Raw genomic sequence first — 143,506 nt, forward strand, 5'->3', positions numbered from 1 at the left:
CCGGTGTATGGAAGAAGTCATCCAGACGGCAGTATCTCGGTGCTCTGGTGCCGGCGCCCCCATGAAGCGGGAGTGATGCACAATAGACGCGTTCACAACACACGGCACTCGAGATCAGGATCGAGTGTTGTTTCCTTTTCGAGGAAAGCAGGGGCCTTGGAATACAGGCACGGGCATGTGCGTCGTTTACTTAGCCGACCGTGCCTCAGGCAGACGGAGCCGATCAAGATTACGGTCCCGCAGGCAGAAGAACCCAGACGCTTCGGAATGCAATCACGGGCACCACCTGCTGTAAGGTCCCGCAAGCAGACGGAGCCGCTGTCACGATTCATCACCAACACAGTTCCTTCTTGAGGCTTGTTTCACTTTGAAGCCATAAGGCAGATTTCAACACCAGAAATAACAGGTGGCAGTTCACAACACTGTCCGCGTGCTCGGAACTTTCACGTTGCGAGGTCTTGCTTCGGGGACGCCACCTTGCCAGACACTCCGGTGTCGTTACTGACCGTCTCCAGGACCTCACGGACCGACGTCTCCGGGAAACACGTTCTTGAACTCGCGTACACGTTGGCGATCACCTGCTTGCACTTTTGCGAGATCTTCACACAACGAATCTTCGAAAATATCCGAGCAGGAAAAGAAAGCTTCCCGCGTAAGACGCCATCTTCACGAAACCGGCGAGGCAGGGGCAGCCGCGCAACCCGAAAACCCGAAGCGAGTGCGAGTGCCGCACGAACGAAAACGGAAAATAATTTGGAGTAGTTTACATTATCTTTTCCTTTTTATTGAAAAAGAATCGGTGTTCCCTCGAAATCATAACGCCACTATTAGTTAATAGCTACAAAGATGTACACTTTTCGACTTTTTTTTTTTTTTTTTTCAGGGGCCGCACTATTTTGTGGAGCGAGCGTAGTCGCGGTCGGCTGTGCAAACCGGCGCGCTAGCTTTGACTACGTTGCACGCTATGTTTGAAACGGAGTATAGTTCAGAACTTTCTGGTCAAATCGAACAGACCTAATGTATTTATTGCTTTTTCACGTTGAAGAGTAAATCGACCCATGGCAGAAGATTTCTAATATTGTTCAAGTTCAGCATTCAGCACGTCATTAAAAAAAAAAAAAAAAAAAAAAAAAGCCTTTTTTGTTGTGCATTGAGACCATTGAGATCAGTGAGTTTCCTTGAGTGCAAAATAACGACAACATCCTATGGCGACATCACGGTGTCAGATTGGCTGTGAAGGTTTGTTAGCGTTTACTGTGGTCTATAACTGCAAATGAAATACTTGGCGCACAAATAGTTAACAAATAACGGTAAAGATTGTAAGGGAAAAAAAGTAAAGACCTATTCTTCTAAAGTTCTGTAACGTTTAATACATACAAAATAGGTGGCGCAAGTTACCGCTTAATTCGTAGAGCGATTTTTTTTTTAATTTATATGTCTAGCCATTATCCACGCGCGGCGAGTCGCGGATAATGGCGAACTTTGGTTGATTCTGTGTTGTTGACGTTTACTCTTTGAAAGGTTATGCTCTGAAGCTGACTGCCTGATATTCCAAAATAATGGAGACCATAAAGGTGAGAATTTCACAATATGCTCAAAATCTAACTATGAGACTCATAATAACTCCAGATCAAGATTCGTGATGTTCCTAAATCCAAGCATGGTCGAGATAGGTAGTGCATACTGTCGGCACCAAGTCGGCACATATTTACGAGTTCCTAGTACGAAAAGTACTGCATGATTTACTGTTTCTTATAACAGCTAACTTTAATGTACGTTTCGTGCCACTATTGAGCTACAGTAATGCATCCCGGTTTCCGAAGTTTTAGCAACACGTTGTTGCTATTCGAATCTGATGTGACGGGTGACGATAATCATATCGGCTTTCTCGTTTCTGTGTCGCGGTCATGACAGCATTTCGAAGAGAGGGTGAAGATGTCGACCAGCATGTACGCGGTCTACAAGCAAACCCATCCTCCGACTGGCGTCGAGCATTCCATCTACTGCAACTTCTACAACTCCCGGGAGAGGAGTCTGGTCGTCGCCGGCTCTTCTGTACTCAAGGTTTTTCGGCTTGTGCCCGAGAATGATGTGAGTCATGCCATTTTTGTTGTCTCTGGATTGTTAAAATTTCTTGAGATTATATTTGGGTCATGGTGCGGTTTACGTTGTATGAGGTGGCATACGTGAGTAAGGACTATCTGGATGGCTAAGTTGGACATTTACATGTACGTTTTAAAAGGTCACAGGAGTGGCGTATTGGTGTCTGATTGGCGGGGCCAATTGCCTCCACCAGTCAGCCGCCAATACGTCACTTATGTGGCCTTCTAAAACGTACATGTAAATGTCCAACCTAGCCCTCCTGGACTACCACATTGAGACTAGCCACAGCCAGTTTAAACCACACTTCAAAATGAAGGCACTGACATGACAGCAGGAAGAGATTCATTAGGTGTCGCGACTCTTATTCAGGAAGCGCCATCATCACCAAACTTTGTGAATACTAGCTATGTGAGACGTCTGCAAGTTTCGGTCCTTGACTCAAAAGGGTTCGATGAATCAGGTTGGCAGTGATCACTGTACCAATTATACTACTCCAGAAATAATTGGTGTCTCCGTTGTCTTGTTGGGAAGGAGCGACCAGCCACACTGGAGTCCGGAACCCAAGGGTTTTATTATCCCATTCATTAAACTCAAGATAACCCAGAGCATCCGCACTCGCAGGGACAGAACTACGCTTCGCCATGGGGCACGCGAGTGGAAACTGTCGAGTCATCACTACATCCTCCCTTCTCAGTTTTTACAGGTCCAGATGTACCGGTCGCCTAACTTGGCGGCCCAACCGAGTCACTCTTATCGGCGTATTGTCCATCCACGTTGATGTTGACGGGGAGTTCGTCAAGTTCGTCGGCGCTGCTGTTGGTGGAGGCTCGACTGCAGTCGGCTGTTGTTGGCTTCCCGCACTCGGACTTGTTCTTCCCGTTGAAACCGCCGGGCGGGCTGGAGCCATAGTCTTGTTTGTCAAACTGCCAGGATCCGGAGCGTCGGAGACCGCCAGCGACACATTGAATGGTACCAGGTGCCTGCGGTTGAGTTGCAGGACTCCTGTCCCGGTCTCAACTATGTAGGAGCACGGCCGCTTCGCTGGACTGAGGACTGTTGCTCGGCACCGTACGTCTTGTACCCACGCGTCTTCTCCTACGGACAACGGGCGAAGTTGGCAAGCGGCGTGACGGCGATTGACGTCCTCTTGCTGGTGTCTTTGGGCCTCCCCGTCTTTTCTTTTGAAGTTCCAACGTGATGGCCACCCTGGCTGCAATGTCTCTGGCATCTTCGGTACCTTTGTCTGCAACCGTCGGCCCATTAGCAGTTGTGACGGACTGTAGCCGGTCACTCCAGGAATTTCTCGATACACCAGGAGGGCCATGTGTGGGTCCCATGACTTGTAGAACAACTCTTTCATGGTCCGCACCATACGCTCCTCTTCCCCATTCGCCTGTGGTTAGCGTGGGTTGCTCATGACGTGATGGAAACCGTAGCGCTGGGCGAACTCGGCGAACTCTCTCGAAGAAAGCTGCGGCCCATTGCCTGATACCAGCACGTCGGGGATCCCAAACCGGGTGAATGTGCTCTTGACCGCTGCAATGACGGATGCTGATGTCGTCGACTTCAAGCAGATGACCTCTGGGAAGCTGAAGTAATAGTTTACGACGAGCACGTAGTGTCTCCACTCGAGCTCGGACAGATCCGCACCGGCTCTCTGCCACGGACGACTGGGAGTCGGTGTGCTGATTAGTGGCTTAGAGCACTGTACTTTTGTTTAGGAGCACCGCTCGCAGGCTGTCACAAGTTGCTCTATTTCGCTGTTTCGAGTAAGCCACCAAACTGTGTCCCTTGCTCTTGCCTTGCAGCATCCGATGCCCTGATGGCTTTCATGTATCAGCTGCAGTATCTCGTGTCGCATCAAGCGTGGAATAAAGATGCGGCGATCTTTGAGTAATTAGCCATCGCACACGGTGATGTTCCCGCATTTCTTCCAGTACTCTTGTAGATGCACAGGAACTCTGGACACATGTTCTGGCCACCCCTTTTCACAGAAGCGTTGCAAGCCTGAGCAGATGCCGTCTTCGGCATGGTGCTTTCGTAGGGCTTCCAGACAGGGTCCAGTTCCTGCACCGGGGCCCTTGACAGGGTGTCTGCCATAGCTAAAAGTTTTCTGGGGACATAAAGAATGGTGAACTGGTAGTGCATGAGGTGGATGCGTAGTTGCTGAATTCTAGGTGGCATCAGATCCAACTCCACAGATCTCAATAGCGTGACGAGAGGGCGGTGATCCGTGCTGACTTGGAAGTCGATGCCTTTCAAAAACTGATTGAGGCACTCGACTGCCCACGTTACGGCCTGTGCTTCTTTTTCGGGCTGGCTGTAGCAAGTTTCGGTGGTCGCGAAAGTCCTCGATACATAGGCCACTGCCCGTCTCTTGCCAGGGGACTGAACTTGAAGCATGACGGTCCCGGGTTCGTAATAACTTGCATCAGCTGAGTCACCACTACACCCGTCATCTGCACCAAATATAGAAATCCGATTCACGGCATGTGGAAGAATACCCATGTATAGAAGAAGGGCATGTCAGAACTATAAGAGCTTTTACGGGTGGACAAACACATATAAGGACACATAAAAATGCCAACGTGTCGGAATGCATGTAACGTATTCCTCCTAGCTGCGCGTCGTGCTGAGCCCGGCCAGGTGACCTGTGTGGGTGCTGCCCGGACGGGCTCTGCAGCCGGCCGCTCTGCAGAGCCCGGCCACCCTCCCTCTTACCAGCGGCCGGGCCACTGCATCCTGGCAGTGGGGTGGTGTTTTTTGGAACTATGCCGCGCGCCAGCCAATAAGAGTTTATTTATCGATTCGCTGCTGCAGACTACAGGCTTTGCTCTATCAGACAGGAATTTAGGTGCCGTTTGGTGCAGCTTCAAAAGCTGATAACGTCGGTTTGCTTTATGGGACAGTTAATGCTTTTGCATTAATAAAGTTTGTGTTAGCTACGTTTGGTGTTCCTTCTGTCTTCTTCAGGTCCTGAATTTACAACAGTGGGTGAGGAAAGACTACATCACCTTCATAACAGGCAAAGCGTACAAGTTCCAAAGTCTGGCGTGGGATTCTTCACGAGAGTGTCATGGTGCTTCGGGAAGATATTTTTGAATTTAGGGTAACTCTCGAAAGAGACTTGGCATGTTGCAGACAGGACATGTGGTCAAGTTAACAATGAGGCATATGATGGCTGCTCCAGCAATAAGCTCTGTCCACTAACTGCTTCAAAACAATTGGAAATTAACCGCTAGTTGGCTCGTACTGTGCTGGGATTTTGGCGGGCGAGAGTTGTTGAACATCGGACTTCCTTAACTGCTTGCGTCTTTTACAGTATGCAGAACAAAAGCACCGTGTCAAACTGGAGCACACGCACACATTCAATCTGTTTGGCAACGTCATATGCCTGCAAGCAGTGCGCCTCTCGGGTCCCCGAGACACCCTTCTGCTCTGCTTCAGAGATGCCAAGGTAAAAGAAATATGCTCTTGTGGCAATGAGCTGTGCACATACTCACATATGCGCATGCATACGAGTGAGTTGCTGCAGTTGGGACAGATAAAATTGGAACGGGCCGTACTGCACTCCTGACAATGGCGAGTATTTTTTTTTTTTTTGTCTTGCAGTTGTCGATGGTTGAGTATGATCCAAGCACTCATGACTTGAAGACAGTGTGCATCAAGACATTTGAGAAAGAAGAATTCAAGGTAAGACCAGTGCTCATTGTGTCCCGGCGCTCTAATACTGGTTCACACACTTGTGTCTGCTTACGATTGTGTGCCTTGAAACCTCTTGAAATCTTTTTTGGGTAGCCTTGAAACACTTCTTTTTCTTTTTTTGTTCATCATTTTTTCTTCTTAAAAAAGCTTTTGACTATATATTATAAGCAACCATCTTTTATAGATAGTATGTATATTTGGTCTCATAACAACTATTGCAGAACCTTCGCTTTAATGAAATGCAGTTCCAGGGTCACCTCATAGATTGCTCCAGCATGTCAGTGCGTTCTGGCGTCGTGAGAGGTTGCAAGAACTCGCTCCTGAGCAAACGCAAGTGTCTGAACAGGCCTTTAGTCTGTCTGCCTATCGAATGCGTCGTTGGTTCCGTTTCGAAATGACGCAGTCGCATCCGTGTGTCGATTGACGATTTCTACTTTCCGTTCGACAGGGAGGCTATGTGCAAATGACCCAACTGCCAATGATTCGGGTGGACCCTTGCAACCGGTGCGCGGCGATGTTGGTCTTTAGTCGCACCATTGCCGTGGTGCCCTTTCGGAAGGACACGGCCGCCGAGGAGCAGGAGACAGGACCGACCTTTGGAAAGTGAGCTTCTTTCATACTGTCGAGGTTTCATTTTTTGAGTGATTAAAAACCAGGAAAGCTTCATGCTGCTTTCCCAAGTTTGTAGGATGGGATGCGGCGATACTGCCCTGAACATCTACCACATTCTTCAAATGGGCACTTGTAATGGGGTTATGGGGAACATTGGCATGCCAAATTAGTTAAAACTTTACAAGTTGCTCGCCCGCTCGGTGAACTGCGAGAATAATGTGCGGTGGTAAAGCCAGCTAAAGAGAAACCCTGGAAAGCCGGCTTCTTTATGGAGAAGTGCATCATTCCGAATCGGAGACTTCTAACAGAATTTTAACTTTTATTTAGTTAAAAAGGGACACTTTTGATAGTTTTTGGACATCCTAATAGTACAAGGGTTCTCATACTTGGTTCCTAAGAACACAGGTGTTCCTCCAGGCAGGTAGCCAGGATTTTGTTTCAAGGGCGGCCTGCCCATGACAAAATGCTGTATGAGGGGGAGGGGGGAGAGGAGGTCCCTGCAAAATCTGAAGATTTCGGGGGGGGGGGGGGGGGGGGGAACACAGGCACGTAGCCATGGGCCGCCCCCCTGGCTACGTGCCTGTGTTCCTCTAAAGGTTCTTCGAGCTCCCAAATTTTCTTGACCGTCCCTGCTTGTAAGTGAAGAGTTTTCCCTTTTAAAGCAATATCTTTTAGCGGATCTAAGCCATCTAATGGCATGCAACTGTTTGGCAGACATCCCAGTGTATGGACACCACTGTTTACATGGCCTGTAGGCTTCTGTACCATTTTACCACATTAATGTCGAGACTGGGAAGGGTTCCTCGGCTACCAGTCTCTAGGTAGGTGTTCCTGGAGACAGGATGTCTCAGAATCTGTGTCTCAATATACGCAAGAGAAGTAAATAAGTGACCGCACAACGGCACATTGTCTGGTGCAGTAGAAGTCTTTTGTTTCACACCCCTGCACCTTCCGCTGTAAGGAGTGCTGTGAACTGAACTGTTCTCTGTTGCCGGGCTTCAGCAAACCACCTCTACTAGACTGGTATCCAGTCGCACTGACCGAGCTGGATGAGAAGATCAACAACGTCATCGACATGCAGTTTCTGCATGGCTACTACGAGCCCACCCTGCTGATCCTGTACGAGCCCCTTCGCACCTGGCCTGGGTGAGTGTCCTTGGTTGCTTGCTACCCTCGCGCAGAGCAGCACCGCCTTGTTCCTTGTGCGCATTCATTGCTGTTCCTCTTCTCTAGCCGCTCCACGTAAGCCTTACCTGTTTTTGGTATTTTACGTTGCACTTAATGCTGTCGCCCATACTTTGGGCTCTAATTCCTGCCCTCCCGTTCGGAGACTAAGCAGTCGACCTGGCATTTATCCTACATACCTACTGAGGTGCAAAATCTTAGGCTCATTGTGTAACTGCAGCGGCTGGTATAGTTTTAAGCAATGATTATGCAATAGTGATGTGTCTTCAAAAGTCCTGAAATTTTATTGACGTCTTGGTTTACTGTAAGCAACTTTTCACAAAAACCAAAATTTTGCAAACTTTGCGGCTTGTGAAATATTGATCTTGCAAAAATTACAGTACACTATGAAATATTTAAAATTCAAATACAAGATGCTGCACGAAAGGTGGTAAAGGCAACTGTCAGGCTGGTGGTAATTTTGGTTCTTTTAAAAATGTTGGCTATGTTTTATAATGTTCATTATTCCAAATGCACCACCATTATGGTCTCCCATTCGTGAATGAAGACAGAGTTTAATTAAGTATATCTATGTAACATTACCACAAAGCATAACACAATACACTCTGTGTTGCCACTGCTTTTTGCCACGATAGTTTGGCAAGGAATAGAATTGTTTTTCCTCTTTGCACTAATTCTACTCAAACTGCTCCATGTTTAATGCTCTCTTTAGTTGTTGGTATGTGCTACATATAAAGACTGACTTTTTGGAAACCAAATGATAGTGATATATTATTGTTATTATTATTGTCAAGTTCACTCGTTATCCGAGTAAAACAGTTTGCCAGTTTTGGACCCTGTTTGTCCTTGTTACTTTAGTAATTTTTCTCTTACAGTACATATTTTTTATTTCATGCAATTGAAAACACCATTCCACTTCGAATAGTTAATTGTTGAATTGGGTAATTTTATGGTGTTGCATCTAAAATAGGGGGCTCATTTTCTTGGTCTTGGGATACGGTGTTGTCAACACTAGGCATTCATACAAAAGTCAAATTTGAGGGTTTTACGTGCCAAACCAACGAAGGGCATCTGGCACGCTCCAGTGGAGGACTGAGGATTAATTTCGACTACCGGGGGATCTTTTGACACGCCACCGAAATCCCGGTTGCACGGTGCCTTCTCCGCAAGTGAGCCTGCGTCAGATTGTGGGCACCTCGGCAGGATTTGAACCCACCAACCAGGGATCCCTTTGCTTCAGAGCCACCAAGGCGGCCGAAATTAGTACAGATGCTTAGCCATATTTAAATTTCACGTCATTCTTGTGACTTCGTACAACAGACCTCCACTTTGTCCCCTCCCGTCTTAGTGGCGAGCGTTGCTAGTCGTTGTCGGCAGCACGGCGGTGACGCGGAGAGGTAACCCCCCCGTCGCGTCTCCCCGGCAGACGAGTGGCCATCCGCCAGGACACCTGCTGCATCCTGGCCCTGTCCCTGAACCTGCAGCAGCGGGTGCACCCGGTCATCTGGTCCTGCACCGGCCTGCCCTTCGACTGCCTCCAGCTGCTGGCCGTCCCCAAGCCGCTCGGTATGCGACACCCCGCGAGCACCGATCAAACGTCCGGCGAGGTTGTCAAAGATCCCGGGCAGACCCCACTTGGCAAGAACCTGAGATGAGGCGGACACTTGAGACTGGCAGTGCAAGACCCAAGTTTATAACACCCTCGTTAACGTTTGCATCTACCCTCAATCATGGGCTACGATTACGATTCTTGGGCTATCTGGTCTGCACATTTTTAAAGGCAAAATTTTATGTTCTATGTGATTTGCTCCATTGCATGCTAGAATGCAGTTTCGTTCATTGTGTTGCAGTAAGGGGACATGCGCCAGGGGGAATTTTTTTAAAATTAAAGTTTTGCAATATTGAAGTCAGTGGAATTTTTACAGTTTAGGGCGCTTAATCTTTTCTATATAAATCTGGTGTTGGATTTTATGTAGCTTGTTTTTTTTTAGGTTCTTGATGCAATGTACATGCAGGAAAAAATGTGTTCTTGTGCGAATGTGAGGCATGGCAACACGCTTAAAAAAAGCCTAGTAAACTAATTTGCTCCTTTTAAACCATTAGGTGCAAACCAGTGGGTGCAATTTTAGAATAAATAAAAATAGAAATATGTCATTTCAAGGGGCTAACGAAAGTTTCTTAAATTTTTCATGAATATAAAAAAAAAAGTACACTCTAACCAAACCTAGATAGTTGCATTCTAGTTCTACATATTCTAAAGTATGTACATGCCACATTTGATTGTGATAGGACAATACTAAGGACAGAAATCCTTGCACACAAACAGTGAAGATGCCCCAAAATTACATAAAAATAAAAACATGTTCGAATGTTACCATAGATGTGCAGCTATAATCGTTTGCGGTGCAGAAAATATTATTTTGTTATTAAGATTCCCTGAGAGATTGAGGCTAGAGAAGACTGCAGTAGCAGTGTTGGAACTGCTGTGCTGCTCCGAAGCGAGTAACCTGCTACATGCTGCTCCAAAGGATGTATTTGTGCACAATTTGCGCCATGCCTGCGCCAAAAGGGAGCTGTTCTCGGAAAGGAAACATAAAGTGTCTGGCACATGGCATTGTTCGCAATGCCATAAAAGTGAAGAAAGTACAGTTTCTTTTGTTTCTTTTTCGGATGCCTGAGTACTATGTGCGAAGAGTAGGGTTGTGCAAATATTAGTAATCAGTTAATACGCTATTTGATATTCGCTTCAAAATGAACTGCAATGTTCATACTTTCACGCACCAGTGCACTGCGGACAAGCAATACCCGCAGAGCTGTCACCGTGATCTCGCTTTGCCGCAGTGCAGCCGCGCGCTTAGGTGAAAAACGCACCTTCAGAGCAGTATGATGCACACATACGCCTGATGTATATAAAAAAAGAAAAGGAAATGTGATTGTTGATATTTACATTGCAGAAAAATGTTCAAAATGTAACTGTGTCTATTTTGCAGGGGTATATGTTAGGGTGCAATGTTCTAACAACCTGTGTCTATTATTTGTGTTTTTTTTTTCTTAATTCAGAATTGAAGGGAATATTTGAATATAGCAAGAACATTTATAATCCCCTCAATTATGTATGGCTGGGGTCCTTTATAGGTTTAATTGTATGTCAAACCTGTTGTTTACTTGCCATCCCAATGTAGGTATTAGACTTTCTGAGGCCACAGTCTATGAATATAGCTAGATTAAATTTAACAGAGCTCATAAGTGGGCGATTAGAAGCTTGGGAACAACCTTCGTGAGTTCAGTTGAATTTCTGTTTAAGCATGCTGTAACAGTAGTGAAAGGCATGGAGGAAGGTGCAGCAACTATTCAACATTTGATGAAAGAATATTTGGCCAAAACCACTCTACACTTCGAACTTGCTTCGACCCCAAAATCCATTGTTTGCACATGCCTAGCTACTACAAAGCAGAGAGCAGCGTGAGACACAGTCAACACAAAAGTGTTAGTTTGATGTCAAACTCACAATTATGTCACCATGATACAAATCTTACAAAAAAGGCAAAAATGTCTTTTTGTGTCTAACACGACCGAAGGTGCCACGGTACTTCTAATAGGTTAATTGAGACGTCTCCAAAATTACCCGCGTATGATTGTTCAATAAATAAAAATCTGAAGCGGCCAGGTCCCTTGGAGGTATGACACTTTAAATAGTCTCTCAACACTCCACCAACTGCAGTTTTTTACAGGCTAACTCATGAAGAGATTGTTTTAAATTTTCTGACATGAAAGCTCAAAATTTTCTGTTCCAAAAGTGGGAATCTCTGCTCCGAAACCCATTGTTCCCTGCTACAAGAGCTGCGCCAAATCACCACTTGTTAGTTCCACCACTGCGGAGAGGAGACAACTTGGCCTATTTGACAATGTAAATCTGATGGCGGGCGACTTCACAACTCGAAGAACCATGCAGAGAAAGATGACTCAAATTCTTGACGTTCTGGGTTGCCTGGAGGTCTTCAAATGCATATTTGACTAATTTCGAGATCATAACGGCACTAATTATTTTTATACATCAAATATAAATTCAGCAATAATAAAACACCATAAAACCCAAAATCACTTTTTTTTTGCAAAATATTGCCTTTTTTCGACTCTCATCCCCCTTTAAGATGGGATTATTTGTTTCCTCTGATTGTTCTCGTTTAGGTGGAGTGTTAGTCATGGCGGTCGACTCCCTGCTGTACCTGAACCAGAGTGTGCCCCCTTACGGAGTGTCGCTCAATTCTTTCACCGACTTCAGTACTGCTTTTCCACTGAGTAAGCAACACTTTTTGGTATAAATTTATTTGCTGCTTGCATGCTTCTGAAGGCTAGCTTTACATCCGGATTTATGACTGATTGGCCTTTTTCTAGCTTGGCTTTCTGTCCACTTGAAGCTCTAGAAAAGGAAAACCACGAGAGAGCCTTTTTCGAACATGCCATTAGAGGAATTTAGATTTTGCTTGTACACAAAACTGTTTTGTGGCATACTTCATGATATTCAGCAGATAGGATTTCTCGTAAACTAGCCCAGGGCAGGAGTGTTAGTGCTACATATAGTAGTATTTTGTGCGTCACTTTAGATTTGTTTAACTCCAGTTTTTATAACGTCTTTAAATTAATGGTAGGCTGTGTCAAATAGAGATCCTGAAGTCATGCGCATGTTCTGTTGACTGGGCTCTCTAAGGCTTTTCTGTTTTGCAACAGAGCCACAAGAAGGGGTGAAGATTTCTCTGGACTGTGCCCAGGCGTGTTTTCTGAGCTATGACAGGCTCGTGCTGTCCCTCAAAGGAGGTGAATTGTGAGTAGCCTAAATGTGTGATATGGTAATTATTGAATTAACTTTGGTTTCCCTCCTCCTTGGCAACTTCATTGTCTTTTCATTTGCAACATGACAGGTACGTCCTGACCCTTTTCAACGATGGCATGAGGAGCGTCCGCAACTTCAACTTCGACAAGGCAGCGGCTAGTGTGCTCACCACGAGTGTAGGTTTAGTTCAGCTTTGCTCTTGACCTTTGGCGATGCCCAAGGATTGACGTTTCAGCCGAAGTCGTGCCTAAAAATTGCCTTTTCTGTATTGTAAAATGCCGATGATTGATATGCTCCTTTCCGCAACAGATGACACTTTGTGAGGAAGGCTACCTCTTTCTGGGATCGAGGCTTGGGAATTCGCTGCTGCTGCACTACACCGAGAAAGCTGCAGAAATGGAAGAAGCTGGGAAGAAGGAAGACAAGGCTGAGGGAGATGTGAGTTTCTGTCTTGCTGTTGAACACTGAAAAACCATACTGTTAATGTCAGGTTCCTTTTACCTTTCTCCGCGCTCCTGTGATATCTTTGCAGGCGAACGACCCGCCATCGAAGAAGAAAAGAATGGATGCCATTGGCGACTGGATGGGCATGTTTAACATTGGATTCGTTCACTTGGAAGCATAAAGCTGTTTATTGTACAAAATATTTAGCATGATTAATGTGTACACTTGTTTTCTTTCTTTATACAGCTAAAGATGTGGCCCTTATTGATCCGGATGAGTTGGAGGTGTATGGCAGTGAGACCCTGGCCACAAAGCAGTTGACATCGTACACTTTTGAGGTAATTTTGTCTCGTGTTCTTCGAAGATTTCTGCTTGGCATTCGAACAAGCTGGTCGTCTAAAATGAGTTCTAGTTGTCTCTCGGCGGTTTGTTAGAGCGTTAACTTGGAATGAAAGATAAAATTTCTCCAGAATCTGGGGGCATGCTATGCTACTTGCAACTTTTGACCGTAGATGGAAGAAGAAAACCTTATGATTTTTTTAAGTTAAGAAAGCTGCATGATAGTAATTGCAGTAGCCTCTTTTGATTATTCGATTTGTGAAGTCTCTGCTGTACCACTAACCTGGAGCGAGTTTTGCCTCGTTATATCTTTTTTTCAGTTGCTATGGATGTACCCAGAGCCATATATTGGGAGAGTCTGGCCAGTAGGCATGGCGACGAAAGCGCTGGAGCGGAGAAAAGTGAAGGAAATGAGGGAGAGTGCTGAAGGAGCGAGAGGAAGGAGAGAGCAAAGAGGAAACGACCGCCATTTTTACGCAACACTCTTTCGGCCCGAAGCACGGTTGAGGCTACGCGTCGTCTGATACAAGCAGACTTCTTTTTCGCCTGAATAAAAGTGCGCGGTCAAACATTCAGGAAACTTTATTTGTTAGCTTTTTAACACACCGAGGAATAACACTTGCCAGAGCCAGCGAAATAAAAGGAAAGAAGCGAAATTTAGATGTCGATGCCGTGCATTCCACCGGGTGAATGAATGAAAATGGCAGCCCTCCCTGCACAGCTGGGAACAGCCGGGAGTTCACGCGCATGCGCTTGCGCCTCTCACTCTGTACCGTGGGCTGATTGGCTCACTCGGGAGGGTGCGTTATGGCGGCAAGATCATAAACTGGCCAAACTCTCAATATACAGCTCTGGATGTACCTAGTACTAGATCTGGGTATGGTGGGAAAACTGCTGTTGAGTACCCTTTTGTTTAGGATATTTGTGCACTATGATTTTCTTGTGCACTTGTTTCCCAAGGCGGTGAGTGGCTGTCCTTTTGTTTATTGGAGTCAAAATCTCATACCGAGGAACATATGAATGAGCCAATTAAGTTGTTTCTAGGTTTGGTTAGTGTCACCGCAGTGGCTGTTTCATTGTCAAAAGCCACAAAGTGTGCAGAATCCTGATAGTTTTGCCTGCAATCGTAGGTATGCGACAGTCTCATCAACATTGGGCCCTGCGGGAAGATCTGCATGGGTGAGCCAGCATTCCTGTCTGAGGAATTCACGCAAAACAGTGACCCAGACCTCGAGCTAGTCACAACGGCAGGCTACGGAAAAAATGGGGCTCTCTGCGTCCTGCAGGTATGCTCATTGCAACCGAGTCTGTTTCATCATTTAGACAATACGATAGCATTTGGGCCTTTCTATAGGCTCATCTGGGTACAGAAAATGCAAGTAAACTTGAAACGAAGTCGACTTAGTTTGTAAAAGACGCAAGGGAGTAGTGTGGTTTGAACTCCGCACTGTAGAAAGGATAGTGTTTTTGATGCCCTCCTAGTGGGATTGGTTGATCTAACTTCTGTCATGTGCAAGGTGCTAAGTATAGACGCTTTGCAGCAGCTGTGCATGGGCGCCGCCATAACTGACCTTCAGTTTTTGTTCCCTCTTATTCCGTTCGCTTCACTTCATCATTACCACAGCAGGACAGGTTATTGCCGTTTTAGATGCTACTGTGTTCTTGTGCGCAGCATAGGCCCTTGTGAAGACCCGTAAACGCCCGCTTTAGTAGCTCGGCATCTCGGTAAGACAAGAGAAGGGCGGCTATGGCGGCTCAATCTGGCGCGTGTGTAAAGCGTCTATAGGTGGTCAAGGAACATCTTGCAATTAAAACTGAAAGAATTGTACAAGAAAAAGAAAAGTTTGACAAGGAAAGAGGGAATTAAGAGGGAGGGAAGCTGTGTTTGACTTGTATATTTCCAGAACTTTAAAGTTAAGCAAACTTCTTGGGCAGTAGAAGTGGGGAAGAGAGTGCATGAGGATTTTGCCCAACATTTTGTGTAATATTCCACAGATGCTAGAACTGCTAGTTTTGTGAGCTCGTTTCCTGTAAACCCAATCTGTAGCAAAAGTCAGTTCTTTCAGGAAATATCTTGACTGCATCAATATCTTGGCTGTAATATTGATACCTGAAACGTCTGTACCAATATTACAAGTGTACTTTATCTTGGCCTACTACAGGGTGTCACAAAAGAAAATTTACAGGGGTTTTTTCACCTAAAAAAAAAACTAGGCATCGTCGAACGCTCATTCTCCGCCCAAAGGTAGCGCTAGAGGTCACAACCAGATACAGTCTTTTAATTATTCCTTTGGTGCAGCATGGCCTATTTTGCTTTTTGCACCATTAAACACCTAATAATCAATCAATAATAATCACAACCAGATACCAAAGTTTCAGCCCGATCCGATACTTTATTCTAAAGTTGTAAGTGATTTTCTGACAAAATTCAATGGGAAGATGGAGCCCATTTTTGCCCTTTTTCGGTTTCTGATGCCATAGAGCCCCATGTATTCGAAAACTCCGCCGGTCGCCATTTTCCCCTTGAACTTTTCAGAAAATCACTTATAACTTTTGAACAAGGAATTGGATCGGGCTGAAACTTTGGCATCTGGTTGTGACCTCTAGCGCCACCATTGGGCGGAGAATGAGCGTTCGGCGATGCCTAGATTATTTTTGCGGTAAAAAAACCCTGTAAGTTTTTTTTTGTTACATCCTTTATATCTGTACCTTTAGTTGTGCATTTTCATTACCTTGTCACATGTAAGTCCAGTGTCTCTGTTACATTCTTCACTTCACTTCACATGTTTTATATATGTATTACTTTTTATTGTGCCACATTACAGACCTATCGTAATATCCCGAGTCATCGCCCACCTTCCTGCCGCCTGAAATTCATAACAAAAAGTGGTGTGGGCCATGTCTCTGTAAAGGAGCACAAAAAGTTGAAAAAAAAAAAAAAAAAACTAAAAAAAACACCTTTTTTTTGTGCGTATCTAGCGCGGCTGCACAAGTGATACATTAAACTCTAAACTCGAATCAGTTTCATTGTTTTATGCAAAAAATTTTCTTGAAAGAATGTTTTATGATTGGTAAGTCCGCTGCTTGCATACAAGCTATGAACACTGCCGATTGGCATAGTGCACAAACTTTTGTTCTGTGAAGGCATGTTTTTAACACCCTATGTTCTCGTTAGAGAAAAAAGAAGTCCAAAAGAAAGCAGAAAAACCAACGCGGCTCAACGAGCGAGTGGGCAGACGAAAGAAGCGATGAAGAGCGATGCTGGGGGAGCAGGAAAGTTGGCAATCGCATTGGCAGATAGTTTGGCATCGGGCCAAGTTAGGTGCCTTGTCAATTGCAAGCTCTTGCACAACTTACTTGTTTGGTGCATACATGCGTGTGTCCATGCACAGCATGCGATCAACGCGGGATAAAGCGGCATTGCTGCGCGGCATGAACGGCACCACAAAGACGGAGCTCGAAATTGGACGCTTTACAAACGTCCGTGTGCGGCGTTCCAGCAAATCTTACCCAATGGCTTTGTCTTAAACATTGCGCAACCACAGTCGCGACGTGCCGGGAGAAGGAGGGGGTTTGCCGACCTTACGTGGGCAGAGGCAAACTTTGACCCCAGGGTTACATTTTAGGACATAGGGCAATCGCTTACCTCACAATCCCTGGATGGGTTGCTGCTTGTGTTATCTTTCCGACTCTGTTTTTTTGTTTTTTTTTTTGTCCGGACAAATTTTTTGTGAGCAAAACAAAGTTTAATTTTGTTATCTGCGTTGTTTTCTTTTCGCACAAAGGCCCTACGACTTTAACAAAAAGAAGTGTCTTTCCCTCCTTCGTTTTACTTTGTCACGGTAGTCCTCCAACTGTTAGGTCTGCGGCCGCGTCATTCGGGTAGGATGAATTTTCGCAGATCTCGGAGTCCGTCCGTGTTGGGGTATTCCTAGGGGAGGGCGATGACTCGGGGATTATGAATGACTCGAGATGTTGTGGTATGTTGGTTGTTCATGGGCACAGAATAAAAACATTATGGTTATGATTATGCTTTACTGTATCAGTGTTCGCTCTGGAGAGATTCTCTTTCTCTCATATGAAATTTCTAAAAGTTTGGTGCCTGTGCCATGTAGCGGTCGGTGCGGCCTCAAGTGGTCACTACATTCGAGCTTCCCGGCTGCGTTCATATGTGGACAGTCATGGGACCTCCAACAGAGAAAAAGGTAACTTTGTTGCCAGGCATTTTAATCATAGTAGAGGTACTTTTTTTTTTTTTTTTCTTTTTTTGTATGTTTTTTTCTTCTGGCTTTTTATTTTTTTGCAGAGGTTGTCAATGGTTTCTGCCCCAGATGTTTCTAGCATACACCGATCCTTATTTTTACCATATTAAAGTTGCAAACATTGTTCTGTACTGGGGTGATTTGTAAGGAAGGGTGGCGACATAAAGACTAAAGCTTATCGTTACAAAATCATAAGTAATAATAATAATAGTATAATAATAATAATAATAATAGTATAGATTTCAAATCTAATAATCTACAAAAATATTGCAGGCGGACAAAGCAGTGTTCTGCTTTTACTGTCGAGACCGGTTATAACGAAGTCAATGGGGATTGGAAATCGCTTCGCTATATCCGCTTCGTTATATATGAACTCGTACAAATAACATTAAAAAAAAACGATAAACGGGCTGTCATGGGCACATGTTTATCAAGCCTGCAGGAAGCGGTCGAGACTTCCCTCCACGCGTCCTCTTTTAAGTCGGAGCTGCTTCTCGCCAACTGCGAAAAGCTTCAATCGGAAAAAGATCCTGCTACGTACAAACCATGTCGACAGCTGCTACGACCCCGCGGAGGACGCCGGCGGTGGACGGCATTCTTTACATTTATGCGCACTCCGTCGAGTATGGAACGCTTTTGATTCAAGGCGATTGCCTTCATCTTCCCCGTTGAGGTGCCGGTGTTGCCAGGACTCTCCATCGTTGAGTGGCGATGATTCGCCGAATCGGTGCTTGAGCGAAGAGGGCTTTTGCGCAGGAGCGACCTCACCGACCAGACGCTGACACGGATTACGAAGCAGACAAAGAAGCGCGCCCGGCACTGAGTTCACGCTCAAACTTGTTTGTCGTCGGTATAGAGAGCCTAGATTTAAGAGCTGGGGCAACTGCTCGATAGGGCTCACGTGGTTTGTGGGCCGTGTTTGCAAAACGAGCTGCAGCATGCAAGGAGTCAAAACTTAAAAGCGTTCACCTTCTGCAAACGTGTCCGTCCCTCCGCCCAGTTTCCTCGCCACACTGGCGACACGGCCATCAAATGAAGGCGTATTTAGTGCTCCCTCTCTTAAATCTAGCCTCTCTCAGTCATCTCTACCGGTACATTGTCGGTAGTGCTCCGAACGCCCTTATCAGCATGCCACGACGGCTTCTTCACGGGCGATGCGGTAAAGCCGCTTTCCAGGTAAGGAGCGGAGAGCAGACGACATTGCAGGGACTGCCGCCGGCGGCCTTTCCAGCATCTTCTGCAGCCTGTTGTGGGTGGCTTCTTGGCCGCAGCAGCAAAGTGCAGCAGTCAAAGACTTAATAAACTTTCCACATTTTTTTTTTAATCACAATATTTTTTTTTTGCTATATCTGTGGGAGCCGCTCAATTTCCTTTGCTAAAAACAGGTACATGTGCATAGAAAAGTGCAAACAGGAATGGGAAATATTGATCACTTTGCTTTAGCCGCTATTTTGTTATAACCGACTTCGTCATAACCGGTCTGGACAGTACTTTGATATTTTTTCATTGATGCCTGCCCATTTACTATTCCCATTTTTTTAAGTCTTGTTTTATAAGTTACCGGAAAGCAATGTTTCATTTATCAGCCAGGACCTCCTAGATCTAGAAAGAAGGCATTTGATCAGTCTAATCATTGTTATAAATTAATGTGGGGTTCAGAGCACCACCTTTGTTAGATATTTGTGCTTATAAGCATGGCATGCAGGAAGCCTATACTTTGATGTATAACTGCATACTCAGCATGTAACAGACTACAGGGGAGGAGATTGAACACACATGGCACTAGCGATTCTGATGCAATATTCGACTAACATGACCAAACACCACGTCAGCATTCAACGAAGCACGGCCTGAACAAAAGTGCCAGTTACATGCTGTCGCAGCACCCGTGTCCAATCTGCACCCCGCGTTCAATCCTGGTAGATGACATAAAGAATCCAATTCATGAGCTTTGCATTGGGTAAACATTGAGCTATGTGGCAAGACGAGCCCCTTGCAGTTCAATCTCCTCGCCAGTACTGCATTTTACATTGTATTTTATCTGACTGTGTCTTACATTTATTCTTGCATTTTCTCAGTTTGAGGGATTTGGTGTTTTTCGTTTGTGCAGCAGGAGAAGAAGGAAGCATCTGAGGAATCAGATGAGCAAGCAGCAGACGCTACGCTCACCAACACCCATGCATTTCTCATCTTGAGCAGAGCTGACAGCAGCATGGTATGAATATTTCTGCACTGCTATTCAAGCTTTTAAGGGTAGGCACGGCCCAGAAAGGTCTTCTTTTTGCGTATTTGACCGATTGCAATGAAAATCGCTCGGCATGTTCGTCATAAAAACTTTGGAGGGTAGGCCAAATTTGAGCTCAAAAGGTCAGGTTTACTCAAATTTACATCATAATTAGGGGTGTGCAAGTTTTCGAAATTTCGAATACTTTGCGTATAATGCTTGTTATTCGATTCAATTCGATTCACACTTTCGCTGTTTGAACTATTCGAGTTCTTCGAATACTTCGAAAACTACGAATAACGCGGAACTCGCCGATTAGTGTCAGCTTGCAGTCGAGTTCCCTGTTTTGTTTTTGGACTGCGCACTATGGTTTCGAGCTTAGCAAACCCAAAAAACCAACCTAAATGCATTTCTTTTTTTTTCTTTTTCTTTTTTGTAGTAAGCACTGCAAAGTTTTTTGCACGTGGTAGCGCGATCTGTCCTTTGCTTGCCATGACGTCTGGATTGCGGAGTTGGCGAAGTGGTCGTGGCGCAAATGCTGTGATAGATTGGATGAAGGACTACGATTTGCAACGGCACATGAATCGTCGCGACGGACCACACAACGTTTCGGGCGTCCGCCCCAGACGTCATGTATTCCTTCCTGTCTACATTCTTTTTGAATGTAGCACAACCATATATTTGCAAGTTCGTATATTGTCACGGGTGGTGACCAATAAATAAGAGGAAATAAACAGGAAGAAATAAATGTTTAATGTGGCGAACTTGTGCCAAAAAATAAAAGGGTACAAACGATAATAACCGAGCGTCGCGGGCGTCGAAGTCGGCGTAGCAGCAGAGTCGAACGCTGGGACGAGACTGCCTCCGGCTTGCCCGCAGAGCCGCTTTTGTACACACGTTGGCTTCTGGAGCATTCGACGTAGAAGGTTCGACGCCTAGAACATTCTGACCTCGAATCAGCTAGACGGTTCTCGATTTCACCAGAACATCACATTACAGTATCAACAAAAATACATAGCCGCGGCCAGGAATCGAACCCTGGCCTTTCGCGTGGGAGGCAGGCGCGATAACCGTTAGGCTACGGCCGCGCTGCCTACTTGGCGCGCGGCATTACTCCCCCCTTAAGAAGTGCATCGCCCCGATGCATCCCAAAACAAAACAAAGCACATAAAAAGAACGGCAAACTAAAGAGTCACTTGAAACACATAAGATCCACAGTCCTATCGAGCGTAGTATGGCTTCAGGCGCACGACGTGGACGACTTCAGGTCGTGGTGGGCAGCGTGATGATGTTCTTGTTCCGTCGGGCATCACCTCGTAGTTCAGCTCGCCGAGGCGACGAAGTACCTTGTATGGTCCAAAGTACCGTTTCAGCAGTTTCTCAGAGGCCGCGGCGACGGATGGGCGTCCACACCCACACCCTGTCTCCGGGCTGGAAGTGAACGTCCCTGCGACGAGGGTTGTAGCAGCCCGCGTCGACGCGTTGCTGGTCTTGAATCATGAGTCGGGCGAGCTGGCGGACTTCTTCGGCGCGTTGAGCAACCGCCTGGGCGTTGTCGCTTTCATTGTCAGATGGCTCATGGGGCAGCATTGCGTCCAGCATGGTCGTTACCTTCCGACCATGTACCAGCTGGAAAGGGGTGAATCCAGTGGTCTCCTGAACCGCCGTATTGTAGGCGAACGTGACGTAGGGCAACACCTCGTCCCACGTCTTGTGCTCTACATCGACGTACATAGAGATCATATCGGCGATAGTCTTGTTGAGTCGCTCGGTCTGCGAGTGGTATGCAGTGGTTCGACGATGGCCGGTGCCACTGAGACGAAGGATCTCTTGCGTCAGCTTGGCCATGAACGAAGGTCCGCGATCTGTAATCAGAACTTCGGGAGCGCCGTGCCGGAGGACGATGGACTCGATGAAAAACTTGGCGACTTCCACAGCAGTCCCTGAACGAAGAGCTTTCGTTTCGGCGTACCGCGTGAGATAATCTGTGGCGACGACGATCCAGCGGTTCCCCGACGTCGAAGGCGGAAAAGGACCAAGTAGATCCATTCCGATCTGCTGGAAGGGTGTAGTTGGAGGAGAAATGGGCTGCAGAAGTCCGGCCGGCCTCGTCGGCGGTTTCTTGCGTCGCTGGCACTCGTGGCATGATCATGTGTATAGGTGGACGGTCTTGGGGAGCTTCGGCCAGTAATACTTTTCACGAATACGGGCCAGTGTCCGGCTGTAACCAAGGTGTCCGGATGTCGGGTCGTCGTGGCAGGCTTGGAAGATCTCCTCTCGAAGGTCACTCGGGATTACCAGCAACCATGGTGTGTTGTTGTCGCCGAAGTTTTTTTTGTAGAGTACACCTTGTCGGATGGCGAAGGTCGGCGGTACTCGTGAGAAGACACGTGGCACGGTACTCCTGCCCCCTTCTAGGAGCTCGATTAATGCGAGCAGCTCAGGATCGTCCCGTTGACGTTCGTGCCATATCGTCGGTGTTCACTGCTCCTAGGAAGCACTCGTCGTCATTGTCGTCGCTGCAGCCGGAAGGGGTTTCGACGGGGGCTCTGGACAGGCAGTCGGCGTCGCTGTGCTTGCGGTCTGACTTATAGACCACTGTCATGTTGAACTCTTGTAGTCGAAGACTCCATCGAGCGAGGCGTCCTGACGGGTCCTTCAGCTTTGCAAGCCAGCAGAGCGAGTGGTGGTCCGTGACTACACGGAACGGGCTCCCGTACAAGTACGGACGAAACTTCGTTATTGCCCAGACGACCGCAAGGCATTCTTTCTCAGTTGTGGAGTAATTTTTCTCCGCCTTGGACAATGTCGGACTTGCGTAGGCGATGACTCGTTCGATGCCTTCTTGCACTTGGACTAGTACTGCGCCCAGTCCCGCGTTACTTGCGTCCGTGTGAATTTCTGTTTCCGCATCCTGGTCGAAATGTCCAAGCACAGGAGGAGTCTGGAGTCGTCGTTTCAGTTCGTCGAATGCCTGCTGTTGCTCCTCGGCCCATTCAAACTTCTCGGCGTCCTTCGTGAGATTCGTAAGTGGTGCGGAAATCCTTGCGAAATCCCGAACGAAGCGTCGATAATAGGCACAAAGTCCAAGGAATCTTCGCACGGCCTTCTTATCTGTCGGCGCTGGAAATGCCGCGATGGCGCGAGTCTTCTCGGGGTCTGGGCGGACGCCTTTGTTACTAACCACGTGGCCAAGGAACTTCAGTTCGTCATAGGCGAACCGGCACTTTGACGGCTTGAGTGTGAGTCCGGTGGTCTGAATGGCTTGAAGAACAGCTCGGAGTCGTCTCAAGTGCTCGTCAAAGTCAGCTGAAAATACTACGACGTCGTCAAGGTAGACGAGACAACTCTGCCACTTCAGCCCTGCCAGTACGGTGTCCATGACACGCTGGAAAGTTGCTGGCGCCATGCATAGCCCGAAGGGCATCACCTTGAACTCGTACAGTCCATCCGGCGTGACGAAGGCTGTCTTCTCTCGGTCCCGTTCGTCGACCTCGATTTGCCAGTAGCCGCTCTTCAGGTCCATCGATGAAAAGTATCGAGAGTGGCGCAGCCGGTCTAGAGTGTCGTCGATGCGGGGGAGTGGGTAGACGTCTTTCTTCGTAACCGTGTTGAGCTGCTGGTAGTCCACGCAGAACCGAAGAGTTCCAGCACGACTGGAGAGGCCCATGGACTGCTTGAAGGTTGGATTATGTCGTCATTCAGCATCTCTTGAACTTGCTGATGGATCACCTCCCTTTCCTTAGCGGAGACTCTGTACGGCGATCGATGCACAGGGCGCGCGTCGTCCTCGGTAACGATGCGGTGCTTGGCAACCGCGGTCTGGCGCACCTTCGACGACGTCGCAAAGCAGTCGCGGTATTCGGCGAGGAGGTTAACCAGCTGACGCCGTTTAGGGTCCGGAAGCTTAGGGTCAATGTCGAGCTGCGCTGGCGACGTACTGTCTTGCTGGGGCGGCGAGGATTCGTCAGTAGTCGCGGTGATTTCGGCGGGGTTTCAGAGTTTCTTGACGTGGCCCACGGCTGCACCTTTCGTGAGGTGTTACGTTTCGTTTCGGACGTTCGTCACGAGGGCCACAGTCCGCCCATCCTGAAGTTCTGCTACTCCCCTTGCAACGCCTTTGCCTCTTCCCAGGAGCAATTGGAGGCTTCCCTCGAGAAGAACTTCGCCACAGGAAGCTTCATCGATCCCGACAAGTACGAAAACACTCGACCGCGGTGGTAGGTTTACGTGGTTTGCGAGGACTCGGACCGTGGGTGACGTCGCTTGGGGTTCCTCCGCTGGTGGAGCAGGTTTTCGTAGCGTCAGCCGGTTTGTTCCGAGGTCGATGACGGTGCCATACTCGCAGAGAAAGTCCGAGCAGTGCATCTCCCGACTGGTGTGATGAGATGTCCTCCGGCGGTTCGTATTTGGGGTCCTTCCCACGGCGTCGTGACTTTTCGAAGGCGGCGGGAGAGCCTCCCACTCAAGACTGAGTAGTCTGCTCCGGTGTCCATGAGTGCCGATGTGTCGTGGCCGTCGATGACGACGTTTAGGTTGTTGGACACCGTTGCAGGGGCGTCGTAGCGATGCGTGGCGTCGGGAGAGTGGGAGCGCTCCGGCGTTCTTGGAGGCTCTTTACTCGGGTCGTCTTCGGCAACGGCACCTCCAGGCGTTGCCGCTCTTAGTTTTCCCGACGAGATAGGGGGTACAGGCTGTCACGGCGCGACCGACGGAAAGGCGACGCGGAACGTCGGGGGGATGGAGAACGGGAACCTCGTGGTGCGGTGGGCGCTGGTGACGGAGGGCGACGGAGGTATTCCTCGATGTCCTTTGGTCGTTCTCCAACACGAGGTCGACGGTCGTTTGGAGCGAATCCTCGCAGGCCGAGCTGGCGGTAGGGGCACCTCCGGTAAACGTGGTCAGCCTCCCCGCAGTGGAAGCACACCGGGCGTCCGTCATCCGTGCGCCACACGTCGGTCTTTCGAAGTCCACGCTGCTCTTGGCGCGGCGCTTACTGCGGCAAAGAGACTTCTCGTCGGGGTGCAGATGGGTACTGCCGAGCAATAGGAGGCTGCAGACGACGAACAACGGCGGCATAGGTCACAGCTGGTGGTTCCGGTGCGGCGTCGGCGAGAACGTCTGGCTGGAGCGCTTGCTGGACCTCTTCTCGAACAATCTCGGCGATCGAGAGTGAAGCTGGACGTTCGGAGGCAGGTATCAGCTTCTTCAGTTCTTCACGGACGATGTCCCGGACTAATTCTTGGATCCCCGGAATATTGGGGCTGAGGGCGCAGCTTGACGGCGTGGGTGCAGCGACGGCAGGAGCTCGGTGGAAGTGAGCGGCTCGTGCTTGCAGGGCCCGTTCAATGTTGGTCGCCTCTGTTACAAACGTTTCAACGGTGATCGGCGGGTTGCGGACGAGGCCTCCGAAGATGTCATCTCGTACCCCTCGCATCAGGATCCTCAACTTCTTTTCGTTGGTGGCTTGAGGGTCGGCGCGAGTGACCAGGCGCAGGACATCCTCGACGAAACTGGTGATGGTCTCGTTTGCGCCCTGGGTTCTCATTCGAAGAAGGTCCTTGGCCCTCTCCCGTCGATATTGGTTAGTGAAAGTTCGCCTCAACTCATTCTTGCAGGCGGTCCACGAGATCTACGAAGTCTCCCGATTCTCGAACCAGTGCCTGGCCGTTCCTTCGAGCGCGAAGTAAAGGTTCTGCAGGCGCTGGTCGTCCGTCCATCGGTTGTGCTGGGTCACCCGGTCATACTGTTGAAGCCAGTCCTCGACGTCTTCGTGGGCGTCCCCGTGGAATGGCGTCGGAGTACGGGGTGGGACGGGCAGGTAGATGAAGGCAGGAGCGGCCGGGGTCTGCGACTGGTTGGCCATCGTCGTCGTCGTCTTCGGCTTGGGCTTGTCCAGTAACGAACCGTATTCCGGATCCTCTCCCTTCATGCGCCGGCTGGTCCGGGTTTCGGGCTCCGTGGGGACTGGTCTCCTCACTGGGCTTGGAGCTGGACTTGCACTGCGGGTTCTTGGAGGGGAACGCTGCACGGGCATGCGGTACCCCGCACCTCCACCAAAATGTCACGGGTGGTGACCAATAAATAAGAGGAAATAAACAGGAAGAAATAAACGTTTAATGTGGCGAACTTGTGCCAAAAAATAAAAGGGTACAAACAATAATAACAGAGCGTCGCGGGCGTCGAAGTCGGCGTAGCAGCAAAGTCGAACGCTGGGACGAGAGTGCCTCCGGCTTGCCCGCGGAGCCGCTTTTGTACACACGTTGGCTTCTGGAGCATTCGACGTAGAAGGTTCGACGCCTAGAACATTCTGACCTCGAATCAGCTAGACGGTTCTCGATTTCACCAGAACATCACATTACAGTATCAACAAAAATGCATAGCCGCGGCCAGGAATCGAACCCTGGCCTTTTGCGTGGGAGGCAGGCGCGATAACCGTTAGGCTACGGCCGCGCTGCCTACTTGGCGCGCGGCAATATACAGTCACTACAGTAGCCAAGGTGCTATGGATTCGGATATGGGTTTATGGCTGACCTTGGCTATCAGCAATATCTAACTTGTGTTATTTTCCGCTTGATCTTCCGTTTCATCAGTTTGCCAGTATTCCTTTTGTTATTTATTTCTACCCGTTTTCACTGGTAAAAGTGAGACTTGCTCCCTCCGCCAAAAAAACAATGAAGCATATTCTTAATTTATTGCTTCTTTGTGGCCCTCTCTATGGACAGAACTATTGCACACGGAAAGAGATGGTGCATAGTCGGAGCGGCTGCTGGAGCGGCTGCTGTGGCCTGTCGACCCGCCTCTGCTTGTGTACTTCCGTTTACATTCCCATGTTTGCGTTCGTCCGCGACGCGATCTCTTGCACTTTCATTTACGTTCTCTAACTTCACTCATTGAATGGTGTTTTACTGACTGATCTTTTTTTTCATCTGTTTTTTATCAGTCACATGTGTGACATTTTTTTTATTGTAATAAAAGTAACCTTTTCATAAGTGTTCGTTGAAAAAAAAATTCCAGTTGTGTTTTTTGATTGCGCATTCTTGTTTAATTCACATCAAAAAGAAAATTTTTTGTTTTCAAAAATGTTTTTATTCGAAACTACTATCCATATTCGAAAATATTCAATTCAATTCAATTCAGTTCATAACCTTATTATTCAATGCAATTTGCTTCGAAAGATTCTGATGTTCGCACACCTCTAATCATAATTTGTAATAAAAAAATTATAATCAGTAGTACAAAAGAAAAAACTAATTTTTATAGACAAAGGAAAAGACTGATTATTTTTGCATAAATGTAATATCAAGTAAGTGGTGAACAAGGTCATGTACTACTGTAAAACCTCGTTATAACAAAGTTGAAGGAGTGATCTTAATTATTTCGTTATAACCATTAGTTTGTTATAGCCAATGTCCATTTCTTGCCTATTAGCAAGCAAGGGGAATTATGATTGCTTTGTTATATCCATTAGTTTGTTATGTCCCATTTTGTTATAACGAGGTTTTACTGTATATAGCAATATTGTTTGATGCCAACATCAGTGTGAAAACTTGTATTTACAAAATGGCTTTTGTTTTCTCTTATGACTTTCATAGAACTTAACTTTTTTTTCGTGAAAAAATGAAAATAGTTGAAAACGAAGTATTTTAACGGATTTTCCAGTAAATTTTTGTCTAGAAAGACAGAACATCAGATGTATAGGCAAAGAAACAAAAAAAATAGTTTTTCACAAACGAAAAAAGTTAAAAATTCTAAACTGAGAAAAATGCATTTGAAAGTTGGTAACATGTCCCACTTGAAATGGTACTTGGCACATCATCTAAAATGCACCAGGAGCATAGGTGAGTCCTTCCTGTTCACGGTCTTTCTGTGCATTAGCCACGGCTTCCATCTTCCTTCGCTTGTGTGAATCTTTGGATGACTCAAGAGCCTTGACCTGGGCCTTTTCTATCTTCTTTTGGGCGGCCTTCACGGCACGTGCAATGTGGTGGCTCCCTGCTTCGATGCTTATCTCTAAGAGGGCTTCCTCAAAGCCTCAAGGTCCCAGATTAAACTGGAGGACCGCCAAGGCAACAGCAGACTCCACGGTCTTGAGGGAGGTGAACTCCACCTTGGCACACCTTTTCCAAATCAGTGCATTGAATGACTCATTCGCATTTTGAGTCTTCATTCTTGAGCAGCGCTCCAGCAAGTCCCTTCGTGACAGTTGATTGTAGGGGGAAACCAATTCCTTCACAATCCCTGGAAAAGGCTGGCTTGTGGGGCCTGGATCCAGATGGTTCTCCTGCAGCCTCAAGTGCCTTGCTGCGATTGTAGTGGCACAAGGAGTTTGTTCCAGTGGGAGTAAGAGTGGAGAAGACTGGCAAACGCCCCATGTTCCATCGCTACGATATCTGGGGCATTATCCTTTAGGGAGCGGGCATAGTAATTTGTGAGCTGCTTCATTTTTACATTTGTTAGCTTCTTTTTGCCACCAAGCCCCTTTTTAGCCTTCTTCGAGGCATCCAGGCCAGAGTACATTCGCTTCGCAACATAATTGATGGAATCCTCTTTCTTCATTTTCTTGTCATAAAGTCTGAGGCTAGCAACTTTCAGATATGCCTTGCTGTCACCATCGCACAGTACCGTGGTGTATTGCAGGCCGTGCCGCTCCACAGAACGTCCGAAAATCACTGCCGCAGCTTCTACTTCCATAGCATTTGAAGATCCTTGAAAATTCTTCTGGCAGTCAGGGCAGTGGCCTTCAAGCCATTCTTCGTATCCTGCAGACCTTGGCTTTGGACTTTGGGTACACACCTGGCAATAATTGCTCTGCACACTGAAGCCGAGGACCAGGCCACTGCTGAGCTCGATTGCCACTCTAACACCAAAGTGGGAGGTTTGGCCGTGCTTATGCCACGTATTGTCGTACTAAACGCACACATCCAGCAGCTCCTCTCCTTGGGACATCTCCGCTTTCCGGACAGACTGTGCTGCACTCTCCATCACTTTACTGGTAGCCTTCATGGTAGCGTCTTGAACTTTTGCCGCAACTTTCTGGGCAGACTTCAGACATTGGTGGAGGTAGGTTGATGCTGTTAAAAAAGTTTGAGAACTTCGTGAAACTCATTCCATAGTCGCGCGCCGCAAGTCCGATACGCGCAACAAGTTCATTTTGATGAGTATCGCCGATGTTTGACGAGTGCGGTGTACTTGCCACTTCACCACACGACGGGCACACGACGATGAAACTGAGGAGTGCACCCTTGCCTCAAGAGTGAAGGTTTTGCGGGATTTCCGGGGTCAAATGTGCGTAATACCCATGAGAAAGACTCTTTTATAACGTCAACAAGTGTTTTGAGCCAAAAAAGAAAGGATAATATGTGAGAAAAATAGAAAATATGCCGGACCGCCAAGTTTACACTGCTACCCAATAGATGGCGCCGGTGTGCCCTCTTGTTGTAAGAGAGATTAACAGGTTCCAAGGCGCTCGGTTCTAAGAGGTCGCAAGTGTGTGAATGTGCTGCCCAGAAAAAAAAATTTCTGCCAAAAAAAGTTGATTTTGAAAAATGACATATTTACATCCACCAATACTTAGAGTATTCCAAAAAGTTTAATTAATTTTCACTGCATAGTTAATTTTTTATAAATTATTTTCTGTTCGCCAAAGCTAAAGAAAAGGTAGCGTTTGGAGCACTTTGAACGCATTTTTTTCCATTCCACTTTTTGGTATAAATTCCATTTTAGTCAATCTATCGTTTGATGACGGCAAAAAGGGAAGGCTCATTCTTCCCTTTTCCTGACTGAAATTTAATAAGGAATGTGGCTATGGAACTTTTTTGTCACTTTACGCATGTCTTTTATAAAAAATGTTGACATTTCGTCGAAGACACAGAAGACCAAAAAGTTGTCCAATTTTGCAGAAGAGAAAATTTATAGAAATAAATTACTTTTTAGAAAGAATGTTCCATAGCCGCACCCTCTAGGCATTCTGCTACATATCTAGCAAATAAAAATCTTGAACATTGTTATAGTTTTCCGACGATAGATTAACTAAACAATGTAGGCGTGTTGCTGATAGAAGCTACTCTAATTTCCTTTTCATTTAACTGACAGACCTGAAATTGTGTTATACACCCTCTAGCATGACCACCAGCCTACCTTGTAAATTTCATGAATTTTAAGACAAGGGTTCAAAAGTTGACCCCCCTAGGGGGCGTGTCCCCTTAAGGGAGGAAAACAGTGGAGTACATGACTGATATCAATTTAATTGTTTGCACTGAGTTGACCACTCCTTGCCAAGAAATGGTACCACTTCTATGTCTCTGGCCAACCCCATATAGACCAGTGTCTGCTTTGTTTGATGGGCACCCCAATGTCTGTTTATGCTGATGCCATGACACAGTTGGGGGGGCTGCACTTTTTTTAAGACTCCGTTTCTTTTAAAAACCTTCGCACATGTTGTAGTGCAAGAACGTCAGAAATGCATAGTCACGAAGTTCCAAGAACAACACTGATGACAAGAGTGCTGTAAAAAGCAAAAATCTTATTTCATGCGCAGCCCTTCTCTTTACGAAGCCTGCGTTTGAGATTATTATTTCCCATTTTTATTGCTGGGGGCTAAGATTTTGGACACTAGTCTATATTTTTGGTTTAGTTTCCTGTCTGAAATGTATTTGATAGTACTATCAATAATTTTGCAGCACTAATAGACAACCTTCCTGTACCCTACTCACTTCTTCTTCCAGTTGGAATAAAGGTTGTAGTCAAGTTGCAACTACCTTCTATTGCAGCCTCAGCAGCCACATTGTGCACAGGACTGTTAGCACTAGTTTTTCTGAAGGTCATGAGTACATTTTTGCAGTGTTCCAGTTGGTGAGAATAATGCATCATATTATACTGTAATAGGCAAATCAAGCTTTTAGTGCAGTTACGGTAAACTCCCGTTAACTCAAAATCCTAAACACCGGGAAAAATTTCATGATAAGCGAAATTTTGAGATAAGCAAAGTACCTAAAGTTTCGAATACCGACCAACGAGACGGGAGGCGGCTGTGGTCCGGGTTGAACAAAGGCGACGCACGCGACAATGGCGTTGTGATGTGGCGACCACGGGGTCGGGAGAGCCGATAGAACGCCACAAGCCAGCACAAACTTCGAGAAAAAGAGAAAGAAAAGTCGCGGGAGATGAGGAGAAAGCAAAAAAAACAAGCGTCCTTGAATTGTCCTCTTCGCTCAGTGCATTGCGTTATGTGCAACCGGAACATATCCGCGGCGCGGGAGATGGGGGGAATTCAAAAAGTAGGAAAACGAGCGTCCTTGAACCGTCGCTCCGCACGTGGAGTTCTGTGCACCCACCCAGAATGCATCCGCGACGCTTTTTTTTTTTTTTTCTGGCAATCCTCTTTCTCTTTGTTCGCATTATTTTTAGGTCGCAGCAGCTTCCTCCGCGATGGAGATAAGCTTTCTTCTCAATGTCCTTTCGGAAATATTTTTTTAAAACTTTTTGCAGGGAAAGTTTTGAGATATACGATGCCCGTCTGGGAAACTTTTCGAGATAAGCAATGTCAGAATACATGGTGCCTATGGGGTTCATTTCGCAACGCACAAAATTTCCGACTGAGCCGATCTTTTGAAATGTGCGTGTTCGAGTTAACAGGGGTTCACTGTACCTCAACTCTATGTATGTTTTTCTTTTTTGTGACAAGTGCTTCAGGCCTCTCTTGGTTTCAGCATCTTAAAATTTTGGCTGATAGCTAGTGTCTACTTTTGTATGTGCAGTGCTATATTGGCTTGACTTACACATTCATAAAGCTTGATCGTTTGAGTACAAAATATCTTTAGAGCTAACATTATCCTTCCATCTTCTACGACTGTCTCAGATCCTGCAGACGGATCAGGAGATCAACGAGTTGGATCACAGCGGCTTCAGCACACAGAACCCAACTGTATTTGCTGGCAACCTCGGAGACGGCCGCTACGTGCTACAGGTACGTGGACTTTTGACAACTTCTACTGGGAACACTGATATGACAGTGTGACTGCACCACTTTTCTCTGGGAAATTGGATGTTTAACGTTCAAAAGTAACCGAGAGATTTTAAAAATATTTGTAGTGAAGTCAAAGAAAAAATGTATTGCCTCCACATGAAACAAAGCAGGCTTTTACAAAAAAAAAAAAAAAATTATGTCTGAAAAAAAAAACAAAAAAAACTATCAGCCTTTCTACTGTGGTGAAGAAAAAAGAGCAGCAGAGCTGTAATATGTGCCGTCATCTCTGAACGACGGCGGCAACCAGACAACCGGCAGTCCGGTTGTCTGGTTTGGCTGTCGCTTATAGATGGCGGTAGCTGTCTAGAGCATTGTGTCGAGATTTATTTGTCCACAGACACGAAACTGGGGAAACTAATCCTTAACAGCTTCGCTGTAAAAAAAAAAGAAAGAAAAAAAAAAACTATTACTATCATAGTTTCTAGACTATAGTCTGCGTCCTATGTATACCATAATATCCTGAGAGATACCCCACCCCCGAAGGATAACACACCCCATATTTGTGGCTCGATTTCCTATTTTTTCTTAAACACCGAAAAATCGCACGCTTCTAGTAATCATAGTGTTTGGGTCAATGATGGTCTGAGCATAAATGTGGCTAGTTAGCTATGGTGGGATATAAGCAAACATTGCTGACTGGAGGGTACAGTCATCTTTGCTTCACTTCCCCTCGCCGCAATAAGTTTGGCAGGGACACATAACCTAAAAATACAGTCGAGCTCACTTATAACGGCCCCACTTAAATCAAACACTCGGTTATTGCAAACAATTGTTAATCCCCGAACATACTTTGCAAGAATCCTACAGAAGACTATCCACTTTTAATGGCCGCTTCTGCGCGCAATTCTCGGATAGAACAAACAAAACGAAGTACTGGCTGCCATGAAAGTACGGCAGGGGAGAGAAGGACCAAAACACGGAAGCACTGCCGGCAGTGCCGAGGTCTTTTCTTGGGAAGGGGGAGTAGAGGGGAGAAGAAAGGAAAGGGGAAGCAAGGTACCCAAGGCCATCGGTTTGCACGCTCTCTGGACTCTATTCAAGCTTATTGGCCCATTCTCTCAAAGGGAAAAGAAGCATTGGAGCCGTGTGCAAAATCTATGTAATTTTCTTTTGGTTGCTGCAGCTTTGGGGTGCCCGCAGGGGGCACCTGTGAAAGCAGGTGTTTGGAGAGTGGCGTCTCCACGGACCCCAAGCCGTGCGGGTTCGCCCGCCCATGTCTGGCTGTGCGTGGCTGTCCCGTGTCTGGGGAAAAGGGCATCCTGGTGGTTGAGCCGAGCCCGGGGTAGGTTTGGACCCTTCGGGGCCCCCCGGGCGAGGCAATACACCACTTCGGCCCCCGCTTCTCATAGACGGGAGTCCTGGTAAGGCCCGGCCAGGATGATTCAGTCTAGTCGCCACTTCTTCTACTATCCCCTCTTTTCTTTCTCTTTCCTCCTTTCTCCTATTCTTCGTTTTCACCTTCTTTGGCGGCAAGGGCTAACCTTGGGTGGCGACAGAACTCTTTCTTGACCCACACTTGGTTATTCGCGTCTCCAGCTCGACGCTCGCCCTCCCGCGGCGGAAACGGGAAGCGCTCTAGTGAGGGTCCCCCGATTCTCCTGCTCAGCGGGCATGGCGGAACTGCTTGCGATCATGGCTCGCGAAATGTCGTTTCCGAATGCAAACAACACTCTTCACTGTTCCAACGTAGTGCTGCAGCCGGTCTGGGATCGTACCTTACTGGAGAGTTTTAGTATTGCGCATAGAAGCAAACGCAAGCGGTGTGCGTTTGCGTTAGAGTTGCGTGCCCCACGTTGTGCGTGCGCCTCATCGCCATGCGCCATCAAAGACCGCAATTTCGGGCTCCGCGCACGCGCAGTGTGGAACGCGCAAAGCTAACGCAAACACACAGGACTTGAGTTCGCTCGTATACGCAATATTAAAACTCACTACTGCTTCACCGGTTTTCAACGCCAACGAAACGTGCTGCAGTGAGCAGACGTGCAAGCAGGTAGGCGTTCCTTCGAACTGAAAAGGCTGAGATTGGCAAAATGACGGCGAGCAAATACAAAAGTAAATAAATGTTATGAAAAAACTAGGAATTAAAAAATACATGGAATGCGAGTCACCGATGTTTCTTTCATCATATTCTCGGCTTGCTTTTGATTTAGTGTGTTTTCCTGTGAGCTTGCGTTATTTCTTGTTTTTGGTACATATGCACGTGTGTATTTCTACCCTCAGAACTATGTACCTCGCCCCCCCCCCCCCCCCCCCCTGCAATAATGCCTTCGGGCGCTGCGGGGTAACCCGAAATAAAATTAAAAAATAAAAATAAAAAGGCTTTTTTTAACTTTTGGGCATTTGTTCTGGAAGTATATTGGCGGCGACTTTGGACGTTTCACCGATTGTCAAAAGTCGCGACTTTGATAGCACAATATACATTACCTACAATTAATGTAATTTTACATTGATTTCTCACATTAGCTAGATTGTTTTCATTGATTTTAGACTATTTTTATTTTATTTGTAATTAAAATGCAGCAATTGGAACCAGTGATGATAATTAGCACAGTTTTCATTGTCATATTTCTTCGCGCGTTTAAAATTAGACCATAAGCAACAAATTATATTAGAGCTTGAATAATTACTTATTCAAATATGTGAATTTTAATATTATTATTATAATACAAATCGCGGCGATGCATGCCTCTAATTAACGCCAAGATCACGGAATACTCTATTTAACCATAATAGTCTTTCCAGAAAGGTATAATTCTGTTTTCTTTTTAGCATATGAAAAACTGTGACATGGTTATCGAGATAGACATACAATTAAACGCTGGATGTAATATGAAGTCCTACGCGTCACGCGGTGCTATAAAGACACACACACACACTTCAGCTGTCTGACTCGGATTTCGTCTTGGGCTGTTGCAGTGAGAGCAGCGTTTATTAGTTTATGCGTTTCGTGGACATATTGTAAAATTGGAATTATTTTCTTATTCGTGTGCTGGGATAATTGTCATTATTTCCCATGACAATTATCTGAGCGAGAAAAAGGCATCGAGAACGCACAGATATCAGCACTGATTTTTTCAACAACGACAAATATCAGCCTGGATCGAACAGTATGTCACAAAATAAATTTTCCGCGAACAACTTTTCTAAGTAAATAATTACGATGTGAGACACATCTTGAGTCATGAAAGAACCCGAAATTAAGACATCTGTCCAGAAATTAAATCCAAAATAGAGGTAAGTTTCGGTTTCGCTCCAGAATTAAAACGCGCATCCTTCCGTAATTAATACGCTAAACACTGTTCTTGTTTTCAGGTTAAAGAGGTGACCTACGCTCATGAAACATTAGCTTCCTCGTATTACCAGAAATAATTTATGTCGCTCAGTGAAGCCAGCACACTAGACAGGCTCAACAGCGGCACGCATCTCTGACCCTCACTAAACCCGCCATCTTGGAATATGAGTGGCGCCACCTATAGTTAGTTGGAGTCGCGAATAGCATCCTGGTAGCACTGATAGAGTAACATACTCAGACAAGCCAGACCTGTTATGAGATGTTACCTATCCCCTTGTTGGACTCCGTGGTGGGTGGTGCGCTACGGACGCCGAAGTTTTTTGCCCTTCATATGGCGCCCCTCCCTTCTAAACCCGGTTCAAGGCAGGCCTCCAAGAGGCCTCGCCCTGAGCCCCAAGTCATTGGAAAAGCCCCTGAAATGGGAACATTTACAAAGTTTTTTGTGATTCACTCGAACCTTGAAGAAAAGCCAGTGTCCAAATTGTCCCCCTTTGTGGTAGCCAAAGTGCTAGAAAACCTTATTGGATTCTCGTGCAAAGCAAAAAAACTCCACTCCGGCGACCTTCTCGTTGAAGTAAACACGAAAGCCCAAAGTGAAGCACTCTCTAAGATGACCAGCATAGTCGACGTCGAAGTGTTCGCGAGTCCTCACCGGACGCTCAACACGATCCGTGGAGTCCTTTCTGAAGACGACTTCCTCGATGCTAGCGAGGAAGAAATCCTGGAAGGACTGAAAGATGCCGGTGTTGTCGCCGTTAAACGTATTATGTTCCGCAAGGATGGCAAGGAAACCCCGTCAAAGCACGTGATCTTGACCTTTGAGAGACACACCCTCCCTGAAACTGTGAAGGCAGGTTATCTCCAGTGCCGCATCCGTCCCTATGTCCCCAACCCGCAACGTTGCTTCCGCTGCCAACGCTTTGGGCATGGGTCACGCAGTTGCAGAGGGAAAGAAACTTGTGCGAAATGTGGAAGCCAGGAACATGTTGCTGACATCTGCGAGGCAGCGGCCCGCTGTAGTAACTGCAGTGGGCCCCACCCAGCTTACTCCCGCACCTGTCCCCTTTGGCGTCAAGAAAAAGAAATTCTTTCCCTAAAGGCAAAGGAGAACATCACCTACTTGGAGGCTAAGAAGAAGCTGTCCTTCCTCTCAAAAGGAGGTTACGCCAAGGTGGTGCGAAGGGGCCCTGCACCACACTTGGAGACTAGGGCCACCCAGGTCTCTCCTGAGATCTTGGCGGCTGACCTAAGGGCCCCATCCCTTCGACAAAAGCAGCATGCTGCTCCCCTGGGCAAAGGTGGGCCGGCAATAGCCGTGCCCGCCCTACCCTTCAAGACTGCAGCGCAGGGTCAGCAGGCTTCCTGTTCTCGCAGAGAGGGCGCTTTAGCTGCTTCCTCTGCTCAAGACAGGCCAGCACTGTCTGCACCTGTTAACACTGGCCGCTCTCCTAAGGAGGAGAAGAAGCGAGGCCCTCGGCCTCAGTCCCTGGAGAGGCAGCCAGCAACCAAGGAGCTGCGTGGTTTGCACGCAGCTTTCCTGCCGAGAAAGGAGGTGGAACAGATGGACGGGGTAGAACCCCTCCCCAGTACATCGACCACCTTTCCACCTAGTTCTGGTCGTGGTCGCGGATTGGGGCCCCGCGGTACAGACCCTCCCGGGCTAGCAGGCAAGTCTGCCTGCAAGGCTAAGGAGAACACTGGCGCTGCCTTGTCTGCCCCCTCATCGACTCCGGGTTCTGACCAGGATGAGATGGAGTGGCAGACTACAAAGAAACAAAAATCGAAAAAACTCGTAACTCCTCTGAAGTGAGGTAACTGACTCACTTTTCCATGTGCTTCGGTTTTCGTGCCTAAAATGGCTTCTGTACTCATACAGTGGAACTGTCGTGGCCTTCTAAGAAACCTGGATGATGTAGAGCATCTTCTGGAGGAGTACAAGCCACGAGCGCTGTGCTTGCAAGAGACTCATTTGAGTCCCAGCCGTACTAATTTCCTCAGACGTTACCAGGTTTTCCGGAGGGATCGTCCGAGCTCTGTCAGTTCCTCTGGGGGAGTTGCGGTGGTTCTCCCAAGAGAAGTTCCCTGCACAGAGGTTCCACTGTCCACATCACTTGAAGCAGTGGCTGTTCGGTTTTTGCACCATAAGGCTCTTACAGTATGCTCTTTATATCTGCCATTTTCCCTTACTTTAAAATGTTCAGATTTTAACTCGCTGTTAGACCAGCTTCCTGAGCCTTTCCTTTTGATGGGCGATTTTAATTGTCACAACCCTTTATGGGGGAGCACACGTCAGGATGTCAGAGGAAAAATTGTTGAGTCAGTTTTAACCACACGAAGTCTTTGTCTTTTTAATACGGGCCAGCCTACTTATTTTAGTCCATCATCCTTGTCATCAACTTCCATCGACCTTTCAATTGGTTCTGCTAGTTTACTTCCAGATTTTTCCTGGAGTGTGGATTCCAATCCACGTGGAAGCAATCATTTTCCTACTCTTTTAACCTGTAGCATAGCCCCTCTTTTAATTCATACACGCCCGCCTCGTTGGAAGCTTGACAAGGCTGATTGGGGCCTTTTCAAGCAGGCGTCGCTTTTAGCATATGCTCGTCTCGAAAGTCTTACAATTGACGAACTCAATCATCTTTTAACCGAGCGTATTATCACAGCAGCCAAGCTGTCCATCCCGCAGACATCTCAATTTCTTCCTAGGAGGCCAAAGCCCTGGTGGAATTCGGAATGTGAAGAGGCACGCAAGAAACAAAATCGGGCCTGGGGTATTCTGAGACGATACCCCACTAGAGATAACCTCATATCCTTTCGGAAAATGAAGGCCCGTGCACGCTACGTCCGAAGAAAAGCGAAACGGGAAAGTTGGCAAGGGTATGCTTCCACTGTAAATAGCAGTACCTCACCTAAGGAAGTCTGGGATCGAATACACAAGATCAATGGTTCCTACCATGCATTTAAAATCCCCCTGCTTTTTAGGAATGGAACATGCCCAGACACACTCGAGGAACAAGCTGATATTTTTGGAGAACATTTTGAATATATATCCAGTTCACATCATTATTCATCTACTTTCCTTCGACACAAGCTGAAGGCTGAAAGCAATCCCTTGAAAACCTCAGGAGGTGAACAGGAGCTATATAATGCTACATTCAGCTTGCACGAGCTCCTCGCAGTTCTTCACAACACAAAGTCCTCAGCTCCTGGACCAGATGGTTTACATTATTCAATGCTACAGCATCTTCATCCTTCAACACTCGATGTAATTTTATATCTTTATAACCGCATATGGCAGGAGGGCTATTTCCCTTCATCTTGGAAGGTAGCTCATGTCCTTCCACTTTTGAAGGCTGGTAAGGATGCTTCTTGCGTTTCCAGTTATAGGCCCATTGCTCTTACCAGCTGTCTCTGTAAGACATTGGAGCGAATGATTAATCGCAGACTAATGTACTATTTGGGGCATGGTAACGTACTCAACAAATTTCAGTGCGGCTATCGTTCATCAAGGTCCACAGTCGACCACTTGGTCTGTCTCGAAACTGTTGTGCGTGAGGCCTTTGCACACGGGCAGCACTGCCTCTCCGTGTTCTTCGATCTCGAGAAAGCGTATGACACGGCTTGGCGCTTTGGCATTTTGAGGGACCTGTTTGACCTCGGATTACGTGGTCGCATGCTTCGTGCCATTCAGAGCTATTTAGACAGGCGCACCTTTCGAGTCCAGCTGGGGAACACACTTTCCCGTGAATTTCTGCAGGAAAATGGAGTGCCGCAGGGGGGAGTACTAAGTGTTACTTTGTTTATAGTTAAAATGAACTCCATTGCTTCTGTAATCCCTTCGTCGGTTCAGTATTCACTTTACGTCGATGATTTACAAATTTCAGTTTCCTCCTGTAACCTCTCAGTCTGTGAACGCAGGGTTCAGCTAGGCATCAAGCTAACTGAGTGGGCTGACAGTAATGGGTTTAAGTTCTCTCCTGAAAAGACTGCATCTGTTTGCTTCACCCGTAAACGTGGAATCCTTCTTGAACCATCCCTAACAATCTACAATAGTAATGTTAGTGTTCAACCTCAGCACAAATTTTTGGGTCTTACGTTTGATAGTAAACTGAATTTCAATGCTCATGTAAAAAGCCTGAAACTGAAAGCGCACAAGTCTCTCAATATCCTTAAAGTTCTTTCTCACCGGTCTTGGGGCTCGGATCGATTGTGCCTCCTGCGGATCTATCGTTGTTTGGTACGCTCTCGACTAGACTATGGCTGCTTTGTTTATGGGTCTGCCAGGCAGTCTGTTCTCAAGATGTTGGATCCCATTCATCATTTTGGGCTTCGGTTGGCTACAGGTGCATTTCGTACATCCCCTGTGCCCAGTCTATACGCAGAGGCTAGCGAGTGCTGCCTCGAGAAACGTAGATTCGCATTGGGCATGATGTACTCTCTTCGCATCCGATCTGTCCTCCAGCACCCTACTCGAGAAGTTGTTCAAGATACACGCTCGGAACGACTCTTTCTCGCAAAACCTAGCGTGATCCCTCCGTTCAGTATGCGACTGAAGACCTTGGCCCAGTCTGTCGGATTAGATGTGGCATCCCAGGTAGTAGAATTTTCTGGCATCATAGCACCTTGGGAGCACCCTGACATACTCTGCAACCTGTCTCTTGCACAGTATAACAAGAAAAACACTCCGAGTGCTGTGCTTCTGCAAGAATTTTATGAACTGGCTCAATTGTATGAAGATCATACAAAGTTCTATACAGATGGAACAAAATCTGAGACCTTTGTTGGCTGCTCTGTTATTGGATCCTCAGTGGAAGTTGTAAGGCGGATAAATACTGCTGCTTCTATTCTCACAGCAAAGCTGTATGGCCTCCTGTTGGCTACGGAACACATAGCCCGTCACAGGATACCCCTGGCAGTGGTTTTCACTGACTCTCTTAGTGCCCTGCGAGCCATCTCTTCACTGCTGCCTACAAGGAACTCTCTTGTTATTGAAGTTCAGAAGAAAATTATTGTGGCAGCCAGAAAGCATTGCACCATTGTCTTTTGTTGGACTCCCAGCCATGTTGGTATCCCAGGCAATGAGGCGGCCGACCGTGCTGCCCGCACATGCGGCAGCAGACAGGTAGATATTAAAACGATCCCTTACATGGACTATCGCCCTTCTGTAAGGTCTCGCATACGAGCACAATGGCAAGCCGAGTGGAATAAGGAGATCCACAACAAGCTGCATCTTATTAAGCCAAATTTGGGTGAATGGGCGAGCGCCCGGCACCAGGAACGCTTTTATGAAGTAGTACTGTGTCGCTTGCGGATTGGCCACACTCATCTGACTCATGGCTACCTGCTCCATGGGGAGGATGCCCCTTTGTGTGAACAGTGTGACAAACCTCTAAGTGTTCTTCATTTTCTAATTGAGTGCCCTTTCTATGAACGGGAACGCCGATCTCACTTTGCACAGTTATACAGAAAGCACATTCCCTTACACCCAATGTTGTTATTGGGTGATGAACCATTCGTAACTTACAAGCAGGTTTTTAAGTTTTTAGAAGCTATTGGTCTTCTACATCGACTGTGAACTTCAAAGCTTTTCACTCATGTCCATTTGTGTTTGTGACATTATCTGATTCATGTCTCATTCCTCTACTTTTAACCCTGACCACTAGAGTCCTTTCTTCTCGCTTACCCTCAATGCAATAGTTTCCTTCTTTGGCGCTCTTTGGCCTTAGCAGCCCTTGCGCCATAAAAACCCAATCCAACCCAAGCTTTGGGGTTTTTTGCGTTTCTTTCATCAGAAGCATATTGTAACCTCTTGTTTGGTTTTGGCTCGACCTGCGCGCAGTCTTCTTCGTTCACTCCCCGAGTTTTCGGTCGTCGTGTCAGACACGGCTCCGATTTCGAAGAGACGGGAAGTGATTGACTGGGGCACAAAATCTGCAATCCTTCAGGAACTGAGCGCCGGGGCGAAAAAAGACGACCTGTGCAAGAAATATGGCTTATCAAAGTCCATCATTTGGACCATTGCTAAGGACAAGAAGATCATTGCAGCAATGAGCGTGAATGGTGACTGCAGTGCTCGGAAACAGTTGCGGCACGCTGCATACAAGGTCGTCGAAGACGCTCTCTTTAAGTGGTTTCTCGACGCTGCTGCTCGACCTCTGCTGTTCGGGAAAGCCAAGGACTTGATATTTCTCCCGAATTTCCCCGAGTTCAGCCCTGGAAACGGGTGGCTGCATCGTTTTTATGAGTGGCACTGGATTGTTTATAAGTCCATCGTCGGGGAAGTGACATCTGTCAACGTGGAGAGAGCGAAGCAACGGCTTGCCAACAACCTCGACGAGATCTACAGCTACAGTGAGCAAGACATCTACAACGCAGACGAGACTGCCTTGTTTTACCAGATGAGGCCTGTGTGTACGCACAGCAAGGTGCGGATAACTGTGCTGCAATGTAGGCGGCAGTGACAGGCGCTTGCCTTTTGTCATTGGAACGGGGAAGAAGCGGTCCTGTTTCACCAGGCCCCTCCCCGTACGGTACCAAGACAGTGCCAAGGCGTGAATGACTCGGGAACTCTGCCCAATGGCTCACAGAGCTTGACAAGGCCATGGTCCAGCAAAAGAGGAAAATCCTCTTGATCTTGGGTAATTGCTCGGTGCATCATGTGAATTCGCCGCTGAAGGTTGTCACTTTGATGTTCCTCTCCCCAAATGCCACTGTCAAGTCCCAACCACTTAACATGGGGATCATCAGGAATTTCGAAGTCTGCTACCGCTGCCGCGTCATAGAAAGGCTGCTCATTGCAATCACCCGAACGAGTGCGCAAAGTCGTCAGGTGACGATCTTCTTCATGAACGCAGTGGAAATTCTGAAGGCCTCATGGTTGGAGATAAGGGCTGGGAGCATCAAGAACCGCTATCGGAAAGCTGTGATTTTGTTTTCTTCCGCGGAAGCGAGCCAAGACGACGCATAAAGCATAGACTCGTCCCTGTGGACCCAAGCCTGACAGAGGAGGGGCAGACCTGGGTCGACTTCGTTGATGCCAACGAAGATGTGGTCGTCTCAGAGAGCGCCTCCGATGAAGCTGTCATGCATGAGGTGCGGCCAACTGTCCAGGACATTGCGGTGTCCGACAATGAGGGTGACGACAGGGCGATGGGGTTGCTCCCTTACCTCCGGTCTTGACGACAATGGCTTTGGGGCACGTAGCTTCGTTGAAGCAGCTGGTCTATGCACGGGGACTAAACGAAGTGCCCATTGATCAGCTGAGCAACCTGGAGAGCGCTAATATAAGGTCTGCACTATTGAAACAAACCGCGATTACGAACTTCCTTAAATAAATGCCGCGTGCGTCGATCGCGGGTGTCGCGCTTTGAATCTGTGCCGTGCTTACTTATTTATTATGACTTGCAAAGGTAAGTCGTATTATAACAAACTTCTGTTATAGCGAGCGCGTTTCATGACATGGAAGGGTTTGTTGTAAGCGAACTCGACTGAGCATTTTTTCAACTTTTCTTCATTGCACACCGAAAGTTAGCCCACCCCTAATTTTCATCCGATTTGCTCTTGATTTTAGATGGGCAATCTCTCGGTATGTTGCGGTAGTTTGGCAGGAGCAAATTTTGGCTGATGAAAGTTTTTATAGTTCGCACCCAGTGCAGAGTCCACATACTCTGCATGTAAAACATTCTCATATACAGCACACCTTGAAAAAGGCATGCTTTATTAAGGCACAAAGCAGTTTGTATCAAACATAAATCATTGTTTCCATGATATGTCGTTCACAAAATCTGTTGTGTCTTGTCATAATGGCCGATCTTGAAAAAAGAAATCCTTTTATAGTCGACACCTATAGATAGTCCGTGGCCTTTAGTCTGGAAAATATGGTCTGGTATACTGTCTGAAATACGTATATACACTGTCTGAAATGAATGGGAAAAACATTTCTATACACAGTTTTCAATAGACCTAACAGTTGGTCTGCACGCAGCTATACTGCAGGAATTTTCAAACAAAGCTCTGGCATTCCGTTTTGTTGCAGGTGTGTCCCATGGGGGTGCGTCTGCTGGATGGCACCCGGCAGCTGCAGCACATCCCCCTGGACGTGGGGTCCCCCATTGTGGGGGGCTCCCTGGCGGACCCCCACGTGCTCATCCGCTCGGAAGGGGGCCTGGTGGTACACCTCACCCTCAGGGGGGACCCAGCCTCGGGCTGCCGCCTGGCCGTCCTCAGGCCCCAGCTCACTGCCGTGGTGAGCCATAGAGTGAATGCTCTGACTTGTCACTGTATCGGGTCCGGCCCGGTCGGGTCGGGTCGGGTCGGGTCGGGTCGGGTCGGGTCGGGTCGGGTCGTGTCGGGTCGGGTCGCGGCGCGGCGCGGCGAGGCGGGGTGGGACGGGTTGGGTCGGGTCGGGTTGTGTCGAGTTGAGCTGAGCCTGGTCGGGTCTGGTTAGGATAGGATAGGATAGGATGGGTCACCTGTCGAGGACTGGTTAGTGCCGGGAAACGAAACAACGAGCATTCATTCTTAGCATTTTTACCAAGTACGAGAGAAAGTGAAACCTGGTTTTTCGGCCTGTATAAATAAGCTATGTTTGCAAAAAGCTCCAAATTTGTGTGAGTGTAAAGCAAGAGGTAATGATAGAACTGTGGAAGTTTGAGAAAATGACATTGCCTAGGTAGAAAGATAAAACAAAAAACTAAATTTTTCTATATGCCAAAGTTTAATTAGGACTAGTATTCTTCATACTAAGGAGTGGCATGGTGGGATCTTGCCTGTGGCATTTATTTCAGTAGAAAGCTTGTCAGCAATGAAGACATCTTTTTTTTCTTGCTGACAAGTTTTTTTAACTGAAATAAATGTCACAGGTTCCCACAGTGTCATTTCTTGGTTTGATGAATTTAGGCTTAGGTGCTTGTTGGCTCGCATAGAAATTTTGTTTTTCGGTTTTATTTTTTTATCTAGGTGACTTCATATTTCCAAACCTTCGCATTCTATTACCACCACAAGGTTCTCGGCAGTGGCTTTGCTGCCCACCGCTCTGACTGACTGCCCATTGCTCTGACTGACTGCCCACTGCTCGATTATGCCGCAGGATGACAATACAATTTTGCCTGCACACATGGTTGCAGACCGTCGTACTCAGCAGGCCCGTACACCGCCATGTTATCATGTGTTATTGCGCCACTCCTTCAAACAAGGGGAGTGGAGCGCCCTGGGGAGGTTGACCGGGGGGGTGGAGGCCCAACTGAGTTGAAACACAAAATAAACAGACGCGACGAACGTGCACCGCGCAGCAGTCCTCTCCACAAGCAATAAGCAGAGCCGAGATGTTTTTTGTTTTTTTTCACTGCTCAATGCTTGTTTGCGTCGCCGTAGCTTGCCTTTATCTTCACCGCTTCGCTCGCTCCCTGCCTTTTCTTCCCCAGTTTTTTACAGCGGAGCTGTTTAAAGCTAGTTTTCCCAGTATCGTGTCTGCGGGCAAACAAATATCAACACAAAACTCTGGAGAGCTACCACCAGCTTGCCGGTTGTCTGGTTGCCACCATTGCTCATAGATAGCGACAATCTTTTCAGCCTTTCCACTCTGGTTTTCACCAGAGTGGAAAGGCTGAATTTCTCTAGGCATCGTCCTAGAAGTCGTCCGAGAATCGTTCTTGAGGTCATGATGGACTTCGTCCTTGAGGTCATCCTAGACGTCGTCCTTGAGGTCGTCTGAGAGCTTGTCCTTGAGGTCGTCCTAGAAGCCGAGGTCGTCCTGGACGTCGTCCTAGAAGTCGTCCTTGAGGTTGTTTTAGACCTTGTCCTCGAGGTCCTTCTAGAAGCTGTACTTGAGGTTGTCCTAGACGTCGTCCTTGGGGTTGTCCTAGACGTCGTCCTTGAGGTCGTCTGAGACGTCGTCCCTGAGGTTGTCCTGGGCGTCGTCCTTGAGGTGGTCCTAGAAGTCATCCTTGAGGTCGTCCTAGACGTCGTAAAAATAACAGCTTCGCTGGTCCTCCATCTTCACGTGAAGTGGAAGGGCTCTACATTTTTTGTTTTGTTTCTTCAAGGCATCCTGGCTTTTGCTTTAGCACCACAACGTGGCACCACCCACAGGGCCGCAAAGTTAGAGAGCCTGCAAATGCACAAAGTGTGCACTGTCGTCAAGCCAGATGCCAGATTCTGCTGCATTGCAAACTCCCCCCTTTCTACCCCCCCCCCCCCCTCCCTCCTCCTGCCGTTCGCAAGGTGGTCATGTCCACCCCTAAAAGATTCCTGGGGGGAACCCTCAGCATCACTGTACTCCATTCACGCTTAAGCTGAGACTAGAAGCTCCGCCTTCAGTGCGAGCTTTCTGCCCTTGCTAACACAGTGCTTTGGTTGCAGGCGCGTGCAACTAAAGCATTCTGGAAGCCAGCGTGCTCGTGCTGAAGGCAGAGCTTCTAGTCTCAGCTTAAGGGTGAGCAGAGTATAGTGCTGCATTCCCACAAATTTTCTGCTTTCTGTGGCACATGGGCAGATTTAGGGGGGCAAGAGGGGGTGACCACCCCCTCTTAAGCCCCCCAAGGTCAACATTTTTAAATTAAAAAATATATACCATAGCCAGAAGTTTAGTTTTCTTTTAACATAGCTAATATTGGGTCAACAAAATAGATCTGGGCAACGTTTTGGCCGTAATGTCAAATCTCAGCAAACCCTCCCCCCTAAACCTCATCCATAAATCCACCCCTGCTGTGGCTCATAGTATATTTATTTGAGTCACTAGTTAGAACGACCCTATGTGCAGATTGGGACACAGTGCGAACATGCATCGGCCAATGTGGCCTGTGTGCATCGAAAATTGTACTTTTTTTTTTGAAGTTAAGACATTATGCAATGCAGATGTAGCAAACAGATTTTCAATTACCCATGACTTTGTTATGATTGGGTTCAGCTGCATTTTTGTTATTGGTGGCTGCAGTTTTTTTTTTTCTGCTTATATTTTTTTGTATTTCAAGGGTCATTGTTGTGGTAAAGTAAGTATTTTGCTCTCCCTGCTCTTAAGTAATTTCTCAAGCATTGTTGGTAATACAGGTTGCACGAGGTAATCAAAAACATAAGAATGGTTTCAGCAAAAAAAAAGATGTTGCAATGAAAGATTAATATACTGTATTGGCACGGAAGTCAGTACAGATGGTGTTTTTTTTTTTCTATTTTCTAACTTCATTCGATAAAACTACTTTCAGCGGCCATGACTTAACTCGGCATTATAATACTAACTCACTGCGGCTTTGAAAATGGTTTCATGCACTGATCAAGTGGTCCTCATTGATGTTGGCCATAGCGTCTGTAATGGCACCCTTTAACGACTCCGGTGTTGTGGCGTTGCTTGTTGGTCTCTCTCTTGATGCCCTTGGCATATTACTGCAAAGTTCCGAAAGAACGCCCACCCAAAAGGGAGAGATAAATGGGGAAAAACACGGGGTGAGCTATTTATGGGGATGCCACAGCAAAACTATATCAAAATTTAATGTAATCACTGAGACACCCGCTACAAACTACGTGACGTGGGAACTGATACTCTAGATTGTGGACACCGCGAATTCCCATTTCCCAATGCGACAAGCACGCGGTAATTTGCTACAAATTCCTGTGTCACGGGAAAGGATAGCGCAGGTTGCAGACGCAGCAGAATCGCATTTTACCATGCGAAGGATCCGCGGAAACCCACCAAGAACTTGCATCTCATGGGAACGAATACTGCAAATTGCGGACGCAGCAGATACAAGTTTTATGGTGCATTAACACGCAGGAACCCGCTACAAACTTGCCTGTCACGGGAACCGATATTGCGCACGCAAATTGTGGACAAAAACACGGGAATCCGCTTCAAAGTCTCATGTCATGGGAATAAATACCGCAGATCGCAGACACAGCAGATTCACATTTCACGATGCAATATACATGCTGGAACAACTCGCGTGTTACGGGAGCCGATATTGCGTGCAAAGATTGCGGACAAAAAGGCGGGAACCCGCTATGAACTCGCTTATCAGACGTACTGGTACAGCAGATCGTGCGGCAAATGTGATTCCCGTCGGACGTCACATGACGTATGACGGGAATCAAGGGGGGGGGGGGGGGGGGGGGGGGCGGGCGGGCGATGTTTGGGAATTTTTATGTTCCAGATATTTAGCCAGAAAAATGGGATGGGCGATCTCCCAGGGGCAGGCATTGTCTTGAATCTTTACGGTAGTCCAAGGTATTTACATCTGGAGGGTTAGGAGGTCACATGTTAGGGCAACGTGGTTGTTGAGGTTGTCATGTAGCCAATCTTGGGTCGGATGGGCCTTCTGGCATGGAGCAGAGTCCTGTCGAAAAATGCATGGCCTCCCCTGGGCTTTCCTTCTATACAAGGTTTTCCTACAGTGCCCAGGGTCTTGAGGTTGTATTCGAGTTGACCCTAAGGCCCTGCTGAAAGAAGTGCGACAGCATGACATGGACTCTTGTTGCTCACAACGGCTAGGTCTATCACAGATAATGGGAACTTTGTCCGCATGACCGTAGGGACCTCACTGTGGCTCGCACAGAGCCGCATGTCATTCCTCCTCTTGACCTTTTCGTCTTGTTCAAAGTTCTTGTCGCAAGAAAAAAAAGCCAGAGCACATCCGGTTCCTCGGGATACTTGAGCTTGTTCAACAAGCACTTGAAACGAATGACATGGTTTCTTGGGGTTTTTCGGGACATAAATTGCCCTCTCCTCATCACGTATCACTGGTATCTAACGTCCTCATGCACCACAAAGGCAGAGCCTGATAGCAGGCTCTGCCTTTTCGAGCTGCTTGGCAATGGCCTTCATTGACTTGCTGGGGCCGCCGTTGACAATGTCCTGCACCTGTTGGACAAACTCAGCGGTCCTGATGACGTCTGATCGCTGGGAATGCTTTATTCACTTGGTTACAGATGCAACGTCCTTGTCAAAATCCGAAAGCTGTTTTCTGACCTTGAAATTGCAAGACCTTATCACATTCAAGACGGTGGCTATATCCAGATCGCTGTGGTCGGCGGCCAAGGCAACCAGGGTGGCATGCCTTTTAACTTTTAGGGTCGAAGCTCCTTAGGGGCTAGCCATGTCCGTATGTCCGTCCAGCGTCGGGTGCTCGTGCTCACGAGCATGTGAGCATGTGCTCCCATGCTCGTGTGGGGCAAAAAAAACAAAAAACAACCGCATCTCCACGTGGTGTATGATGTTGAAAGGGGCAAAGCTCTGGTGGTGCTTGTCTGCGTAGACGGTGAGCCGCAGCATGCCGAGCCTTTCGTTCGTTTTCATCCATGTCAGAAAGAGAATGTGTGGTATGGAATGTGATTATATACGCATTTGAGCATTTGACCGCAGCGTGACATGGATGAAAACGAACGAAAGGCTCGGCATGCTGCGGCTTAGCGTCTACGCAGACCAGCACCACCAGAGCTTCGCCCCAATCAACATCATTCATCATGTGGAGATGCGTTTTTTTTTGTTTTTTTTTTATGTCAGACTGAAAGCTGCCTCTTTAAAATTGATGCACTAGATAGACAACATAGGTGCAGTTGAAGGTGAAGTCAAGCGTCTTAGACCTATGTAGTAAAAGTATGGAAGTTATGCACCCTGAAGCTGTGTTCTCAAATACCTCGCACGCCTTGTATAAAATTATACTTTCATGGTCATTACCTCCCTGCAAAATGCATATTGGATTCTGTAAAACTTCCATAAAGTTCCAAACAAACGCACACCTCCGGCAGCTTTCTCGGTGACTCTCAGGCAAAGCGCCGGCCTACTGATCCCCAGTTGGCGGGTTCGAACCCTGCTGAGGTGTCTGCAAGCTGACGGAAGCTTATTGCGGTAAAGGCACCGTGTAACTGGGCTTTCGGTTGCATGTCAAAAGATCTTCAGGTGGTCTAAATTTAATCCTCAGTCCTCCGCTGGGGCGTGCCAGATGCCCTTCATTGGTTTGGCACGTATACCCCCAAATTGACTTTACACACCTCCGGCAGAGAGATAATGGTGAAAAAATATTGGGTGGGCGACTTGTTGGGATGAAGGAGCAACCTTTTTTTATAACAATGAAGTGATAAACATGCAGGTACCTGTTACAAATTCCCGTGATGCGGCGACCGATGTTACAGTTCACGGTCGCGGCAGTATTGGTGCCGTTTCTTAACTTTAAGAATGCTGTTATGAGTAATCCGTCGATTCATGTACAAAATAATTTCGATCTGTCTAAACAAGCACAACTTTTTTTACAGGCATCTTGTCAGGCTGTTAGTAATACTTGGGTTTCACCTGCTGATGCAGGTGTAAAGAGAGAACTAGTGATGGCCTCACGGACCACCTGTAAGAAGCTTATGCTTGTTTAGACACACTTAAAGGTAAAGACTTAGAAACCTACCCCTGCTTATGAGAAGCAACTGGCAGATTGAACAATATTAATGGTTTGTTCATTCATGTATCTCACTTATTCCTTTTCCTAACAGAAAGCCAAGATCCTGAGCATCTGTGTGTACAAAGACACAAGCGGACTCTTCACGACCCAGTACCGAGAACCGGACGAACCGGTCAAGCCACAGAAGCCTCCTGCCCCTCCCAAGGAGTCTACCGACGCATCCACAAAGTAGGGGCTTAAAACAGCTGGCATTCACGCTTAGTATCTTGTTCGGGACGTTATCTAAGTCCACCAGCTTACTTTAATGCCGCATTTCCTCATGCTAGTTGGCAATTGCATGGAAGTATCCCCTAAATATATTCAGTCATGAGCTACTCTGCTTGCTTCGCAGCTTTTTCTAAAATAAATCTGCTGGCTTTCTTTGGGAAATAGTCAATTCTGCAAATAATTTTGTACCAATCGGCAAGGAAAGGTGCATACAAATCTTGAAAATTTGTGCCAACTGAAAAAAACTTGGGGTAGTTTATGGGTGGCACCATTAAAGGGACACTGACAGGGTATTTATGCTCGCCGAGGTTTTTAGTTGTACGTGTCATATGAGAGCTCAACTACCCAGAACAGAATTTGCGGCTCGAAATTCGGTTTCTTTCCGCCCGAAAACCGCTGATCAAGAACTGGCCGGTTCGAGTCTCGCTCACTCTCTTTTTCGAGGTCACGGGCCGTTTTCTAAGGTATCGATGCGACCACCAAATTTAATCAAAGTCGTGGGTCACTGAAGGCACACACTCAATATTAAAAATAGAAAAAAATATGAAACCCATTTTTTGTGGCTTCTAAAAAGCTGTAAATACGTTGATTGAAAAAAAAAGTTCCACAGACAACCGGAAGCATTCTGTGCGTTCGTCGTTTCGCGTATCGTGGGACTCGCGGGGACGGCGATGGCAGCGGACGACGGGCGTGGGGCCTCTATTTCAGAACTGTCGTTCGCGGTACCGGCGAATTCTGTCTACCTTTAAAAGAGAAATTTGGGACTGATCAAAAGAATTGGTATTCATCCCGTACGACACGCCCGGCCACCAAGCCGATTTGCACGAAGACGTCGCCGAGCCGTCGCTCCCTTCTCGTGGCTGAAGACATCGCTCGCGTACACGTGAAGCACGACGTGTCTACTTCGAGTTGAATATGCACGCGTACGATTTCTTTACTAGGTGCGAATGTCCCCAAGGCGTGGTGCTTCCCGACTTCGACTCGGGAGTGCTTTTGCTAGAGAAAAATCGACAGCAAACTTTCCAACTTACAGTTTACCGGCTTAATTATTACAAAGGAAAGAGATCCACCAGAAAAGAGATCACCCAGTAGCGCAGTGGGAAAGACCGCCGGTTGACATGCGGTAGGACCGGGTTCGATCCCCCGTGAAACTTTATTTTTTTTTTCCAAACATTTCCCGATGTTTACGTATCTTTTTTCTCTTTTTACAATCATCACTGAAGAAACAAACAAAAAAATAACAAACAAATGTTGCGGACGATACTTCGCTGAATTAAATGGTATGTGATTTCCTTTTTGACACCTGCGAACTCAATGTAATCACTTTCCACAAAATGCAAGGAGCATATAAATCAGGTAGCGTCCGCTTTCCGAGGTGCCCGTATATGTTCTACAGGAATTGCAGCCAGCCAATGGTCCCGATCCCGTTGATCTTTCGGAAACTCTGTCGCACAATGCCACTTTTTTTTCGGACGCAGGACATGTGAGCCAGCTCTTCACGCAACATCTTGGGTGTATTCTTTTCGGAGCCGATCATGGAAATTCACCACGGGCACTCGCTACTCACCTCCGACTCCTCAATGTACAAAACAACTCATCTTGGAGTACAGAACAACGAGCGTAACAAACATAACTGCAAAAGAATCGCCCGGCGAGCAGTTCCCGCACGCCGTATCGCACGCCGCATGTCGTGTCGTCTGCTACGGAAAGGAGAAAAAACAAAAAAAAAAAAAAAAACGCACGGTCGGGTGTAGCCACGTGACTTCCGCCACTCACTCTCTTCTCTCCACTTCTCCGACCTCCGTCGGGTTTCGGTTTCGAGCAGTTGCGTCTTTCGGCTTTATTAAAAAAATACGCTACTCTGTTGCAAAATATTAATTGGGTAGTCCTCCGACACCATAATGAAGCCCCTGGCAAAAAATGAAAAAAACATTTTTGGGGGGTGTCAGTGTCCCTTTAAGTTTGATGCCAAGGAAAACACTAAATTAGGGTTGTGCGAATAGTAGATTTTGATTTCGAAGCGAATTCGAAGCGAATAGTGATTTTGGCCGAATATTTTCGAATCGAATATCGAATACTTGCTGTTCAAAAATCTTGGCCGCAAAGTTTCATGCAAGATAGTTATTGGAGACGTGCAATTATTAATTGGGCTGATTTATGAGAATGAGACTCTAATTAATTCATGTGTGACTTATTTAATGAAATACAAGGTGCCAAGATTGGCAAAGATGGCGCAGGCGTTGCTGGAGCTCATTGATCGTTTCTTTTGCCCATTTTTAAACAAAGTGGATGAAATGACTACGATGAATATATTCGAGAGTCCCCACCATAATGTTTGTACCGTTTTGCCGAACGTGTGAGTATATTGCTGATTTTAGAAATCATTTCTGACGGATTTTTAGACAGTAAACAAACACGCGAATTGAGGCTGCCAACACTTCGAAACGCACGAATATTATAACTGCTCTCGAAGCGAATATCGAATAGCGTAATATTCGAAACTAATATTCGAAAATTCGAATATTCGCACAACACTACACTAAATACAGTAATTGCAGCAAAATTAGTAGATTTCTTTTTGGTTTGCCATGTTTATGCTGGAAAGTGGTGTTTGGTATGTTCTGCTCGTGTTGATCTTTTATGTCTCATCCTCTGTCTGCGGTCCAATAATACCATGTAAACATTTTTCTTGCCTATATTATTCATATTTCACGTTTGTCTTGCCCGTAGCATCGTCACATTTATATTATTCTGAAAAACAGATTAAACCTGTATCTCTAAAAAAAAAAATTTTTTTTTAACAGCGGCGTGTTGGATGATGAGGATGAACTGCTCTATGGTGACTCGGAAGATACACGAGCCACAAAGGAGCCTGTCCGTGTCGCTGCATTGGAAACAGAATCCGAGTAAGCTTTCTTGCTTTTCGTTTGTCTGCAAGATGGGGTTACCAGCTCACTCTGCATTTACTTTAAATAATTGTCTAATAAACTTCCGTCCCCCAGGACAGCCAATGTTTTCGAGCTGAAGGAGGTCAAGCCAACCTTTTGGGTGTTTGTGGCCAGGGAAAATGGAGTCTTGGAGGTGAGCCCTTCAGGATTTGCATGAGCTTAGGACGCAGTGTCTAAGCTCCGATCTGCTTCGCAGATCTACTCTCTTCCCGACTACAAGCTCTGCTTCCTGGTGAAGAACTTCCCGATGGGGCAGAGGGTCCTCGTGGATTCTGTTCAAATGACTGCACCTTCTGGCACCAAGTATGGATGACCTTTTTAACACAAAAAGTGTTGATACTCTTGTTTTAAAAAAGAAAATTGATGCGTTCCAGCGACAAAATTTTTGCGTCCCTTCTTGCAGATGGGAACTGTAGGGACCATTGTGTGACATATACACTCCGTGCGGGAACTATAGGGGGCGCTTTGAAAAACGCGCGCAGCGCCGCTAGCGGAGGAGCTGGCGTTCGACAGTGAGGCGCGCTCAGCAGCCTGCGGCGCCTTTTCGCGTGCGAAGCTGTGGCGGCGGAAGCGCGCACGGACGGAACTTTTGCTTTTTGAGCCGATAAGTTGAGTATGACGTTGCATGAGTGCTGGGGCAAACCTAAGAAGGGCATCTAGCTGTTCTCCACTTCTTATATATTGAGTTTCGGTCGTTCTTAGGGGTAATTTCTCTAGTTGCGGCCGAAAAAGGAGTTGGAGCAATTTTCCGAAAAGCAGGACGGCCGCCACCATAATTGCTCTGAGTAGCAAATTTATTTCGCTCGTCGCTGTAAACGTAGGACTGCTGGAACAATAATATTTGGAGGCGAGTGAGATGTTCACTAGGTTTTTGCACGAAGTGTGCCAAGTTTCATTAAGACAGCTGGTGTGAAAGTTAGGTTTCTAACGAATAAAGAAATAAAGCTGTACAGAATATCCAATATTGGACCCGAATTGTTGTGTTATAGCAGGCTGTGCAAAGTGCAGATTTGGGCACGCAGGTGCTTCGACTTGACAGTAACATGACACAGCACTTATTGTACAAAAAAAGGGGCATAGGGAAACCAGATGAACATTCGGTTTGGTCGGCGTAACTCAATGGGAACTGGTTTTGACCATGAAAAGGCTGTCAAGAGAATACCACTGGTCATGGGAGGTGGAGACTTTAGAGGTAGGAAGGGACTAGTAGACTGTATTTCCAATTGAAACCACTTTACAACAAGTGGTTACAAAGCCGAGAAAACAAAGTTGTCGGCCAACACACGGTTTGGCCGTCAAGGGCTTTTGCGGTCAGTTGTTATGTAATAACCCGCCGTGCGAGGTACTGATTTTTGGCGCACAGGTACTTTGACATGACTGTAACTTGACACAACACTCATTGTACCAAAAAGAGTTGGCATAGCGAAACCAGGTGGAAATTTAGTTTGGGCGGCGTAACTAAATAGGGAACTGGCTTTGATCGTCAAAGGCTGTCAAGATAATACCACTCATCGTGGGAGGTGCACACTTTACAGGTAGAAAGGGACCAGCGGACGGTACTTCCAGTTCGAACCACTTTGCAATAGTGCGAGAAAAAAAATTTTGTCGACAGAACTCGGGGTGTCAACGTTTCCACATTCCAAAGGAGGCTGATCAAGAAAGAAAGCTCACCACATAAACTTCCATACTCAAACATTGATTCTTTAGTGAGTTCGAGTTTCATTGTTGTTTTCTTTAGATTTATATTTGTCACTTTTTTTACCGTTCGAATCTTTCTTCATGACGTAGAGATTGCGTGCCATACTTGTCCGAAAATATCGACACGTACGATGGGGACGAAACTTCTTTGGAGGGCATTCCTCCAACGAAATTGGCACTGCATAACCGCGAGTGTGGGATGGCATTTCAGTTCGTCCCATCGGCGCTGGCACATGTAGGCGTTACTGGTACGAAAACAAACGCAGAGCGCAAAGCGACAGTGTAGAATATGTCAGCCGTGCCGACACAGTGGCAGACATGATCGGGAGACCAAATTTCTCGCGTCGTACGGCACGGCTCCATCGTTGTCGCTGTCCCACAAAACATCGGCGAGGTGAAAAACTGTGAAACGTCGTCCGCGCGAGATACGACGCATAACTATTGAAGCACTTAATGGCACAGCACAGGCAGCACTTCATGCTGTGAACCCAGTGCAAACGCACCGCTCCGACTTCAATGCATACGCGGCGTGGTTTCGGTTTCGTTGTCTCTGGGGTTCTCACTGCCTACTTTCATTACCGGCCGCGCGGGGGCGCCCCAGTCGCGTCGCACGGAGTGTATAGGACTATGTTGTTGCGGTGTGATGTCATGTGGCATTCTGACATCACATGACAACCTGGCTTCGCAGGTCATTAGCAGTCTATATGCCTTTTCCATCACATTGTATGAGGAATTAGGGGTTTTGAAATATATTTAAATTTTGTAACATGAATCGATAATGATAGTGTCGAGACCGGTTATAACGAAGTCAACGAGAATCGGAAATCGCTTCGGTATATCCGCTTCTTCGTTATATCTGAACTCATACAAATAACATAAAAAAAACAAAAACAAAAAACACGGGCTGTCACGGGCACGTGTTTATCGAGCCTGCAGAAAGCGGTCAAGGTTTCCCTGCACGCGTCCTCTACTAGATCCGCTTCTTGCCAACTGCTTCTTGCCAACTCCTATCAAAAAAAAACTTTCAGTCTTTCCACTCTGGTGAAGAAGGAAGAGCAGCGGAGTTGAGCTTTTGTTCTTGGCGGTGGCTTTCCAGGCGAGCGATTTGCTCTTCTTTCGCAAGGGAATCTGAAACGCTTGGTGCAGTGGATTTTTAGGCGATAGCGGCCTCGCAGCAATTGAAGAACCACTTGCGTTGCTGACGCATCGTCGCTCGTCTCGTTCCCGCTCTTTTTCCTCAGAAGAAATGTTGCCGCCATCTATGAGTGATGGCAGCAACCAGTTGTCTGGTTGCCGAGGCTGGAAAGGTTGGCGCGATCTATGAGTGACGGCAGCAAGCAGACAATCAGCAAACACACTTTGGACAGCTACCACCATCTATGAGTGACAACGGCAACCAGAGTGTTGTGTTGAACACGGGTGTCAACATTTGTTTGGTACTGGACACGATCCTGAGGAAACTAGCCCTTAACAGCTCTGCTGTAAAAAAGATCCTGGTACACACAGACCATGTCGACAGCGTTGACGGTTGCCATGGAGGACATTGGCGGTGGACAACATTCTTTATGTTTATGTGCACTCCGTCGAGGATGGTATGCTTTTGATTCAAGGAGATTGCCTTTGTCTTCCCTGTCAAGGTGCCAGCGGTGCGGGGCTCTCTATCGTTGGGTGGCGATGATTCGCTGCAGGGATGGGCAAAATACATGCAAATATGTATCGAAATACAAATACAAAATGCTTCATCAAAAATTTCTTTAATTACAAATCTAATTACATTTACAAAAAAGTATTTAAGTGCAATATACAAGTACAACCAAATGTATTTGGTCTCCTCCAAATACTTTTCCAAATACATTCCTCAAAATTTGCGTCAGCGACTTCAGGGCACCTGCTACGCGTTTCTGGGTGTCTCATTTTAATTTTGCATCGCACACTCGGGAGTTAGTGTGCGAGGTGCTAGTAACATAATAGAAATCTAATCACAAAAAATGTAATCAGTTCGGATGTAATAGGTGAAAAAAGTACAGAGCTTCAGGCAGCTTTTTTTGTCGATTACATTTTGGTATAGACCAACAAAGAACTGAGACGACCAAGATGCGCAGCACTAGCTGGAGAATTTTTTATTGTTGCAACTCGCACCAGTTACGAAAATCTGGACGACCCGCGCATTTAGAATGTTCCAGGAAAAAATATGGATGGAAATCAGGTTGGAAAGCATCACAAGTTGTCACAGGCACTTATTTAGCCAGTCTGCCTGTGAACGTCGATTTCGTCACTATTCTTGCCCTGGACTAGCACCGTAATCGCAAAGTCACTAAACGCTTGTGCTTGATTGAGAGACACTGCATTCGGTGCAGAACATAGTTTTCTTCCTGCTCTGGACAGTGACAGTGAATTTGAGGGATGTATTTTTGCCCACAAAATTGTATTTAATTACAATTGTATTTGAAATACCCACTTTTTAGTATATAAATACACACGTCAAATACATTACCCAATTTGTAATTAAACACAAATGCAAAATACACAGTGTATTTGAAATACATATTTCGAATACTTGTATTTGAAATACTGCCCATCCCTGATTCGCTGAATTAATGCTTGAGCGAAGTAGACTTTTGCGCAAGAGTGACCTGATTGACCAGGCGCCGATACGGATTACGAATCAAACAAAGAAGTGCACACGGCACAGAGTTTGCGCTCAAGCTTGTCTGTCGTCGTTATAGAGAGCCTAGATTTAAGAGATGGGGCAACTGCTCGACCAGGGTCACGTGGTTTGTGGGCCGCGTTTGCAAAACATGCTGCAGCATGCAAGGAGTCAAAACTCAAAAGCGTTCACCTTCTGCAAACGTGTCCGCCTCTCTGCCCAGTTTTCATGCCACACTGGCCACACGACAATCAAATGAAGGCATACTGACTGCTCCCTTTCTGAAATCTGGTCCCTTTCTGTCATCTTCGCCGGAACGTTGTTGCTAGTGCTCCGAATTCCCCCATCGGCATGCCAAGACGACTTCTCGCATGCGATGTGGTAAAGCCGCTTCCCAGATAAGGAGTGGGGAGCAGACGGCGTTGCAGAGACTGCCACCGGCGGCCTTTCCAGCATCTTCTGCAACCTGTTCTGGGCAACTTCTTGGCCGCAACAGCAAAGTGCGGCGGTCCGAGACTTGCCGTAAAATCGTGGGCAAGCGCCCACTCAAACTTTGGAGATTATCGCAAAAAGATGGGGGATGGGCGCCTGTCCGGTCATCAATTTTGCATATAAATGTACTGTGTGTAATTCCTTATATTTTACAAATTTGCTAATGGGCGCTTGATGTAGATAGGGCGGATGCACGGTATCCTACGGTAGTTAGCTTTCAGAATTTTTATTCTTTTTGAAATTATCACGAAATTTCTCTTCACTTATCTGCGCGAACCGCTCAATTTCTTTCGCTAAAAAAAAGACACAAACGGATCGAAAACGTGCAAACGGGAATAGAAAATCGTAGTCGGTTTTCTGTAGCCGCTATTTCGTTATGACTAGGGCTTTGTGTTTTTGGATAAATCCGAAAAGCTCCAAAAAACATTGGCCGGTAAAATTTTTGTCAATTCAAATTTATCCGATAAACTCCAAATTGTTATGTGCCCATGCCGCCACCCCCCCCCCCCCCCCCCCCCCCAGCAAAAAAACAAAACAAAAAACAATTTGAGCAGTGCAGGATCAATGATCCCAGGGAAATGGTACCATGATTATCTTTCAAGCCTAAGACCGTTGTCAAAAGGGCGTCTTACTGCTTGTCTCGTCAAGGTTGGCTCACGAAAACAGGTCATCGTACCATTCGTGTCACGACAAAAGCCACTTTTTTGGTTTCCAGTTTGGGCCATGGGATTTGGGATTTAGAGAAAGGAGAGGGTATGTTTCTAGGGGTAACAGTGGAAGCTATGGACCATAGAGATTGTATAAAACAGGGAAAAGGGGCAGTTGAAACTTCTCTATTACATCCTTAACCACTACAGCTCGCACTGCCGCGGGATAGATTGATGGGATGACTCCGAGCTTCCTTGTGGCTACCTCCGGCAGTTTATTGATTTTAAGGTATCGACGTTTATCGAAGCCACACTTGTGTGCGACTTTTGTCGTGGGACAAATTAGTATTGCCAATGACACCAATGCCAAATTCAAGTGAAGAAATATTAATTGATACAAGCGCGTTTTATTTTTTATCTGGCATATGTTTGCATCCGGTTCTTATTTATTATTTTTTAATAGGAAACGCTGCGAAATTAATCTCAGAATTTCGGAGAATTGGGGATTTACGAAAAATAAACTCCGATAAACAGCAAATTTTTGCTAAAAAATGAACTCTGAAAAACACCCTCCGAATTTCACAAAAAATAAACTCCGAAAACACGGAGCCCTAGTTTTATAATTGGTCTCGACATAGTGCAAAAAACTGACTGATACTAAATTGAATAGAATATTGAATCTGTACATAATAAAAAAAAGTGGTAAAATGTTCTTACTGAACAATATTTTGAACTCTTGCTGAGTTTGGCTCTGTTATTATGATGATATCTACATTTGAAGCCTGCAAGAAATGACATAACCTCAAAAACTGCGTTAGAACTAACAGTTAGTAAAAGAAAGTCTCGTATTACAAGTAACTGGACTCTAATTTATAAAAAACGATTGTCTGTAAAAGATTTTGGTGAGAAGGGAATTGGATTGTTTTGTTAATACCGAAGATGGCACAATTTTACATGTTACGTAGCGTTAAATCATCCAACTCCACATGCTATCGCATGGCTACGCCTGATATGCATGTTAAAGTCCATCATTTTCTTTAACCTTGCTTACTGGCTGCTGTCTTTCAGGTCTGAAAAGCTGTCTGACATGTCCCATGAATGTATGCCAGTTGTCCACGAGATTTTGATGGTTGGACTGGGTGTCAGGCAGTCACGTCCACTGCTGCTGGTGAGAATATGACGCTGTTGCCGGATCCACTGAAAAATAGGCCTACCTTTTTGTGAACAAAGCTGGCATGTCTACTTTCCTACAGCACATGTGGAAGCCAATCACTGGAACTAATGATTGTGTCCATTGAATGGCAACAAAGGAGATGATGTTGAGACTAAAAGAAGCGACCTTAATTAACTGGGATTATGGGCATGGCATTCCCATGGTTAAGATGTCGGCTGAAATCGCTATCTAGAGTCTAGACATTATTATTGCCTCTTCATTCGCTGGTCTGCTTTACAAAATCGCGATGATTGGCTCTTCACGCGCTCGGTTAGAAATCGTATACCCAGGCTTCGTTCATAAAGCGTCGACATATTTATAAGTAACTACGGTAGCTCCCCTTTCAAGTTCTGAATGACCCTTTGTTTTTCTTCAGGCCAGGGTGGACGAAGACTTGCTCATCTACGAGGCATTCCCTTTCTACGAGACGCAGAGGGAAGGACACCTTAAACTTCGCTTCAAAAAAGTGAGCCTAGTTGAATGCCCTAGTTTGTGTCGGGCTGCTTAATTGTGGGACTCTTACCTTGCTTGTAGCTCAACCACGACATCATCCTGCGCTCCCGCAAGTACAAGACCCAGAAGCCAGAGAACGAAGAGGAAGAGAAGGCATTCCAGAGTCGCCTCTGGCTGCAGCCGTTTTCTGACATCTCCGGCTACTCGGGGGTGAGGTCTTCTGTTTTAATTGCATATTAAAGCGGTAACTTTGTAGAGTTCACCAACCTCAGGAATCACGTAAGCACGAAACGTGTAAGTTGGTCAGTCCGTAACCGCTAAACAATCTTGAAAGTAAAGGTGACTGGTTCCATGGATTGAACCTCAGTCACCGGCGTGGAAGCGGAGTGTGCTGCTCACCGAGCTACGGACCCAGCATGCAGGAACGGGAGGAGCAGAAGTAGGTTATGTGAGAAAGCATGCAGAGGATTGAGGGGTGGAAAGGGCAAGAAAGAGAGGAGCCGAAACAGGTGGTGTAGGAAGAGTGCATGGAACAAGGAGGGCTGCAAAGGGCAGGAAAGCGCGCTTACCCTCTCTTGGTGACCTAGAAAATTCAACGCAAAGGCTTTGGTGTCCGGGTGGAGCTGAAGGGAAGCGCATGCAGCGTCGCAAAGAATGATGTGACGTAATCTGTTTTCAAACAAAACCCTGTCTAGGCACCACCTGAACGAACAGTACCACCCACCCCGAGCATTAAAAGACTAGGGGTCATCCTGCCCTAGGCACCATCCGAATTAAAAGCACCACTCACCCTATAAAGCTACCTTAAATGCATTTGGCAGAATGACCAAACATGCAACCGATTTTTATAAGGCTAGTTCTTAGCACTTTCGTGCCTGAGCCAGGTGTATAGCTAACCCCGACGGAGTGTCCAGTGCGGAGTGTGCATTATGTACAATCGGCGACTGCTTTTTAAGTAGGGACCTTCTTCAGTGTGCATCTGGCGGCAACAGAGCGGACTTCAGTTAAAGTTGTTGCTTGCGGCCTTTCTGTCAGGCTTTGTTTGCACCCAACAATAACTGGTGCAACAAGGTGAAAATGGAGGAGCAAAGGACATAGCTGAAAAACGAGGGCATCGGGCCCCACAGTGACAGGAGGCCAGTTGCCATGACACAGTAGCAAACCGGCAATTCAAGTGCCAGTTCGTGGACAATTACAGCGGAGCTGTTAAGGGCTAGTTTCCCGAGTATCGTGTCTATGGAAAAGCAAATGTCGACACAAAACTTCAGACAGCGACTGCCATCTATGAGCGACGGCGGCAACCAGACAACCAGCTTGCCAGTTGTCTGGGTGCCGCATGTCGCTCATAGATGGCGGCAACCTTTCCAGCCTTTCCACTCTGGTGAAAACCAGAGTGGAAAGGCTGAATTTCTCTAGGCGTCATCCTAAAGGTGGTCCTTGAGGTCGTCCGAGATGTGTCCTTGAGGTTGTCCTAGACGTCGTCCTCTAGGCATCATCTTAGACAACGTAAAAAGAACAGCTTCGCTGGTTCTCTATCCGCACGTGAAGTGGAGGGGCCCTAGATTCTTTTTCTGTGCTCTGCGTTACGTGCGCAACTGATTGGTTGCAGGCTGACCTGAGTAGTGGCGTTCTAAATGCTATGCATTTAGACTTTCTTTGTGAAATGCCAAACCGATCCAGTTTTGTATGCTGCTGCTTGTAGAACAGGGATTTGTTTGCAGTGTGGTTGTCAGGGTTGAACAATAAGAGGCCATTCATTTTTTTTCTTTTTTTAGGTGTTTCTCTGTGGACATCGCCCTCATTGGCTGTTCATGAGCTCTCGAGGGGAGCTTCGCTATCACCCCATGTTTGTGGACGGCCCGGTCTACTGCTTTGCTCCATTCCACAATGTCAACTGTCCCAAGGGGTTTCTTCACTTCAATAAGCAGGTATGAATGTAAAAGGATTTTTACTCTAGTATGAGTTTACAACTAAGTCTCACGTTTGAAGAGTGACTCTTATAGCGAGTTCGTTTCACACGCACTGGCACCGTTCGAGTTCTCTCCCAGAATTCATCGCACTCACAGAGTGTTGCACGGAAAACTGGACTCAAACGAACTCGCCAAATGCACCGAGTGCAGAAGACTGACGCTGCCGCCATCTATGTTGTAGAAAAGGTACCGACTTCAAACCGAAACTAGCGCCTTTCTGTTCCGTGATGTGGGGGAATGCGAGAATGCAGTTGCTACCAACGTTTATCTACAAACGTTGGCAACTGCAACCTGTAGTTTATAGTTGCGATGTCTTCAAGCAGCTCGGCTGCCGTAGAGATAGTTACAGACGGCGTAAATGTCCGCAACCAGCTGTCTACAAAGCAGCTGGTTGCGATCTTTCAATCCTTATAACCGTTTACACCGAAGAAAACTGATGATGCTGTCCGACAGAAGCTTGATCCGTTTGAGCATGGTATTATGCGTGAACCACTGAAAGGGTACAGCTTAAAACTAGCCTGTTGGAATATCCAGCAAAACTGGGTCTTTCGATTTGGATCGTCATTATAGGTGGATTAGATATTAGCCTTGGTGAGGGCGTTGAGAACGAGAGCTTTCTCGAACAAAATACGACGGGGCAAGTTAGCTGCATAGGTAAATGTTAAACATGATGTTGCCCAATCCTCGGGTAAAGTCACCATCTTTAGCTTTCTCTGATGCTTATTGGGCAGTCAGAGGTTCCTGCTGGGGGAGTTTTATCGACAAATGTTAAATTTTTCACCCGCACATAGATGGTGATAGACATCTCGGGGGCCGCTGTTGCGTTTGTTCTGAGCATTTCTTTACACACTGGTATATTTCAGTGTTTTTACGGCAACAGAGCGATTTAAAACCTGCAAATATATCACGGGTTGTCAATTGCTTCCTTCGTGAAATAGCAGACGCTCACTATTCAAGCTCGCGCTTGATTTCGTTGCCCGCTCGACGCGATTTCAATCAGAAAATCTGCTTTTTTTTCTTTCGGTTCCGCGACACATTGTAGCAGACGAACCCTCGTCGTCTGCTCCCGCTCTTCGCCGGCCCCTCCGGAGCAAGGCATGACGGGATTGCATTTTGGCGCACTCCCGATTTCCTCGGTGCAGCGAGTGCTTGCACGCGTGGGGTGTCAGCGCTGAAATGAACTCTGAGAGTGCAACCACTTGTGGAGCGCCGGCCGAAACAAACCCGTTCCACGCTGCGAGTGGCCACGCGTGGGCACGAGTGCCGTGAAACGAACTCGCCATTAATCATTGCTGTTGCACACCTATTGGTTGAGTCACCTGCCTTCTCCAAAAAGGCATGGCGAAAAATTGCTTTTTAATTGTCTGAGCCATAAAAAAAATTTACATGTGAGTCTCACAATTTTGTGAAAGCAATAAAAGTAAATGTTTTTCATAACTTTCGCCTCTATGCCAGAACTTTCAACTAGTATATTTTTAATGTGAAACATTCTTTGGCTAGTTGCTGAGCGTTGAGCCCAGAAAGTGAAGCGACTGCGAAGCTCAGCGCTGATCGGTTGACCAGGGGAGAGAAGGGACAAAGGAAGCTCGATGCTGATTGGCTAACGTGGGAGGTCACGTGGTTAGAGGTGGGTGAGGAGGAGTTTGACCACCTGCGCACCAATGGAGAAAGCTCGACGCTCTAACGGTAGGAGATCACATGGCTAGAGGTGTGTGAGAAGGAGGTGTTCACGTGATTGAGTGAGGTTGTACTGACGGAGGAGTGATTAGTGGTATTGTAACATTCCAGGAACTGCTATAAGTGGGTGTGGTACGCAATAAGTTATCTCACGAAGAGCGCCGTAAACATAGGTGTTTAGCTGCACGGTACCTCAGTGATGAACACCGTGAGCAACGATGTTAGACCTCTGAGTTTGAGCACTAGAGACTAATCCCACACTATATGGACTACCATCAACGTGCTTGGCTCTCAAGTGTAACCACTGAGCGATTAAGCCCGAATGTTTTCTTGTATGCAACACAATTGCCGAGCAATTTGGCATACATATTTTTTATAATGCAGAGGCTTGTATTGCAATGGAAGTAGTAAAGAATGCCCTCCCTGAGGGTCAGGTTGTTTTGCCCCGGTCCTTCCTAGAAGTTTTAGGTCAGGGCCAGACGATTGTGGACTGCCTGCTGCGCTGGGTAGTCACTTTGCTGCTGGTTGTTGGTGGGGAAGCCTCGGGGAATGACGCTCAAAGTCGAGAGCAATGATTGATAAAAACAAATATATTAAAATGACGACAGCAAACTTAATTACAAAACTCTACCGCACTCACAGCAGTAGAAAGACAAAAAAAACGCACCTCAACACAGAGTGCCCACCGCGCACGGTGAGGCTCAAAGAAACTGCTTGTCGCTCGCGACAAAGCTACACGGACCGGCGGACCGCGAGAGATACTAACTTGCTCCACGCACGGGCTTTTTCAAACTCAACGTTTTCTCGCCAGCGCGGTCGAGAAAACTTCCCGCTGACACAGGGCCTGTCCAATTAGGACAATTATAAAATTCTATTGGCCCCAATGCCAGCGGGTCCTCCCCCAATCACAGGGAAGCCGCAGAACTCAGTCCTTTCTTTTTTCTAAGAAAAACAATGCTAAACGCCTTGGGAAACTCTCCTATCGGGGCGATACTTTACGGATAAAACTCCCCCCACTTCGCGGCGTCAGAACAAATCTGCGCCGTGTCCTTCGAAGCCAGCGAGTAAAGCGAAATGGAGTCCAAGTGGACCGAGACTGGTGCCCCTTATAGCCAAAACCCCATTGTAGCAGTCTCCCGACTGGACGAGCCGACTGGAAACGTGCCGTGACGACAAATTCGGGGAGGGCGCCACCACCTCGCGGCGACAGGCAAGAATTTCTGTCCCCTTCCCGGGCCAAAGATTAAAAAGGGCTCAAGCTGCTCATCCCCCTATCCTGGGGCGAGCTGTCGAGGTGCCCCCATCCGAACGGTTGAAAGTCGACCACCTCACTTTCCAGGAAACGATCAAATCCTCAAGCGAATCCCTACAGAAGTGATTCACAAAATATCACAATTTTACCCTGCAAAGGGTATATCATGCTCGTGCAGACCAAGTAGGAGCAAACAATGCTTGAATGAAAGGTTCTGTTGCTTACATATCCCCCTGGAAAGAACTTTCATCTGTTCTTTATAATATGTCTCTAAGCCACTGCTAGCATATGAAAGGCACAAGAAAGATGGTACGAAAACTGCTAATTGTATACCGAATGTTTTATTGCCATTTTTGCTCCAACTGCATCGTGGTGGAGTTGCTGCGCTAAAGCAAACTTTAGCGCAGCAACTCCACCATTTTATTGCCATTATTGGCAATAATGGCAATAATGGCTTTTATTGCCATTTTTGGGCTTTAATTTGCTATAATTTCTAAGCATAACTTAAGAAGCTTATGCCCTCCGACCGGCCACCATCGGCCGTCCCACGACCTTTGACGTTGCTGGTTTTTTTTTCCACCAGGGGGAGCTGCGCATCAGCACCCTGCCCACCCACCTGACGTACGATGCCCCGTGGCCCGTGCGCAAGGTCCCGCTGCGGTGCACGCCCCACTTCGTCAACTACCACGTGGACAGCAAGACGTACTGCGTGGTCACCAGTCAGCCGGACCCCTGCAACCAGCTGGTGCGCTTCACTGGGGATGAGAAGGAGTACGAACTACTCGAGAGGGGTCAGTGGGAGCCCCCTTTCCTCCGTCAAGTTGTTTTGCAAGGGATAATTTGAAGAGTGTCTTCCAGGACGTCAGCCACTGTCCCCATATTTCCCCCCATCTTGTCCTTTCGGTTCCTCCAGCGAGTCGGCACAGTGTGGTTTCTTTTCATGCAGAAAATTAATAATTGTATTGGTGTCGACTCCCATCTCTCGCATGCATGCTGTGGCAGTATACTGTTCGATAATTATTTTAGCTATATTTGACCAGCACTGCCCAAAGGCTGACCCTGTGGTCAGGGGCATTGATGCATTGTTCTTTACGATACACAGAAGTGAAACGAAACTATGCTTACTGACAGGATAAGAACAGCAGGCAGGTCTTCTAGGACCTTCGATGACACTTAGGCGTCTCGTAAGCTTCAAGCGTGCGCTGGAGGCCGGACGTCCGAAACAGATTCCATGCGTTCTCATCCTGTGGGTGGCCGTAGTGAATGTCACAAATCTTTGACTGGATGGCAGAGCTTGAGGTGCCAGATAGTTTCACGCCGACAGCTATTATAGGAACTTCCCAGCTCTGTTTGTGGCGTTGGCGTCGTGCCTGGCGGATAACGCCGTTTCGTGCGCACATGCGTTGCCTTACGAAATCGGACAAAGTGCGTGCACTTGGCTCTTGCCAGGTGACAGTGTCTTCTGTGGTTGGCAGAGGACACCGTCACACATTTCTCACTGTACAACTCTGTTTGCGTGTGCCATCAGATTTAAAGCAACCCATTACTCGTAACAGTACCTGTCTCGATTTAGACTTGAGCAGGATCGTTGTCTCATTGTTCAGTGTGTCCCCTTTCCTACATACTTCAGTGACCAAGCTGTGTTGTGTGTGATTGAGTAAACAAAGAGTGGATACACATAAAAGTGGGTGTTACTATGTGCAACAACAGCCATCGCGGTCACTTTTTCGCACTGCGGCAAAAAGCTGCAGATTTTTTGTGCCCCCCACTTTTTGTGACGGCCATATCTCCACTTCCATTTGTAGCCGACTCGAGGTACATCTTCCCGACGATGGACAAGTTTTCGCTGCAGCTGCTGTCCCCCGTGAGCTGGGAGACGATCCCCAACACCCGGGTGGACCTGGACGAATGGGAGCACCTGACCTGTATCAAGAATGTGATGCTGTCCTCGGAGGGCACCAGCACGGGCATGAAGGGATACCTGGCCCTGGGCACCAACTACTGCTACGGGGAGGACGTCACCAGCAGGGGACGGGTGGGGCACTCCGCTTGTGCTTGCGTCGTTTCTCCGTTCCTTCACTGGTCCTCGCCAGGAGACTACCGAAGTTGGTCTATTGGCATCTCAAAGCACTTTGTTTCTGGCCCTCGGTTCTTGGGCTCATGATCTATCTGTCGCACACTCTGGAATCCTGTCACAGCAGCAAATTGGTACTAACTGGAACCCTCACTGGACAGCTGCACATATTGAATGTTTGATGACACTCGGTTGGCTGAAGTCGCTAACTGTGTCTATGGGCAATAACTGGTTACAATCACTAATTGTCTAGGGAGACTCTTCTAAATTTTGTACGACGGTTATTTTTATTTTAGATGTCTACGTGACAAATATAGTGACAACCTCTAGAATAATCGAGAACTAGTTTCGTACACGAGGGGCATAATGAGTTCCTCCAGGTTTACAGATGACCTTGCAGAAAGGCATTTTATGATATCCTTTACATTGGGGTGGAAATCTAAAAAAATGACTTTGCACTTTGTGAGGATCACTGCAGCTTTTACCTATGCCATTGTTTTTTTTATAAGGTGTACCCTTGTGCTGTAAGTAGCAGTAATTTTACTTTCATGTTCTGATCAAGTGTGCCTCTGACTCCAGATCACCATCCTGGATATCATTGACGTTGTTCCAGAGCCGGGGCAACCATTGACCAAGAACAAAATCAAGGTTGGTGCATTAGGAAAGGATATTGAATGAGCTCTCTCTTCTCTTGGGAGACATTTCATCACACTTGAACATTCACTAGTGAAACTTGTGGGCTGGTTGTAGTACTAGTTAAAACTCAGTCTAACAAAGCTAAGGGGAGCTGAAAATTACTTTGTAAAAGCAAAAATGGCGTTTGTCGCTCAATGATCAAAAATGGCGTTTGTCGGTCATTAAAGCCTAGCTTTAATGTAATGGCATCCAGAGAGCTAGTGCGATACCGCGTTCCCACGGCGCTTGCACGTCGAAAATGTTATTTATGCAGATATGACTTTAGTTTGTGAAGATGACTCACACCGCTTAGAGAAACAAATTAAGTTGTTGTTTTACAGCGATAGCTGTTATGGCCGACGCTGATGCCCAACGAATTTGCCGTGACGTGTTGCAGCTGGACTACTGTGGATTAACACAGAACTGCTCAATTATTTTTTAACACCGCAATCCGTGTGTTTTTATCAGCAAACTGCGAGAGCCAGTCGGGAATCGCATTAAAGTGCGAGCCCCGGCTAGCTTCAATGTGAAGCCCCAACTTCAACCAGAAATGCGAAAAGAGTGCCCCTTTCGTTCCAAACACGAATGATTTTTGCATTGTCTTAAGGGTGAGCGTTTCTTTTTTTCGGGGCTTCATTTTACGGCGACACTGAATTTACTCACAGGACAAGCAAACATTGTCATCTCTTTCTGATAGCTAGAATCCAACATGCACTCATTGTATTTCGTCATGCGTTGGTTGTGCATGCTCGCTCTAAGATTGCACGACACAGGAGTGTCAAATAGAAAGCTTGCCCTGGAGGTGCGACAGCTGAACACTTGTCTGGGCAATGCCCTGTTGATCATACCTGCTGCGCTCATCGTTAGGCCTAACATTACCAAATGTAACTGAACCAGTACCAAACGATTGACAAGGAAAACGAAGATGCTGTTCCTCGTTTGTAAATAACCAACTTTGAAGAAAACAAAGGTATCGCACCTGGTTTGAAAACTAACCACCGTAAAAAAACTAAGATACTGCCGTACATTTACCGCAGAAGAAAAGAAAGAAGCTGCTTCTCTTTTAAATAGCCCCCCTGAAGAAGGTGCCGAGGCGGCACCGAAACGTTGGGACCCTACATCTTTTGGGATTGGTTGGCGTTTGCCCTTTATTTATTTATTTATAACATTTAACCCGACCTGGCAGACGTCTGCCGAGATATTCACCTTCAAGACTGACAAACTCCACCAATGCCATCTGTTGCATGGGACATAAATGAAACACCATAACGAGCCTAGATTGAAGAGAGGGTCCACCTCAAACCATGGGGAGTATTTGCAACCTAACGGTGGACACCTCCTGCAGAGATTGGTCGTAAGCGCACATGTGCTGCATTGTCGTGTGGCGAGGAGGAAAAAAAATAGGCGGAAAGGTGGAGAGGCTTGCAGACGATGAACGCTTTTGCCATCTCGCAGTTCGTATTGCAAATGCGGCCCATAAACCAGGTGACCCCGATTGAGCAGTTGCAAACTCTCTGTAATCTAGGCTTTCTAAAACACCACGAAACAGCTAGCGCCACGCCGAAATTTGGTATAATTGATTGAAAGCCCAGAGTGCCGAGCTTTTTTCTTTTCTTTAAAAACGAGACTAGGGTCGTGCGATTTTATTGCTGGCATGCCAACAACAAACTTTGAGTCATTCTAAATGAAATATACGTACATGAAACCACCCCTTTTTACATTAATCTTTTTTCCAGAAATGCTTTGTTAGATTGAGTTGACGGTCAGATATATTCATTTATTTCGAGTTTGTAGAAGCATTGAACCCCATAGGAATTTGTGTAGGAATGAGAATTTGTTTGTTTAATCATGGATTTCGTCAAATCGGGCTTTGTAAAATTGAGTTTTAACTGCATTCCAATTGAAAGAATGGTGGAATGTGCAGTTCCACTATGGTGTGTTTGTGTTCTTGGTCTAGCTCTTGCTGCATTTTAATTCATGGCATGTGCTCTCGGATTACAGTAGTACCATGGTACAATTTTTTAATTTCACGTCATTTTTAATCAGCATGTTTTTTGGACGTATTTCGTTGTTGCAAGAATAAGCTCTCCCCTGTTTTCAGATCGTTTACAGCAAAGAGCAGAAAGGACCCGTGACGGCGCTCTCTCAAGTCGTCGGGTTCCTCCTGAGTGCCATAGGGCAAAAGGTAGGACGGAAGCGACTCACACTCTGCTTTCACACTCAGCATCTGTGGAGGCCTTCACTTTTATATTATGGTTGCGTGTTTCTCTTGCAGATGTACATCTGGCAGCTCAAGGACAACGGCCTGGTGGGAGTGGCATTCATCGACACTCAGATCTACATCCACTCAGTGGTGACGGTCAAGAACCTGATTCTCGTGGGCGACGTCTTCAAGTCGGTGTCGCTGCTCCGCTACCAGGAGGCATCCAGAACCCTCTCTCTTGTCAGCAGGGTTGGTGGATCTGACAATTATTTGTTTGTTGTTTCGTCATTTCCATTTTTTATGATGAAACAAAGGTTTGAAAAGAAAGTACAAAATGCAACAGGGCAATAGCTTTGGCATCTTCATGATAGTTCTTGACAAAACTGGTGACTTTTGTCTTGCAAGTGACGAGAGAGCTGTTGTTTTACTTAAATTGATCACTGTGGTCATATTGGGCACTTCGTGCCCGCAATATGACGGAGGCTTATTGCGGAGAAGGCGCCGTGTAACCGAGCTTTCGGTTGCACGTCAAAAGATCCCCAGGTGGTCCAAATTAATCCTCAGTCCTCCGCTGGGGCGTGCCAGATGCCCGTCGTAGGTTTGGCACGTAAAACCCCCAAATTTGATTTGATTTTTGATATTGGGCACTTCCAAATAATATTAATAATCATTATTATTCATGATTTATTTATATTACTATGAATTGTATAAATTTATTAATTGTGTCGGTCTCAATCATATATAACAGTAGGAGCAGGGTAGCCAATGCTCGTTAAGTATCTCTAAGGAATGCAGTTTCAGGTTAGCCAACAAGTTACTTGTAAGGAATCCAGCTCCACGTTACCTGTAAGGAATGCAGCTCCAACATGCTCTGTTGCCCTTTGAAGAGCAACAGAATGAGGCTTTTTAGGAGCCGGTAAATTTGCTCACGGTTGGGCGTAAATTGGTACTACTGCAGACTGTTGTTAATTCGACCTCGACGGGACCTTGAATTTTGGTTGAATTATCCGAATGATTGAATTAAAAAAGGACAGAACAACACTTAAAACTAAATTTCCTTTTATTGTCCAAGTACTCTCGGATGGTCTGCTGCCGTCTGCGTCCAAAAGCAGGCTCCGTAGAGCAACGTAACTAAACGTCACGTCCCCAAAAATCGCGCACTACAAAAAAAAAAAAAAAAAAATTTTACGTGTCGATTTTGGCGTTGAGCAGCCAGATTGTCGACGCCAAAGAAAAAAAAAGGAAATGAGAACTTGCGTTTTCTGGCGCACAAGGTGGACCGCACACGATGCTACAGAAAAGCGCTTTGAGAGCGCGCGCGCTGAGAGAGCTTTATGAGCCGACTTTGTCGTTGAGCAACCAAGCCGTCAGCGACAGAAAAGAAAAAAAAAAAAAAAAGGAAATGAGATTTTGCGTTTTTTGGCGTGCAAGATGGACCGCACACGATGCTACAGAAAAGCGCTTTGAGAGCGCGCTCTGTCTACGCCCGACCACGACCACGTGCTATATGTTCTCCGTGCTACTCTACGCCAGATTGGTTGCGCTGACTTGTGTCATTTGCTACAGTCCATCTCGACGGCGTAGAGGAGCAGATGCATATTTGCGCATGTTCGGCTTTGCAGCAAAGGGCCCGTGTTTCGCCGTACGTTGGTGGTTTTTCCTGCCGTGGTGCCGTGCAATGCGAGCCCGCGCGCATTCGCTCGGGACGAATTATTCAATGCGAAGTCTTCCTGAGTTCGAACTATCAAACTTTTCCTTCCATAGAAATGTATGGGCACTCGCCGGGACTTTTGAACATGATCGAATTAAACGAAAAGTCGAACTAACCAAGGTCGAACTAATGAAAGTTTACTGTATAAATTTCATGTGTTTGTGATATATTTTGCATAACCAATTCTTCTCAATTTTTTATGTTGTTTATTATGAAAGTTAAACTGCCACAAAATAGAAGTCGTTACAGCGGAGTGTGTTCTTTCCTTTTTAGGATGTTCGGCCCTTAGAGGTTTTTGCCGTTGAGTTCTTCATTGATAACTCCCAGATGAGCTTCTTAGGTAAGTGCAACATCTCTAAACCTTCGGCATTTTGCTTTTCGGACGATGAGATGTGTACTGTTAGTATTAAGGTGCCTCTTCTGTTTACCCTCTCATTTCTTTACTGATTGTTTCTTGGACTGAGTTCCCCTGTGATGCTGATGGCATTTTGTAACCCTTGTCCAAGCAGGCAAGAAATCTCCTATTTCTCAAATTTAAGTCATTTTATGCATCCTTACATTAGTTTCCTTTGGCATTATAAAAGGGATCTGGTGGTACAATATACACTGAAATATGTGGTTTGCCATAAAACCCCATCAAAAATAAGATTGAGTGTGACTAATTTAGAATGTAAGCGATGTTAACTGCAGGCATATCAACGGGGATGGATAACGAGGACTCCGCAGAGCACTTACAGTGACTTCGGATGATATGCATATATTTTAGTTGTTCATAGTAAGCTGCAAGGATAAAGACCAGTAACTATTTGAGGTATAATTTGTAGGAATTGTCAAAGCAAGAAAAGTGCATTTGTTACTTTGTCTGTTATGGAAAACTCATTTGTTACATATCGGTAGTCATCACGAAAAGCTTTGTACTAAGCTGGATAATTTTTTTATGAACGTTGCTATAACATTAATTTGTTCAGGGCTGTGCTGTACAACACAAACAAGTACCTCATTTTCCAAGCTATAGTCTAGAGACTATGCATTACATGTTTAAAAGGTGAAATTTCTGGCTGTGCTCACTATTTATGCGTGCGGACCATACGGGAATTTTGTTTTTCAAGATTGTTCATTGTGACGAGGCGTGATGGAATTTGTGAATGAAAAGGTATGTTAGTGATGATTTATGTATAATACAAGCTTCTTTGTGAGCTAAGAAAGCAGACATCTGTCAAGGTGTGCCGTGTATGAGAAGATATTCCTTTCAACTTAGCACCAGGTGTGGACTATGCATGGCGTGCAGACTATGCACCGGGTGTGGACTATCTAAGCAAAAACTTTTATTTTTATTGGCCTGAATGGGCCCTAGCAGACTATACACCGTTTGCGGACTATAGCCCGGAAAATATGGTAATTGTCATGTATTGTTTTTACAGCGAAGCTGTTTATGGCTAGGGTTCCGCGGATTCTTCATGTGCGTCAACAGAAACTCTATGCTTGTACCGCCGCACGCGCACACCTTCGCCGTTTAAAAGATTCAGAGTAAATAACCAAAATAAAGCATTGACGAACGCTCGTGCACGATGCCATTTGTTTTAGGCTTTTGCTTCAGAACAGTTACTGCGGCAGATACTGGCATGTGCGGCGCGTGGAACACCATTCCCTGCATTCTTCTTGATGCTTGGGTAATTTAGCAATAGGTCTATTCTGTAGATTAGTTATCAATAGGCACCATTTTTAAGATCAGTAGACTTTCAGGTAGATAATAAAGGTTTCTTAAAGATTTGCTGCTGTACAACCCATATCGGCCATGTCTACGCTCGCACGGCCCTCTCTTTGTCGTCGTTCCCAGCACTTGTGTGCCTGGTTTCCTTTCCTTCGGCTCTCCCAGGGTGGTGGTCTCGTCGTGCGTGTCTAGTTTCCTCCGGCTCCTCAGAGTGGCGATAGTCGTCCACGCGAAATAATGACCACCGATGAAGACAACTATAGGTGTGTGTGTGTACCTTTCGTCATGATGACCACTGATCCAGACAATAAATGTGCTCGTACCTTTGTTCAAAATTCTGTGTCAGGTCTATGTCGTGTGCTAAACAGCTTCACTGGTCATCCACCTTCACAGAGTGGAATGGCTCATGATTTTTTTTATTTTTTTTTCTTAGAATTACAAGCCTGTACTAATTGAAACTACTAGTGTGGCGGAGAGTACTCATTCTTGGCAGTAAAGTAGCAGTAGTGTTTGGCACCTACGTTGAAAAAGCACAGATGTCGTGTTTGTGCTAACGGTGTTGCGCAGTGTACAGATAAAAGCTCCCACAGGAAGCCCTGCTCAGCTCTCCAACTTTGGTGGTATCACAACTCATGCAGTGACGGACTCTGAGCGCAACATGATCCTGTATATGTACCAGCCGGAGTCGAGGGAGAGCTGTGGGGGCCAGCGACTCCTCCGGCGAGGGGACTTTCACATCGGCTCGCCCGTGGTCTCCATGTTCCGCATCAAGTGCCGCATGGGGGAAGTGGCCAAGCACGACCGCCGCCTTGCAGCCAGCGTGGACGGCAGGCACATCACCATGCTCGGTGAGGGCCCTGTCTTGCACGTCACTTCGCGCGAGGAAACGACATGCTGTGGCAGCATCCAGTCGTGTAGCCATTTTAAACGTGAAGGTAGGAAGAAGAGGATATGACATACCGGCTCAAGCCAGCCAAACGACAAAACCCCAAGTGAAGCCGGTAGTAGAGGTCGTGGTCGGTGGGAACGTCTCCAAGGGTGACCAAAACAGCTTCTGGCGCCAAATCAGCTGTCCTTCCGTCCAATAGGGTCTTTTAGTTTTGTTCGGTTTTGGTCATCATTGGAGGCATGTCCCTCCAAATCGGAAGTCTCCCTCGCCTTCACCTCTGGTAACGTCATGTCGCCTCCAAAAGCTTTCTACCTCCGTGATTTTAAAGGTTCCTACGCCTTCTGAGAGTTCTGAAACAATATACCGTGGAGGATTAAAGCTGTGGTCAGTCTGAAGTTTTTAGCTCTTCATATTAGTTTGCATGTTGCTCAAGCATTGCAATGTTTTCTTTTGTTCCGTGTCCATTGCTATGTGATAAAAACCCTGTTGGTTTCAGTGTGCTATTGGTAATGGACTATGAGCCAGTGTGTGCAGTGCTGTAGATATTCATGTTCATGGCTATTACATTTTTGAGTAACATATCTTTTATGAACTGATGAGCTAATTGGGAACTCGAGGACTCATTGTGATTGATTTATGGGAATTATGAAATAAACTCAGGGTGTCTAGCGACCGAGAAAATTGGGAATTGTTAGGGAAATTTTAATTACCGGAAAAAATCTGGGATATTGTCAAAAAGTGTGCCCTGTCTTGGAAAATGAGCTGGAAACGCCATCGAGTTGCCTGAGCAAAGGCTCGACGGCCTGGGGGCAGAAAAATAGGCAATAAATTCTGCTTAGAGCGGAGCACGGGCTCTGCTCACCCGATGTGGAGTATGCTACCCGATGCAAAGGGAAGAGCCCACGAATCCAGTCCAAGCCTTGGATTGGATTGAATTAGATTAGGGGCGCGACATTAGGCTAGATTCAGTTAGAGCTACTAGATTTAGTAACAAATTGGAAAGTCGCAGACCCCAAGTTAATCCGAACCTTAAGCCGAAAGTGTGCATCTGGCAGCCATGCCGCCACGCTGCCACTTGGTTATTGATGTGTGTGGTTGAGCATCGTGTTTTCATTGTATTTCCTGGAATGGGCCTCTTCTCTAACGATGTCGGCGGCAAGAAAGTGCTCATTTTTCCGTGGTGGACGAACCCAAATATTTCGAACAATGCAAGTTGGATTAATCATGTGCAAAATGATCCTCAATGCTTAATGCCTAGTTTTGTGATGATCTTATATACTTAACAGCCTCTACAGTGATCATGGAATTTCACCTGAAATTGTCAGGGGAAACCTGGAAAAGCAGCAGTGAACTGACGAATTGCAAAATGTGTCATGTCATAGGCATTTCAGTTACATGTTGAAAGACTCCGATGTACTCTAACTTGACTCTAATTGTTTATTGCGGTGAGCAAAGTGTCCGTTTGTCCAGCACCTGAAACAAATATTTTTTTTTTATTTTCTAAAAACATCCGGCTTCAAAACCCACTTTTCCTGCTTCGAAACACTGTTTTAGCTGCTCCAAAAGCCACTTTTGTTGCTCCGAAATACTGTTTTGGCTGCTCCAAAGGCCACTTTTGGTGCTCCAATACATTGTTTTGGCTGCTCCGAAAGGTGCTCCAAAACGGCTTAGGCCAATATCATCACTGGGAAAAGTCAGGGAATTTCAAAATAATGATTTGCTAGACCACCTTAACCTGTACAACCCCTAATGTTCGCGAGTCCCTCATTTTCGCGAATTTCGTGACTTGGAAAATGTGCAAGCTTTAGGGGGCGAGTAGACATCAGGTTGTTTTTGTCCCAGACCTTGGAGGGTGTTTACCGTTGGGGACCAGGGGTAATTGGGAAGATGGGGTTCGGATGCTGTGAGGAGTTGGACATCTTGTGGCCGACAGCAGAGAGTTAATCGACATAGAGGCTCACATTGTATTGAATACAACAAACCAAAATAAATTTTATTGCTGCATAAAACAATGAGAGGAAGACAGTACAAATATTAAAAGCTGAACGTAACTGCTGCGCAAAGCTTACATAGTTAAGCAGTTACAAAGACGGACGCATTGACGTCAAGCGTTTTCCCGCGCACAGTGAGGATGGCGGCTAAGCCGCAGAGCAGGGCCTGTTATACACAACAGAAGTAGCGCGGTGAATCACGGGAGAGAACTACTGGGCCACTCGGGCCCTTTCAAACTCAACGGTGCCCTATCCGTTCAGGGGTTAAGACAGTGCGCCGAAACCTGTCCCATCCAATCCGGGTCTACAGTCACCAACCGATTTTTTCGGGCTACAATAATTCAGATTCGCTCAATATTTTGGATCTAGAGGAGGAACCATGACCTACCCAATGTTTTCTAATCTGATTTTTCGGACTGCTCTATTATTTGGATGTTATTTCGGTCCCTGCGAAGTTCGAAAAAACGGTCGGCGGCTGTAGTTACAATCTCATTGGGTACAGATCCCGATGCACTCCCGACCAATCGGGCAGAAAACACCATCCTCTCTTAGGACTAACAAAACTCAAATCGACTCAAGCTTAAACATTAAAAGAAACAAGCTCTGGTTTGTTGGGGAGGGAGTGGCCGAGTGGGCTAACGCGTCTCAGCTCGGAGCGTGGAGCGAAAGCTTGCGCTGGGAACCTCCTGGGTTCGATCCCCGCTGCCCCGCCCGTTTCGATCTGGATGAGTTTCGTACCGGCACGCGTTCGTGTGATCACTACTGCGTGATGCACGTTAAAAATCCCAGGTTAGCGGTTGTACCGCACTGGCTAAATTTCTTATCTACAGCTAAGAGACCGATTATCCGTTGAGGCGCATCTCCATCAAGGCTGTATAAATATAAAGAGCAAACCAATTTTTTTTTTTTGCTTTGGTTTGTTTATGAGTTGGAGAAGGTCTATCGATTCAAGACTGTCTGGGCGAGAATCATCAACGCGTGCCTAACAAGGGAAATGGTCTTAGCACAGAGTGCGAGCATTATGTACTTAAAAAAAAAAAAGATAAATTGAGAACATGCCAGCCACAGCGCACATGTGTCTCGCGACCGCAAGCGTAGCGGAAGACCCATGGTATTCACCCTCAGCATTCCGGGAATCGGAAAGCCACTTCACGGGGGATTCTGATGGGGTTGCGTGCATGCCGGCGCACAAACCTCAGTTGCCCTCGGAGCTACTCCAGCCAGCGTCTCGAGCCACTGGAACATGGCTTGGATGACGTCGTTCGAGCCCAAAATATGGCCACGGTGCTCAGTTTAGTATATGGAATCACGTGCCAGCCGTTTGACGGGAGCACTTTCTAGCTCCGAGTGCCTGTGATGGTTTGCGTTCCCTGGCGTCCCCGGGTCAGGAGCAAGCTCTGAGGGTAACGGCTCACAGTGGGATAGATATATCTCCGCTTGTGGCTGAAAAGTGCGGTTCAACACGCACCGCGAAATATAAAAAGATTATTCAAAACAACACGCCGATACGGCAGCGAGCGAAAATGGACCACCTCTACAGGGCGCGAATATTTCTATTGTCTGGAGAGGCAAATTCCAGTCTTTAGAATTTGCAAAAGTTAACGGTCAAGAATACGACCTCGCCGCCCAGTTTGCAAGAAATTGGGGCCGCGAAAATAAAGGGTTCATCGATATTGCTGTTGTGTTGAAAATTGAACACATATTTTGCCTTCATCTGACACTGGATGCAGATGAAACAAATTGAGTGTGGCTGTAAATTATTTAAGATTTTCCCAGCTCGCTGACTGTGTGACTCAAACATCTGCAAAATTAATTGGCTAGATTAGAGCCAGCAAACTTGGGGGCAATTTCCACATGTATGATGTGCAACGGACATTGATTGTGGTTTCAACATTACAGGCAACTTATGTACACATCAGCAGTCCTCAAACTTTTCGATCTCGAGGAGAGGCTATTTCTATTCGTTAACAGCCAAGGAACCCCTCCCTGGTCTCGACATTAATGCATTAAAGCTGCGTGGAAGCCTACAGACCTCGTAAAACAATAATGTGCACACTGGGCATTGCTTGGCACACGTTTAAGGATCAGTAGCTAAAATATTTAGCACTTTAGGCTAAAAGAGCACTTTATCTGAAGGCATAGATGGCTGAGGAAAGGATTTGGGGAACCCTTGAAGGCACTTCGGGAGACCCTGGGTTCCTAGGTACCCTTTATTATTTAGGCTTCTTTTAACCTTTTTCTGCTCATTGTTTTTCCAGCTACACTCGATGGAAGCCTGGGCTATGTGCTGCCAGTGCCGGAGAAGACGTATAGGAGGCTGCTCATGTTGCAGAATGTGCTGGTCACCAACATGCCACACTATGCTGGCCTCAACCCTAAGGCTTTCAGGTGGGTGGGCACCTCCCAGTTTTGGGAATAGGACGGTGCTTTCCTCTGGGACTCCAGCCAGGGAAGATAAGCTGAAAACTCCAATGCAGTAAATGTCATGACAGTCACCGACCGATCATTCGGACTTCTCAGGGATCGAAAAAACGTCCGAATAAGAGAGCAGTCCGAAAAATCAGCAGATTGAAAAACTTGCCTTTACTACTTCCAAGTGGGCTTAAAAAAGCCGTAAATAGTGCCTTGTTTCAGGTTACGCCTCCGTTTGGGTTCGGCAACGTTCTGTTAGCTTGAGAATCACTGCATTCTTTTCTAGCGTTATGGTCGAGTACTACTTTCTGCACTTCTTAACAATACATCGCAGTGGCAGAACAACAGATGGGGCCATGACATCCAAGCCAGTGCTGTCCGAACGAGATAAGGAGTACAAATCCACGAGCGCAAAATGGCGGCTGGTGACGCGAAGGAATGGAAAAACAAAGCAAACTGATAATAATGATGATGATGATGACGGCCAGCTAAATGGAAAAAAAGGGTTAGCATAGCGTCACCTAGCGGTAGGACTCAGGAGTACTCAAGTAGCGCTGCCAAACCAAGCCGATCCATTTGCAGCCAACATAGAATTCAAAATGGCCGCTTCTCTATGGCTCGCGATGATTTTGTCTGAATAATCGAGCTTTCGGACTTCAAACTGTCTGAAACATTGGTCACGAATATGCACTATTTCTAAGGCGTAAGTCACGGTTCCGCCTTTAGGTCCGAAATACCGAACAAGTTTGAATTATCGGAATCCGGAAAAAGGGTCGGCGACTTTATACAATACAAACCTGTTGATTGTTTTTCAGCTTCTTTATTTTCATTTGTTTTAAAGGGGCCCTGCAATCATATTTAAGCGTCTACCTTTTTTGTGATTTCCACGTCTGTTGGGGTTCGGGCAAGCCAGCGGGCACAAAAATAGTAACTAAATATCAGTGCGTCATATTTTAACCGGACGACACAAAAACCTCCACTTACAAGGGCGACCTGCGGTGCCTAAAGCGCGCAATATGTGACGTCTTTGGTCCTGAGCTTACCACTGAACAGAGCTGCTAAAAGCTTCTTTTTAGTCGAAATACAAGATATAAGTGGTGCAAAATGTTTCAATTATTTATAAAAGTAGTTTGTGTTCACTATTTTAGATCAGAAAAGAAACAAATGCAGTTTAAGAAGTACGGAAATAAGAAATGACCCGTCGACATACCTGCCACCAAGCGGTGGAAAAGGCGGCGCATACTAGAAAGGTGTGGGATCAGGCACCAACGAACGGCGAGCGTAGAAAGGTCCCGGACGTACGCGGCGGCACTGCGGTCGTATGGACTGGAGGATCCGATTGGTTCCGAGCGTTCCCAAGGCCTTCAACGATTAGCTTTGGCTTGCCATTGGTCCTTTTGGCGGTATGGCAGCGCGACGTGGCTCCCATTCTGAACTGATCTTTACCCCGTGTTTTCTGTCATTTATGGCCAATGAAGTGCCATGCCGAACTAGTGTTTAATCGCGCAGCAAATGCAATGCGAGCCGCCTTGGCTGCCCGCTTCATACAGCCTAGCCAGAACATGCTTTAGTGGTGCCCTCTCAAGCCGTCGACACGGAGTGTGGCAGCCTGACCACCCGCTGAGCTCACTACTCCTCCTCTAGTTCACGGCCACTCAAGCAATGAAGGAGGTTATTTTTTGCTTGTTTTTGTAATTTCAATTTGCCTATAACTTTTAAAATAAAGCAAAGTTTGAGAAAAGAAAAGTTCGATTAAGTTACTACTTTCAGTGCGCTCAGGTTCGGTGCAAATTAAAAACCAGTAACAAAGTCCTTGCAGGGCCCCTTTAAAGCCTGAAATTCTTTTTAATGCTACACCCCAATCCCGAAATTCTGTCTCTCCATTCGTGCATTTCCCGCTAAATTTAGTGGGGAAATGGATGTCACGTGACCTATACGCAAATTCAGTTTCACCACTAAATTTAGCAGGAAATTTGATGTCGAGTGACCTGACGTCATGCGACTTATATACACAGATTCATTTAAAATAAAATAAACAAATTGAAGAACTAATATTTCTGAAAGGGCAACTCCGGTCAATATTTTTTTTTTAATTATTATTTGGGATTGCAACTGTTTTTAGCTAAAGCAGTGTCCCTGAATTACAAGGTATATTTCTTGTTTCAATATTGCATGTGGTTTTATAAATATTACGGCTCAAAGTCTGATTTTGGCCATCTACGACAAAACTGAAACTACCTGCTAGAGGGATGGCACCACTGATCATTTGCCGTACGGTCGCGACGTGACGTCACGAGGGTGCTGCGGTATGCAGTACAACCAATAAACCGAAGCTCCACCACGACGTGACGTCACAAGGGTGCTGTGCCAGTGTTCCTTGACTAAAAGCTAATCCGCTTGCCGCCCTCTAAAGAGCAGCTGGTCACATCTTTAAGATTGGTTTAGTGGAATACGCAACTTCACTTTGACGTAATATTACGGCTGGGATCATATTTCGTGCCACTAAGGCGATACCAGCCATTTATTTTGGTTTCGTTTTCCACCAGAGTGTCCCTTTAAATACTGCATTTCATGTATTATAGAACTTTAAAGTTAAAGGTTGCTGCCAATTCTTTTTTAAATTGTTTTCTTGTTATTTACTTCCTTTCTCATTGTTTAAGGGTAATGGCATGGAAGATCATAGTCAAATTGCCATATCTAGGCTTGATGTCTTCCGTGCTTTTAGACCTACCCTGGCTCATAAAAGGAAACACTTGATTCCAACGTTACATTGGGAAATTTGGAAAAGGTTGTCCCGCAAAAGGTTAAATGCTAGCCGAGCTACTTTGTGCTTGGAAAACGGAAAGTTGGCCATATGAAGGAGCGAGGAAAGGGCAGGTGGGCACAGTAATGATAAGAGTCTCTGTTGTGCCATTAGCATATAACAACTAGTAGTGTCTGTTTTTACTGTGAAACATGCTACCCTTGTTTGCTTGTAGGATGTACCATTCCCAGAGACGGGTTTTAGGGAACCCCCACAAGAACATCCTGGATGGGGAACTCATCTGGAAGTTTATGCATTTGTCCTTCATGGAGCGCAGTGAGCTCTCAAAGAAAATAGGAACCACAGTCACTCAGGTAAGGTTTCCGCTTTGCATTTTCTCATTGTGGTTGTCTAATATTATTTTATTTGAGTGAAATTGGAGACTTTGGCTACTTTTTCTCATTGTTGGAGCTTTACATTTTATTTTCCAGATCACGGATGACCTGCTGGAGATTGAGACCTACACTGCACACTTCTGAGCTTCCGAAGCCGTCGGCTTTGACCAAAGCTAATGTACATACTCATGATCATGGCTCATGAATCAAGTGGATCATTAAAAAGTTATGTGTGATTTTAGTTTTGGAACTTGACTTTCTTTGTGTCTGGGCATTGGTTCGCAATTTGCAGTATTAGTCTTGAGGACATAGATGAGTGCACCCAAAAATGGATTCTACATGCATCAATTTTGTCAGGTATGATCAAAAAACTGTTTTGATGCTGCAGTAGTGCTAATGACAATGTACAGCATGGACTTGTCAGAGATCCAGAGAGAGGCTTGCACTTGATATCTTATTCTATTTTGTATAATCTGAGTTATAGATATTTACTTCGACTGGACACTGCTTATCGAGCAGCAGAAGAAAATTTTTATGTACGATGGTGGCACGAGTTCGTTCCCTTCGAGGAAGAGAAAGTTTATTCCATTCCTCTGAGGTGTGGAAAACAGTATATTAGGCTGACGGGGAGGTGCGTAACCAAAGACTCGGAGGGCATCATTTGGAAGTTTCACGGTCGCTAGTGGATTCCTTTCACCCCATTGTCGTTCATGGCCGCACATGCGCTGACTGCGTTTCTTGTTTCAAGAACAGAAAAGTTTGGGGAGTGCAACAGATTCGGCAAGGAAATCATTGAACCATTCACCACGAACTCCGTTGACAATAATGTGTCGGTGCCTTTCCTTGTTCTTTCCAAATAAGAAGTAACCTACTTGACTCCGGAATTAGCCTAGATTAAAACTGCTCTCCACCTCATCCAAATTTTGTGTTTACCATGCTGCTACTTCACATTTTATCTTGTTTCCTTTTTCACAATTTTATCTTTACACTTTCTTTCTTCCTGCCTCTTTTTTTTTTTTTTTTTGCGGTTTTGAATTGCAGGGAGGGCTTTTAAAGACCGACGACCAGTTCGCGCTTTCCACTTTTCCCCCGCTTCCTCCTCTCCCCCTTTCTACACTGTCCACCATCGCCTATTTCCTCCTCCCCCATGGTGAGGAGGATCTTCTGCCTTGCAGAATCTCGAGTCTGGTCGTCGGCCTTTAAGCTCATTTCTGTCGTTGCTAGCTGAAAAAAAAAAACGTTCAGCCTTTCCACTCCCGTGAAGAAGGAGGATCAACGGAGCTGTACTTTATACACTGCCGCTACGCGCACGCGCCCGTTTCCCGTTTCTTCTCGTCCGACCTCCGCCGATCGTGGATACGTCTCCGGAGAACCAGAGTCGAATGAAGCGCACGCGGCACACGTGACGCCAAATGGGTAATCCCCGAACTCCCTCCGGATCCTTGCCGTCGCGCCCGGGAACTGTTCAGCCGGCGTGGAGTGCAGTCGCCGCCGGGCCTCGCACTTGCGCTTGGCTTCTGTGGCACGATCGTCGTTCATGTCGTTGGCCCGCCGGTGCCGTTTACATTGCTGGTTCTGTTCTCGGCGGAGGCTTTCGAGGCGAGCGATGTGCTCTTCTTTGGCAAGGGATTCTGAAGTGCTCGACGCAGTGGAAGTCGAAGCGACAGCAGCTTTGCGGAAATTGCGGCCCCATTCGCGCTGCTGCGTATGTCGCCGCTCCCCAGTCTTCTTTCTCCGAAAGGGCACGCGGCCGACCCATCCTAAGTCCAAACCGAAACTGATAAGAGCATAGGAAACAGCATGCAAAACAGACGAGGATGAAGAAACACACGTGACGAACGCTGCGCTCGTTACGTGTGCTTCTTGTTTGTCGTCGTCTGTTTTTCGTGCTGTTTCCTACGATGAATTCCCACCAACGCGCCCAACTATCCATTCTATTATAGCCAAGGAGGTTAGAAGTACTAGGAGGGGGCACGAAGCCTATTCATAAAAGGTTTAAACAATATTGTACCCAGCGTGACCGCAGATCTCTGGCGATCGGTGCGTGTGACATGTCGCGTGTGAATGGATAGTGGATTGTAGGAGGGATTCCTTGCAGGCTTGCGCGCACTCCGTCCGGTATTGCAATGTGCCCCCTCCTAGTACTTCTAACCTCCTTAGATCGAAGGCTAGATGAAGGCTAGCTACGGTCACATGATGTGGTCATGTTGGGCTGATAAGTGAGGAAAGTAAGGAGGAAAATGAGAAAGGCGAGGCGTTAAGGGAGCATGGCTTGTGGAGGCTACGCCGCTGACGTCGTGCCCTCCTACCCTTCTATTCTCCATGATTATAGCTGGAAAGGTTGCCGCCATCTATGAGCAACGGTGGCAAGCAGACTGGTTGTGTGCTTGCCGCCGTCGCTTATAGATGGCGGTAGCTGTCCAGGTAGGTTTGTGTCGACATACTGGACACGATCCTGAAGAAGCTTAGCAGCTCCGCTGTAAAATGTTCGTCGACCTTCGTCCCGAGTTTGTTTTATTCTTTCTGTGGTCAGTTAAAACATACCCAGGCAACATATTTGCAAGAATGTGAAGGTAGTCTTGTTGGGTCATTGAAATAGGATAGGGTCAACACTGCAAACTTGTTGCATTAAAAAAAAAGAAAAAAAGAAACAATCTTGATTTACGATGGTACTGCCACATCATACTTAGGAGGCAGATTGTGGTCCCCAAAGAAAGTTTAATCGCTTCAACCACGAGTTGGGAGGTGTTCCGTGTGTTCTGGTGTGTTTGGAAGTGGTTTGAAAGTGCTACCTTCGTGTGTAATTTTTTCTTGCGTGTGAATTAAATATATTTTAATGTTCGACGGCGTCTAGCTGTAAGTACGACGTCGTAAAACAAGTTATTACTCCAAAAAGAGAGAGAATAATTCACAGCATATTCACAGCTGACGTTAGAAAATGTGTTCAGCCAATATTGGTTCAGCCACGAGCTCAGCGGTTCGATGAAACGCAAGTTGGCACCACTGTGTGTTTGTTTGTTTGGCCTTCATAAAGATGGCGGCAACAGCCGCGATAGCCGCACGCGAAAAGCAGCTAAAGAAACTTCGAAACTTTGTGGACAAGACGGGAAAGCAGCTAGATTCCATCTTGGGAAGCTTAAAATGGACCAAGGAACGAATCCTCGAGAAAGTACGTATATAAGCAGCCGCGAGGAGCGTGCGTACCGTAGGAAAACGGTTATGAAATACTGTCCTCGCTTTCTCATTATACGTACATTTTGACTGATTAAGCTTCTTTAAATTCTGCTCTTATCTGGTTTTTAAACTTCATTTTATTTACTGTACTCCTTAGAAGGGCTACGTTATCTGCCCATTTGACCCGGGACACAAGATGCCGGCATCATCTTTGGACAAACACTTGGAGCTGTGCTCATGGTTGAAGGAGGGTTACACGAGAGCTGAAAAGGTGCGTGAAAGAAGACTGAGATCTTGTTCTTTATTTTCTGTGCTCCCGCTAATTTGTTGTTGCATTCAGGAGGAAGCACCGCCAAGTTCGCATTTCTTCTACGCCAATTCGACGTCGGTAGTCCCTGTGCTCATCGGTATGAGAGCCGACCTTGGCCGTGTGCCCGCAGTTTTTAGTCTCCTTCGAAACACTTTCTTTAAACCTTCTTTTCTTTCAAATGCAGACAGAGAAACGCAGCAAAAGGTCATAACTGAAGCTGCATTCAGAGGGGAAGTTGCAGGTAAGCGGTTTTCATGAATGCATAATTATTGATGTTCATGTTCCAGAGGCCATGGTTTAATTAACATAAACATAAAGCGCGATCCAAACCAACGCTTCTTTTTGCGCCTGTAGGTCGTGCGGCTGCGGATGTGACGCATTTCATGGCGTTTTTGCTGTTTCCGGGCGCGCTTTCTGAGTTAGAACCGTGCGCTTTGGTTTGGACGGGCGAAACTTCGGGCGAGCGCGCACGCAGGCACGAGCGCACAAGCAAGGTGCAACTGCGACAGACTGGCCGGCCAGACGGCGAGAGAAAGAGAGAGAGAGAGAGATCGCGTTGCCATGTTGGAAGAGAATAAAAGGGGGGGAGGAGAGGGCAACCAGACGGCGGGAGACGCGGAGCCGGAACTAGCTTGCCCTCCACCGATTGGCCGGGACACAGGAGCGCCCTACTACGTCACCGCACGTTTTTGTGCGCGTTGAAAAGAAGTTGAAATTATCCAACTTTCTTGTGCGCGCCCGGAAGGAGCGAAGAGGCGGCGCGACGTCACGAAAATACGTCACATCCGCAGCCGCACGACCTACAGGCGCAAAAAGAAGCGTTGGTTTGGATCGCGCTTAAGCGGTTAATTCGCTCAATCCGTCAGTTTGCTTGTAAAGTAAAGTGACGTTCAATTTTTTCATGGGCAAAAGAATAAAATGGAGGGATAATTGCAGGTGCTTGTTCGATGTCACTTAGCTGTGTCCATGGTACCGGTATTTTGTACCAGGACGAAAGTGGTATGTCTTGAGACAGATTTTGTGTCAAAAGGACATAAGAAGTCTGCGTGCAAAGGCGCATGAGTATGTAAAAACAAATGTTTAGGACAACTGGGGGCCGTTTTAGAAGCTGCACGTTTTACAGAGGGAGCACCCCTCATTGTTTCACCATGGGGTTGTAACGCTTAGCATGGACACTTACCTGGGCACAGATCCTTGGTGTAGTGATTCCTGTCTAAATCTTTGAAAATGTGTGGTGCTGATGTGGATCATTGTTTCCAGCATTCATTACTCCCACTTCAGCCATTGTCATGGTGTTCTATGCAACTGGAATATTGTATCCTCTCTCTAAAAGATATCCTTTTGCTTTGCAAAGATGGTTTGATTTGCACTTGAAATCTATGAAGATGGGACTTGTTCACGAGACCAGGAAGGTTTGCAAGCAAAAAGTTATTTACACCTTGTGACTGTTATTGCTACATTTGACTTTCTGTATTATAAATAATGCACTTTTTCATCATCGGGAACATTCAAGTATGTAAGTGACTTCTAGCAATATTTTAAATGTTGCAAATCACTTATTGAAAGTGTAAGAAAATGGTTGGACACATTGAATGAAAGCTCACAAATTTGTTTTCATAGTATTACAGAGTTAAAACTTTCTAATAAATTGATGCGAGAGAGCATCCCTTGCAACTTATGTAACGTTCAGACTTCTTTCGAAACTTTTTTGAAGTTGCAACAACTTGCAGACCTTAGAAAATAACTTTCAAAGAACTAGAAGTCTAAATAAAGCATAAGAAAGCAACCTTCAGCACCAGAGTGCTCTCGTTCTTGACTTGAAATGCTTGCGTACCACGAACAGCGGAGGCATGCCAGAAGGTGAAGAATGTACCGTTGACGATGGCTCGCTGCATTGTGGAACTGAGTCCGGCGGAGCGGTTTGCGATCTACGACTACACGGTGGCACGTGCCAAGGCTGCAAACAAGACACCCTCCATCAAGCTTGCAGACCTCCAGATCAACTTTGAGAAGAAGGACAATGGTAGTGAGTGTTTGGCCATTCTATTTATTTTTTTCCTTAGCACAGGCACATTAATCATTAAGTAATGGAGACACATGGCTGACCAAGATGTAGCTGTGCCAAGAAAACGTCAAATGCATAACTTTGGACCGCATAAACAAACTCGTGTGTGGAAAAATCAAGAAAATGTTGTAGCTCTTTTAATAGCTTGAACTACAACCTGCAATAATGCATGCAGTAAGAGGAATGGCAAGAGGCATGCATACATTCTGTACAAAGGCATGTTAAGTTCTAGTCCTGACTGCGACCGAGTGTATTTGTTCCTTATGCAACCGTAATAAATATGTTGGAATAACCAGCTTTATTGTTGTCTCATATATAGCTTATAGTTTGAGGGCAACTGTATAAAATTGAAATTGTTGAAGGCAGACAGTGTGGTTTGGTATGAACATGTAGTAGTTTCTATGGTATTACTTTGCCTTCCAGCTTGGAGTGTTCCATGTAGGCAAACACTGTAAAGATTTGAACCTTGGATCTAACGAACCCTGATCTAACGAAATTCGCGATTTAACAAAACTTTTTCGTCTCCCTATCTTGCTTCCATTGTAGACAATGTATTTGATCTCTCGATTTAGCAAAGTGCTTTTGTGCCACAGTTTCGGTTTAACAAAGTCTTTAGAAATCACACATACACATATCAACAACCACCGCGAGAAAAAAAAAATTTAACAGAAACAAACCTTGTTGTCAAAAACTAAGCATAAAATGTGCAATCATTATCTTTTTCACAAAATAAAGTGTGCATCGGTGGTGGTGGTGGGGATGATAAGTAGCCTTTGCCTCATGGAAAAAAAAAAGTCCGCCATTACATGCACGTACACCCAAAGGACTAGACCTCTTGCGCATCTGCAACAACAAAAATCGTTTCATGCCTCGAGTGTTGTGCTGGAAGTGGTTGTGCTCTTGGAACAATGAGTTGGAACAATAAGTGCTGTACTGTGCAAAAAGGAAGTTCTGTCACTGGACATCAAGGCAAGAATGATCGCTGAAGTGACGAATGGCAAAAAGAAAAAAATGGTTGCTGAGAAATATGAAATTTTGCAGAGTTTGCTTTCGACAATTTTGAAGTTGAAAGACAGCATCATGGCGACCGTAAGTGCCAATTGTTCAAGTACCGAAAAAAAGAACTTGAAGACTGCTGCATACGTCGACGTTGAAACGGCCCAGTTTACCTGTTTCATTGGCATGCGGGCTAAGAACATGCCTTTGAGTAGAGAGCTGCTTCATCAGAAAACCCTGGACTTTGCTTGCATACTTCGATGCGACGGCTTAGAAGCCAGCAGTGAGTTTTCACATGTGGCACCATCTGTCCGCAGTCACGAGCGGTCCACTCCGCGGTGGTGCATTAGTTTCATTTTGCTTTCTTGATTGCACGCTGTCCTGTGGTGCTAGGCTCTGCTCCCAGGATTGTGCAAAATGAGGGTCGATGAACTGCATCCTTCTATTACTGACACATTTTGTGTGGAATCTTGTTTGTAAATGCTCACTTGCAAGATGTGAGGCAATTGGAGGGTTTTGGAAGCCTGGAAGACCAATTGCAATGCTAAAAAACAAAAACCTCGGTCCAACGAAATTCGCAATTTAACGATATGTTCAGCTCAAAAGACGACTTCGTTCAATTGAGGTTCAACTGTATAGACGTTTTAATGAGTCTTTGCTTGGGTGCTGATTTGGCCAATTTGACTGTGTACTTTCAGACCAAGAACATCCACCGAGCGAACTTGAGATCAAGTCAAAGATGCGAGACTACAAGCGCCGACGCCAGTCCTATCGAGCCAAAAATGTGCACATTACTCGCAAGTCCTACACAGAGGTGCTTCATTAAGTTTTTTTCTCACCCCTTGCGAAAGCTGCTTGCACTATTCATATTGGCCTTCTTTTAGACTGCACTCTTTCATGTTGACACTTTTCCGAAAAACCTGACAACCTGACTCGTAAATTTTTGCAGGTTCTCAGGGAGGTGATCGAAAACCAGGCTGACTACCTTAGGCACATGCTGAAGGAAGACGATGAAAGCATTGCCGTATCAGAAAGGTGTGTGGAACACTTTTTTTTAGTCTGCATTTGAATGTCAACTATGAATAATGTTTTAGGAAATGTTTCTTTTAATCTGCGATATACAATTGCCGATCGATTTTTCGGATGCCGATAATTTGTGGCGAATGGAAATACAGAGGAAAATAATACTGCGAAGTGATAACTTCCCCTGTACGGGGTTGGGAAGGAGGTGGTCGGGTGTTATAGCTTATCCAAGCTCGGGAGTTGGCTGGCTCGTGGGATTATGTCCCGATTACGGGGACAGAAGTCCCTCGGGATCCCACGACCTGGCTCGATTACGGAACGACAGCTCTCGAGCCCCAGCACGAGTTTCCCATCAAAGTCACTCGTTGGTCTGTCCCCTTTCCACTCATTCACACTGTAAGCGGATCCGCGTTCACAAAGCGGTTGCGAACGCGGTTGTATAAAGATCCAGCACAATTGCAAGCGCACTCGATGACATCAAGTGCGCGTGCAATTGTACTGGATCTTTATACAACCGCATTCGCAACCGCTTTGCGAACGCGGATCCGCTTGCAGTGTGAATGAGCTGATTTAGTGGACCGGTGAATCCTCGACGCGTCGTGAGACAGGCGTCTCCCACCGCGAACCAATCGGCTCACTTTCTCGCCACGTGGCAATTGCTTATATTCCCGGGTGGGAACCCACAGTCTGCGTACATCTCACGGTCAAAGGTCGGGCTGGTTCGGATGCAAGCAAAACCATTTTTCGCAAGGCGAAGCGAACAGCCGACCCCAGTGTGGATAGCACCGACTAAGTGAGCCATCCCGTAATTCATTCCGCCAGACGCGGTTTGACGTTGCCGTTATGCCGCGACCCCCCCCCCCACACACACTCGGGCGAGAAAAACTAAACCGAAAACGCGCCGTGTAAACAGCGCCGGCCAGAGCCACTGCGTTCTGGTGGTGGTGGTATAACTTTATTTTCCCGGCCAGGAACGCGCGCTCCGATTTACTCGGCAGAAAACGCGTGTTCCGAACCACGCATTGTAAATTACGCCTGTCTCTCGAGGTCGCCCGCCAAGGGAAGTGTTTAGACCAACGCTTTCCCCCCAGCCAAATCTCCCTGGTGCTAGCGGCCCACCCGCGGAGCCCTCGTCGATCCTTACAGTGGCTTTAGGATCTCACATCAGATTGTGGATTCAAACCTCGAACTGTAGGTTTCAATTGCACCGCTATAATTGCTCAAAGGGGGCTCTGCTATTGAAGTAAGAGTGAGTGGAACTAGAACTTTTATGAAAGGAAACTTTTCTGTGTTCTTTTGCAATAATGGACAGCGCTGCAATTCTGAAAGTTTGTACTAAAGGGGCAAAGCAACAAAAGAAGAAGGAGAAAGCATGTGCACATCGCAGGAGCCGCTGTGAGTCGCAGAACATCCGGGGCAACGGATGTAGATCTGATCTCATTAGTTGAACTAAGAATAAATGTAGACTTTGTTACATAATTGGTCATGTGTGAACACTGTTAAAAGCTCAAAGTTTATTGTGTCTATTCAATAGCTTGTTTTTTAAGCAAAAACACATTGACCTATACTTTTCAGCATAGATAGCACTTTTCGCTGTGGTGATGATCAGGTACTGCAGGCTTTGCCATTTGCCAGTTTATGTCAAAGTAGTATATAGAGAACTGGCAACAATTGTTAGTTCAACATAGAAACCAAACACTGTCTAGGGCATTCCTGCATGATGATAAAAATTATTCTTAGTTGAGTACATGTGATTTCAAATAAGTTTGGAATGATGCCAGACATTTAGTGCTGTTAGGTACGATGACTACGGTAGACAAAAACATGTTAATATTGAAATGTCACATTCGGTTATAGCTGAAACAGCAATTTCAATGAGCTTAGCGTTTGGAGGGGGCTAGCTCTAAACCCAAGCTCCTTAATAGTTTCCTGAATATAAGCTTTGAAATTGAATTATTTTGAGGGCTGTTAAGGTATATTTTGATTTCTAAAATTTTCTGTAATGGAAGTATCTCACTTTCCATCCTAGGTCAGCTGTTTTTATTTTGAGGGGCAGCCTGGTGTACTTTCTTTATTGTATTGCTGCTCTTGCCACAGGGCCCACACACCAATTAGAGTACAGCCTGCATTTGCTTGAAACACACTCCCAAATGCTGGGTCATATTCTTTGTGGAGAGCCATCCAGGTCTTGTCTGCCTTTGTAATCCCTTCAGTCGGATCAATTGAACCTTTGTTTCCAATATACCTTTTGCCAAATTACCCAAGCATCAAAGGTAGTGCTGGGAACACATGTGCATATGTTGCATGTGCTCGTCCCATCTATATAAAAGATTCAAAGAAAATAGCCAAAAGTAAAGTGTTGACAAATGTGCCTGTGAAATGCCATTTTTTTTTTATTGCTATAGAACAGTTATTGTTTCCGACGCCTTGTTGTGTGAGTGCACATTCCTTGGTGCTTGGATAATTTAACAAAAGGTCTATTGTAGCTGCTTTTTAATTATGACCTTTCATCAGAGAGTAAGGAGTTTCTTACTTGAACCAGCAGTGTGGTTGTCACTGTAGATTGAAGATTGTCGCATTCTCTGTTCACAACATTCAGCTAAACCACCCTCATTGCCCCACAGACCGACAAGAGTAAGTGGCAGCAGTAGAACGGAGTCGCAAGCTCCGCCAAGCTCCGTGAGAGAGGCACGGGAAGCCTCGGTTGCTTCGAGCAAACGCAGGCGATCTCTCACTCCTGAGCCCAGGAAAACGGCCCGAGAGAAGACACACCATGCTTCGGACACCAGCAGTAGGCACAGGCAAGTTGTTGGCATCTGGCCCCTTGCAATGACATTGAGGGGTTGGACTGTTTGCTTATGGTGATCACCCCTTTGATACGATTCACTCCTGTCTTGGAAAAAAAAACGCATTTAATATTTTGAAACAGCGTTAAACCCGGAGAGTGCACAAAGAAAGTAGCAGCTCCAGCTCAGTATTGGAGCAGCACCAGTCAGTGTTGCCTGCATTTGCTTGAAATGCCTTTTTGTAACCAGTGCCTCAAGGGTGCTGCAGAGGCTGACTGTGTTTTAGGGGTTGATGTGTTTTAGGGGTTGATTTCTATGAGCAAAACTGTCATGAACAAGCAGCATGCTAAAAACGTTGCACAGTAAAAAGAAAGAAAAAGACACTTAATGGGGTTTAATCTGGGTAGGTGCTGTGGCAGTTAAATACTATAGCCATTGAGCTGTGTAGCACAGCTACTCTGGAAGCATTGCACTTCTGGCAAAACATGGCGGCGAGAGCAGTGTGATGTCATACCATGTGGTGGTTTGTGCGGGACATTTTTTTATGGATAATGTCAATTTATATGTAGTATTACTTGATTATGTTTCTTAAGAGGTGATGAATTTCAGTCTGGATGTGACTGTAACTTGCATTGTGTAAAGTTTGGGTAGGAAACTATACATTGACTCATCCCTATGATCCTTGAAGATATGCTCATGGTTGTTACGATGACCCCCTTTAATTAAGCAGGGGGTGGTCCAGTTGCACCATTTGCGCCATTTTGATAAATTCCCGCTTGCGTGCAACTTGCTATGCCCAAAGGGAAAAATTGCGCCAAAATGCACCATCGCAAACAAATCTGCAAACAAATAGGTTTCTGGAAGAGTTTTCGTCGGGCAACTGTGGGAATCTAGTGGGGTTTGGCCATCCTAGTCCAATCCAGGTTTCCGGCTTTGCGGCATTGTTTCACAGATTTCGCACCAATTTCACCGACATTCCTAATGCAGCAAAGTTTCAACAGTTTTAGCTGTATTTCTAAGCGCACAACTGAAGGTTAGCAAGCACACATAATTTTTTTTTCTTTTTCTGCATGCTCATGCTTAGAAGAGTAACACTGTTTTATAAGAATGTGCTCGCACATGGTTCCCATTTCGTTGGCATGCTCGGTCGGGACTGCTTGGTTATGAATTGTTGCCTTTTTTCGCGTTAAATGATATGAATCCTTGATCATACTACTTGTTAAAATATCTTTACAATAGGAAAAACCAGAACCCAGAAGACTTTGTATTGGCGTAGTGCGCAAGCTACAGGGGGCGCTTCTTAGCTATCATCATCATTGTTTGTGAGGTGGTGGGTAGGACAGACCAGGACAGAGTGCGCAGGTCTTGATCCCTCGACTCGTCAGCTCACTTCATACGCTGCTTGGGTAACGCGCTGCAGAGCCTCTTTTACTCGTGTTTGTTTGGTGAAGTGATAATAGTAGAACATTTTACCAAAGCTTGAAACTGGCACGCGTAGTCATGGTAACAAACACTTTTGGTAATGAGGTGTCGAAGCGCTTGGACAGTGGTGTGCTATTCTCTACCCCAGTGCAAAAGGCTGGATGATGGAAATAGAATATTGTAAAACCCTTTATTTTCGCGACCCCGATTTTTCACGAATCTGTCACAGAGGGCATACCAATCGCGGCCACTAAATTTCTAGACGCCTTCATTGAAACTCTTAAGTTTAGAAATTTTCGTGTGCCCTTAAATTTCGCAATTTTTTTCAATTTGCAAAATTTAAAGGCTCGCAAACATTAAGGGTTTTACAGAATCCAGTGCTTTACCGCACTACAACATATACCACGGTGAATAGGGTGTATTTTTTTATTATGATTCGGAGAAAATATAATCGAGAAAGGAATGACTCATCAAATTGAAAATAGAAAAGCAAAATTCGAGAACCTCTCGCCTGTGTAGTAAACACTTCAGTAAAAGTGGCTTCATATATCCTCTTGGTTTTTTATGTGATTTGTTAGTTCTGGTCTCTTGTTAGCTTCAAGTTGATTCCTGTTTTTTGTAAGCAAGTAAACAAAGATTTCCTCAAAATAACTGGCAGTAAGAATCGGTGGCTGGCTTCGAGAGTCGTTTCAACTAAATCCCTGCTTCTTCACCCGGTCGACGTGAAACATGCGAGGTCCCCTTGCGATCGCGGTCTTAAGTCTAGTAAGTCTGGGACACTTCAGCATCCCCAAGAATAAGGTATACACTTGCTATAAATTACTTCCGTTTGTATGTTTAATTTTGGCAGGCCCAAATGCACATAATGCATGATGCACTTCTCAGCAAGCGATTTTAAATTCGTAAACAATTCTTAGTAAAAATTAGATGGATCAAATTTAGCAATCGCCTTAATTTGCCGGGCCATGTCCGACAATATAAGAATTTATGAAAATTTCTCCCTTTCTTTCAAGTAAAAGTTGCGATGTGACAAACCTTTTTGCCACGTATTCGATGTGGGAGGAGCTAAGCGCCAGTTGCTGACAAGCATTTGCTCAACCGTCGAGTTTTACTTAGATTGAAGTGTCGGTATCGGCAAGCTCAATGTAGCTAAGACAACTGTGTGACGCTTTGCGACGCAATGCAACTGTGCATGCACAGCTAAGAAGACAGCACATCATTTACTCTGATGAATGCAAAACTTTTTTCTACAGCAGCTTTTACAGGTCTGCAAAAACAAAAATCGGAGAGGCTGTGAATAGCATTGATGCATGCCATGCAAGCTGTAATGTGAAGTTCCAGGCTTTTTTTTTTTTTAATATTTTAAAGTTTCTTAATACAAAAAGCAATTTCGAGACACTGTTATTCATTAGAAAGATCACTCACAAAAACATCATACATGTTTCTTTAGGGGGGGGACAGCACCTTAAAATTACAATTTTTGAGATAAAAACAAATTTTCTATTTTTGTGTGTTGTGGTTCCACAACTAGTAGTGTATGCTCCTGCAAATTTTTATTGCAATATCTGAAGTATTTACGGAGAAATAAAACATTTTCAGTCAGTCAACGAAGCAAAATCGCGTGTTTTTGAAATGTGAAACTTCTGTTTCCTATTTTCAAACTGCTGTAGCTTTGCACCGGTATGCACTAAAATGATGATCATACTCTCGTTGGAAAGAGCATTTCTTCACAGTTTCAGTACATTAAAGGAGCTGTGCAACAATTTCAGGGCTTTGCTTAAATAATTGTGGAAGTTGATGCCTGACACTTCTGCAGTGAACTACAGAAAACAGATTTTGCCTGGATACCCTAGTTTTTACTTAAAAAAATGAAAAAGATCCAGGTTTTTGCCGCCTCTCAACTCGTGCATCGTCTTCCGGGTCACGTGCACAGTGACGTCACTAGAGTAGGCGCGGAGTTCCGGAAAAGTTCTCTCTTTAGAGCCATCAGCGAGCAGCGAGAACTCATCCGCTGCCGACCGCGTGACCACCCGTCCTTGCCAGTGTGGCGCTGTCCCCCTCCCCCTCCGGCTTCTGGCGGCTGTTCGCGGTTTTGTGGACCTAGGATAGATGGCGCCACTAAAACTCCGTATAATAAAAGTTTTGTCGATGATACCAGGGTGTTGACGCATTTATATATATGTTGGAACGACAAGATTTGTAAAAAGAGTTACCTTTTATCGAGCAGGTATTCGCACAACTTGCTATCTTTCTTACAACGACCCAAGTGACGTCACGCCGCTTGTTTCTCATGGCCGCCGCTCGTGGCTGCAGGTCGGGAAATATTCCAAGTTTTGCCTCGCTATTACGCGGCGGAATCGCAACATTGCGATGAAAAGAGGTGTGTTTTCTGCCATTTGTGACACAGTGAACAATATCAAAAGCAGAAAATGCCAATTCCTTCAACGTTAAAATCGTTGCACAGCTCCTTTAAATATCTTTGCTCGAGAGTAAACTCTACACCATAGAAGTCCAGCTTTGACGTAGAAGAGGCTATGCATATGGCCAAGAATCAAAAAGCCCACCCTGTTTGAGCACAAAACTGACTAAACCAGCATTCATTTATAGAACGTCATGCGGGTTTGTCTGCTTTGCATTTCTATGATGCTTGCCCCACCCATACTTGCTGATGTTGGTTCATGTATTGCAAGCATACCCAATTCCTCACTCATTTCACAATCAATGTCCAGATGCCGACAACAAAATGACACTCAAAGAAAGCGTTCTAAGCTCGAACTCGCTCAGCAAAGCCATGCTGGAGATCGTCGGTGTAAGCAGAAGGCACCATCTATGCTCTTGGTGCCTTTTAGTTTTCACCACCACCAGTAAAAGCAAATGTAGTGGTGTGGAAAAGTTTAAACAGGTTTTTCTCAGTTTCACTTTTTTGCAGCAACTTTCGTTTTAGGAAATCTATCATTTCAATGAATCGCTGAACGTATTCTTTGCTGTGGATGTTTCTGAACGGAAATTTAATGAGGAAGGGGGCTAGATATTTATTTTTATTTTTAAATAAAGTTCTTAGTGCCAAAAAGTAGTTTTGATGAGAAGAAAATGCTCCATTATGTGGAATGCTTTTCAAATTGACATTTTACATAGAAAAAGTATGGATTTTAACGTAAAAAATAGATAGCCCTTCCATCATATGTTCTAGTTGAGGCTGAAGCTTAGAAATGTTCAATATTCTCCAGCAATTTTATACGATAAATTTCCTTGCCAAGTGAGGCGACTTGCATCAATAGCTGTATACCTACCCCCGCACCTATTAGAAAATAGTCCTACAGGGATGAAATTTCATAGAGTGCATTTAGGCAAGGAGATGAATAGACCCTCCAGATTTCTACAATATTGAGCGACTGGTTTAAAAGTCGACACTTGAAGATGGTGTCACCCCTTAATAAATAAACCGTTTCTAATGGCATGGATGCAAACTAACATAGCCACTTCGTGCTGTTACATAGCGCATCGTCTGCTCGCATCCTACGAGCTCCGTCACAGGAGGGCGCCCACGAGGTAGCGCCATCAATACATTTCGTCGCCAATAGTGCCAATTTACCTCTCTATTTACCGCAGGGGTCGCCCGGCCCACAGCTCGTTGCAGTCTTTCCGGTGATGCAATAAAAGTTTGGTTAGGGCTAGTTGGTACATATCGATTAAAAGGTTAAAAGGCGTGAACTGGAACAGGATGAAAAAAAGATACGACAGGGACAAGCGCCGACTTTCAACTGATTTAATGTAACAGCAAACATCGTCAAAATGTCATCATCATCACCAAGAGACGCCCCAAAGCAACAAGATAAAGGTTCCTATCACTGATCACATGCAGTCATCAAGGAACACAACTTTTTTGTTCAGCAGATAAAGGGATGGGATGCTTATGCATTTATCAACCACTTTTTTTAATACAGAAAGCTTCAATTATTTCCTTTTTTTTTTATTTCAGTCAGTTTAGACAATACATTTTGTCTGTAGTACCAACTGCAGTACATTTTCTCATTCCCTCTTTTAAGAAATATTGTGCACTCCAACATTGGTTCACACCCAATCATTTCCAGTGCTCCGCAAGATGCCCACCCGAATTACTGCGTACGGCAAGCTGGTGTTCCCGCGCTCTTTCATTAGAACATTGTCCGGTCTGACCGATGTAAACTTGGCTGCAACTGAAAGGAATCTCATATACCACCTTAGTCACGCACTCAGTGTATCTTATTACATGGTGTTTTGAGCACGAAACAACCTTTTGCTTTCACATCGCGGAGCACATCTTTGAAGGTTTGTACGGGGCTGAGAACACCTCGTTAACCCCTTAAGTGCCAAATTTTTTTCTCCAAAAATAACCTAAAAGTGCTTTTTTTTTTTTTTTGAATTGTTATTTTTCTAGTATTATACTTAAAATTTGAAAAGTTTATTACGCAATAATCAGCAGAGGCGAAAAAAATATTTGCCAACTAAAACGAGTGCTGCCATCTACGATCAGTGCCGCAAAACTACTCGGACAAGCCTAGCTTGTCCGTGGAATGGAGGGTTACCGGAAAAAAACCACTGGACGAGCTCCACTCGTCCACGGCATTTGTAGCCAGAAAGTGGCCGACGAGCTCAGCTCGTTCAGGGCACTTAAGGGGTTAAATGGGATACTGAACCGAATTTTGAATTTCGCAAAAAAGGCGACTGAAGCGTTGAATCGGACGCTACGAACTCCAAAACAACACTCGTACATTAAATTCTCAAACAGATGGCTATACTTCTGGAAAAGAAGTGTGCGATCAAGTGAGGGCTATGACGTCATCGTCCTCCAGGAAAATTTGAGAATGAGGGGCCTCGTTTCTCTCCTCCTCGCTTCGGTTCATCAGCTTGACGGGACGTAGCGAAGAGGAGAGAAAATGAGAACCGTGACATGATTTCTCTTGTCGGCAGTGTTCAATTGCGCACTTCTTTTTAAAAAAATACGGCGATCCGTTAGAGATATCGCTGTATGAGTGATGTTTTGGGGTTTTGCAGCGTCCCGCCCATCCGTCCAGCCTTGTTCAAAATTTCGGACCAGTATCCCTTTAACCCTGTGCCTAGCAGCCATCTTTTTTGTTTTTTCAAGATGCCAGTGCAGGTTGTTCCATATTACAGTGAAGCTGTTTATGGCTAGGGTTACGTGGATTTTTTATGTGCATCAACAAAAACTTGCATTGCCCTCTCTTTGTCGTCGTTCCAAGCGCTTACGTGCCTATAGTCCGTTGCAACTCAAGAAGGTAGGGCGAGGTTAAGACATGCCGGGGAGGAGGGAGCAGACGGAACACTAATGAGAGAAGGAGGTTTCCCTCCCTTCTCTAGCGTTCCGTCTGCTTCCTCCTCCCCAGCCCGTCTTACCCTCGCCCTGCCTTCTTGAGTTGCAACAGACTAAAGATTCCTTTCCTTCCTCTCACTCGGGGTGGCGGTCCCGTCGTACGTGTCTAGTTTCCTCCGGCTCCTCAGGGTGGCGATAGTTGTCCATGCGAATGTATGTAAAAAAAAAAACAGGACAAGTTGTTGTTCTCCATTTTCAATTTTGCTTCTCTCCTATCGTCGTAATAAGGAGGCCGTGTATAGTTCGGACTCCCGAAGAGGATGCACCTACGAAGAGCAACGGCGGGAACGGCAATGAGAACGTCAGCAGTGGCGGTGGGCTGCAAACACCGCCAATGAAGATCATGCACGAAATGCCAAGCGCATGTTGCAAACCAGACAAGACGACGAACGTTGCTGGGTGGATAACGCATCACAAAGACGCGGGTACAATGCTGCTAAATTGGACAACTTTAATGGAGCATGCGCTAAATTCAAAAGGGACTTTCTGGACAGACACTTTAGTAGTTGTAGGGTGTGTGATAGGCTGTGGTTTGACAACGACTTAACCAACATCGGCAATGTGCGGGATCCTGCGAAGCGGACTTGTGTGCTGCAAGTGTTGTCGGTGACCACTTGCACTTGATTGATGATTACTGATCAAGACAATAAATGTGTCCGTACCTTTGTTCAAAATTCTGCCACGTCTGTGTCGTGTGCTAAACAACTTTGCTAGTCATTCACCTTCACAGTATGGAATGGCTCATGATTTTTTTGCACAAGATGTCCCACAATCAGAAAAAATAGCTGCTAGGCACAGGGTTAATGTGGTGTTCTCAGCCCCATGCAAACTTTAAAAAGTATGCTCCGCAAGGTCAAAAGAAAAAGTTGTTTTGTGCTCAAAAAACCACGTAACAAGATATACCGAATGCATGACTAAGGTGGTGTATGAGATTCCTTTCAGTTGCAACCAAGTTTACATCGGTCAGACAAGCCAATGTTCTTCTAATGAAAGAGTGCGGGAACACAACCTTGATGTACGCAATGGTTTGAGTGGGATCACTGCAAACGGTGTGGGTGTAAACCAATGTTGAAGTGTGCAATGTTTTTTAAAGAAGGAATGAGAAAATGTAAAGGGAAATAATCAAAGCTCTCTGTATCAAAAAAGCGGTTCACAAATGTGTAAGCATCCCATCCCTTTATCTGCTGAACAAAAAAGTTGTGAGTCTTGATGACTGCATGTGATTAGTAATACAAACCTTTATCTTGTTGCTTGGGGGTTTCTATTGGTGATGGTGATCGACAGTTGGTCCTTGTCGTATGTGTGTCTTTTTTTTGTCCTGTTTCAGTTACTGCCTTTCGACCTTTTAAATTTGCAGTGATGTCCGGCTCACGGCCCACTGCTACAAATGCCAAAATAAGGGCGCGTGAAAAAAAAAAGACAGCGTTGCTACGCACTTCAAAAGCGCAAGCGAAGATATGAAAAAGAATGAAAAAATCTGCAACGAAAGGCGGGTTCTCTCGCCATAATATTTGTTGTACATCGTCATCAACAGCTTCACCATATTCATAGTTCCCAGTTTCATGTCTGTGCAACTATGATCTGTGTCATAACTCTTGCATATTCTCATCATCAGATCTAGCACTCTCATTAGTCTTCTAACCTGTGCTAATATATGCACTTTGATTTCTGCCTGGTGAATTCACTGGGTCACAATTATTTTGTAATGCTTATTTACTCTGTATTTCCTCGTTTATGTTGATCTTATCTGTTTTCTGACCCGTGACGTTGTGGACTTCGCGTGCAAAATTTCAAATAAATCTCTAGCCGTCAATATTGCTAAAAAAAATTTTGCATAACATTTATTTTTTGTCACGCACGTCCCAACCAGACTGTCTAAAAAAATCTTTTTTTTTTCTTTTCAGGGGTCATGTAAGGCACTTTTAATACTGGGTTGTCAATGCCCAAAATCAGCTGTTTTTTACCTTTTTGTATGCTTTCGATGTAGACCAAACGGCATAGAGCCATCAATTTTCGTAAAATATTTGATAATACCAGGTCAGCTCCCCCATCTACTTACTGTAACCCTCAGATTAGATAGCTTGCTGTGTCTTGCATTGCACTGTCCTGGCATTTGGAGTTTGGGCTTTACAGGACCTCTGGAAGTATGTCTTTAAAGTATGACTGGGTGTCGATGAAAACTTCTAAATTGATTAATCGCCGCCCTTTAATCAATTAAATTATTGGTTAATCGCAGGAATTGAATAGGCGCGGCAGAGAAGGGAAATTCAGTTCAACAAAGTTCGACAGGGCTCGCAGGCATGCATCTCGCTGTCGTAATTTTGCGGAGCAGCACTGCTTTTAAGTTCAGAGTGACGAAATAACATTCAATTTATCCCTTTTGAATGGTGTTTTGATGTCTTTTCTAGTACAGGGGTGGAACGGCTGTGCCATTTGCGCCATTTTGCGCCAGACGCATATGTCTGCGCCATCCTGCGCCATGTTGCAGAAACTGCGCCACAGCCAATACCTCGCGCCATTATGCGCCAGATCGCAAAACGTGCGCCAAGAAACTTCTTATTTTGTCTTGGTTTCGGTTTTATTGACTCGATTGGCAACAATGAGCGCGTTCAGCCTGGTCGGCCTTGCAATCCTTTGTTCTGTTTATTCTCCCTGTGTATCCCGAGTCGGAAGCACGCGAAAAAACTCGGATTCTAAGCGCCACACCACCTGCGACTGGATTGTTATTCTTCAACCATAAGCGGTTAAGCAAGTCGGCTGAGGTGAGGTCGAGTCGTTAAGCGTCAGATTGCCTGAGGCTCTGCGGCCCGGGATCCGGACGTCAGCCAGTTGAAAACAAATGAGCAAGATATTCCTTTTAGTACTTCGTCGTTAGAAGTTGGAACCGCATTCTCGCAAGATAAATCGTGATTTGATTGAACTGAAACGCGGTCCGATCCGAAACCTTTCCGGCCAGCAGCTCTTTTGCGAGTGATAGATCTGCTCGGCGTACTTTAACCTTGCTCCTGCTTATCGCTTCAAATACGATAACTTCGTTAATCGTAGTCTGCTGCTTCGTAATCGAGTTGCACAATAGGATAAACGCGAAATTTGTTGCCCTGTCCCTCCGTGCAACTGCACGTCCATTGCTTGCGCACGTCACGGGGTTCGCACATATAATTACTATGTCGAGCACGTGTGGGTTGTGCGATAAGCAGTGCTGGTTAGCATTTTGAGCAGCTGAAAGCCGCTCGGAAAATATCAAGGACGCTATCTTGAGAAACAGGGTACTGGCTTTTTGATTCTCATTAAGGCTCACAAAGTTTCAAGTTTTCGCATCTGTTACACTGTTATCCTATCTACCTAGGTCCCTAACCATTCATGTTCATCTGTTCTGCTAAGTACGATTGAAATTGCTCCCGTGCTTGTCTAAGACGCAAGCTGAAGTGCAATGAAAACTGATCTGAGCTGCTCCTAGCCTGCTCCAGAACGTAGTTTTAGCTGCTCCCAACCTGCTCCAAAACAGCTGTTTCAGCTGCTCCCGTGGCTGCTCCCAGGTACATTTCATGAGTTCCACCCCTGTAGTAAAAATATGGCGTCTTCGTAGTGTGGCCCGAACGTGGTTGGCATTTGGACAATAATATAGGCACAAGAATATCTTTGCAGTATCCCTTTAACCTCGACAAATTAGTGCGTGCTGGTAATGTTACAAAGAATAAGCGGAGAGTAACAAAAAGGGTGACGCCTCAAAGACAGAACAGTCTCGTCCTGTGTTTGTCCTTTTTGTTTTGTTTATTCACATATTTTTATGCCCTTAACTTTCTAAATAGCACACTACTGGCTCTATGAGGGAGACTGATTACTGTAAAACTAGATACTAATCATATAGTAACTTCTAATGGCATTTTATTTGTGCATATGGTTTAGGTCGTCCAATGGTCACGAACACCGGAAGCATCGTCACCACCATCATAAGGGCAAGCACAAGCATAAGCACAAGTCCAAGAGGAGCCCAGGTTCAGAAGACTGATCATATTGGGTCAAGAATGGTTTTGATGAAGAAGCTTGCTGGAAATAAAATTGTACTTTTGATTAAATCTGTTTTGTATGTTGAGTATGAGATGGACTGATCATTGATGGAAGGGTTCTATTACCCAAGATTCCATACTACTTGAATGCTTGTGCATCTAGGGTCGTGATAAGATCTCAGCAGTGGGAACCAGTTCTACTAACCTTTGTACTCTGTACTGTCATAGGGAACAAATTAACGACAGGTCCACAGGTTTTGCCAGATGCGAAACAGCCATGCTATTGAGTATCAATTCTTACCTTCCTTGGCTAATGCTCACAATACTGTATGCTACATTCTGCTGTTCAAGTTCACAATATACTGCTTCACTTGTTTCTCTACCTTTATTTTACTGTGTCCTCCAGGTATGCAGACAGATTGGTTTTTAAACCAATTCACTGCTGAACCCAACAGAAAAATCTATTACACTGGATGAAAAGTTGTAACATGCAATAATCTAGACTTGGAAGTAATCCGTTACAAGTAATGGAATTACTTGTAATTAATTACTTTTCTTGTAATATAGTAATTAATCTATTACTTTCCTGAAAATGTCATTTGTAATGTAATCTCTTTACTTTTTCAGTAATGAATTGCTGAAATTACTCGTTGCAATTCTTCCGTCCCATCAAAGGAATAAACAGTGGAAGAAGGGCGATGCAAACCTTCGCGCTTTTAGCAGGATAACACAAGACGCTGGTGAGGGAAAGGAAAGGAATTCACGGAAAGCACAAGAGCCCAGCCAGAGCCCGTTTCTCGACTCGTTCGCGCGGTCAGCCAGGCTGGGAGGATTCGACTGTCTACATGAAGGTAACAGGCTTCGACTTCTTGGAGAGCAAACGAACTGCTTCGAGCGTACAAAGGAGCAGAAAACTAATGGGCCATAAAACCGTTGCATGGTGTTTATGTCGAGTGGGACTGTGGACAAAGTGACCGTGGTGCATATGTCGGCTCCCTTCCTCCCCCCCTTTTCTACTCTCCTTCTCTCTCCACCTTGTCGCCCCAAAACGATTTTTAAACCACGCTTTGCTTGTCAATGTTTTTGCCTACACATGCTCACCCCGCAAACGGAGAGGAAGCTGTTTGCCACTCCAACTAACTATAGGTGGCGCCACTCATTTCCCAAGATGGCGGGTTTAGTGAGGGTCAGAGATGCGTGCTGCTGTTGAGCCTGTCTAGTGTACTGGCTTCACTGAGTGACATAAATTATTTCTGGTAATACGAGGACGCTAATGTTTTGTGATCGCAGGTCACCTCTTTAACCTGAAAACAAGAACGGTGTTTAGCGTATTAATTATGGAAGGATGCGCGTTTTAATTCTTGAGCGAAACCGAAACTTACCTCTATTTTGGATTTAATTTCTCGATAGAGGTCTTAATTTCGGATTCTGTCATGACTCAACATGTGTCTCGCATCGTAATCATTTACTTACAAAAGTTGTTTGCTGAAACTTTATTTTGTGACATGCTGTTCGATCCAGGTTGTTAATTGTAGTTGTTAAAAAAATCTGTGCTGATATCTGTGCGTTCTCGCTGCCTTTTTCTTGCTCAGATAATTGTCATGGGAAATAATGACAATTATCCCAGCACAAGAATAAGAGAATAATTCCAATTTTTACAATATGTCCACGAAACGCATAAACTAATAAACGCTGCTCTCACTGCAACAACCCAAGGTGGAATCCGAGTCAGACAGCTGAAGTGTGTGTGTGTGTGTGTGTGTTTTATAGCACCGCATGACGCGTAGGACTTCATATTACATCCAGCGTTTAACTGTTTGTTTATCTTGATAACTATGTCAGTTTTTCATATGCTAAAAAGAAAACAGAATGATACCTTTCTGGAAAGACTATTATGGTTAAATAGAGTATTCTCGTGATCTTGGCAAAAATTAGAGGCATACATTGCCGCGATTTGTTTTAATAATAATAATATTAAAATTCACATATTTGAATAAGTAATTCTTCAAGCTCTAATAAAATTTGTTGCTTATGATCTAATTTTAATTGCGCAAAAAAATATGACAATCAAAACTGTGCTAATTATCATCACTGGTTCCAATTGCTGCATTTTAATTACAAATAAAATAAAAATAGTCTAAAATCAATGAAAACATTCTAGTTAATGTGAGAAATTCATGTAAAATTACATTAATTGTGGGTAAAGTATATTGTGCTATCAAAGTGGCGACTTTTGACAATCGGCGAAACGTCCAAAGTCGCCGCCAATATACTTCCAAACCAAATGTCCAAAGTAAAAAAAAAAGCTTTTTTTAATTACTAGCTTTTTCATAACATTTATTTACTTTTGTATTTGCTCGCCGTCGTTTTGCCAATCTCAGCCTTTCCAGTTCGAAGGAACGCCTACCTGCTTGCACGTCTGCTCACTGTGGCACGTTTCGTTGGCGTTGGAAGCTGGTGAAACAGTAGCGACATTTAATATTGCGTATACGAGCGAACTCAAGCACTCTGTGTTTGCGTTAGCTTTGCGTGTTCCACACTGCGCGTGCGCGGAGCCCGAAATTGCGGTCTTGGATGGCGCATGGCGATGAGGCGCACGCACAACGTGGGGCACGCAACTCTTACACAAACGCACACCGCTTGCGTTTGCTTCTATGCGCAATACTAAAACTCTCCAGTAAGGTACAATCCCAGACCGGCTGCAGCACTACGTGGGGACAGTGAAGAGTGTTGTTTGCATTCGGAAACAACATTTCGCGAGCCACGATCGCGAGCAGTTCTGCCGTGCCCGCTGAGCAGGAGAATCAGGGGACCCTCACTAGAGCGCTTCCCGTTTCCGCCGCGGGAGGGCGAGCGTCGAGCTGGAGACGCTAATAATGAGACCTTGACCCTGTTCATCCTTGACAGCGCTGTGAAAGCTGAATACTGGCTGGACCAACCATGTGGCTTCTGTCACTTGACTTCGCACTAGCGGATGCGTAGTGCAAAAACATAAGGGGTGTGATGGCAGCAGTTCATTGGAACAAACAAAAATCTAGCATCAACCCTTCTGTCAGTTTAAACAGTAACTTTCGACAGCAGGCAATAAGCTGGTTGGGGACTACAACAAAACGGCTTGGGAGATCCAAGCTGAATCCATACTCTTAGAAACGAGAATGCTAGGGTTCTCATCAGCGGATTGCGCCCGCAGAAACTTTGACAGAAATTTGAGGGAAACACGGCCCCAGTTTTCTGAGAATGAACAGTGACTCACTCGGACACTGGAGTTGAGAAACCGCTTATAATTGCTTGAAAGACATGGAAGTGTGCTGTTCACTGAAAATTGTGCTCATTTAATCATTTTTAAACTGTACAATCAGTTCAGCTGAGAGATTGTGCATTAATATATTGTGTGACATCTTGGTTCTGATAAGTTTGGTGATCAAGAAAGATCAAGTCGGTCATTCGGTTGGATAACAACCTTCATCAAGCGGGAGTCTTTGAAATGTACCCAGATGCAAGTACCACATCTTGGTCACACAGCCGGTCCATTTTAGTAGGTAAACCTATTTAGGCAACATGCAGCAAACATAGAAAAACCATATCTTCAGGGAAATAGTGTTTTGAAGCTCGCTGATGCCAAACTCTGATTAATTCGAATGGTGTGCGTACCTCCACTGCCCAAGTGCATTCGTCACACGTTCATGGGATTTAGATCTGTCCCGGTTGGACAGTGCAAAGCTCATTTATTTCGAGCACCTGTTTAAGTCCTTTAAAACTTTATATCCATTCTCCTAAAATTTTCCACCTCAAACATGCAGTATTTAGTGTCTTTTTCATGTTTCTTTGGAGTAACACAAAAGTAATCAAGTAAAGTAACAAAGTAATTAATGAATTACTTTTTACAGGGAGTAATTTGTAATGGTGATTCATTACTTTTTAGGCCAAATAATTGTAACTGTAATTAATTACTTTTTTGAAGTAATGGGCGGAAGTCTGCAATAATTGGCCATGGAGCTTGAGCTTGTAGGCAGTGGCACTCAAGTAATGAATGTTTTGCCTGGTTGCAGTGCAAGCAGAAAAAAGTTTATACAAAAAAATATTGCATGCTATATATAGATTACAAAGTGACAGGCTCAAGATTTTAGTCACACCAATGGAAAAGAATTTTATTCCTCTCGTCTCGTACAAAACGCGCATCCATGACTTTCGGGCCTTGTGAAGTACAGCACCGCTATGCAAATGCCCCGAGTTCCTCCTACAAAAGCCTTCCCTTTTCTTGATTCTAGGAATGTTAGTGCCACACACACACTCGCATAGACATCGCGAATCAAATCTCGCAAAGGACGCGTTTTCGCGGAGACACCCGTACGACACATAGTAAGACGGCCAGCCACATTCTTTTGTGGGCCCGTACAACTACGAGAGGTGCGTCACAGAACACGAGAAAGAACAAACCCGGAGTGTGCCTACTTGCTACTGGCATCGAGCAAAAACCGTAACCGTCTGCACACTTCTTTAGTTTGTACATTTCTAGCAAAAGAACCCGCGTGAATGACTCGGAAGGTCACACAGCACCCACGAGGAAACACTAAAATAAATAACGCAAGGTTCAACAGCAGAGTAGAGCTACACTAACACAACAACAAGGAAATAAAGGTTGGGTCTACTTTGGGCTCCGGGGCCACGTGCCAGGAGGTACTCGGAAAACAAGTGTCGTGTACGCTCTTGTCACCGACAGAGCGAGAACTGCAGGGAGTATATTTCAAGCAACCGGCCTCCAGCACGGGCTTCATACCTTCCGCTATGCTTTGGCCGTGCACATGTGCTGGAGGTGCACAAGGTGCCAAAGCATTGCGGAGCATTGCCGGAGGCATACGAAGCTCGCGCTGGAGGCGGGAAAACTGAAGCTCTTTCCTGGCCATTCTCACGCCGTCGGTGACCATAGCCGATACGACGACCCCGATGCCGAACTGTGGCTGGTAGTAGCAGTGTGAAGATGCCCGCTTTGGTCTAAGTTTCTGACCGACTGGATCGTCTGCCAATGCTGTTTGGTGTTTTCGATGAATTGCCTCTTTAGCTTGGCAGCCTCCCGACATTTAGCTGATGATGTTTTGGAAGTCGACCTAGTATGCATTGCTTCATCTAGCCTCTTCCTTTTTTCTTTTTTTTTGTTCCAAAGATTGATGCATTGATATGGTAGAAAACTTGAATTTTCAAAGTCTGAAAATGAATGCCTAATTTCCCTTATTCCATTGTAAGAGAGAAAGAAAAAAAACTGCAGTTGCTAGCATTCAGCATTTGCAGAAGTGCCACATGTTTGGATGTTTTACACCAGCTGACGGCGGGTATTTTGCACGTAGGCTATGGCGTTCCCACTGTTTGGGTACAGTCGATTACGCCGATCTGAGGCCCAGATGCACTCTTGAGGAAGCACGCCAGCATCAACCCGGAAGAAGTGATCTGTAAGTGGTGACACAGACACCAGAGTTCTGAGTAGTGATTCTTGCACACTAAGACTTGGGAGGACCCTCCGATGTCGATGGCTTGTCCGGTGATGGTGAGGAGCCACCAGCACTGGTGCCTGCTGGGGAATCTGCCGGGAAAATGGAGGTGTGTATGAGATACGAGGGTAACTAAATTAAATGGAAGGGAACCAAAACTACAAGAGCATTTGGCAGGTAAACGTAAGAATGAAGTGTGCAAATAACAGATGCACTTTTTCTTTTTCAGCCACAGCCTCCAGGATCATATGAGAGTGGGCTGCCGACCCATTCTGTTTAGTCAGTCTGAGTCTTCAAATGGGATGTTATTTTTAAAAAGGCAAATTTTTGATGTGACCAATTCAAAAACATGTTAGTTAGCTTTCACTGATTAGAATTCGGTGCAGGGGTGCTATGTTGCGCTTTTTGCACTTCCAGGAGACTTGGAAGAAGGAAGTGACGTCAACGACTAGAGCAAACGCAGATTGGATGTTGACAGAAGAAAACAAAATCAACATCCAATCTGCATTTGCTGCGTTGTTGACGTCACTTCCTTCTCCCTAGTCTCCTAGGAGACCAAAACGTGCAACATAGCCCCCTAGGTCTAGCCATCGAGCAGTGTTGTTAAAACAACAGTTGGGAAACTCGCCTTGAAACCCGGACTGCCCGCGTCCACCGAGACCAAACTAAATGCGACAACAACGCCACCCTTTAGCGGCGAGTCCAAACATGAAAGTTCATTCATATAACTGCTGCAAAATGGCACTGCGAGATGGCACCACAGGCCCTTGCGCAACTTGACCAGAACCAATACGTGCAGCCGTGCAGCTGCTGGAGTGGACGCAGTGGGAGAAATGGCAGTGTTGCGATCGCCATTAGTTTGGTTCTCAAGTACGGATCTGAGCCACTTTTTCAAAGCAGGCTCTATGACAGTTTCCCCGAGTTGTTTTATTAACGTTGCCATCGAGGGACTAGGGTTGTGAACAGCCCTTGTGCAGCTCCCACAACCCAAAGGGTTATGACAACCATGGTGCATCAAGGTGCTGCAACTCCTGAATATCTCTTGCAGAGATCTCTTCTGGACGCCTTGGTGAAGATGTGTTCTGCGCATATGGAAAAGATGTCTTCTAGATGCAGTGTTAAAAGGTACTTTAACTATACTATTTCAAATAGATTTAGAAAACTTGTACTTTACTTGAAGTACATTCCCTGAGTATGTACTACTTGTACTTTATTTAAAAGTATTTTTCCTGGTACTTTTCAAGGAAAGCACAACTCTTGACTTCGAAGTACATTTCCAAAATTTGGTCATGGTGAAATTAAGCTTCTTCAAGAATGACACACTCCCGTCGTTGGCTTTCCTATAGTCCGTTGCAACTCAAGAAGGTAGGGCGAGGCAGAGCCGTTTATACTGAGAGAGTTTGGCCTTCTTAAGGAGATTTTGACAGTCTGACAACCACAGCAGCGTAGTCTGACAACCGGGGGATGACTACTTCCGTCCGCCATATTGTGGATCTGACTCATAGGAACTCTACGCGATTTCTCAGGAATGAACAAGACAAAGAAGTAACGCCATATTGTGTTATCGCGAAATCCGTTTGTTCTAGCGGCCAACAAGCTCCGCCCATCGGCCAAACTCTCTCAGTATAAACGGCTCTGGGGCGAGGGTAAGACGAACCGGGAAGGAGGAAACAGACGTAACGCTAAAGAGTGAAGGTTTCCCCCTCTCTTTTCCAGCGTTCCATCTGCTTCCTCCTCCCCGGCTTACTCTTGCCAGTGTTGGGTAAAGTACATCTATAAAAGGTACAGTCGCCCAATTTTTTAATAATATCACGCGAGCGTCGACCGCCGGGACGGGCAGTGCCCTGCCGCGGAGAAATGCAGCATCACGGGAGAGATTAAGCGCGTGCGCACAAAGCCCTTTCCGGGGAGCGTCGTCTGCTAGGCTATTCCGCTGATCGCACACAGCCCCTGCTCCGTATGAAAGGAGCGCGTTGCGCCGATTTACCGCAGCCGACGCTACGAGTCATCTTGGCCAGTCCATTGCTAAAAGTGTGTCACGTGGTTTTCCTGTTAGGCACAACTGCACGTGGAAGCACGATTTCACGTGGTAGGGTGACAGCGCTGGATTGGTTTTGATGGCTCGTAGCATTGGCTGCGGTATATAGTGTAATGCATCGTTGCATTCAGCTTGTCGCGTCATCGTATTTTTCTTTTTTTAGTGCTAACAAAGTAAAAAAAAAAAAAAAACAACTAGATTGAACGAGATGACGCGCGGTTTCTTTCACGCCTGAGCAGTATCACGCAAGCAAGCGCTCTTCAGATCTCTGCTTAAAGGCGGTCAGCTATGCCAGCAGATAAGGAACAGGGGCTGTGTGTGGTCAACAGAATAGCCTAGCAGACGACGCTCGCACCGGAGAGAGCCTTGTGCGCACGCGCCTAATCTCTCCCGTGACGCCGCATTTCTCCGCGGCACAGCGCTGGACGTCCCGGCGGTCGACGCTCGCGTGATATTATTAAAAAAATGGGCGACTGTACTTCAAGTAAAGTACAAAGAAAATTAGATGTGATGTACTTTAAAGGGATACTACAACGAAATTTCAGCGCTCATTTTTTGGTCTATATGTGTTCAAAAGAGCAGTATCGCATGGAACATACCAATATCTTGTTAAAAAAGTATCGAAAAGGAATTTTAAAACGAATTAAACGATTAGCAAAGAGCACCTGGTGGATGTCGCTAACGCCTCGTTTGTAATGCTCGTCTAGGAACCTTGACAGATAGTGACGGAGGTTGTCTCGTCTCCGGCCACGACGAGATAAGGGGGGAAGGAGGAACTCCCCTCTTCCTGAGAATCTCTTTTGTGTGTCGCAGAAGTCGCTATTGTCCCCCTAGAAGATTATAGAAGAGTAACCCGTCACTCAAAATTCGTACAAAAGCAGCCGCTTCGGTGGCTGGAACGACTAGGCCATCCTCTCGACGTCAGCCTCCCCGTAGCTTTGCTCGTCTTGAGACGACCTACGTCACGATTGCGTTGGATGTCACGTGCTCTAAGCTGGGCCTTCTCCGAGCGCTTGCCAGAGTGGGCCGTTTATAACGAAACATACAGCCACCAGGATCAAAATACAAACGTGCGATTGTCATTTACGGATATTGTGGATCATATTCAACCTATTTTTGAACGCGACGGGAATATTTCGAATTTCGTTGAAGTATCCCTTTAAAGGGATGCTGAACCGAAATTTGAATTTCCCAAAACACGCAGAAAAAGTGTGCAACAGGATGGTACAAACACCAAAACATCACTCATACAGCGATATCTCTAACGGATGACCGTATTTCTCAAAAAAGGAGACGCATTTGGCAGGAATGTTGACGTCATGTTTCTCCGGGAAGGAGAGGGAACGGCCTCGCGTTTTCTCCGCCTCGCGGCCTTGAGGGAGTGAAGCGAAGAGAGGAGGAAACACGGTATATTGACGTCACGCGCCTCGTCGGCCTGGTTCAATCTCGGCCTCTTTTTCCAAAAATACGGCCGTCCATTCGAGATATCGCCTTGCAAGTAGTATTGTAGGGATTGTAGCGTCCCGCCTACATCTCCTGCATTGTTTATTTGAAATCCAAATTTCGGTTCACCATCCCTTTAAGTAAAGTACTAAGTACACTGGGTGCAACATACTTGAAGTAAAGTACTATAAATACAATGTACTTTCAAAGTACAAGTATATTAACACAATCATTCATGACGCCCTTTCAGTCACCTATACCGTGATGTTTAACTGGTATGCATTGCCCAGGGTTAATCAGGGATGCATGACCTATTTTCAGAAACAGCGGCGAATATTTGATAAAGTCAAGTGGCCACAGAGTTATTTTCAGAAATGGAGCCAAATTCACAATAGGGCACCCCTTGCACTAGATTGCTGCACCCAGGGGGGTTAACTAGGAGAGAGCGTGAGATTGGGGTGCGAAAAAATTAAGGAACTTTCAAATAGAAGGAAAAGACAAAAGAGAATCTCTCAAAACATTGTGACGTTCTTTTCTGTTATCTTTTACTTCGACTTGAAAATTTAATTTTTTTTTCGCATCACAATCTCAGGTGCTACAATATGATTAATTTTGCTATCCTAATATTTGAAACCTCATCGCTTGCGCTGACCGATCGAGAAGTAGCGATAGTTCAAAAAGCTACGGGAAAGCCACCCCCAGAACTAACGGAGCGATGCGTCGTCTGCTCACGTTTCTGGTAAGAGTAGAATATCCCTCCCAGTATTTCTTCGGAGTTGACAAAGCATCATTTCGTGATACAAACTTGACAAAACCAAATTTGGGGAATGTACCTTGAAGTCGGGAATTGTACTTTACTCGGAAAGTACCAGAAAAAAACAAAAACACTTTTAAGTAAAGTACAAGTTCCCTAAACCTATTTGAAGTAGTACTCTAAGTACAATGTACTTAAAGTACTTCCCAACACTGACCCTTGCCCTACCTTCTTGAGTTGCAACGGTCTATAGTACTATACACCACTTCTGAGGTCAAGTATAAGAGTTCACCAACCTTTAACAAGAAATGGTGTATAGTCATGTGAAAACACACCGTCGTCTTTCGAGACATCGTGCAGTCATTTTTCTGAGTGAAGTAATGGTGGCTATAAGACCGATACAAATATGTGCCTTATAAGTTGATTGTGCTAAGTAGTTTGTAAGCGAGAGTGAAACATAGAGTTCCTCGATATGCTCCCCCTTCGGGGGAGCATATCGAGGAACTCTATGTTTCACTCTCGCTTACAAACTACTTTCTCTCGCTTACAAACAACGCCACTTTGCGGCGACAGTCTCATGCAGCTTATTACAGAAAAAAAGCTAATCTGAGGTGTGGACGAATCGATTTGTCGATGAAACAATCTGTCAATGAAACATTGTGTTTCAATGAAAAGATTTGTCGATGAAACGTTGCTTGATGAACCGATTGCCACCGTATTTATAGTGCTTCAAGTACATTGAGCCCAATGTGCTTATTACACTACATGAAGTGCATACTAATCTCCCATTTACATTTTACTTTGCACTTTACTTAAAGTATTTTTTTAGATCTGTACTTTACCCAACACTGTCTATACCTGCTTTCACCTCAAGAACCGTAGTAAAACAAGTCAAACTCCTCGTGGAGCATTACTAATTTCCCCCTTTGTATTGATAATTAAAATATATGTAGGTGAATCTTAGATTAGATATGTTATATCTTATCAAGACGTACACGTTCCAAACGCCAGAAGCATCGCGCTTTTTCCTCCTACAACCAAATTCGTAAGAACTACTTTGTGTCGCGTAAGAACAATGCGGAAAACTTGTTTTTTTCTTGATATGAAAACGGGTATAGGGCATAGGCGCCGACTACGAGAGGGCACGGGCCCGAACCCCCTCCCTCCTCGAGCTCTTTGGAAAAGCAAGTACCATCGCCTCCGGAACCTCTGTGTGCACCTCATTAATCTCATCTTTGTGCCCTGGTGCCCACACATATCGATAGCTGGCGCCCAGTGGATAAATAGAAATTTATCCCCCTACTGTGGATCACTTTTTTCAACTATTCACGCAGTCCTGTTCAAAGACCCTATGAAGTAGTAGCAAATGCGATAAAAGCTACAGTGCTGAAAATTCTTTCGAAAGCCATTGGAAGTAGTTGCGAATGCCGACAGTGGCACCTCTAGCGGACCTGCAGCCTACGAAACTTGACAACATAATATGTTTTGTAAGCCCCATTTTTTTTCCCCAAACTTTGAAACAATAGAACGATCTCACCAGCAAGCAAAGAGCAGGCTAATCGAAGCAAGTGTTAATGACTGTCTCACGTCGATAGAGTGCAATTACGTCTACACTATGCTTGCGCGTGTCTGCGAAAAGGAAAACACGCCAGACACCACTCGTCTGCCTTCTTGAAATGCAGTTTGACTACGCCACCACTGCCGCAGTGCATCGTGGGAACTTTAGTCTTTTTGCACGTGCTATAACCTCGCTGGAGCACTGCGCGTGTAAAGCACGAGAAGGCACGAGCCCTCGCGTGCTCGGCCGTCTGCCTCCTGAGGACTAAAGTTATGGCGGCATCACGCATGCGCCGAACGCTTAGTGAGATCGGTCTCTTCGTTAACGTCAGTGCGCTTGAACTACGGAATTCACTGATCACAACTGCAATGACGGCTAAATTATAGGGTCACAAAAGCAGACATTTGTTTAGGTATCAGGCCGTCAGCATGCTTATCCTACGTTATCCAAGGGATTACACACGTTTGGGACGTCTCGTGAAAGAGACGTCCCAAACGTTTCCCGGGAAAAGGGGAAGGGGGGAAGGCCCCCCCCCCCCCCCCCCCCCCTTTCCCGGGAGGTCTAAGTGAAGGCGTCTTCTACGAAAAAGTGTCTAGACATCTAGGTGAAGATGTCTAGAAACAAAGTCCTTGTAGACGTCTTGAGTAGACCAAGACTAGCTCATTTAAGAGATATATGCGATGTCTTGTGCAATACTTTGGTTCTCAAGGTTTTTAATCGCGTTCCAAGTCAGGTCCAGCGGCTTGATGCTTACCGCTGCAGGACAGATTCTGGAAACTGCAGGGCAGGGACGCGGTGCTGACGTTGGTGGCGCCCTCCTCGAGTATGTCCGGGAGGGCGTTACGACGCCCAGTGCGACCTGTCTGCAGGAAGGCGTCGAAGGCCGGGGGGCCTCCCGCGCTGGGGTCTGCCGGCTGTTGCTCCACCTCCATGCTCCTGCCCGCCGCGGGGACTGTCGACGATCGGTCGACTGGACCTGGCTCGGCGGCCCGGGCTACCCTGTGGTTGTGCAGAGTGAAGCCGGAGTTTAATCACCGCTCCTGGACTCGATTCAAAGGGCATTACGCGAAACTCGCACGCTCCAACGAGCAATGGAGCCACATGGGGAACGATTCGAAATGTAACTCGAGACGCGCAGCACACTGCCGGCCTCTCGGCACGTTCACGCATGTGTTCTGCGTCCGTTCACATTCAGGTGGTTCCAGCAGTAGTAGGGGATCGTAGATAGGCAGTTTTCAAGATTGATTCGGCAACATGGTCACGTATTTTCTATAAACACGCGGCTTCCAAAAGCTGTTCATTATCATCATCGTCATCAAACCACAACACAAAAAATGGCGATTCCGCGTTTTATATATTTCCCCTCGCATATCTCAAACAAAAATTATATTAAAAGGAACACACATATATATATATATATATATATATATATATATATATTGTGAGGACAAGATGAGCAGTTTCGGGGACAAATTTATTGAGCGACTGCTATCGGGAAAATCCAAGCACGGACGTCCGTGCTCGAGGCGATCAGAAAAAAAAAAAAAGAAAAAAAGAAAAGAAACAAATTGAGAACGGCAGTGATGATCCTATGTGTTGATCATAATGAAGATGAAGTGGGTGTTGTCCTTGGGCGCCCTCTCAATATATATACATGTCTATAAAATTCGCGGTGTCCAGTGCTTGCCGACAAAGTCGTGTCCACTCACTGTCCACTGATCTCTATGACAATTGCTGGATCGCGTTTGCCCGCTCCGCGGGCTCCGCGAATGCGGTCACTGGCGGCCATCTTTAGGTAGAGTTATATCACCTCTAGCCAGTGTAAGCTGCTGCAGCCGCTATCATCCATCCATGGCAGATAGCGTTTTGGCAGGTGGGTTGGCAGGCTGCGGTCAAAATAGCGTGGGTGATATTGCGTGCTTGATTAAAATTATTTGACGAAACATGTTTTTGAAACCCGGCGTGAACAGTAGTCCGGTTTCTGAGGACCTGGTAAAAGTTTCACGAAATCGAAGCACCGGGAGAAAAGCAGCGCAGCACGTATGAAAAGTCGCGTCGAAAGAAGCATCAAAAGCAGACGACGGTACGGAGTCTGCTTTTGATGCGAGCTGCGCTGCTTTCCCCCGGTGTTGCGCTTTCGTAGAACTTTTGCCGGGTCCTCAAAGATGAGGCTACCGTTCACGCCGGGTTTCAAGTATCTGCTTCGTCGAACAACTTCAATCAAGCACGAAATGTCACCCACGGTACAGTGTACTAGATCTACGGCTATTTTATGGCAGCCTGCCGCCATTGCGCTGTCCGCCATATTATTATGATGGCTAGAGATGATATAACTCTACCTAAAGATGGCCGCCAGTGACCGCATTCCGGTCCATAGGAGGAGCTGGTCAAACGCGATCCAGCAAATAGACATAGAGATCAGTGGTCGTGTCCGAGATTTTTCTTTATTTTTTTGCTACGTTGTCTAGGCATGGCCTCCGATATTCCTGTTCAAGGAAATCATCAAATATATTAGCTTCCAGTACCCTGCACTGCTGCGCTACAGTGTGCCCGAACACGTGGCTTTCGACTCTTGCGTACCGTTCACGTGCGCTCGCGCGAGTAGCTTTGACACGTTGCTATGACAGCACTACGGAAACTAGCCTTGACACGCACACACGCAAAAAAAAAAAAAAAAAAAAAAAAAAAAAAAACAGTTGATAAAATCGACGCTTACAAGTACCGCCAACCTTTGTTGTGGAAACGCGCAAGACACGTGCCACGAGCGGGTGCCCGGTTCCACCGCCATTTGCTTCCAAGGGCCGCTCATTTCAGTGTTTTATTGCCAGTTGCTTCCAAAGGCTGCTCGGGACACGGGCCTCGTGCACTGTCGCCTTTGACGCAACTTGAAAGAAAAACGCCAACACATCGAGGGGCTTTACAATCACTGCGATAGCTGCGACACGTCACGGCGAAGTCGTTGGACATCGGCGTCGCATTCATGCTCTGAACGTTTTTGTTACATTTTTTTTTCTTTTTCTGGAGCATGTGAAAGTGCCTCCCGGCACGAGCGCTTGGCCTTGACACAGCTACAACAACACTGTAACAACACTTTGTCATCGTCTTTTTTTTTTTCTTTTTAGAGAGAGAGACAGAGCGTGCAGTACAGGGTGTCACAAAAGAAAATTTACACGGTCTTTTTTACCGCAAAAATAAACTAGGCATCGCCGAATGCTCATTCTCCGCCCAAAGGTAGAGCTAGAGGTCACAACCAGATGCCAAAGTTTCAGCCCGATCCGATAACTTACTCAAAAGTTATAAGTGATTTTCTGAAAATTTCAATGGAAAAATAAGGCCCATTTTTGCCCGTTTTCGGTTTCTGGTGCCATAGAGCCCCATGTGTTTGAAAACTCCGTCGGCCGCCATTTTCCCATTGAAATTTTCAGAAAATCACTTATAACTTTTGATTAGTTTATCGGATCGGGCTGAAACTTTGGCATCTGGTTGTGACCTCTGGCTCTACCTTTGGGCGGAGAATGAGCGTTCGGCGATGCCTAGTTTATTTTTGCGGTAAAAAATACCGTGTAAATTTTCTTTTGTGTCACCCTGTACTACAAAACCGATTACGGCGGGCGATCTTTTTTGAGGATTTCGCAACATCGGCGACGGACATCGCCAACAGCAACTACTACTACCACAGCATCAACTAGAACTACAACATTAACAACGGACGTCATTTCCAGTGGTGGGAAGATCCCATAGCGCTGGGAATGTAAATCTACGGGCCGCACGCGCTCGCTTCACCTGCGTAACAGATTCGGAGTAAATAACGAAAATAAGGCGCTGACCAACGAGCGTACAAGATGCCATTTGTTTTAGGCGTTTGCTTTAGAACAGTTACTGCTGCAGACACCAGCACGCGTAGACTCACATTCCCAGCATTCTCCTTGATGGTTTTGGGTAATTTAGCAATAGGTCTAGTGTTAAGACAAATCGGGGTTGTGTGTGTATTTATACAGCGTGTAGTTCGTCAGCCATTTCAAAGTTGCGACGAGTCACTCGCTGTAGATGAGCAGTTTAGCCAGTGCAGTACAACCGCAACACGACCGCACGCCGGTACGATCCTCATCTAGATCGAAACAAGGAGGGCTCTAGGAGGGGTGGGGATTGAGCCCAGGATCCCTGGGTTCTGCAGCGCGAGCTTTCGCTCCACGTGCTCCGAGCTGGTGCGCGCTAGCCCACTTGGCCACCGCGGCATTGCGCTTTCGTAAAATTTTCCACGTGTTCATAACGGCAAGTCTCAACGGTTACACACGGTCTTAAAAAAAACTTCTTTGGCGAATGATGACGAACAAGTAGAAAACGTGCCTGTAGCACGCTGCCGCCAGCCTCTGCAAACCTAGCAAGACCGCAAATCGTCTACGAGCAAAATGGCAGTCCGGTGGCTTCACCCGCGCTGCAGCGAACAAGCGGGGAAGCGCTATCCAGCAATTGTCATAGAAATCACTGGTGCAAATAGTCAAAACGTGATATAATACCAAGTACAGAAGTTGTGAACATAATGATGGCCTGCAGTGATGTACTAACAGCAAGTATCAGACGACACTTCACAAAGCAAGACAAAAATGTGCGGTAAAACGCGAAAAAAACAAACAAAAAAACACGAATACAACGCCTTCGCCAGGAGGCGGAGGGAAGAGAGGAGCGAAGATTTGAGGCCTCCCTTATGGCGGCCGCGTCACGTGGTTCCAAGATGGCAGCGCCCATGCGACGGATGGTTTAAACTGAGAGAGTTTGGCCTTATTCTGACAGCCTGGCAACCACAGCAGCGTAGTCTGACAGCCGGGGGATGACTACTTTCGTCCACCATTTTGGGGCTCTGACTCATAGGAACTCTGCCATTTCTCAGGAATAAAGACGACAAAGAATTAACGCCATTTTGAGTTATCACAAAATCCGCTGGTTCTATCGGGAAACAAGCTCCCCCATTGGCCAAAATCTCAGTATAAACCACTCTGGCCTATAAGGCCCGTTCACACTCTTGCAACCGAGTGCGACCGAGAGAGACCAAACCGGTTTTTAAGTTTCTTGCGATCTCTTAGGACCAGCTCCGCTCAGTGCATCCGGTCCCAAGAAGTCTTTCTCGGTCGTACTCGGTTGCAAGAGTGTGAACGCGCCTATAGATGCCAACAAACGGGCCGGCATAAGTTTAAAGCATGAGAAGTGCTGCCAGCGCTGCTATACGAGTAAGAACGCGCATCTGTGCTCCTTGCTTACTGGCGGCCATAGCTGTGTGCGCGAATGCTGAGCGCGTGTTGACGGCGAGCTTCCACAGCTCTTTTGCAACGTGCATTCCGCACCATCAAGAGTGCCGGTCTTAGCAGCCTATTGATGTGAGCTCGTTCTGAGCATGCGCTCTAAACAGCACCCCCAGATATGGCCGTCCAGTGAATACTCCCTATACTCCATCTCACAAACGTCTGCAGTACATACAAATGAGGCACGGACACGAGCGCGTGACTTTGAAAAGTGTCTCCTATGCAGGAGTTCTCGTACAAACAAAAGTATTTCTGTTGAGCTAGTCTCATGGGCCTTTGTCTTTACTGCAAGCAAAGCCCTTTGTTTTGTGTTTGTCTTAAAGGGATGCTTCAACGAAATTTGAAATATATCCGTCGTGTTCAAAAATAGGTTGAATATGATCCACAATATCCGTAAATGACAATCGCACGTTTGTATTTCGAGCCCACTCTTGCAAGCGCTCGGAGAAGGTTTAGCTTAGAGGACGTGACATCCGACACAATCATAACGTAGGTCATCTCGGGACGAGCAAAGCTACGGCGAGGCTGACGTCGAGAGGATGGCCTAGTCGTTCCCACGGTCGTTCCAGCCACCGAAGCGGCTACTTTTGTAAGAATTTTGAGTGACGGGTTGTTCTTCTATAATCTTGTAGAGGGACAATAGCAACGTCTGGGACGCACAAAAGGAATTCTCGAGAAGAGGGGAGTTCCTCCTTTCCCTCTTCTCTCGTCGTGGCCGGAGGCGAGACACTCACCGTCACTAGCTGTCAAGGTTCCCAGATGCGCATTACAAACGAGGCGTTAGCGACATCCACCAGGTGCTCTTTGCTAATCGTTTAATTCGTTTTAAAATTCCTTTTCGTGTCTTTTTTAACAGGATATTGGTGTGTCCGACGTGATACTGCTTCTTTGAATACATATAGACCATAAAATAAGCGCCGAAATTTCGTTGTAGTACCCCTTTAAAGGGATACTTCAACGAAATTTGAAATATACCCGTCGTGTTCAAAAATGGTTTGAATGTGATCCACAATATCCGTAAATGACAATCGGACGTTTGTATTTTGAGCATAACGGCTGTTTTTTTTTCGTTATAAACGGCCCACTCTGGTAAGCGCTCGGAGAACAGCCAGCGGAGACCACGTGCCATCCAACGCAGTCGTGACGTAGGCCGTCTCGGGACGAGCAAAGCTACGACGAGGCTGACGTCGACAGGATGGCCTATAGACCGACACGCTGTTTACAAACAAGCCCGCGTTTGCCCACACCAGGTGTGGGCACTGCGCATGCACAGAAACCGAATTCGAGTGAACTGAAGCGTCTGCGCATGCGCAGTGCCGTCGACAGCGCCACCGCTGCTGCGTGACGTCAGGGACGCGTGTAGTCGTTCCAGCCACCGAAGCGGCTGCTTTTGTACGAATTTTGAGTGACGGGTTAATCTTCTATAATCTTGTAGAGGGATAATAGCGACTTCTGGGTCACACAAAAGGGATTCTCGGGAAGACGGGAGTTCCTCTTTCCCCTCTTCTCTCGTCGTGACCGGAGGCGAGACAAACGTCGTCACTATCTGCCAAGGTTCTAGGATGGGCATTAGAAACGAGGCGTTAGCAACAACCACCAGGTGCTCTTTGCTAATCGTTTGATTCGTTTTAAAATTCTCTTCTTGTCTTTGTTAACATGATATTGGTGTCTGATGTGATACTGCTCCTTTGAACACACACAGACCAAAAAATCAGCGCCGAAATTTTGTTGTAGTATCCCTTTAAGGCCGGTTCAGACACTTGCGTTTGACTGCGTTGCGTCGAGAACCGAAAGCCAGTCACCGGCACATTTGTGCTTCGTATGAAGCGTGGAATCCAATTCAAGGAATCATCTTGGCACGCGATATAAGCAACATGGAAGTCCTGGTTTCTCGCAGCCGCAACGCAGTCAAACACAACTGTATGAACCAGGCTTTACAAGCAAGTGGCGAGGCGCAGTCGTTCGTGACGTGTGTCTCGCGCGTTCGCACAACAATGATTGCCGCTACTTGTAAAAAACGTAAAAAAAAACAAGGTTTCAATTAAACTTTTTGAAGGTAATCCGAAACCACAAAATCAGTGACTTTTAAAAGGGTCATGAAACAATTTTTCTACTTTCGCTAAATACGACTTAGAATCACTTCCCAACGTTAATAATTACCCAAAAGAACTTGCCTTAGTTTCTATTTCTAAACAATGGCAGTCGCAAAAAAAAAAAAAATCGAGAAATATGAGCATTGTTCATCCTCTCGACTCGGAGCTAGAACAAACGGTCACGTAGCCTGGTGCCTATCCTATGCTGACTAATGCTGACAACATTAATCATAGCCACGCGCTGGGGTTGGCAAAGCAGAAAACACGTGCTGAGCACCAGGCTTTGTTAGAGTTTGGCTATTCTCATCACCACAGTGGTTGGACACAAGCCACTACCCGAGTATCCGCCGAGGCATTGATTGTAACGAGCCGAAGCCGAGTGCTCACGCAGATCTCGTGTCCAATCCATGAGCCGCGCGCGACTGTCGTCAGACGGGTGGCTTCTATCCCACAATTACGTCATCAAGCTTTGCGACGGAAGACTGAAAGAAATAGTTCCCCCTTTTTCCTCGCAATCTCACCGCGACAAAGAAGCTTCTGAATCGGTGGCGGTCTGTGCGAGTGTACTTGGGCCTGACTATAGGACCGGTACGCCTCTGCAAAGTCATAAACATTCCAACCCGATAGATTTTTATGACCCCTTCAAAAGGTTTAGAGCTCATTGGAAGTGCAGTGTAACACTAAAGCCCACTCGGGCAACGGGCGCAAAGCTGGCGGCGCGCAAACACGAATGCCACCGCGCCCTTATTATTCGCGTTTTTGCACCCGAGGCCTTTAGCCTGTTGCGCACGAGTTGTCACTTCAGCGCACCACCGCGCTGTTTGCCACAGGCTTTAAATATTCCTCAGGCTTGGTGATTTAGTGGGTTTTGATTACGCACAGGAAGTTTTTAATTGGAACCTTGTTCATTCTTACTAATTAAGTTAATGAACTACTTTTATTCGCTTATCATAGTCCGTGTTATCGTGGCGATTAGCGTATACCTCAAATGCACAAACCGCGATGTAGCATTCTCGGCTTAAAATAAAAACTAAAGCTTAAAATACACCTATATATCCCCGCTCCTGGCCCAATTTTTCGCCAGCTCTCTTTCTTTCTCCCCTCTTCTTTCACAATATATATATATATATATAAAAGACGTTCGCGACTGCACCTGGTCAAGCGCATCTTCCCCGTCCCCGAGTTGCATCACACCTCGGCCTGTTTGTCTTCTTTCTAGTTCTTTCTCCCTGACGCCTTTAGTATTCTTGGGACGTACCCACTAGCCCGCCCCCGTCTGGGATCAAGACGGCGAGCTTCACTGCCGCTATGTTGACACGTCTCGCCCTTGGGCCTCGTCGGGTCGGTCGTGCCGGTCTTCTTTTGCTTGCAACTGCGCTTGCGAAACAGGAGCACTGCAGCGGGAAGCGCAGTCAGAGCGGTGCACCATGAGCTGGCCCAGTTTATACTGCTAGCCGAGAGAGATCTGCCGCACGAGGTGCCTCCGTTATGCTAAGGTACGACCGCCACATTGCTACAATAGGAAACGTGGCTGCCCATTCCAATCTCTCGTTCATTACTTTAACGTACCTGGAGCACTCTAAATAACGTACCGCGCGGTTTGTGTGGGCCGGAACGCCGCTGGGCCAGCTCATGTGGCCGCACGCGTCCTGTCAATGTAACGAGGCCGTAGTGCTGACGCCACCTACCGAATTAAGGCAACTGCCTGACGCAGAATGGACGAGCGCTATCTGCGTTCGGATGGACTTGTGTCCTCGCTGACTGAACACAAGTTTCATCCCTAAGCTGACGCAGTAGACTACAGTGTAAAATCTACCCCGCGGAGGCCTCCAGTATTTTACGTAGAAGAGCAGGTCGTGTTATACAGAAGGTGTTGACCCCGTACATATGCCTACAAACCGGAGAGAACGGTTACCGAGGCAGCGAGATAACGGTCAGGGCATCGGAGCTCTCAGAAATAATGAAGGGCGACAGATGCAGCACTCTACTGCACCGTTAACTTAATTTTTGGCGTGGCTAACAAACATATATATACCGAGAGAGATGAAAGAAGGCAGTCCTTAGTCCCACCGCTCTTATGCTGCGTGCCAATAGCCAATGACTTCGAAGTAATAAACGAGTTATGAAACAGAGTAATCATTGAGCAGCCCCCTGCGCTTCGCTTTGCGTGCTGTTAGATATTTTCCGATAAAACGTGTTTTTCCTGTATTCGCAGCGCTATCTAATCAGCAGTCCATTTTTCTTTTCACTGAGCTGCCTCATATATCAGGCAGAGCGCCGGCTTAGGTGTTCCCAATTGGCGGGCTCTAAGGTGTCTGCAATCTGATTGAGCAGGTACGCCCGTAGTAAGATCCCCGGATGACCTAAATGAATCGTCGGTCCTTTACTGGGGCCAGCCCGGTGCCCTTCGTTGGTTTGGTACGTAAAGGCGAAAATTTTGCCTCTTCATTTTCGCTCGAAAATGAAGTTTGAGATGTGACACTGAGCACGACACACTGATCTTGCTCAGCGTATCAGCTAGCAGAATTTACTTTCTAAAGTACGTTTGCTGGGCTAGGTGGTGCGCTTCCACTTTCAACGCAAATAAAAAGCACAAAAAGGACAAGAGCAAGCAAGCAAAACAGGGCAGGCGCTAACTTTAACTATCTTTGTACAAAATAAAGATAGATGATAGCGCCTGTCTTATCCGCGCTATTTTATTTCTATTTTTCTCTATACTACATATCATTAACATCTGTACGCTGAAAAGTGAGAGACGTTTACAACTCCCTGTAATGCCAAATTAGAGGCAGCTCTTGAAGAGGAGGAGCGGAGGGTACGGAGGGTACGGAGGGGACAATATATCCTCCTCTTCATCCGTACCCTCTCCTCATCTACTCCCGTGCTCCTCGCCTCCTCCACTCTTCCTCCCCCTCTCCTCCTCCTCCCTCTTTTTCCTCCTCTTTCATCCTCCTTCCTCCTCCCCCCCGCCTCCTCCTCCTCATCCCCCTCCTCCCTCCCGCGCGGTGCATTATGAGAAACGTCCCATAATGCAACGCGCGCGTCACCGCGGTGCATTATGGGACGTTTCCCATATTGCACGGCGCGGTTAAACCGACGGTGACGGCGACGCCGACGCCGCTCAAGCCGGAAACGGTCGCCTAAGAGCTGCGCTCTAAAACACACAAGGTGCGAGCGCATGACGTTAGAAAGTGTATCTTATGCGCGAGTTCTCGTACAAACAAATCGTTCTGTAGACAAGCTCACGCGCCTGGGCTTTTGCCTGCACAATAGCCTTTTTTTTTTTTTTTCATACTTGGTTTATAAAGACCGCATCGATCTCCCCTTAAAACACGTTTTTTCTTCTTTGTTTTTCTTTTTGTAAAATGACAATATTGGCGTAGAAAAGTCATGGCAGCGGTATGGTGTGGCGCGCGAGACAAGAGAGAACGGAAAACCAACCGGGGAGTCTGGAACGTCGCCCATGGCAACCAAACCGCGGCCGTGAGCGACCTAACAAACACGGCCAGAAATAACTTATCCTTTAAAAGCTTCGTTTCTGGTTGCGCGCAAAGCTGGAGTATTGAATAGAGGAAACAAAAAAGGTGATCCTTTAGAGCCAGAGGCCTATAGTAGGTCACGTTTTGGCTTGAGAGGAGGACATGAAAGCTTAAAGGAGAAAATGGTGGAAAGGAGAAGGGTATATGCCAAGTCAGTGTCATCTTCTTCTACAGCAGACGGGCGGGATTGAAGGCGTTATGCGTGGCGGCCAGTCCCAGCCAGGGCGGCGGGGGCCCGGGCAAAGTCTCGGTCGTGTTAGACCTTTTCAGTGAAGGAAGGTCCGAGATGGTGAGGGCCTTTTTGGCATGGCTGTCACCAAGGACACCAGCCAAGGGCAATATGTGCGGATCCCCAGACGTAAACCAAATACGGACCGAGCAGCTTTAAAAATGTAAGTCCCTACTCCCCTCACAGAAAAAAGAAAAAAGAGACAGAGTTCAGCATTGTGCCTCAAAACAAACCTGTAAGGAAAAAAAAAAAAAAAAGAATCCCACTTAGAGGCGAAAAAAGTAGAAACAAGAAGGGCCTACATGTGTAACATCGGACTGTCTACCCTGCCTTTCAATACGTAAAACCCGTGGAAAATTTTGGACGTCTTGCGGAAGAGGCTGCCAACGCTAACGCGCGAAAAGCTTTCACCCATTTATTGATCGTTTTTTTTTTTCGTTTCGTTGTTTTGTTTTTCTAAATATCGTTAGAATGACAGTTCGAGCAATTCTCCGAACACTGACCAACGCAACTTCTGGAAAGAAGAGGGAATGCTCGCCGTTGTAATGCCACGACGACAGCTCTGAAGCCTTCGGGTTGCTTCGAATAACCTCGCTTTGCGTTAGGCTGACAGGGCAGTGGACGCTACGCGCTCGCCGGATCCATCAATCGCCCGTCTTTCATCGCCTGACCCCGCACTCTGCGCGTGTGTACGCACAGAGAGCTTGGTCACGTGGTGAACGATAGACGGTTGATTGGTCCCACGAGCACGTAGCTTCAACAGCTCTGCCGGCTTAGGGGTCGATCAGCAGGCGTCCACCAACGTGTGTGCCTGCTCTTCTCGAGCCAAGTTTCAATGCCGGAAAGTTCGACTCTGCCACGAGGCACATGTTAAAGTTTTCGCGGGAAACATCTTTGGTACTTAGGGAGGCAGGATTCACGGAAGAGCGGAACCTTTTTCGTCCATCGTCAGCGTCTCTGTGGGTGTCTAGTATCGTAGGTCGGGAGAGGTACTACGAGAAAGTTCTGACACTTGAAGTACATTTCAATGGTAACGTGAAACAGCTAGGCCTTTTTTGACAGCATCGACACAGACGACCTGTCAGAAATTGAAAGTGGCGTGCACGCCATATTAAATTTGTCAATTCTACTTTTTTTTGTTTTTTTTTCTTTGGTAATGGATTTTGGCAGTTTACAATCCGTTCAGCTTTAGATAAAAAACAAATCACATTACAGCGAAGCTGTTTATGACTAGGGTTCCGTGGATTTTTCGTGTGCAGTGACTAAAAACTCGCACCACCGCACGCGCCGCACGCGCACGCCTTCCTCGTATAAAAGATTCGAAGTAAATGCTAACCAAAATAAAGCGTTGACGAACGCGCGTGCAAGATGACATTTGTTTTAGGCTTTTGCTTTAGAACATTTATTGCTGCAGACGCCTGCACGTGCGGCGTGAGGTACACCCTTCCCTGCATTACCGTTGATGCTTCAGTAATTTAGCAGTAGGTCTATTCAGTAGATTAGTTATCAACAGGCACCATTTTCAAGATCAGTAGACTTTCAGGTAGATAATAAAGGTTTCTCAAAGATTTGCCGCTGGGCGACCCGCGTCGGCCATGTCTACGCTCGCACCGCCCTCTGTCGTCGTTCCAAGCGCTTGCGTGCCTAGTTTCCTTTCCTTCCGCTCTCCCGGGGTGGCGGTCCTGTCGCGCGTGTCTAGTTTCCTCCGGCTCCTCGGGGCGGGTCCGTGTCGTATGCTAAACAGCTTCGCTGGTCATCCACTCTCACAAAGTGGAATGGCTCATGATTTTTTTTCCCTGAAGTGTTACCTCCGCAGTGATTTGTCGTGTTGGTATTCGACAGAATATAATCTTTCCCCATAGACGTCAAAGAGTAGTCCTGACATCAAGTACTCCAACAGAACCTTCGATTTTATACCCGGAGTATTTTGTTATCGATGGTTATTTATGACGCGATCCGGCGCATTAAATATGCCTTTGGTGCGACAAAAGCTGTACTTTTTATTTTCTTCAGAAATCGATATTTTATTCACGTTACGTGACTCCCGCATACAATATCACGTTAGAAAAATAGCACAAAAAAAAAAAAAACCTGCATCTCCACGTGGTGATTGATGTTGATTGGGGCGAAGCTCTGGTGGTGATTGTCTGCGTAGACGTTGAGCCGCAGCATGCCGAGCCTTTCGTTCGTTTTCATCCATGTCACGCTGCGGTCAAATGCTGAAATGCGTATATAACCACGTTCCATACTACACATTCTCTTTCTGACATGGATGAAAACGAACGAAAGGCTCGGCATGCTGCGGCTCACCGTCTACGCAGACAAGCACCACCAGCGCTTCGCTCCAATCAACATCATTCACCACGTGGAGATGCGTTTTTTTTTCCCCTACACAAGCACGGGAGTACGTGCTCACGTGCTCGTGAGCACGAGCACCCGACGCCGGACATCGGACGTACATACGGACATGGCTAGCCCCTAAGGAGCTTCGCCCCTAAAAAGCCAAACTGCGATGCCCCAAGGCATCGCAGTCGAGAGTGCAACAAAATGGATTTGATTGGCCTTCGTTAACTTCAATACGAACCTCAGCTTAGTATATCCGCGTAAAATATGTCACGCCACAGAGACACTAAATAGGCACTCCACCCCTCCCCCCTCCCCTCCCCCCCCCCCCCCCCCCCCCCCCCCATGTTTTCTTGGGGGCCGCCATTTCGGTGCTTAGTGCAGAGTGATTGGTGATAAAAAGATTAAGCTACGGTGCTTGGAGCGCGTCTCCGACTGGTGTGTTTAGCGTCCTATTCCGCCCATCCATGGAAAGTGGTTCCGAAGTGGCAACAAATGACGTCACGAAAGCCGGAGCGTCACGCTGTCGGACGTCACGATCCTGGTGGTTGGCCGTAGAAGTTCTGGCAAAAAGCACGATAAAACGCGAATGTCACTGTCGTCGCGCGTCCCAACTCCTGGCTGCCGAAGCTTCCGTGGTCTGTCAAGCTAGAGAGCGACCTGCAGCAGAACAGGTGTCTGCCACATATCCACCACCGCTGTTGTAACACCGCCACGATCGCGGTCGGCGACAGGGTGACACTCGTACGACGTCATCAGTTAGAAATCGAGGGACCAGATTTTTGGATGCGGTAAACACGCCAGTCGGAGATGCATTCCAGGCACCATACTGTAGCGATGGTAATGCAATTAATGCGAAGGTGCGAGTGAGCTGGACAAGAATAAGAATAACCAGGGTGTCAGAGACTAGGAAAACCGGGAATTGTCAGGGAAATTTTAATTACCGGGAAAAACCAGGTATATTTGTCAGGGAAATTGTCAAAAAGCGAGCCCAGTCAGGGAAAATGAGCCGGAACGCCATTGAGTGCCCTGAGCAAAGACTTAATTGAGGATTTGGGGGCAGAAATATAGGCAATAAATTCTGCTTAGAGTGAGGCGCGTGCTCTGCTCCCCCGATGTACAGTGTGCTATTCGATGCAAAGAGAACCGACAAATCCAGTCGCAGCCATGGACTGGATTGAGAGCGCGATTTAGATTTACTAGATTACTAGATTTAGTAACAAATGGGAAAGCCGCAGATTCCAATCCAATCTAAGCCTTAAGCTGAAAGTATCCGAAAGTGCATCTGGCGGCCATGTTGGCCATGTTGCCTTTTCGTTATTGACGTGTGCGTTTACTAGAGAATGCTGTGCGTTAAAATCAATATACAGACACACTAATAATCTTAAGGGAGCGAAATATAACAGTGCATGCTGCAAATTCAGCTCTGGGACACACTCTCTGCAGCTTGCTGCACATTAGAGAGAACAAGGAGTGATCTGACGCCCGTAATGAGCAGTTAGGCGCGGATGCCGCGCTAGGGCATCCGCGCCTCAGAGCCAGGTCCGAGGCGGTATTTCTAAATTGCAAGTATAGGTACCGACCGAGATGGAAGATAACACTGCAACTCTGCTAATTTAGAAGTGATGCTGCAGGTGTTCCATTGTAAAGTAAATGGGCAGAATGTCATAAAAATAAAACTGAGTAAAGTAAAAGCTTTTATCGCAGAAAATTTTCGACCACAGACTCTATGAGTGCAATGAAATGCAGGAGCTGGTTTGCCCATATAGATACTGTAGAAGCGGGAGAAATTTTCGCGCTATGGCCAGTATTTGGCGTACGAAGCTACCTAACAAGGGAATGAGGGTATTTGGATTTAGGTGTGAAGGTATTGCTTCCTGTCCAACACTCGGAGCAGCTTGAGCGGCCAGGGTACAGGTCCGGCTTAACTGGGGGAGTCGACGATGGGGGCTTGTTTTGCTGCACACCTTTGTAGCTTTAGCGCCCGTTGTTCTTGCCGGAAAAAAACAAGGTCAGGAGCTTCCTTAGGTGGAGATTTTGTGTACATTGGCTTCGGCGACAAGCGGTGATGATGGGTCTTGTACAAGCAGTAGGTTGTTCCGCCTGGCGTCGTCGAGAATGACGTCGTCTTTGTTGGTGGTTTTCATTTGGGACAACTAGAGTGCCTTCATGTGCGCTTTGCTTAGGGTGGAGACATCTGGCCATTTTGTCACACACTTTTATTTTTATTTTTTGCTCAGAAGCGCGTGTCCCTGCAAACGTTTTTGGCGCTGCATGACCGTGCTATGGCGACATTTTGTTTTCGCTGATTTCTTTGCATTTTACCCGTGAGCGCGTGCTGTCGGCATCGGGTACTACAAAGGGTGGCATCACCCTAAACAGAAGGACATTGAGGCACCCTAGGGACAACCATCTCTGTTGTAGCTTTGCGGCTCAAGGAGCCACGCACTGGGCCGTACGTTTGTCAACTTCGGCTCGTGCTTCTGCGAAGGACACACTGTTCGCAGCTTGCCAGAATGGGCACTGTTGTGATGTTGTTTCATGTGGTTTCTTGCAGTTGACGCAAAGAGGGTTCGAGCCTTTGCACTCCGTAGTTGCGTGAGTCTGTGCGCATAGGAGACAAGTTAGCGACCGCTTACAGACAGCCGCAACATGGCCAAACAAACCGCATCGGTGGCATTGGAAGGGGTTGTTGACATATTAGTCGAAGCCATGTCGAACCAGACCTACGCAGAAGTGCCCAGAAAGTGTAGAAGCAAACTCAATTCGAATACTAGTGGAATTGCCGATGCGACGGGCGTTGCGGATGAGGGCTGTTTATACTCCGACGTTGAGCGCAGTGAACGCAGTGTAGCCCAGAACTCGCGCCTTTCATTGGACGGCGACCAGGGCCCGTTTGCTCGAAGCACTAACCGCGGCTCAAGTTAGCCGCAGTACCTAGGAGAGGGATTTTGAAATCACGTGACTGGGCTCGGTAGGGATGCGGGGAAACATGGCGGTGCCCCGGTGAGTGAGCGCCGCTCGCTTTGGAACTAATATGTCGTTGAAGCTGCAATATCGGGCGCGCTAGTCAGCAGCGAATGGTACAGGAGGCCTTCGCTTTGCCTTACCTCACTGCTCGCAAAGCATGAGCAATGACCTCGCCTCATTTTTCTAGATTGTCTTTCGATTCTGGCCATTCCTAAGCCCAAAATGAATATATTTGACAGCTTGAACCAGGGGAAGATATAGAGAAATTGAGACAGGAGAGAATAGACAGCTGACTACCAACGATTATTTAGTGGGAACTTCTTTTTCCTTGCGTGTTTTCAGACACCAACAAAAATTATTACATATTAAAACCTATTATACTAATATAATAATGCATGTGTATGTTTACAAAATTTTCACATTACCTAAACCTAAACTAATATTTTAAATTCACCCGCCACAAGCTCATACTGCCATTTTCTGGACCGTAACGCACCGTAGATATTGTCTCTCCTTTTTGTGAATAGTGATGGACGGGGTGCTGACGCACCCACTCGCTTGTTCTTCGATAGCAAGCGCCTCGAGCATCTCACGCGCATGAGAGTTGTTATTACTGGCTAGGATGGTTATGTCCTTGAACGCTGCACTGCAGTGGCAAGTCCTGCAATGAGCTGCAAGATGCCCTGCCGACGTTCCTTGAAGGGATGCTGCGTGCTCGCGGGCTCTGTCGTTAATGCATCGGCCCGTCTGGCCGATGTAGCACTTCCCGCATGAAAGGGGAATGTTGTAAACCACTCCTGTCATGCATGGTACATATTGTGTTCTGTGGGCAATGTCGCACGTTTTTTCTTTGCCTGTTCTGTTGTTCACTCGTCTGCACATGGAGTACGCTTTGTTAGGCGCGGAGCATACTACTTGGATCTCATTCCTCGCGGCGATCTTTTTCAATTTGTGCGTAATCCCGTGAACGTATGGTAGCACAGCGATCTTCCTTCGGGTTTCCTCGTTTACTTTTTTGCCCGACTTTGCACTCTTCAAGTTTCTGCAGATGGTCTCACAAACGGGTACCAAGATACTTGTTGGGTATCCCGAATTCCGTAATCGTGACATCTGTTTTCCAAAGCTCTGCCCTATCTGGTGTTTACATGATTTGTTTAAGGCAGAAACTAACGCCGTGCTGGCGATACCTCTCTTAATAGTTCTTGAGTGGCCGGAGGTAAACGGCAGAAACCCTTTTGCTGACCGGGGTTCGTACCTCCAGCAAACGTGCCCTTGTTGGAAAATTAGCGCGAGGTCTAGGAATTTGATATTTTTGTCCACAGGTGATTCATGTGTGAACACCAATTCGGGGCAACTTTCTTGAAACAATTGCAGAATAATATCCTTGCATTCTTCACTCTGGTCGTCACCTTCTGTGGCACAAAGTACTAAAAAATCGTCCACATATCGGAAGATGGCTGTGACCCTTGTATCTGTCAGATTACTTGCGATGATCTTTCCGCATGCCCCCAGGAATAAGTCACACAATTGCGGCGCTACCCGAGACCCAATACATACTCCACTCTTTTGCACATATTGTTGATCTTGAAAGTCTACTACAGTGGAAGTCAGATATACACCTAATAGTTCCAAGAAGGTGCTCACACTTAGTCCAGCATTATTCTGAAACGCTGTAGAGCCCTGCTCCTCGATGGTGGATCGGAGAATTGCCATGAGTCTTCTGTGTGGGATTGAGTAATACATATCTTGGATATCGATGGAAAATCCAGATGTGACGCTTTCTCCATTCTTCTTAAGATGTTCAATTAAATGTTCCGAGTTCTTAATTCTGTACGGATCGTCGGATTCTATCAAGGACAACTGTTTCGCCAGGAACGTCGACAAATGGACTTGCCAGGTTCCTCTTTCCGACACAATGGCCCGAAACGGTATGCCTTCCTTATGTGTTTTTGCTGAGAAAAAAACTTGCAGGTGTCCCTTCTTCGTTTTCTTTATTTTTGTGCTGAGGCTGTTAAGTTCGTTATTATCAAGTAGCTTCAGGGCTGCTGGTTTAGACTTCTTGCTTCTTTTTTCTTCCACATGAATGAAGTTCTTAGCCATTGCAGCAGAAGCTTTTTCTTCGTATGCGTCTGAATCTAAGACCACAAATCCGCCTTCCTTATCAGAAACACAGAGCTTAAGATCTTTGCTGATTAGCTCATGTACTGTGGTGCCAAAGCTCCTATTTGCTTTTGCTGAGCTTCTTTGGCTTGCGATGCAGTCAATCCCTTCACTGATTATGCTTGAAACGCTCTCTTCTTGAGCCTTGGATGCGATGTTTCTGACCAAGGCAACCTTGTCAATGGGCTGTAGCCGTGGTGGTAGAGCAAACTTCGGCCCTTGTTCTAGTATGTTTCTCGCCTTATTTGAGATACTGATATCTCCGATGACTTGAAGGGCCTGTCTTTTTGGATGTTCCTTGTCCTTCCTTGCCAGGTGCTCCTTGAAATATGGGAGATACTGTGTTGTCCACATGGTCTCTGTTGAATGCCTTGCGATAGTCAGGTGGTTAATAAAAACATTGTAGTGGGGACACTTGGCACGTAGAAAATCTGTGAGAAGACGTTGTTGTCGCCAAGTCTCTGACCTGAGGATCTTGCTTACTCGCATAGCATGTCCCTGCGACGGAGCTATAAGGCCGAAGACTTGCCTTACATCATCTAGGATGATATTCTTGTTGATGCTACGTGCTAGTAGCCTACCTTGGCACGTGGTGGTGGCAATAAGATGGCTTAGAGTCTGCGGGGCCATTGATTGAATGCGTAGGAAGGAGGGGCTCAAATAACTAGAAAGAAACTGAGTAACGGTTGATAGTGGAGCTTGTTGGTACATACTTGTATATATTTGACAGCTTGAACCAGGGGAAGATATAGAGAAATTGAGACAGGAGAGAATAGACAGCTGACTACCAACGATTATTTAGTGGGAACTTCTTTTTCCTTGCGTGTTTTCAGACACCAACAAAAATTATTACATATTAAAACCTATTATACTAATATAATAATGCATGTGTATGTTTACAAAATTTTCACATTACCTAAACCTAAACTAATATTTTAAATTCACCCGCCACAAGCTCATACTGCCATTTTCTGGACCGTAACGCACCGTAGATATTGTCTCTCCTTTTTGTGAATAGTGATGGACGGGGTGCTGACGCACCCACTCGCTTGTTCTTCGATAGCAAGCGCCTCGAGCATCTCACGCGCATGAGAGTTGTTATTACTGGCTAGGATGGTTATGTCCTTGAACGCTGCACTGCAGTGGCAAGTCCTGCAATGAGCTGCAAGATGCCCTGCCGACGTTCCTTGAAGGGATGCTGCGTGCTCGCGGGCTCTGTCGTTAATGCATCGGCCCGTCTGGCCGATGTAGCACTTCCCGCATGAAAGGGGAATGTTGTAAACCACTCCTGTCATGCATGGTACATATTGTGTTCTGTGGGCAATGTCGCACGTTTTTTCTTTGCCTGTTCTGTTGTTCACTCGTCTGCACATGGAGTACGCTTTGTTAGGCGCGGAGCATACTACTTGGATCTCATTCCTCGCGGCGATCTTTTTCAATTTGTGCGTAATCCCGTGAACGTATGGTAGCACAGCGATCTTCCTTCGGGTTTCCTCGTTTACTTTTTTGCCCGACTTTGCACTCTTCAAGTTTCTGCAGATGGTCTCACAAACGGGTACCAAGATACTTGTTGGGTATCCCGAATTCCGTAATCGTGACATCTGTTTTCCAAAGCTCTGCCCTATCTGGTGTTTACATGATTTGTTTAAGGCAGAAACTAACGCCGTGCTGGCGATACCTCTCTTAATAGTTCTTGAGTGGCCGGAGGTAAACGGCAGAAACCCTTTTGCTGACCGGGGTTCGTACCTCCAGCAAACGTGCCCTTGTTGGAAAATTAGCGCGAGGTCTAGGAATTTGATATTTTTGTCCACAGGTGATTCATGTGTGAACACCAATTCGGGGCAACTTTCTTGAAACAATTGCAGAATAATATCCTTGCATTCTTCACTCTGGTCGTCACCTTCTGTGGCACAAAGTACTAAAAAATCGTCCACATATCGGAAGATGGCTGTGACCCTTGTATCTGTCAGATTACTTGCGATGATCTTTCCGCATGCCCCCAGGAATAAGTCACACAATTGCGGCGCTACCCGAGACCCAATACATACTCCACTCTTTTGCACATATTGTTGATCTTGAAAGTCTACTACAGTGGAAGTCAGATATACACCTAATAGTTCCAAGAAGGTGCTCACACTTAGTCCAGCATTATTCTGAAACGCTGTAGAGCCCTGCTCCTCGATGGTGGATCGGAGAATTGCCATGAGTCTTCTGTGTGGGATTGAGTAATACATATCTTGGATATCGATGGAAAATCCAGATGTGACGCTTTCTCCATTCTTCTTAAGATGTTCAATTAAATGTTCCGAGTTCTTAATTCTGTACGGATCGTCGGATTCTATCAAGGACAACTGTTTCGCCAGGAACGTCGACAAATGGACTTGCCAGGTTCCTCTTTCCGACACAATGGCCCGAAACGGTATGCCTTCCTTATGTGTTTTTGCTGAGAAAAAAACTTGCAGGTGTCCCTTCTTCGTTTTCTTTATTTTTGTGCTGAGGCTGTTAAGTTCGTTATTATCAAGTAGCTTCAGGGCTGCTGGTTTAGACTTCTTGCTTCTTTTTTCTTCCACATGAATGAAGTTCTTAGCCATTGCAGCAGAAGCTTTTTCTTCGTATGCGTCTGAATCTAAGACCACAAATCCGCCTTCCTTATCAGAAACACAGAGCTTAAGATCTTTGCTGATTAGCTCATGTACTGTGGTGCCAAAGCTCCTATTTGCTTTTGCTGAGCTTCTTTGGCTTGCGATGCAGTCAATCCCTTCACTGATTATGCTTGAAACGCTCTCTTCTTGAGCCTTGGATGCGATGTTTCTGACCAAGGCAACCTTGTCAATGGGCTGTAGCCGTGGTGGTAGAGCAAACTTCGGCCCTTGTTCTAGTATGTTTCTCGCCTTATTTGAGATACTGATATCTCCGATGACTTGAAGGGCCTGTCTTTTTGGATGTTCCTTGTCCTTCCTTGCCAGGTGCTCCTTGAAATATGGGAGATACTGTGTTGTCCACATGGTCTCTGTTGAATGCCTTGCGATAGTCAGGTGGTTAATAAAAACATTGTAGTGGGGACACTTGGCACGTAGAAAATCTGTGAGAAGACGTTGTTGTCGCCAAGTCTCTGACCTGAGGATCTTGCTTACTCGCATAGCATGTCCCTGCGACGGAGCTATAAGGCCGAAGACTTGCCTTACATCATCTAGGATGATATTCTTGTTGATGCTACGTGCTAGTAGCCTACCTTGGCACGTGGTGGTGGCAATAAGATGGCTTAGAGTCTGCGGGGCCATTGATTGAATGCGTAGGAAGGAGGGGCTCAAATAACTAGAAAGAAACTGAGTAACGGTTGATAGTGGAGCTTGTTGGTACATACTTGTATATATTTGACAGCTTGAACCAGGGGAAGATATAGAGAAATTGAGACAGGAGAGAATAGACAGCTGACTACCAACGATTATTTAGTGGGAACTTCTTTTTCCTTGCGTGTTTTCAGACACCAACAAAAATTATTACATATTAAAACCTATTATACTAATATAATAATGCATGTGTATGTTTACAAAATTTTCACATTACCTAAACCTAAACTAATATTTTAAATTCACCCGCCACAAGCTCATACTGCCATTTTCTGGACCGTAACGCACCATAGATATTGTCTCTCCTTTTTGTGAATAGTGATGGACGGGGTGCTGACGCACCCACTCGCTTGTTCTTCGATAGCAAGCGCCTCGAGCATCTCACGCGCATGAGAGTTGTTATTACTGGCTAGGATGGTTATGTCCTTGAACGCTGCACTGCAGTGGCAAGTCCTGCAATGAGCTGCAAGATGCCCTGCCGACGTTCCTTGAAGGGATGCTGCGTGCTCGCGGGCTCTGTCGTTAATGCATCGGCCCGTCTGGCCGATGTAGCACTTCCCGCATGAAAGGGGAATGTTGTAAACCACTCCTGTCATGCATGGTACATATTGTGTTCTGTGGGCAATGTCGCACGTTTTTTCTTTGCCTGTTCTGTTGTTCACTCGTCTGCACATGGAGTACGCTTTGTTAGGCGCGGAGCATACTACTTGGATCTCATTCCTCGCGGCGATCTTTTTCAATTTGTGCGTAATCCCGTGAACGTATGGTAGCACAGCGATCTTCCTTCGGGTTTCCTCGTTTACTTTTTTGCCCGACTTTGCACTCTTCAAGTTTCTGCAGTTTCTGCAATATTAGTTTAGGTTTAGGTAATGTGAAAATTTTGTAAACATACACATGCATTATTATATTAGTATAATAGGTTTTAATATGTAATAATTTTTGTTGGTGTCTGAAAACACGCAAGGAAAAAGAAGTTCCCACTAAATAATCGTTGGTAGTCAGCTGTCTATTCTCTCCTGTCTCAATTTCTCTATATCTTCCCCTGGTTCAAGCTGTCAAATATATACAAGTATGTACCAACAAGCTCCACTATCAACCGTTACCCAAAATGAACGCGATAATTGTCGGCATGGCAACGTCTTTAAAAAGTGTCTCGCCTTGACTCAATCGGCCGGGTATTGATAGCAGACAAAAGCAGACAGCGTCCCCCCAAGCACCGAGTGTAGCTACACGCGTTGCACGTGCTGGCGTCTGCAGTACTAATTGTTCTAAAGCAAAAAGTCTAAAACAAATTTTGTTTTGCACGCGCGTTCGTCAAAGCCTTATTATGATTATTTACTTGGAATATTTTATAAGAGGAAGGCCAGCGAGCGCGAGCCGTAGAATTACACTTCCAGCGTTCTCCTTGATGCTTTGGTAGTTCAGAAAAAGGTTTATTGGGACGCTGTCTGCTTTTGTGTTTGAGTCAAGGCAATCCGCTTTCCGAAGACGTTGCCATGCCAACAATTATCGCGTTCATTTAGGCTTAAGAATGGCCAGAATCGAAAGACAATTTAGAAAAATGCGGCGAGGTCATTGCTTATGCTTTGCGAGCAGTGAGGTAAGGCAAAGCGAAGGCCTCCTGTACCATTCGCTGCTGACTAACGCGCCCGATATTGCAGCTACAACGACGTATTAGTTGCAAAGCGAGCGGCGCTCACTCACAGGGGCACCGCCATGTTTCCCCGCATCCCTATCGAACCAATCACGTGATTAAAAAATCCCCCTCCTAGGTACTGCGGCTAACTTTAGCCGCGGTTAGCGCTTCGAGCAAACGGGCCCAGGAACTCGATATCTGCGATCAATCAGTATCGGTGTGCGCTGCGCTACGCCGCGCCCGTCGACGTTACGTTGAAATATAAACGTACCTTTACTGTCAAGCGCAGAACTCCGAGTATTGCGGAGTTTGAGCGGGTGCTGTCAATGTCACGGACAATTCCGACGCTGAAGGCTTTTGCACGAGGCTCGAAAGCAAGCACTTTCATACCGCAAAGCGTAGTCTGGCAAGGAGAGTCCGTGTTGTCTGTCCATTCCGCGTGTCAATCGTTAGGAGGTTCTTCCGCCTGTTATAACGCACCTCATAAACACACGAAGGCAAGAGTGTCTCCAGAGTGGACGTGAGACGAACCGAATTGATAGAGTCAGTTCTTACATCTCCATCCACAGGAGTGAAAAGAACTACGAGACCGACAGTGGGCTCCGTTTGGGTGATGCTGATCTGCTCGCTGGAACCAAAGCCATGACTTAAATAGGCAGCGTCTCTTTGTTTCGCGGACGACATCCAATCGATTGTCGTCTGCAACTGGGGTGCTATGTTGCGCTTTTTGCACTCCCAGGAGACTTGGAAGAGGGAAGTGACGTCAACGACTAGAGCAAACGCAGATTGGATGTTGACAGAAGAAAACAAAATCAACATCCAATCTGCATTTGCTGCGTTGTTAACGTCACTTCCTTCTCCCTAGTCTCCTGGGAGTGCAAGAAGCGCAACATAGCCGCCCTGAGCCCGACACGCTGGCGAGTTCTTCGTCGACAAGAGGGAACGGGTCCGCCGTGGCGGCGACTAAGGAGGTTGACATTTCCATGCATCGCCGGCTGGAGTGCCGGGCAAAAGGCCGTCCAGACCCTTGCCAGCCAGAAAAAACAGCTTATGATGAAGTCACAAAAAATACGTACTCGCGATGGGCAACGTAGTAGCAGTAACTAGAGAAATTAGGAGCGAATGGAATACACGTTCGCTATGTGGCTTTCTCTTCTTCCGACTTCGGTTGTCGTTGTGCCTATACTCCATCTCACAAAAATCTGCAGTGCCATAGCATCCTCTATACTGACAAAGCCTGGCAGATCGCCACGAGATGCGGCCCCTGAAAGTGAGAAGGTAGAGCGGCAGACAACGGATGAGGGGAGAGTCATGTAACAGGCGCCCCGCTGCGGTGAAACGCCGAAACACGCTTCTCCCGAGCGATGGAATGTCAGCTCGTGCTCCTCGCGTCCCTCGCGCTACCGCTTCTTTTTTCGTCGGGTTTGAAAACCATGTTTCAGGTCCTCGCCGCCGCAAAAGCTGTGCGCTGAATGCCAGGTTCCCCGAGAAGTGCCCTCTGCTACCAGATTCTCACACTCCAAATCTGCGACCGGGCACTCATGGCACCGTCGTCGAACAGCCAGGCTTTGTGAGCATAGAGCAGGCTATAGCAGTGCAAACAAAGGCATGGGCACAAGCGCGTGGCTTTGGTAAGTGCCTCCTTTGTACGAGTTCTCGTATAAACAAAAGCATTCTGCTCAGCTAAGCTCACGCCTTTGGCTTTACTGCAGACATTTGTAAGATGGAGTATGTGAACTATGTATTAGGTAGGAAAGATACCAGCGGATAAAAAAAATACACCGACAAGCAACTTAGCTTGTAATGGAACTCGCAAACCTTTAAAAAAAAAATCAGCTTGATGATCGTAATAGTACACGCGTAGATCTCGCGAGCAACAAGGATGTTCTTTTGTTTAAGCCGATCTACGTGCCTCGGGAACGATAATGAAGCCTTTATTCGGCAGCCCGCTGCGCGGAGATAAAACTATAAGCCGCACCTCAGAGGCACGGGCGCTGGCGAAGTTACCGGAAAAACCTCGTCGAGCACAACTGCGTTCTCCCCACCCCCCTCCCACTCTCCAAAAAAAAAAAAAAAAAGAAAAGTTGCAACGACAGAGTGAAGCAGCGGTTCTTTTCATTGTCCCAAGAGAAGCGCTTTCAAGTCTTAGAATTTACATACGCTCGCGGTAATACAACAATATAGTAACGGTGCTACGACCTCACTGCTTAGTTCTTCAGACAAGAGCGCTAAAAGGGCCGCGGTTGAGGAAACAAAACCCTGTTTTTCGGCCCGCATAAAACAAAGAATCGCAGAAAGCTGGAACTCCGTGGAAATAAAACAATAGCGGTGCTGTTTTCTTTTTCTTTTTTAACTTGTAGTACATTGAGCCACCGTGATATGACAGTGCATTGTTATAAATACCGGAGACATTTCTCATATCAGACAACACACAAAAAGAAATAAAAGACAACTTCAGCATTTTGGAAATACCTGGCGAAATTTTCTTAATTCACACATAGGGAGTTCGCGAGCGCTATTCAGTCGTAAAAAGGGCGAACGAACGGAGTGCGAATAAACTTTTGACGAGGAATTTTTTATGCGGTACATCTATCATACTCAGATTTTGTGAGTGTAAATCCCCCCCCCCCCCCCAAAAAAAAAAAAAGAAAGATAAAACGCAAGAATGAAAGAAACGGAAAGAACCCGTATACGCTGCTACTCACAAGTAGCACCTCACGTAACGAAGACGTGAAAGCTTCTTTGAGAGGAGCACTTGAAGACAGATTCAGCAGATCCAAGCGTGTGTGTGGCACCATGTGTGGGTACATACAGGGTCAGTCAGGCGGTTTGCTCTCGTCTTAAATGCACAGCATTTATAGGGCCAGGTCTTGAGGTTTTTGTGTCTGTGCTCACATGTAGCCTCGATAACATCACGGTGACGTCACAGTGGTGTCGCGTGACGTCATAATGTCACGTGACACAGGACGTCACGTCACCTGACGTGCCATAAAAGCAGCCACACAAAAAAACAAAAAACGACGGGAAAAAGAGAGGCGAAGAGGTCCTTTAAATGCTATGCATTTCCAGCGCCTTTTGGCATCTGCCAAAGAAATGGGCAGTGTTTTTGTTCTCCCTGTGCATAGGCGTAACAAGTTTTTCTTTTCTTGCTTTTTTTTTTTTTCATCTGGAAACGTACACTCACGAATTCGGGGTATGAAAAATGTGTCACTAAAGTTTCCCTGCAATCCGTACACTAGTTTCTTTATTAGTTTTTTTATGCGGTATCTTTTATGACTGAACAACGCCGGCGAACATTTTTGAGTAAATCTCGGTACAGCTGTTTATGTACGGAGACTCATACTGCGATGACATATATGCCAGTGCGTGTTGCCTATGTATGATGACAAACTTGTTTGCATGCGGAGGAGACACCATATATTGTTCTCAGTCGTTAATGCGTCTTACTTTCTTTACCCTCGCCAAAATAGTGTCCTAGGTTAAAAACACACGAAACCTAGTTCAGAAAGACACGAATCTACATATGCTCCCTTCTCCCGGGGTGAGCAAACGCTATAGAACGCTACATGAGGAGCTCTCAGTCAGGCCTTCGAGCGCATTCCTCTGTAAACTCTTTCTTTGAACAGCATATTTCTCTGGCAACGATAATCCCCGGAGAACGGAAACAAAGGACAAACACAAATCTCCATATATTAAGTGACTGGTGCGCGACCGAAAAATTCCGCCTGGTCCGGTTATAGCTGTGTTTGGAGATTTGTGTTTGTCCTTTGTCCCCTTTGTTCCCGTTCTCCATGAATTATCATTGCCATTCTTGTCTAGCTCGCTTGCATCTTTGCATTAATTACATCTTAATTATATTTTTCTGGCCCATTTCCGTGGCAACGCACTGCAACTACACCCCTCCCCCCCCCCCCAAAAAAAAAAAAAAACGGTTGTATTTTTTTTTTTTGCAGCAGACAGGCACACACATCTGTGATATCATTAATTACAAAGGTGCAACTTACGAAGGAAAAGCGCCCGTAATCAACGAGACACTACAATGTCGACGCCGCACGTTTTTCCAGAGCTGAGGTTTTCCAAGGTGCAAGGCCCTGCATCTCACCGCTAATCATTACTCTATTCATTATGCCCGTGGACCGTCCTCGCGTTGGACGACCACGGTGGCAACCTAATTATTTTTAATTTCATTGTATTTTGTTTTCCATGTCTATACGAGCCCGCGTTAGGCACCGCGGTGAAAGGTCACCGTATGTTTGCTCCGACTGCGGTGATTGCGCTGCGTTGCGTTCTACCAGAACAAATTGCTTGACCTTGGGTTGCCACTGAAAAAAGCGTATTCAGACACGTGCGTTTTGAGTAGAACCAACTGCGTTACGACCGCGTACGACATGCGTACGACGAGCGTTACCATTGCAACCGAGGGCCGGGCAATGTCTTGCATGGTAGACTATGAAATGCCACATAACGCAGCCCAATCAACGCAGACGTTTAATCCAGCCTTCAAGCGCAGTGTCGTAAGACGTCGCAGGGTGGTCGTAGTCAAAACGCAACTGCCTAAACCAACCTTTAGGTTCATGTAGTTAGAAGAAGGAACTTGACCAGTACGCTCTCCTTCGTCGAATTCACGTAGTAGTGCTTGGCAGACGAGAAACGAGACAGGCATTCATGTGCTAATATGTCTTATTAAAATGTCACGTGAATATCCCAAGAAAACTATGCATATAACGTTAGGTATTTGAAGTGAATGTTGAAAAAGTATCATGTGATACCCCCCCCCCCCACACACACACACAGACATTCACACAAACACACACAGAGACACACTCTCTTTCGCACAAGCACGCGCGCGCATGTGTGTCATCGCACGGACGTCGGGATGTGGTACTCATGTCCGCAAGCAAAATTATAGCGTGCGCTCTTCTACGAAAGCTGGTTGTCAATACTCCCGCTATGTGGAAAAATTTGATGTCATTTCCAGCCAATGGCATTCGCCCCGAATCTCAGTTCTGGTATACAAGGAAACGTTTGATCGCACTAGCCGGAAGTGCTATTCGCTGCAAACTCAGTTCGGGGTGACTCATTCGCGACGGCCGTAGTCAGGATCGCGATTTGATTCGTCGATCACTTAATGTAGTTCAACGGAAATGACATTAAAGTTCGCCGTGTGGCACAGGGATGAGTAATCTCGACGGCATAGACGAGCAGCATAAAACAATACTTAAAGTTGTAATAAAAAAAAAGAGCAAACAAGATGTTGACGTATATTTGCGTTACTACATATATATCTTTGTTTTTTTGGCGTTCAACCTGCATCCTAAAATAAGACGAAGAAAGAGGAGCCATTCTTGTTCCCATAGTCAATGACAGAATGAGAAAGGGAGTGAGAAGCTTCAGTTGGTCCCGCCCCCAGCGCGGGCTCCCCAGGCCGGGACTCGAATGCTTTACTATATAGCGAATTAGCGTAATCATCATGACGATTTTGAATGGCATTAAAATATTGTGTGTGCCGGGGTCCAAGATGAGTATCATTCGTAATCGGAACGAGATTCGACGGAAATGACAAAATGTTGTCACGTGGCAGCGGTGTTATTTCTTCTACATAGATTCGCGTTTTCCATAATCTCCTTCTCAGAACCTCGTTAACTGAACTTCTCAGAACCATCCCGACCGTATAGTTGGGGGTACTAAAGATGCACGCACCCTTTTTCCAGGAGACATGAATATCCCATCTCCAAACGGGAGGGCGAAAAAAAAAAAGAGCTAAGTCACGATCTTTCCCGAAACAGAACGTTCGATCGTAGGGAAAGAGAGAGAGAGAGAGAGAGAGAGAGAGAGAGAAATATAAGGGAGGGAAGAAAGATGCGTCAATGATCGCGTCGAAGGAACCGAAATGACTTCTTGTTCACGAAAATTTCGGACGAGTTCGAAGAACACAATATTTTTGTTTAGAATGGAGTAGGTGTGTGTGTGTGTGTATGTGTGTGTGTGTGT

At 46.2% G+C, this 143,506-nt stretch overlaps 3 protein-coding genes across 9 annotated transcripts in view; 2 read left to right on the forward strand and 1 right to left on the reverse strand.

Moving 5' to 3' along the window:
• Positions 1 to 1,434: 1,434 nt before the first annotated feature.
• On the forward strand, positions 1,435 to 81,704 carry LOC8025089 (cleavage and polyadenylation specificity factor subunit 1). Of its 4 annotated transcripts, none has more exons than XM_042291877.1 (36): positions 1,447 to 1,574; positions 1,915 to 2,091; positions 5,426 to 5,560; positions 5,716 to 5,796; positions 6,257 to 6,411; positions 7,423 to 7,566; positions 9,032 to 9,171; positions 11,794 to 11,904; positions 12,334 to 12,427; positions 12,525 to 12,612; positions 12,746 to 12,874; positions 12,969 to 13,023; positions 13,127 to 13,218; positions 14,350 to 14,505; positions 17,335 to 17,424; positions 19,592 to 19,696; positions 31,566 to 31,673; positions 43,061 to 43,270; positions 49,492 to 49,628; positions 52,472 to 52,573; positions 52,670 to 52,748; positions 52,812 to 52,918; positions 59,168 to 59,267; positions 59,689 to 59,778; positions 59,847 to 59,975; positions 61,541 to 61,693; positions 65,248 to 65,455; positions 66,470 to 66,699; positions 67,318 to 67,386; positions 69,515 to 69,598; positions 69,689 to 69,865; positions 71,601 to 71,667; positions 73,677 to 73,886; positions 78,177 to 78,306; positions 81,309 to 81,447; positions 81,565 to 81,704. In XM_042291877.1, exons 1-36 carry the CDS (start codon positions 1,560 to 1,562, stop codon positions 81,610 to 81,612), a joined length of 4,344 nt encoding a protein of 1,447 aa, XP_042147811.1. In that variant the 5' UTR covers positions 1,447 to 1,559; the 3' UTR covers positions 81,613 to 81,704. The 4 variants fall into 4 exon arrangements, with proteins under 4 accessions (XP_042147810.1, XP_042147811.1, XP_042147809.1 ...); XM_042291878.1 differs by having other exon boundaries at positions 1,463 to 1,574; positions 19,595 to 19,696; XM_042291876.1 differs by having other exon boundaries at positions 1,435 to 1,574; positions 19,595 to 19,696; positions 69,515 to 69,865.
• A 2,767-nt stretch (positions 81,705 to 84,471) lies between these two features.
• On the forward strand, positions 84,472 to 102,708 carry LOC115326548 (U11/U12 small nuclear ribonucleoprotein 48 kDa protein). Of its 3 annotated transcripts, none has more exons than XM_029987462.4 (9): positions 84,474 to 84,637; positions 84,800 to 84,913; positions 84,983 to 85,049; positions 85,137 to 85,193; positions 86,796 to 86,978; positions 88,712 to 88,827; positions 88,963 to 89,048; positions 91,661 to 91,837; positions 102,522 to 102,708. In XM_029987462.4, the coding sequence occupies exons 1-9, from the start codon at positions 84,503 to 84,505 to the stop codon at positions 102,622 to 102,624; spliced, it is 1,038 nt and encodes a 345-aa protein (XP_029843322.2). In that variant the 5' UTR covers positions 84,474 to 84,502; the 3' UTR covers positions 102,625 to 102,708. The 3 variants fall into 3 exon arrangements, with proteins under 3 accessions (XP_040361088.2, XP_029843322.2, XP_029843323.2); XM_029987463.4 differs by having other exon boundaries at positions 86,796 to 86,975; XM_040505154.2 differs by having other exon boundaries at positions 84,472 to 84,637; positions 84,800 to 85,193; positions 86,796 to 86,975.
• Positions 102,709 to 106,743: 4,035 nt separating this feature from the next.
• The window catches only part of LOC8025090, a 288,315-nt gene continuing 251,552 nt past the window's right edge, over positions 106,744 to 143,506 (reverse strand). For both annotated transcript variants that reach the window (XM_042291879.1, XM_042291880.1), the window contains exons 3-4: positions 114,653 to 114,897; positions 106,744 to 108,197 (exon numbers count right to left, since the gene is read on the reverse strand). In XM_042291879.1, the coding sequence (XP_042147813.1) occupies positions 108,115 to 108,197; positions 114,653 to 114,830 (261 nt within the window). In that variant the 5' untranslated portion in view covers positions 114,831 to 114,897 and the 3' untranslated portion in view covers positions 106,744 to 108,114. The remainder of the gene's footprint in view (positions 108,198 to 114,652; positions 114,898 to 143,506) is intronic.

Source organism: Ixodes scapularis, unplaced genomic scaffold (genome assembly GCF_016920785.2).
Source record: "Ixodes scapularis isolate PalLabHiFi unplaced genomic scaffold, ASM1692078v2 PGA_scaffold2__306_contigs__length_199485367, whole genome shotgun sequence".
Lineage (NCBI taxonomy): Eukaryota > Metazoa > Arthropoda > Arachnida > Ixodida > Ixodidae > Ixodes > Ixodes scapularis.

Bases quoted from the DNA above. Each gene is read 5' to 3' on its own strand.
- LOC8025089 (XM_042291875.1), top strand. The intron at 61,694-65,247 runs GTATGAATGTAA...TTTTTCCACCAG, and splicing joins TTCTTCACTTCAATAAGCAG to GGGGAGCTGCGCATCAGCAC. The intron at 66,700-67,317 runs GTGGGGCACTCC...CTCTGACTCCAG, and splicing joins ACGTCACCAGCAGGGGACGG to ATCACCATCCTGGATATCAT.
- LOC115326548 (XM_040505154.2), top strand. From the start codon at position 84,503: ATGGCGGCAACAGCCGCGATAGCCGCACGCGAAAAGCAGCTAAAGAAA. The intron at 86,976-88,711 runs GTAGTGAGTGTT...GTGTACTTTCAG, and splicing joins CTTTGAGAAGAAGGACAATG to ACCAAGAACATCCACCGAGC. The intron at 91,838-102,521 runs GCAAGTTGTTGG...CATATGGTTTAG, and splicing joins GACACCAGCAGTAGGCACAG to GTCGTCCAATGGTCACGAAC.